The sequence below is a fragment of the Argentina silus genome (genome assembly GCF_951799395.1).
Source record: "Argentina silus genome assembly, chromosome: Y".
Lineage (NCBI taxonomy): Eukaryota > Metazoa > Chordata > Actinopteri > Argentiniformes > Argentinidae > Argentina > Argentina silus.
The window spans coordinates 27,844,522-27,988,700 of record NC_139654.1 but is presented as its reverse complement, the minus strand read 5'-3'; the positions used below and the strand labels follow the sequence as shown (position 1 = coordinate 27,988,700).

Here is a 144,179-nt window from a genome sequence, read left to right as displayed (position 1 = left end):
TTTTTTTGAGATACATTATACAACTTTTGCATGAATCCTGATTCGTCCACTTGCATAGCTGCTCTCTGTTTTCCCACTATGATGTGTTGTGATATTATTGGGACAACCAGATTTTTTGTTTGCTCTTGCCAAATTTGCTGCTCTTGCCTCTAATACATTTGGGATTGAGTGAGTGGTGAAGCCTGTTCTCCAGTCTGAGGAAGATAGCTGAATCTTGTTCGAGTCAAAGTGCTGTTGAGTTGTTTGTTTTGTTGTGGCTATCCTGCCTTAAGCTCTGATAAGTAGTTTCTATTGAAAGCCATCTGTTTGAAGTCAACAGCTGTGAAGTGCTGTCAATCTCCAGTGGGAGGGCCTAAACACTATCCTGCCAGGTATTTGACTCCTGCTCATGCTGGACCAGGACTAATACATTTGGGATTGAGTGAGTAGTGAAACCTTTCTGGTCGTTAACTGATCGTCAGACGGGAGGGGTTGCAGAGCGACAGTCTCTGCGTCAGCCTCCTGACACGAAGACGAAAGAGTCTATCTGTGGAGTCCATCGAGGAAGGCCTGAGAGGAAGGCCATACTACGAAGTAGTTTTATTCTATTTTGATAATTTCTTCATTACCCTTAATGTATGGAGCCTACCTATATCCTACATTTCCCACTAACCCTCTCCTTCTATAACGGCAAAAAATCACAATGTGCTTTCTCCCCATTCCTGTTATTTCATCCATCAGGAGGACACATCGACGCTACACCTCCACCCACAACCCTTCCAATCTAATCTACCCACCATGCTCAACTGACCACAACCTCACTGTCACGGGAGGACTTTGGAACTGCCAGTCAGCGGTCCGGAAAGCAGAGGCTATCTCAGCCTATGCCTGCTTCATGTCTCTCCACTTCCTTGCCCTACCATCTGTTGAATCCTTCTCTCTTCTTTCCACTGATGCAGCTTCCTCCACCCTCCTGTCCTCTCCTTCCTCATCCTTTGACTCTCTCTGTCCACAGATCTCAAGGCCGGCACCATCCACTCCATGCGCTCCCTGGCTGTCTGAAACCCTGCAAGCTTGTAGAATAGGGCTCCGGTCAGCTGAGAGGAAATGGAGAAAATCTGGCCTTCCCGATGATCTAGACTCTTATCTCTCTCTCCTCCTCAACATCTGCATCAGCTGCTAAAGCCTTATACTACCATTCCAAAATTCAATCCTCTGTCTCTAACCCAAGTAAACTGTTCTCCACATTTTCCTCACTCCTCAACCCTCCTCCCTCCTCTCTGCCTGCCGATGACTTTGTCACCTACTTTGAAAAGAAAGTTGATGACATCAGATCCTTCCCTCTACCTCTCACCAACAATGCTCCCTTTCCTTCCAAACCCACTATGCAACACCCAGTCTCTGGTTTATCAGATTTCTCAAACTGGTCACATCCACATTCAGTTCTAAAACTGGTCACATCCAAGCGGGCAACCACCTGCCCCCTCGATCCTATCCCCTCCCCTCTTCTCCAATCCATCTCCAAAGACCTCCTTCCGTTCCATACCACCTTAATCAATTCCTCTCTATCCACAGTATCTGTCCCAGCTGCCTTCAAGACAGCCAGAGTCAAGCCTCTTCTCAAGAAACCAACTCTTGACCCGTCTGCTGTCCACAACTACAGACCGGTATCCCTTCTCTCCTTCTTATCTAAAACCCTTGAACGTGCTTTCTCTAACCAACTGTCTAACTACCTCCTTCAGAACAACTTCCTTGACCCCCACCAATCCGGCTTCAAAGCTGGGCACTCCACTCCGCTCGAGCTTCCTCCCTCTCCTCTGTTCTCATTCTTCAGGACCTGTCTGCTGCATTCGAAACAGTAAACCACCCGATCCTTCTCTCCACCCTCTCAGAATTGGGCATCTCTGGCTCTGCACTCTCCTGGTTTGCATCCTACCTGGCCGGTCGCTCCTACCAGGTGACGTGGAGAGGATAGCTGTCCTCTCCACGAGCCCTCACTACTGGGGTCCCCCAGGGCTCTGTCCTTGGGCCTTTACTGTTTTCTCTCTATACCAAATCTCTCGGCTCTGTAATTTCTTCACATAGTTTCTCCTACCACACTTACGCAGATGACAGTCAATTTTTCTCTCTTTCCCCCCTTCTGACTCACAGGTGGCAACACGTGTCTCTGCGTGTCTTGCAGACATTTCTGCTTGGATGTCAGCCCACCACCTCAAGCTCAACCTTGACAAGACTGAGATGCTCTTCCTCCCAGGGAAAGCCTGCCCTTTCCAAGACTTCTCAATCACAGTAGAGAACTCTACTGTGACCTTCACCCATACAGCCAAGAACCTTGGGGTGATCCTTGACAACCACTTATCCTGTGTGGCGAACATCACAGCAACAGCACGCTCCTGTAGATTCTTCCTCTACAACATCAGAAGGATACGTCCATTCCTCACCAGAGAAGCAGCACAACTATTGGTCCAAACACTTGTGATCTCTCGCCTTGACTACTGCAACGCACTCTTGGCCGGACTCCCCGCCTCCACCATCAGGCCTCTGCAGCTCATCCAGAACGCTGCCGCTCGTCTGGTGTTCAATCTCCCCAAATTCTCCCATGTCACGCCCCTCCTCCGCACCTTCCACTGGCTCGCATCAGATTCAAGACCCTGGTGCTCGCCTACCGGGCGGCAAAGGGAACAGCCCCTCCCTACTTGCAAGCAATGGTTAGCCCCCACACCCCTGCACGATCACTCCGCTCTTCCACCTCGACTGCCCGCCTGGCATCGCCGCCTCTACCTGGATGCGCACCACTCGGTCACGGCTTTTCACTGTCCTGGCGCCCCGCTGGTGGAATGAGCTTCCCACCACTGTCAGGACTGCAGAGTCACTACCGATCTTCCGCCGTAGATTGAAAACCCATCTCTTCAGGCTACATCTTAACAGTACTTCCTAAAGACCTCTTCACCCCCACTACCCCCCCTGTACTAACCCTAACCCCAACCCTTGAGACCTCTTCACCCTCACATCCCCCCTGTACAAGTTCTCTCCTGTTAATAAAATAAAATAGGCTTCTGGCATTACGACTGCCAATGGCCCCTGGTTCTGGAGAACACCAGGATGTTGTCCAAGTATACCACCACAAAGATGTTCAACATATCACGCAGCACGTCATTCACTAAAGCCTGGAAGACGGCCGAGGCATTAGTGAGCCCGAGGGGCATCACCATGTACACCATGCCCCAGGTGGGTGTTAAAGGCCGTCTTCCATTCTTCCCCCTCCTTTATGCGCACGAGATGGTACGCACTCCGGAGGTCCAGCTGGGTGAAGACGGCTGCGTGATGGAGGGGCTCGAAGGTCAAGCTAATGAGGGGTAGCGGATTCTTATTCTTAATGGTGATGTCATTGAGACACCGGTAGTCAATACAGGGCCGGAGGTCTCCTCCCTTCTCCTTCACGAAGAAGAACCCCGCTGCCACCGGGGAGGAGGAGGGCCGGATGATGCCCAAGGCCAGGGACTCTGAGATGCACTCCCGCATGGACTGCTTCTCCGGGAGTGAGAGGTTGTACAGTCGGCCGGACGGGAGGGCGGCACCAGGGACGAGGTCAATTGAGCAGTCATAGGGGCGGTGAGGAGGAAGGGATAGGGCACGCTCCTTACAGAAGACCTCGGCTAGGTGGTGGTAGATGGGAGGCATGCCGGATAGGTCTGGGGATGGGGCGGAGAGGAGGCAGTTAGCATGACACCCCACGCTCCATCCCAGGATCCTCCCAGAGGTCCAGCAGACGTGGGGGTTGTGCCTCTCAAGCTAAGGTCTACCTAACACCAGGGGAGCCTTGGACGCGGGGATGACAAGGAGCTGGAGAGTCTCGCGGTGGTTCCCCGACAGGGTGAGGGTGAGAGACACGGTGCTGTGGGTTATGGTACCCAGGGGTCGGCCGTCCAGAGCCTGAGCGTGAATCGGGGTATCCAGAGGGAGCAGGGGAATCCCAGCCTCCTTAGCCAGTGTGGCGTCAATGAGGCTGTCGTCGGCCCAGGAATTCAGGAGGGTGCCCAGGCTATAGGACTTCTGGTTCCAGGTGAGAGTGGTGGGGATGAGCCAAGTTTGAGGGGTGCCACGGTGGGCGACCGTAGTGTGGCTTACCAGGACCCCTCTCTCTGGTAAGCCATGTTTTTTGCCCCCGGGGGACGAGGACGGGTCGGGCAGGCCCGGATGTAGTGGCCGGTCTGCCCGCAGTATAGGCAATGCTGGTCCCGGAAACGCTGAGGTGGTCGTCAGCCAGGGAAATGGAGTCCTGTTCTGGCTATGTTCGTAGTGTCTCTCACGCAGACAGTCGTCCATCTCCAGGGTGAGGATGACCAGTTCATGGTAAGAAGCGGGGTGATTCTTGAGGAGCCAGTCCTTTATGTCATCATGGAGTCCCTGCTTGTATGTGCTGTGGAGCGCCTTATCCCCCCAGCCACTCTCTGCAGCGAGGGTGCGGAACTCCACGGTGTAATCCGCCACCGACCGGGTCCCCTGGTGGATGACATGGAGGTGGGCAGCTGCGTCGGAGCCCTCCTGGGGATGATCGAAAACAAAACGAAACTCTGCCTTGAAGCCCTTGTAGTCGGACGCCAAGGTGGAGTTACTGCCCAGGGCAGCGACGACCCACTTCAGCATGCGACCGGTCAGCAGGGAGACGATGGAGGCCACCTTGTCCCCCCCGGATCGGAATCTGCTGGGCTGGTAACGCAAAGCAAGCTCGCATTGGGCCAGGAAGCCACGGCAGAGGTCGAACTCACCACCGAAGGGGAGAGGCGGTGCGCGATGGGACTTTAGAAATCCATGCGGGGCACTGATTCCGGGGACTAGTCTTGCATCAGGAGGCGGCGGCGCAGGCGCTGAGGGTTGGCGTTGGCTCAAGGAGTTGAGCTCGAGTTGGGAGAGGCGCTCGTGCATGAGCCGGAAGGCGCTGTCGAGCTGGTCTGTGACCTGGTTCAGGAGGGCACCGTGTTGTTGGACGATGGCGAGCAGGGGATGGTCGGTGACACTGGCCCCTGCCTCCCTCCGGCCCGGGTCCCTAAAGCCGCCTGGTTCCGACATTTGGCCAGATCGTTCTGTTACGTAGGAACGTCTGAAGAACCAAATGATGGCACACAGAGAGGGTAGAGGTGTATAGCCCGAAGGCGTATTTAATCATAAGAAAATAGGGGAAGGGGTAGGAGAGAGAAGGATAATCCAAGGGGGGTCGTCGGGGTCCGGTCCAGGGGTCGTTAGCGGGAGTTCCAGTAGTTGAGAGGGGTTGAGGGTCGAGGTACGGGTAGGCGCTAGGTCCGTGGAATGGATAGACGAGGAGGGTTCCGAGGGAGACGAGGGTTCTGGAGGGGCACAGGAGAACGAGGTGAGTCACAAGGGGAAGGCAAGACACAAGGAATAGCAAGGATACTTAGGAGGGCTGAAGCATCTGCGGTTCCCGTGGAAAGTTACCATGAGTCACAGTACGATCTGGCATTGGAGTAAAGACCGGGTTCTTATAGGTAGGTGATTGGCGATGGGTTGCAGGTGCGGTGATTGGTGATAGGGAACAGGTGCGCTGCTGACTGGGAGCTGGACGCTCCAGCGATGATCGCCGGGGCTTCAAGGTGGTGCCAGACAGTCGGTTAGGAGGAGGGACCGTAACAAATATGAATTGAAGTAAAGATAAAGGAAATTGAGAGTGAGTTGGAGACAGCGGAAGGATATCCACAGCCGTCTTCCCCATGTGTATGTCCCTCACTTTAATACAAAACCACGGCCCAAATTAACAATAGTTGTCACAAGCAAAGGGATAAAAAGAAGAAAAGCACTGTCAACACCTTGCCCTATCATAGTGGTAACCACAAACATTCAGAGGTGGGTTAGGTAAAAGTTCCAAGAACAGGAACTAATAGAGTAAAAACTGTGGGGAATAACAAGGTGGATAAACCTAGCTGAAAAACAAGAAAGGTTCCCAGAAATACCCTGGATAAGAATACTTAAAGCGGTGTGGAAAGTGAAACAATAAATTATATCATATAATAAAAACCAAAGAGGGTCATACAGAGGTAGAAAGATTCGAGATTGATTGGGGAGGAAGAAAATACAAAGCAACGACCACAGTGGGAAAATGGAGAAAGGGACTACCATGACAACTCCAGTAGACATACTGGCGAGCAAGAACCCCCTTTTGAATAAAGACATAAAAAAGATGTCAGAAAAATGGGAAAAACTAACTAGGAAACTAGGAAACTAAATGGCCTAAGGAAGGAACATTTGACATTGCACTGTGTAAGGAAATGGGGACGCTGATAAAAAACCACAAACCGAAGTAACTCAAAGTAATTAAAAAAAGAGACAGGAGAAAAGGAAGAGAGAAACAGACATGTTGAAATTGTTCAAGACAGAAGGGGAAGCAATGTTAAAAGATGCTAAGGAAATAAGAAGGTTGAAAAAGGATACAGAGGGAAGTGAAAAGGAGAAAAAGATAAGGCCTCCACCCTACAGTCATGGTGAATTTCCTGTAATAACAGGAACGATCCACCTGGATGGAGAAGTGGAGGTAGGACCAGAAAATAAGGAAGAAAAGAAACGTGAGGCAAAAAGTGAAGCAGGGAAATCCATAGAACTTGATTGCTCTGCAGGGATTAAAGAAGCCCTAAAACAGGTAGAGAAAGGCATATGGGAGCCAGAGTCAGAACAAAGAAAGGAAAACAGACAGGAAGCAATGGACAAGGAGGTAGAACGAATGGAGAAACAAAGAGAACCCAGAAAAGGGAAACAGCCACACAGCACATCCAGATATGAGGAGGCGATCGCCTGGTCATCCATCTGTTCAAACGACTACTCAGAGTTTGATGAAGGGGAACAGTGGGGGCAGGAGATGTGGATGACCCAGAGGGAGAGAGAAACAGAAGAATTGAGGGAGAGGATACAAACATGAATTATATGGGAGATAAACCGAACCAGAAGCGAACAGGGTAATAAGCGTAGTGGCCAGGGTAGTGGAGAGACAGGTTATGAGGAAGGAGAAAGACTAACAACATGAGGGTTAAGAGATAGGGAAACGTTACGTCAACCAGACAGATTCCAGTGCCCCATCCTGGTAAAAGGAACACAAGGACACTATGTGCCCTGGGGAACGCAAGACATGCAGGGGATAATCAGCAGATTACCTGACATACATGAGGGAGCAGGAAAATGGATTAGAATCTTTGAGGAAGAGACAATGGTGAAGCTGCTGGCGGTAGGAGACCTCAAGGCCCTGCTGGCCCAGGTGCTGGGAGTGACAAAGATGGAATACATCCTCCTGGCCTGTGGACTGGGATCGGCAACGGACGATGCCACACACGATGGGATTTGATCGACACCGACCCTTGATGTGGGCAACTCTGAGAGGAGAATATCCACAAAAGCTGGATCCTAAGACCCTGAAGGGAGACCCACTGGGAGAAACCGAGAACCCTGCTACATACCTGCACAATCAACTGAAGAAGTGAAAACAAGAAACTGAAGCAGACCCAGAGGGAGACCCACTGATGACAACTCTGTTCAGAACCGCAGTGGTGGAAGCCATGTCCCCTCAGGTGAGAAGCTGGTTAGAGGATGTGGTGGGACTCATGTCAAAAACACACAAAGAGTTCTGTGATTATGTAGTCCATGCGGTGGAAAAATACTGAAAAGATAAATTGAGGCAAAAGGAACAAGAAAAGGAGATCCAGAGAAAACAAACACAGCTCCAGCTGGGGGAACTCACAGAACGAAGCAAAAAGAAAGGGTAACATCCTCAGAAACCGGGAAACCAGTTCCACACATGGCCACACCAGAACCACCTCCAGTGCTGAGGCCTCAAGGACAAGAGCAATCCTCCGTACCTATCATCAATGTGTATACCCAACAGCCCCAGCAGTCTCAGCCATGGAGAGGCAGACAAAAACCCCAAGGAAGGTTCCAAAAGAAAGACCCACCAGGCATGTGCTGGGGATGTCTACAAGCAGGACACACCCGAAGGCACTGTACAACTAATCCATGGCAGCTGAGGGAGGATAGACAGGGTTATGACCAGCCAATCCCTATAGGGGACCAAATTACAGTTACTAGGGGTGCCCAGAGAATCCTAAAGGGGAGGGTCAGTTTCCAGTGTTAACCACAGAAGCTGATCAAGAACCAATGCTGCAGGTTCAAATAAAAAATAGAGACATACCCATGATGATAGACACTGGAGCTACCTACACTTGTGTAGGTCCAAAATATGCCTCTCACCTCCCCCTGTCAGGGAAATTCGTTAAAACAGTAGGATTCTCGGGACAAGTGCAGCTAATCCCAATGACAACTCCAGTATGTCTGAAAATAGGAGACAGAGCCAAGCCCTGCCCATACTGATCTCTGACAAAACACCGGTGAATCTCTGGGGGAGGGATGCATTATGCATACTGGGGATAAAAATATGGTGCTCCCCAGAAGGTGTATATGTAGAAAACACAGCAATCAGGACACAAATGTCACTGACGAATGGGAGTGCAAACGTTTATTGGTTGGGGAAAATAAACAGTGAGGTAGAGCAAACTTGGTTAAAATGGGGAAAGTGTATTGAAGCCCAATTGCCTGATGTACAAAAACCACGTTTTGACTATCACTGCACCATGCAGTTTGATCCAAACTGTGACTCCCACCGGAAACATTTACATTTACATTTATGGCATTTAGAAGACGCCAAAGCGACTTACAACAAATACATTTGTTTAAGTAAGTTAATCATCTATCCAACAATCATCATAAGACAAAGTAATCAATGCTCATACCAGGGGCCATTGGCAGTCGTAATGTTAGAAGCCTATTTTTTTTTAATTAACAGAAGAGAACTTGTACAGGGGGGAAGTGGGGGTGAAGATGTCTCAAGGGTTGGGGTTAGGGTTAGTACAGGGGGGGTAGTGGGGATGAAGAGGTCTTTAGGAGGGACTGTTAAGATGTAGCCTGAAGAGATGGGTTTTCAATCGACGGCGGAAGATCGGTAGTGACAGTGCAGTCCTGACAGTGGTGGGAAGCTCATTCCACCAGCGGGGCGCCAGGACAGTGAAAAGCCGTGACCGAGCGGCGCGGCCGCTGCATCCACGTAGAGGCGGCGGTGCCAGGCGGGCAGCCAAGGTGGAAGAGCAGAGTGATCGTGCGGGGGTTTGGGGGCTAACCATTGCTTGCAAGTAGGGAGGGGCTGTTCCCTTTGCCGCCCGGTAGGCGAGCACCAGGGTTTTGAATTTGATGCGAGCTGCTACCGGGAGCCAGTGGAGGGTGCAGAGGAGGGGCGTGACATGGGAGAATTTGGGGAGATTGAACACCAGACGAGCGGCAGTGTTCTGGATGAGCTGCAGAGGCCTGATGGAGGAGGCGGGGAGTATATAGATTTGGTATAGAGAGAGAACAGTAAAGGCCCAAGGACAGAGCCCTGGGGGACACCAGTGGTGAGGGGTCGTCACCTGGTAGGAGCGACCGGCCAGGTAGAATGCAAACCAGGAGAGTGCAGAGCCAGAGATGCCCAATTCTGAGAGGGTGGAGAGAAGGATTGGGTGGTTTACTGTGTCAAATGCAGCAGACAGGTCCAGAAGAATGAGAACAGAGGAGAGGGAGGAAGCTTGAGCAGAGTGGAGAGCCTCCGTGTCAGCAAGGAGAGCAGTTTCAGTAGAGTGCCTTAAAGGCGGATTGGTGAGGGTCAAGGAAGTTGTTTTGAAGGAGGTAGTTAGACAGTTGGTTAGAGACAGCACGTTCAAGGGTTTTAGATAAGAAGGAGAGAAGGGATACCGGTCTGTAGTTATGGACAGCAGACGGGTCAAGAGTTGGTTTCTTGAGAAGAGGCTTGACTCTGGCTATCTTAAAGGCAGCTTGGACAGATCCTGTGGATAGAGAGGAATTGATTAAGGTGGTAAGGAACGGAAGGAGGTCTTTGGAGATGGATTGGAGAAAGGGGGAGGGGATATGATCGAGGGGGCAGGTGGTTGCCAGCTTGGATGTGACCAGCTTTAGAACATCCTCAGGGGAGAGGGGGGAGAAATCTGATAAACCAGAGACTGGGTGTTGCACAGTGGGTTTGGGAGGAGAGGTAGCATTGTTGGTGAGAGGTGTTACGGTTCCCCCTCCCAACCAACCCTCTGGCACCACCTCGAGGCCGCGGCGGTCATCACTGGAGCGTCTTCGACAGCGCACCTGGACCCGATCCTCAATCAGCACACCTGCGACCCATCCCCAATCATCAACCTATTTAAACCCTGCCTGATCTTCTCTCCAGTGCCAGATCGTACTGCGTCCCACGATACCCCGTCCTCCCTGGTGTTTCCCCTTGTCGACCCTTCCACGGACCTAGCCCCCTCCCCGACTACTGGACCTCCCGGCTTCCCGACCATCTGCTCGTCTGACTACCCGCCTGCCTGCCGAACCCCCCCTGCTCGTCCGACTACCCGCCTGCCTGCCGAACCCTGGACCGACCCACGACTACTCTTTTGGATTATCCTTCTCTCCCCTACCCCTTTTCCCCCTCTATTATTAAATACGTCTTCAGGCTAAACCCCCCCACCATCTCTGAGCACCGTCATTTGGTTCCGCTGACGTTCTAGTGTAACAAGAGGGAAGGAGCTGCTAATGTCATCCTCGTTGGACTCCACAGATAGACTCCTTTGTCTTCGTGTCAGGAGGTTGTCGCTCTGCGATCATCACAATATAAATGCAGATTCTGTGATTGCTGATACTAGCAGGGTAGCAACCCCTCCCACCTGACGATCAGTTTCACCAGACAGGTTTCACCACTCACTCAATCCCAAATGTATTAGTCCTGGTCCAGGGTGAGCAGGAGTTAAATACCTGGCAGGATAGTGTTTAGGCCCTCCCACTGGAGATTGACAGCACTTCACAGCTATTGTCTTCAAACAGATGGCTTTCAATAGAAACTACTTATCAGAGCTTAAGGCAGGATAGCCACAACAAAACAAACAACTCAACAGCACTTTGACTAGAACAAGATTAAACTTACTCAGACTGGAGAACAGGCTTCACCACTCAATCCCAACGGTCACCTACGGGTGGACGAGAGGAAGATCCAGGCAGTGGTGGAGTGGCCCCAACCCTTAAACCGCCAACAGCTGAGACGTTTTCTGGGCTTCGCGGGGTTCTACAGGCGGTTCATCCGGGGGTTCAGCCAGATGGCCGCCCCACTAACCGCCCTCACCTCCACGCTCCGCTCCTAGACCTCGGAGGCGGGGGCCCGCTTTCTCGACCCTGAAGAGTCTGTTCACGGCGGGCCCGGTGCTCATCCACCCCTATCCATCCCGTCAATTCTTTGTGGAGGTGGATGCATCCGACACGGGTTTCGGGGCTGTCCTCTCCCAGATGTCCGCGGAGGACCAGAGGATCCACCCCTGTGTGTACTTCTCCCAATGGCTGACACCAGCAGAGAGAAAGTACGACGTGGGCAACAGGGAGTTGCTGGCAGTGTACGCGGCCTTGGTGGAGTGGAGACACTGGCTCGAGGGGGCCCAGCAGCCGTTTGTGGTTTGGTCCGACCACAAGAATCTGACATACATCCGGTCGACCAAGAGACTCAACTCCTGCCAGGCGCGCTGGGCCTTCTTCTTCACCCGGTTCGAGTTCACCTACAAACCAGGCTCCAGCAACACCAAGACCGACGTGCTCTCCCGCCTGGCCCCGGAGGAGGTGGCTCCGTCAACCCCCGGCACCATCCTTTCCCCCTCCCGAGTGGTTGGCGTCGTCACCTGGGCCATCGACTCCGTCGTCAGAGCTGCCCAACACACTCACCCCAGCCCAGGAGGCCGACCCCCCGGACTTGTCTTCGTTCCCCCGTCAGCCCGTATGGCGCCGCGTGCATCATCTGCGCCCGGAGCAAGGCGTCCCATCAACCCCCGGCCGGACTACTACAACCCCTGTCTATCCCCTGCCGCCCTTGGTCCCACACAGCCATGGACTTTGTGACCGGTCTCCCCACCTCACAGGGTAACACCGTGGTACTTACCATCGTCGACCGGTTTTCGAGGTCCGTCCACTTCATCGCCCTCCACAAACTCCCCTCCTCTGCCGAGACCGCCGACCTCCTAGTGATCCACGTGGTGCGACTCCATGGGATTCCCCTGGACATCGTGTCTGACCGTGGTCCCCAGTTTACTTCCCGGGTGTGGCAGGCCTTTTGTAAGGGCATTGGGGCCACGGTCAGCCTCACTTCTGGGTACCACCCCCAATCTAACGGCCAGGCTGAACGGGCCAACCAGTGCCTTGAGGCTGCTCTCCGCTGCGTCTCTTCCACCCATCCTTCCTCCTTGAGCCGACACCTGCCTTGGATCGAGTACGCACACAATTCCATGGCCAGCAATGCCACAGGTATGTCCCCGTTCAAGTGCCTTTTTTTCCTCAAAATCTATTTCCCACGTACTCTCTTGTAACTAGTTCATTATTTGATCTAAAAAATGTAGGGAGTGTACTTCTCTCAGGTGTGTTGCTTTGCGTACCTTTTTAAAATATTCTGCGGGGAGCGGTAATACTACTTGCCGTCTTATCCCCTTCTCATATTCTTTAAATATCCTTCCCTTTATTTTGCTTTCTTGCCAAATTAACTCTTGCCCCAACCTTATCTCTACCCAGTGAGTGAATCTCACTTCGTCTGTTAGTCGGGTATTTCTGGAGCTCTTATTTATTGATATTGTACACTGTCCTCTTGCAGTAATTGTTTTTTGGGTGATCGTAAAATTTCCTATTTTCCACTCTTTTCTGCGTTTTGCTTCTATCAGATCAGCTAAGAACAACATAGCCTTCCTTTTTTTTTTTTATGGAATATGATTTTTTACGTGAGAGCAATATTGTATTATTGTTTGTCTGGGATATTACTGTAAGACTGAACAAGTATGTTCGGAAGCAGCTTTGGAAACAGCTAGAGCTATCCTGTTCACATTTGTTGTATAACACCCTGGGAGGTAATAATGGGTAAGACTAACAACTGTGTGTGTGTGTGTGTGTGTGTGTGTGTGTATGAGAGTGGCATGAGAGTGTATTAGTGTGTGAGTGTATGTATGGTACCTTAGAATGTGAAATAAATCAATCTGAGCTTAGACATGGGATTCTACAAGTCAAAAAGTTACTTTCACACAGCATATACTACACAATAAAAATGTCAAAGAAATTGTTTACGGTCATTGCATGGACATATAGTTTTCCACGTAAAACTAACTGGTGCAGAAACAGCTCAGCACACTGGGTATTGTATAGTTCTCTTTGAACTGTTTGAACTTGAACTGTTTTTTTTTTTGTTACCTATCATCCTTTGAGGTTGAGGCTGTCACACTTGAGTGACGGCATATAATCTGCAAAGGTACCCCCCCCATCCGCCATTCCCGACCCCACCTGCCCCACCTCAGAGAGTGGAGCGGGAACAGGAAGGTCAGGGAGGTCCTCCAGAGAGACACCAACATCACCAACCTCCTCCTTAATCCCATCCTGAATCGTCCCCTTTGCCAAGCTCTCAGCTTCCCCAGACGCTTCCAGGCTGAGGACACTAGATAGAGCCAGCCCCCCACGCCAGGGCGCCCTACCAGGAATCCCCCGGTACCCACGTGACACCGCCATCCCTGCTCGTCCATACGGGCTCCATGATTTAAGTGCAGAATCCCCCCTCTGGAGTTCTGAGCGGCCTGCTCAGGTGGAGATACAGGTCGGGGGAGTGCCAGACTTTTGACAGGTCTTGGCTGATTTCTTTTGATTTTCCCATGATGTCAAGCAAAGAGGCACTGAGTTTGAAGGTTGGCCTTAAAATACATCCACAGGTACACCTCCAATTGACTCAACCCTAACCCTAACCCTAACCCTAACCCTTCAGAAGCTTCTAAAGCCATTACATAATTTTCTGGAATTTTCCAAGCTGTTTAAAGGCACAGTCAACTTAGTGTATGTAAACTTCTGACCCACTGTAATTGTGATAATAAATTATAAGTGAAATAATCTGTCTGTAAACAATTGTTGGAAAAATTACTTGTGTCATGCACAAAGTAGATGTTCTAACTGACTTGCCAAAACTATAGTTTGTTTACATGAAATCGGTGGAGTGGTTAAAAATGAGTTTTAATGACTTCAACCTAAGTGTATGTAAACTTCCGACTTCAACTGTATATAGAGGGGTAGCCATATGTATTCTGTCTCTGATAGTTTTAAAGTTGAATGGGAGGGATGTGCTCTATCTGAGGTCGACTAGTTCTGTGTAAATTTAGCAACTGTGTTATGTTTATTATCTTCAATGAGTTTGGAAAGATAATCTGGTTGATATAAATGCACGCTTGCATTCTTCTATGCTATCTTTCCAGGCAAGGTGGAACACTTCCAACTTTGTTTTGTTCCATTTGCGTTCCAGTTTTCTGGAGTACCACAGGGCCAGTTTTTTTTCTGCAGGCACGCCTTTTCTTTAAAGGGTGTGGGGGGACACGCAGCGTTCGGCCTGTAGAGGGAGCTACAGGATCGTGGCCAGGGTGACGTCAGCGAGGCTCCGTTGCACACCTGTTGCAAATGAAGCCTCGTTGACTAGATGGTTTAAGATGTGTGTGCCTCGGCGTTCGAGAGGAAGGACGGCGACTGAAAAGTTGCCGAGGTTTTGGAGGGCTGAAAAGCCAAGTGATTACTGACTTTATGAATAAACGGGACCTTTCCCTCACTACACCACTGCGTCTGCCTCTGTGTACAATGGACATCGTTACAGTGGCGCCCAACGTGAGGCACAGAGGAATGGAGGCGTTAAGCGCGGCCATCGGAGGGATGGCCCTCATACTGGAGCGGCAGGCTCAACTCCAGCACGAGCAGCAATCCGCAATGGGAGAGATGGCGAGGGCTGAGGACCGTGCCCTCCTCCGGGAGCTCGTCGGGGCCATGAAAGCGGTACTGGCGCCCGGGTCGCCACAAGGTCCCCCCAAGGTACACCTCCAGAAGATGGGGGACCTGGACGACCCGGAGGCGTTCCTGGCGGTGTTCGAGGGGACGGCGAGGATCTCGGGGTGGCCGGAAGGCGAGTGGGCGTACCATCTGCTGCCCGATTCGGGACCGCCTGGGCCTCACCCCGGAGGAACACCGTCGCCGGTTGCGGGCCCTGACGATGGAGGAGGGGAGCCGGCCTACGCCCAGCGGCTGCGGGACAGCGCGCGGCGGTGGCTGGACCCAGGGAAAAGCTCGGCGGAGGAGGTCGGGGACAGGGTGGTGTTGGAGCAATTCCTCACGGGGCTCCCGGCCCGGACCGCCGTCTGGGTCCAGTACCACCGGCCGCAGGAGCCCCGGCGACCAACCCCGGCCCGGTGCCCGGAAGGTGCCGTGCTGCCGGAGGAGGAGAGGCCGGCGCCCGCCACGAGGACGAGATGGCAGGGGCAGGCATGTCGAGAACCAGCCCTGGCCCCACAGGAAGCACCCCGAGCGACAGGGGGGGTGTGTTGGCGATGCGGACGGCCGAGCCATGTACGGGCGGAGTGCCCAGTGAGGGAGGTGGGGCAGGTCGTCCATATCGGCGACATACCGGGCCCTCCCCCCGGACCAGGAGCGGCGTATCGTGTTCTGGTAAGGATACAACATGATACGCACCAGGCGTTCTTGGATTCGGGCTGCATGCAGTCCATGATCCAGGAGCGCCTGGTTCGACCGGGGGCATTCTTAAAAGCATCGAGGGTGTTGGTGAAGTGTGTGCATGGGGACATTCACGAATATCCTGTGGTCGCGATCGAAATTCATTTTGAAGGGAAAAAGCCTAGTGTACAGGCGGCGGTTAGCCCGCGCCTCACGCATCCCCTTATTCTGGGTGTAGATTGGGAGGGGTTTCCTCAAGCGGTAAAGCGGGCTACCGGGGTGCGTGCATGACAGAGAGGGAGGTATGAGGCTTGTAATGTGCTCTGTGCTGAGGCGGTGCCTCGCGACAATGGAGGAGCCGGAGCCGGCTGGGGGGGGTCTCAACCCGAGATTTCCCCGCCGAACTGTCCGCTGCTAGGTGACTTCCCCCTCGAGCAGTGTCGTGACAAGACCCTACGATCGGCCTATGACCAAGTGATAGCTATTGATGGTACTTTGGTACGGTCAGACAAAGTACGCGCCCACCCCTATTTCGCGATTATCAGCGACAGGTTGTACCGAGTAAGTCGTGACTCACATAGCCAGGAGGAAGTAACCCAGTTGTTGGTTCCCCGTAGTGGTTCCTCATTTCAACCCCATGGCGGGCCATTTAGGGTATGATAAGACACTAAACCGTATAATGGCTCGATTTTATTGGCCGGGAATTCGGGCAGAGGTGCGTAGGTGGTGCGCTTCTTGTCGCGAATGTCAGTTGGTAAATCCCCCAGCCATTCCACGGGCCCCCTTGCGGCCCCTACCATTGGTCGAGAACCCATTCGACCGCATAGCCATGGATATTATCGGGCCATTTGATCGGTGTACACAGGGATATCGATTTGTGTTGGTCTTGATAGATTACGCAACCCGATACCCCGAGGCAATACCGCTGCGCAATATCTCTGCCAGGAGTGTAGCGCAGGCATTGTTTCAAGTAATCTCCCGCGTGGGAATCCCGAAAGAGATTCTCACCGATCAGGGCACTAATTTTATGTCACGCACCCTCAAAGAACTGTATGGCTTGTTGAACATCAAGGCGGTTCGAACCAGTATATACCACCCGGCCACTGATGGCCTTTGTGAGAGGTTCAGTCAGACCTTGAAGTCAATGATCCGGAAGTTTGTACACGAGGATAGTCGGAATTGGCATAAATGGCTAGATCCCCTGCTGTTTGCGGTACGGGAAGTCCCCCAAGCTTCCACCGGGTTTTCCCCGTTTGAATTACTCTACGGGCGTGAGCCCCGGGGTGTCCTAGACCTTAAAGAAAATTGGGAGGAAGGGTCTAGCGACAGTAAAAGTGACATTCAATACGTCCTGGACTTGCGCACAAAGCTCCACGCCCTAGGGGTTATCTTACACGAGCATTTGCTGTAAGCCCAGGAGCGTCAAAAGCGACTGTACGACAGGGGAACTAACCCGCGAGAATTTACACCGGGAGATAAGGTGCTCGTACTGTTACCCACGAAATTACTCACGAAGTGGCAAGGGCCGTTTGTGGTCACACGTCGCATGGGGGACGTGGATTATGAGGTAGTCCACTCGGACTGGGGGGATAGCTTGCAGGTGTATCACGTAAATCTCTTTAAAAAATGGAATGACGTGGTCACTGTTGCTCTGGCTACAATAATTCCAGAGAGAGATGAGTTCGGACCGGAAGTCCCAAAATCAAAAATTAGCACTCCGGTCGGTATTGATAACCACCTCTCTGCTAGCCAGGCCACGGACGTTGCAGATTTGCAAGATAGGTTCGCTGACGTGTTCTCTCCCCTGCCCGGTCGGACTACGCTTATCGACCACCATATAGAAACGCAGCCGGGATTAACGGTGTGCACGCGTCCCTATAGGCTGCCGGTACACAAACGAGACATTGTGTGCAAGGAATTGGAAGCCATGCTGGAGCTGGGTGTGGTCGAGGAGTCCCGCAGTGACTGGTGTAGCCCATTTGTGCTTGTCAACAAGCCGGATGGGTCTATACGGTTCTGTGTGGATTATAGAAGGGTTAATGCGGTCTCCAAATTCGATGCCTACCCGATGCCCCGGGTTGACGAGCTCTTGGACCGGCTTGGCACGGCCAGGTTCTTTACGACATTGGATTGCACGAAGGGATACTGGCAGATTCCCCTCTCGCCGGTATCCCGGGAGAAGACTGCATTCTCCACTCCGCTCGGGTTGTATCAGTTCACGGTGCTCCCTTTCGGGTTGTTCGGGGCCCCAGCCACTTTCCAGCGCCTCATGGACCGCATTCTGCGGCCGCACTCTGCCTATGCTGCGGCCTATCTGGATGACATTGTCATTCACAGTGACACCTGGGCGCAGCATGTGCAGAGTGTGGCAGCTGTTCTGCGGTCCCTGAGGCAGGCGGGGCTGACGGCCAACCCGAAAAAAGTGCGTGATCGGGCGGAGGGAGATTCGGTATCTGGGGTACCACTTGGGTCGAGGGGAGTTGCGGCCGCAGGTTGAAAAGACTGCGGCCATCTCCGCCTCTCCGCGGCCCAAGACTAAGAAGGAGGTGAGGGCGTTCCTGGGGCTAGCTGGCTATTACCGGGGTTCTCCGAGCTGGCCAGTCCCTTGACGGACCTCACCCGGAAGGGTGCCTCGGATCCCGTCCAATGGTCGGGCCAGTGCCAGGGGTCGTTCGAGGCCCTTAAGGGCGCTCTTTGTGGAGAAACGGTCCTGTATGCGCCTGATTTTAACCTCCCTTTCTCCCTACAGACGGACGCGTCGGATAGAGGCCTGGGAGCAGTGCTGACCCAGCGGGTGGAGGGGGCTGACCGGCCGGTGCTGTACCTGAGCCGCAAGCTGTCGGAGAGGGAGGGCCGGTACAGCACGGTGGAGAAGGAGTGCCTCGCCATCAAGTGGGCGGTCGGCGCCCTCCGCTACTACCTGCTGGGTCGCGCTTTTACCCTCTATTCCAACCATGCTCCCCTCCAGCGGCTCCACCGCATGAAGGATGTGAACGCGAGGATCACCCGGTGGTATCTCGCGTTGCAGCCCTTCAACTTTTCGGTCGTGCACAGACCGGGGGCGCAGATGGTCGTGGCAGACTTCCTCTCCCGTGCAGGGGGGGGGGGAGTAGGCTGTCGACCGTCGTGTCCCCGGTCTGTGTCGGGCGGTGGGGGGACATGCAGCATTCGGCCTGTAGAGGGAGCTACAGGACCGTGGCCAGGGTGCGAAAGCGAGGCTTTTTGCGCACCTGTTGCAAATGAAGCCTCGTTAACTAAATGGTTTAAGATGTGTGTGCCTCTGCTTTCGGGGGGGGGTTGGAAAGCTGGGACTGGAAAGTCGAACAGGGATTGATGAGTACGAATGTTAACGAGTAACAGTGTGAATAAACAAGGTTTCCCTCATCGCAACTACTGAGTCCCCCTCTGTGTCCATGACCTCATTACAGTGACTTACAACAAATACATTTGTTTAAGTAAGTGAACCATCTATCCAACAGTCATCATAAGACAAAGTAATCAATTCTCACACCAGGGGCCATTGGCAGTCGTAATGCCAGAAGCCTTTTTTTTTAATTATTATTATTAACAGGAGAGAACTTGTACAGGGGGGAAGTGGGGGTGAAGAGGTCTCAAGGGTTGGGGTTAGGGTTAGTCCAGGGGGGGTAGTGGGGGTGAAGAGGTCTTTAGGAGGGACTGTTAAGATGTAGCCTGAAGAGATGGGTTTTCAATCTACGGCGGAAGATCGGTAGTGACTCTGCAGTCCTGACAGTGGTGGGAAGCTCATTCCACCAGCGGGGCGCCAGGACAGTGAAAAGCCGTGACAAAGTGGCGCGGCCGCTGCATCCAAGATTCAAGATTCAAGATTCTTTATTTGTCACGTGCATACAAGCATACAGTGAAATGCAAAAGTGACAGTGCCAGAGTAGTGCAACAATAAGTTTAAAATAAATAAATATAAACAGCAGTATAAACAGCAGTGTAAGCAATGTACACAATGGAATGGCTATATACAATGGCAATGACAGGTTGACAGTACAGTTAATCAGTTAATTACAATGAAAGATGAGTCTGCAATGGGTAATTATGTGTGTGCGTATGTGTTATGATGTCAGTGAGTGTGTGAGTGACTTGAGGGGGGCACTGGTGGGGTCGTCATTGATGATCCTGATGGCATGGGGGAAGAAACTCAGTCTAAGCCTCTCTGTTCTTGCTGCATGACAGTGAAGGCGTTTGCCTGACCGCAGCAGCTGGAACAGTCCGTTTTTCGGGTGGTGAGGGTCCTTCATTATCCTGCAGGCTCTGGACCTACACCTCCTGGTGTACAGGACATGGAGGGGGGGGGGGGGGGGGGGGGTTGGAGCCTCCATGGTCCTTTCTGCAAGGCGTACCAGCCTTTGCAGAGCTCGCCTGTCCTGGGCCGTGCTGTTACCGTACCAGACGGTGATGTTACCAGCCAGGATGCTCTCCACAGCTCCAGAGTAGAAGGACTGAAGGATCCTCCGGGAGACTTTTCATTTTATCAGCTGCCAGAGATGGAACAGGCGTTGCCTTGCCTTTCCCACCAGTGTGCTGATGTGGGTAGTCCAGGTCAGGTCTTCTGTGATGTGGACTCCCAGGTATTTAAAACTGCTCACCCTGTCCACAGCAGTCCCATCGATGTTTAGCGGCGTGTAGGTCCTTAGTTGTTGTGCTCTTCTGAAGTCCACAATCAGCTCTTTTGTCTTGGAGACATTCAGGATGAGGCTATTCTCCTGACGTGACAGGTCCGCCACCTCGTCCAGGTAGGCTTTCTCATTGTTGTCTGAGATCAGCCCCACCATGACTGTGTCGTCCGCAAACTAAATGATGGAGTTGTCGTTGGACTTACAGGGAGTAGAGGAGGGGACTAAGGATGCAGCCCTGGGGGACCCTGTGCTCAGGATGAGTGAGCTGGAGGTGTGTCTACCCACCCTGACCACCTGTGGCCTGGCCGTCAGGAAGTCCAGGATCCAGGCACACAGGGGAGTGTTCAGTCCTAATCCAATCATCTTTTCGGCCAGTCTGGTGGGGACTATAGTATTGAACGTTGAGCTGTAAGATATAAACAGCATTCTCACATAGCCCCCCTTCTGACTGTCAAGGTGAGAGAGAGTGGTGTGGAGGACCTGGGAGACTGCATCATCCGTGGATCTATTTGGTCTATATGCAAACTGCAGCGGGTCGGAGGGAGGGAGGAGCAGATGTAGTCCTTAATCAGCCTCTCAAAGCACTTCATGACCACTGAGGTTAGAGCCACGGGTCTATAGTCATTCAAGCAGGCTGGGGAGGTGATCTTGGGCACAGGGACGATGGAGGATCTTTTGAAACAGGTGGGTACTACAGAATTAGCCAGTGAGAGGTTGAATATAGTAGTGAACACAGGAGCTAGCTGGTTAGCACAGGTCTTCAGTACTCGCCCAGGTATGCCATCCGGGCCAGCAGCTTTCCTTATATTCACCCTCAGCAGAGCCCTCCTCACGTCGTGTTCCGTCACAGAGAGTGCTTGCTCTGCCCCAGCGTATGAACTCCCATCAGCCGCGCTAGCCAGCACTCTGACGTTGTTGTTGTTGTTGTTAGCCGGCGCGGTAGCAGTGGTGTTGCCAGCCTCAAACCGTGCATAAAAAGAGTTCAGGTCTTCGGCTAGGGAGGCATCTGCACTTCCGGTTGAGGGGGGTGTGTTCCGGTAGTCCGTAACAGACCTGAAGTCCTCGCCATAGGCTCCTGGTGTCGTTGTTCTCCATCTGCGCCTGCATCCTGTCTGCATACCTTCTCTTGGCGTCTTTCACCGCCCTCTGCAGTTTGTAGGACTCCGCTTTATACTCCTCCATGCTGCCGGATGCCAGGCCGGAGTTGTAAGCAGCGGTGCGGGCTTTCAGAGCGGCGCGGATGGAACTGTCGACCCAGGGTTTTTGGTTGGGGTAGATCTTGACCGTTCTCGTTGATACAATGCTGTCGGCTAATCTTGAAATGAAGTCCAACTTGAACTTGATTGGAACATATCCCAGTCGACGTCACTTAGCGCGTCTTGTAACGCGGCCTCTGATTGGTCGGACCACCACTTTCCCTCCCTCTTCACGACCGCTTCCTGTAAGATCCTCTGTTTGTAAACAGGCATCAACAAAATGGCGGAGTGGTCTGATTTCCCAAAGGGAGGGCATGAAACAGCTTTGTACCCATTCTTAAACTGAGTATAACAGTGGTCCAAAGTTCTATCTCCCCTGGTGACACATGTGATGTGTTGGCGGAAGTTAGGCATAACTTTTTTAAGGTTAGCCCTATTGAAATCACCTGTTACTACCATCGCCGCATCAGGGTGGTTGCTCTGATGCCGGCACAACGTATCATGTAGGGTCGATAGCGCTGCCTCGGTGTTCGCCTGTGGTGGAACGTAGACGGCTGTGATGATAACTGAGCTGAACTCCCAGGGAAGGTAGAATGGGCGGCATGAGATGGTCAGATGCTCCAGGTCCGCCGAGCAGGACCGAAAAAGCGTCGTTACGTTGTTAGGATTACACCAGTTGTTGTTGGCCATGAAACAAACTCCACCACCCATGGATTTGCCGGACTCCTCCGTTCTATTCGCCCGGAAAACAGAGAAGGACTCAGAAGGGCAGATGACTCGGTCCGGTACCAACGAGGTACGCCATGTCTCCGTTACGTTTTACGTCTCGCTGGAAAGTAATCCACGTAGAGCCAGGCGGGCGGTCGAGATGGAAGAGCGGAGTGATCGTGCAGAGGTTTGGGGGCTAACCATTGCTTGCAAGTAGGGAGGGGCTGTTCCCTTTGCCGTCCGGTAGGCGAGTACCAGGGTCTTGAATCTGATGCGAGCCGCTACCGGGAGCCAATGAAGGGTGCGGAGGAGGGGCGTGACATGGGAGAATTTGGGGAGATTAAACACCAGACGAGCGGCAGCGTTCTGGATGAGCTGCAGAGGCCTGATGGCGGAGGCGGGGAGTCCGGCCAAGAGTGCGTTGCAGTAGTCAAGGCGAGAGATTAGTGTTTGTACCAAAAGTTGTGCTGCTTCTCTGGTGAGGAATGGACGTATCCTTCTGATGTTGTAGAGGAAGAATCTAGCGTGCTGTCACTGTGATGTTCGCCACACAGGATATGTGGTTGTCAAGGATCACCCCAAGGTTCTTGGCTGTATGGGAGGAGGTCACAGTAGAGTTCTCTACTGTGATGGAGAAGTCTTGGAGAGGGCAGGCTTTCCCTGGGAGGAAGAGCAGCTCAGTCTTGTCAAGGTTGAGCTTGAGGTGGTGGGCTGACATCCAAGCAGAAATGTCTGCAAGACATGCCGAGACACGTGTTGCCACCTGTGAGTCAGAAGGGGGGAAAGAGAGAAAAAGTTGAGTGTCATCTGCGTAGGTGTGGTAGGAGAAACCATGTGAAAGAAAGAAATTACAGAGCCGAGAGATTTTGTATAGAGAGAGAACAGTAAAGGCCCAAGGACAGAGCCCTGGGGGACCCCAGTGGTGAGACCTGGTAGGAGCGACCGGCCAGGTAGGATGCAAACCAGGAGAGTGCAGAGCCAGAGATGCCCAATTCTGAGAAGGTGGAGAGAAGGATCGGGTGGTTTACTGTGTCGAATGCAGCGGACAGGTCCAGAAGAATGAGAACAGAGGAGAGGGAGGAAGCTTGAGCGGAGTGGAGGGCCTCCGTGACAGCGAGGAGAGCAGTTTCAGTAGAGTGCCCAGCTTTAAAGCCGGATTGGTGGGGGTCAAGGAAGTTGTTCTGAAGGAGGTAGTTAGACAGTTGGTTAGAGACAGCACGTTCAAGGATTTTAGATAAGAAGGAGAGAAGGGATACCGGTCTGTAGTTATGGACAGCAGACGGGTCAAAAGTTGGTTTCTTGAGAAGAGACTTGACTCTGGCTGTCTTGAAGGCAGCTGGGACAGATCCTGTGGATAGAGAGGAATTGATTAAGGTGGTAAGGAACGGAAGGAGGTCTTTGGAGATGGATTGGAGAAGGGGGGAGGGGATAGGATCAAGGGGGCACGTGGTTGCCCGCTTGGATGTGACCAGTTTTAGAACATCATCAGGGGAGAGGGGGGAGAAATCTGATAAACCAGAGATTGAGTGTTGCACAGTGGGTTTGGGAGGAAAGGTAGCATTGTTGGTGAGAGTTAGAGGGAAGGAGCTGCTAATGTCATCAACCTTCTTTTCAAAGTAGGTGACAAAGTCATCGGCAGACAGAGAGGAGGGAGGAGGGGGAGGAGGAGGGTTGAGGAGTGAGGAGAATGTGGAGAACAGTTTCCTTGGGTTAGAGACACAGGATTGAATTTTGGAATGGTAGTATAAAGCTTTAGCAGCTGATGCAGATGAGGTGTAGTTGAGGAGGAGAGAGAGATAAGAGTCTCGATCATCTGGAAGGCCAGATTTTCTCAATTTCCTCTCAGCTGACCGGAGCCCTATTCTACAAGCTTGCAGGGTTTCAGACATGGAGTGGATGGTGGAGTGGATGGTGCCGGCCTTTAGATCTGTGGACAGAGAGAGTCGAAGGATGAGGAAAGAGAGGACAGGAGGGTGGAGGAAGTATCAGTGGAAAGAAGAGAGAAGGATTCAACAGATGGTAGGGCGGATAAGACAGAGGAAGAGAGAGCGGTGAGTGAGAGGGTGCGCAGGTTACGACGAGAGGATACAGTGTGGGTAGAGACTGACTGGGAGGGTGAAGGATACGAGAGGGAGGGAGAAGGATACGAAATGATGATCAGAAACCGGAAGAGGGGTAACAGTGAGAATTGAGGTATGGGAGGATCTTGTGAAGACAAGGTTGAGCTGATTGCCCGCCTTATGAGTGGGAGGAGAGTGGGACAGGATAAGGCTGAAGGAGGGGAGAAGGTCAAATGCTCCAGACTAGTGAAGCTTCTCCGACTGGATGTTGAAGTCACCCAGTATTGTGAGCGGTGTGCCGTCCTCAGGGAAGAAGCTGAGAAGGATATCCATCTCATCTAAGAAGTGGCCAAGCTGACCTGGTGGACGATAGATAACAACAATGTGAAGTTTGACAGGGGAGGTGATAGAAACAGCATGGAATTCAAAGGTGGAAATGGACAGGTGTGACAGGGGAAGGACATTATGTGACCACTTAGGCGAGATGAGGAGTCCTGTTCCTCCTTCTCGACCAGAGGGGAATGAGTAAAGGAGTAGGCATCAGAGAGGGCTGCCGAAGTAGCTGTGTTATCCGGTGTAATCCATGTCTCAGTGAGAGCAAGGAAGTGGAGAGACATGAAGCAGGCATAGGCTGAGATAGCCTCTGCTTTCCGGACCGCTGACTGGCAGTTCCAACATGCTAGACATTTCCCCCTGTTTCTCTGCGCTGTGAGAGTGTGATCTGCAATTCATGAGCTGCTATAATAACTAGAAAATAGATAAATAGATACTTGATTTTTCATTTGATTTCAACATTCAACTCTGGCACCACTCTGAATTCACATGATATATTTCACGTAATATATTTATGTCCATGTAGCTGAAATGCACGAAATCAAGTGAGAAACATTATATCCAATGAGTTAATTAACATGCAATTTCCTGTTTTCTTTTGTCAATAGTGTAAATAGTATTGCGTCTTTTCTTTAACTTTTAACTTTTTGTTGTAAAGTGTGTTGTGAAATGTATGCAGATGCACATAACAACTTGTATTTCAACTAGCAGATTACTGGTTTGAATAGCATTATGGACAACGCTATTTGCTAATTATTGTTGCTAATGCTAATGTTTGCTAATGCCTTCCCCTGACAACTTACCCTAACCTTAACCACTCGTAGTTAATGTCTAATACTGCCTAACCGCCACACAATTCAAAGTAAATAAAGATAAGATAAGTCACACAAATTCACTTATCCTCACGTAGCGGATCTTAAGTTGTTCTTTTATACAGTGCCCTGCATTAGTAGTGGGACAGTGAAGCATTTTTTCTTCTTTTGGCTCTACACTCGAAAAGTTTGGATTTTAAATCAAACAGCTTTCATTTGATGGTGTTTGTGTACATACTGGTTTCACCATTCAGAAACTACAACACTTTTTATGCATAACCCAAAAGTTTTTTGTTTTTTTTAGGGTACCCAAAAGTGATGGAACAATCGGTCAGGTGTGTTCTGTCACATAATTTGTGTAGTCACAAGAGAGCTCTCAATGCCTCGTATTGATTCTAGGCTTTTTGTTTGCCTTTGAAGTCTGCTATTGGTGTCTGTCATCATGAGGACCAAAGAGACATCAATGAAAGTCAGGGAAGCCATTAAGAGGTTGAAATATCAGAAACCCCCCCAAAAAACTTAAACCTATCAACATTTTGGAACATCATTAAAAGAAAAGAAAGCACTGGTAAGCTCAGAAATCGCAAATGGCTTGGTAGGCCAAGGAAGACTTCTACAGTCGCTGACCGAAGAATGCTCACCATGATTAAGAAAACCCCCAAAACAACTGTCACACAGATCAGGTGTCACGCCCTCCACTTCCACCAAGTTGGTGTCAATCTCTCTCCCTCTTCCCAGTCCGGGTGTATTGTGTGGCCGTGGCTCCAGGCTCCTGCCGATCATTCACGTCACCATCTCCATCTACCATCTACACACCTGCGGCTCGTCTCCACATCACCCTTCTGTGTTTTATACCCTGGTTTTCCATCTACTCCCTGCCAGTTTGTTATCGTGCTTCATTCCTATACGTCCCAGCAATATCTTGCCTGTTGTTTCCTGGTTTTTGACTGTGTCTTTGCCTAACCCCTATCGGATTATCTGCTTTACCAAGGACTGCCCTCTCGTGTATCGACCTCTGCCTGTACTATCCGCCTGCCTACCCTGCCTGCCCTGCCTACCTGCCCTGTCTGCTCTGTCCACCTGTGTGCCCAGTTTCCCCCGTTTCCCATTCCCTGCTTGTCCCTTATTAAATACTCTATTATTTCTATACCTGTGTGCTGCACTTGGGTTCACTAGTTCTGATACTTGACATCAGGAACACTCTCCAGGAGGTATGTGTCAAGAGATTACCATCTGCAGAAGACTTCACCAGCAAAACTACAGAGGCTACATTGCAAGGTGCAAACCACTAGTTAGCCACAAAAACAGGATTGCCAGGTTACGAAAAAAGGTCTTGTGAACAGATGAGAAGATTAACATGTACGTACCAGAGTGATGGCAAGAGTAAAGTGTGGGGGAAAAAAGGAGCTGCCCAATATCCACAGCATATCACCTCGTCTGTGAAATATGGTAGAGAGGGTGTTATGGCTTGGGCATGTATGGCATCCAGTTCCACTGGAACTGTCTTCATTGATGATGTAATAGCTGACGGCAGCAGCAGAATGAATTCTGTAGTGTACAGAAACATCTTGTCAGCCCAAGTAAAAGCAAATGCCTCCAATCTCATTGGACGGCGCTTCATCATACAGCAGGACAATGACCCAAAACATACAGTGCATTCGGAAAGTATTCAGACACCTTCACTTTTCCCACATTTTATTATGTTACAGCCTTATTCTAAAATTATTTTTTCCCCTCATCAATCTACACACAATACCCCATAATGACAAAGCCAAAACAGGTTTTTAGAAATCCCTAACCCTAACCCATCTGACTCTGTGTTATTAATTCATCAGGCTTAACCATGCAGCACTTTATGACTCTGGCCAACGAGCAATCACACACCTCTTTCCCCTTACACTCGATCTCTATTTTGTACCTTTCTGTCTCCACTTCCATCTGTATCAGACTCTCTCATTCAATCTACCATTACCACTCTGTATCAATCTTCCATTCTCTATCTTCTCTCTCCCTCTCTTACTCCCTGCTATTCTCAGTCTCTCGTTCTCATTCTATGTATGCATTGCTCTCTCTCTCTCTAACTCAAAACGTTTCTCTATGTTGCCATTATTTCCTCCCTGGCCACTATTTTAAAGATGATGTGGAAGTGATTTCAATAGTAGTTATGCCAAAACACTTGCAACACTGACAAACATGAACTCTTGAGTATCAAGTAAATTGTGGTTACTCTGTTACTCTGTAATAGTAACTGGTTATAAGTCGGATAAATGTGGTGGTGATTTAGTTGTCTAATAGTGTTTGATTCATTATCATAAGTTATGTTGCCTTGGAAATACATTTCATAGCAGCTTCCAAAATTGATTAGTCTTAATTGCCACATCTAAATCTATTTTAATCTAAGGGTATGAAAAAATAAAAACAGGAGATTCAAAATAGTGTATCTTATAATAGAATGACACAATTTATGAATAGCTCTTGAAGGATATCAAACTGCATGAAACTCTCACTCGTGACACTAAAAACAACAGCAGTACAACTCCAGGAGAGACGGAATATACAGATAATGTAGAACCACTTTGGAAATATGTTTTTTCAGTAATCTTTTCATGTGCTATCCTCTAAGATCAGATACATCTTTGATGTATGTTTATTTGATTTTGGTAAATTTAAAGACAATATAAGGGTTTGTAATCCCACACCTGGGGAAGAGGTCACAAGAAAACAGATGGTCGTAGAACATTTGGAGAATGCAGTCAAGAGGGGTGAGGTCAGATTGAGGGGTTTGCTATAGGTGAAGAGAACAAAGGATCAAAGCTGGAGAAACCAGGATAGAGTAATTAAAAGATAGGGTAATTAAGCAATAAACAAAGTCATAAACAGCCCGAACAAAAGGCTTTTGAAAACAGCCTGGGCGTCAGCAAGGCCTGACCAGACTAACTGGCGCCAGCCCGGTGGGCTGCGCACACCTTGATGACGAAATGTAGATCTTGAATGTTATTGGTGCATGTAGACAGGAAACAGAAATACGTTGAATAGAAGGCGTTAACCTGTGCGAAGTCTATAAAGGCAGGTGACTGAAGAGATAATGGGGGTCAGCTTTGCAAACCTGAACGGCTACATATTCTGCGTGAATAAAGTCTTTGAATGAATCAACAGCTCTGGTTAACAGTATTTTATTTCAAAGTATTATAACTTAAATTCTACGACACCCTCTAATTGTTGGCTTGGGGTAAGGTTAAGGTTAGATGATTCTAGATCTGTGTTATCAAGCCTTCCAACCCAGGTGGAAGGCAGTGTTCCAGGGGACTTCCTCTGAGGTTTGATGGAGCTACTGTTGGTTCCACCTGCTCATTGCTGAGGCTAGACTGCCCTCCAGTGGTCAGAGGAAGAATGGAAAATAACATGGGAAATAATTTATCCTGGTCTGGTCATGTGGTTTGGGAAAACTCTGCTGAACTGGTGTACATCAGTGAGACGAGTGAGTGCCCCTACACATAACAGAATGACACATGGTCACTGAAGCTTTCAGGAAGGAAAGGGGGACAAAAAAGACAACCTTAGAACAACAATTGTATGGGAGTATTCAGCATCACTCATATTTTACACACACACACACACACCATACCAACCTCCTGATGTTTGTCTGTCCGTCCGTCTATCTGTCTGTCTTTTTGTGACACAGAAAGATGTAAGATACGACTCACGACTGCCTAAAGGACCTCTCTTTCTCCTCTGGCCGAACCCGGCTAAATTCCACTCTCTGACTTAACCAAAGCTGTTAGGGTGGGTGGCAGTGTGGTGGACCCAAGTGCGGAGAGATACTCAGACAACAGTGTAAAGTTCTTAAGGCGGGGGTTTTAATATCAAAGGTAGGGAGTCGGGAACAAACAAACACGGGGACCAAACGGTAAAACAAAGGTGGAGATAACAAGCTCCGTAAATAAGGTACTCACTAACAAGTGGAATAGTAAAAAGAACGGGAATCACAGGGACTGGCGATACAGGCAGACAGACAGGGTACTCACAAACGACGGGGATAATCTCAGACAAAGACATGGGGAACACACAGGCTATTTATACAAACAGGGGACAGAACACACAGGTGGTATGATTTAAGGTAGATTGGGAGGCACTGACCCGTATAGCCAGATGGGGGCGCCAGAGTCACCAGAAAGCAACCTCAGGCGTGACACAAAGCCAACTGCAAGCCACATTCCACTCTCCCTTGGGAGCAGGTAAAACTCATCAAGGTGTCTTCAAAACACAGAGGTGAAGGATGCCTTCATACAGAGACATACTTGTAGATAAAAACAGACACAAAGTCAATATTTCGATGTATACTGAAAAAATTACTCAGGGGCTTAGTAAAGATAACGCCCATGATTTTGACAAAGAACATTTCTAACATCATATTCAGAAATAAACATTCAACGTAGCCAGCAGCATAACCTCAACATTATTTCTTTGAGTACATGCATCTACTAATAAATATTATGTTACATTTACGTAACTGCAATTGTCATGACGAGTTCTGTCATATCCAAAAAATACCACCCCAAACAAAACACATGAACATGAGTGCAGATGTAATACAGTTAGAATCAAATAAGAAGCAACATCACAGGTACATTGGTTATTGAGATAATGTACCACAAAGAACAGAAATTCACAGTTACGCAAAATTCCCTAGCAAATATGCAAATGTGATTCCTTCTGTTGCAGAGGCATTGTGGGTAATTGTGAATTTCTGTTCTTTCTGTTGCATTATCTCACTAACTAATGTACCTGTGATGTTGGTTCTTGTTTGATTCTAACTGTATTACATCTGAGCTTACTGTATGTTCATGCAAGTGTTTTGTTAGTGTGGTTGGACTGGCACCCATTGGCAAGAAGTGTGTGCAAATCTATAGGTCTGTCCCTACATCAATCTGCTAGTTAAGGTTCTTCACCTTTGAGGAATTTTGTTATACACTCTCAGAAGAAATTGTGTTTTTTTTTTTTTCCCTGAGGGGCACCCTTTGAAGAACCCTTTTAGTAGTGATGGGCAAATGAAGCTTTTGTGAAGCACTGAACCACTTGTGCCAATTGTTTCGAAAATGGGTTCATTACTCGAAGCTTCAGTTACAGTGACCTCTCCTGGCGAAGTGCAAGGCTGCAGTCAAATTAGGCAGGCTAGTTGGTGGACAGGAGGCTTTTAATTACACGCACGCACGCACGCACGAACACACACACCTCAATGAGCAGTGTTGGAGAAACTACTTTACTTTTGTAGAAAAGATCTTTTGTTCTGAAGCATCTTTGCTTTGATCAACCTTGGATTTAAAGTATTGTAACGACCCTGTGAAAGGCCCGTTAGCAATTCCGCCAAGGGAGTTACCGCTCTTGGTGTTGTGGCTAGCGCGGCCGGTTTGTAAGCGAAAGATTGCGAGTTCGATACCCGCTTAAGGCAAGCTGCTCTACCACGCCGTTCGCTACAGCATCTTTGCTTTGATGAAATTCTTTGATGCACACACACACTAAGACTGAATATCATGTTCTATTTACAAATAAAGATTGATGAATGTGTGTATTGTGTTATTGAGGAGAGAGTGCTGGGGAAAATATGGCATAGGTTGGGTGTGTTTGTGTAACTATGGCAGGGGGTGATTATGTGGGATGGGGAACACTCAAAGATTACAAGAAGAACACTCAGAGAATACAAACGCAATACCAACAACTCAACAGCAACAACGCACCTACTACGACAATCCACAAATTGTGCATTGTTTAGAGCGGTTATAAAGTGTTGAGGCACTCAAATTCAAAACTGTCGCAACCTTTCACCTGTCAGAATCGAGACGAGGCAGTGCCAGTGAATCACCTGATTGGACCGCGAACCAGTCAGGTGATTCATTCAGGCAACGAAGCAGTTGCTGCTTCGGACGTCATATGTCACGTGATTTTTTTCGCACCAAAGCAAGCTTCGAAGCAGTGCTTCGATAAAATTGTTGGTCAGTGTTTGAAGCACGTATCGAAGCTTCAGTGTCAAACTGCCATCACTACCTTTTAGGCTCTATGTTGAATCCTGTGATAGAGTAACAGAGTCATATTTTTTTAAAGAAAATGGAGGAAACTATTTGCATTAGCTTTTTGAGTAGGATATGGCGGCGCGCATGCATCGCGACGCTCAGTGTCTCTCCAGAGTTTGCGAACTAGTAGTTATTTGCTTGTTTATCTTAAGTATTCTCGCTAAAAACAGTTTAGCGTACATATCGTACAGCCAACAAGAACTTCTGGACATCGGTTCCGGCACTCCAGTCATCTTTATCGACGATATACCCGAGATTAGCAAAACAGCGGGTCCAGCTAACTCCGCTACACCGACCGGAAGAGGCCCCAGACCGGCTCGGAAACGAAAACACAGGCGAGGGAGCCGAGGTGGGCTGAGAGCTAGGCTAAAGCTAACTCCACACCGACTCTCACTACCTAGCCTTTTCCTTGCAAATGTTCGTTCCCTGGCAAACAAGATGGATGAACTGCGGCTGCGGATCACCACCCACAAATGGATTATGGACTGTAACATCATGGTTTTCACTGAAACCTGGCTCAACAGCGAGGTTCCCGACAACGCTATCGAGCTAGCAGGGCGCTGCGTTCTCCGAGCAGACAGAACAGCAGGCGACTCCGGTAAGACCAGAGGTGGAGGTTTGTGCATTTATGTTAACAAGACGTGGTGCACGGACACTACCATCACCGAGAGTCACTGCTCAGCTAACCTGGAGTTTCTCATGGTTAAGTGTAGACCTTTCTATCTGCCCAGAGAGTTCACGTCTACTGTTATCACGGCAGCCTATATCCCCCCGGATGCTAATGCTAAGATTGCTATGAAAGAACTGTATGCTGCCATTAGCAAACAACAGACTCTGCATCCCGAGGCAGCCTTCATTGTCGCGGGTGACTTCAATCACTCCAACTTAAAGACTGTACTGCCCAAATTCCACCGAAATGTCTCTTGCCCCACCAGAGGAGACAGGACATTGGACCAAGTATACACCAGCATGGCTGATGCGTACAAAGCCGTTCCCCTCCCCCACCTAGGTCAATCAGACCACCTCTCATTGTTCCTACTGCCCAAGTACTCAGCACTCATCAAACGAGTGAAACCTACAGTGAGGACAGTCAAGGTCTGGCCAGAGGGAGCTGACTCAGCGCTCCAGCAGCGTTTTGGAAACACTGACTGGGGTGTGTTTGCCACTCAGGCCACCCATGACTCCCACACGGACATTAATTCATATGCCTGTTTTATCTGTTTTGGACTACATCAATTCCAACATCAGCAGTGTCACCACACTCAAGCGGATCACCACTTTCCCTAATCAGAAGCCATGGATGAACAGTGAGGTCCGACTCCTGCTGAAGGCACGCGACACTGCCTTCAGATCAGGGGATGCTCGGGCCTATAGCTCATCCAGGGCTAATCTGCAGAGGGGCATCAAAAAGGCCAAGCACAACCACAAGCTGAGGATAGAGGATCACTTCAGAAACAACTCTGACCCCCGACGCATGTGGCAGGGCATCCAGGCCATCACTGACTACAAACCATCTAACACCTCACCCCTCTCCGTTGACGCCTCCCTCCCTGATGAGCTGAACCACTTCTACGGCCGCTTTGACAGGGACAACAAGGAGGTGGCCATCAAGGCTGTGCTCCCTGCGGATCACCAGCCCCTCACTCTATCCCCCACCGACGTGTGTGCGGCACTGAGCAGGACTAACGCACGCAAGGCTGCTGGTCCTGATGGGATCCCCGGACGCGTCCTCAGGGCCTGCGCTGTGCAGCTGACTAAGGTTTGGACTGACATATTCAACCTGTCCCTAGCCCAAGCAGCTGTCCCTGCGTGCTTCAAAACCACCTCCATCGTGCCGGTGCCAAAACACTCCACTGCAACGAGCTTAAATGACTTCCGACCAGTGGCACTCACGCCCATCATCATGAAGTGCTTCGAGAGGCTGGTCTTAGCTCAACTCAAGACCTGCCTACCACCCACACTGGACCCCTTTCAATTCGCCTACCGGCAGAACAGGAGTACAGAGGATGCCATTTCAACGGCACTCCACTCCGCCCTGTCCCACCTCGACAAGACTAACTCTTATGTGAGAATGCTGTTTATTGACTTCAGCTCAGCATTCAACACCATCATCCCCTCCAAACTGATCTCCAAACTCAGGCAACTGGGCATCAACCCCTCCCTCTGCAACTGGATTCTAGACTTCCTGACCAACAGGCCGCAGTCTGTTAGGCTTCACAACCACACCTCCTCAACCCTCACCCTGAACACCGGCGTCCCACAAGGCTGTGTGCTGAGCCCCCTCCTTTACTCCCTCTTCACCTACGACTGCACACCTGTACATGGCTCAAACACCATTGTTAAGTTTGCAGACGACACAACGGTGATCGGTCTCATCAGCAACAACGATGAGTCGGCCTACAGGGAGGAGGTCCAGCACCTAACAGTGTGGTGCAACGACAATAACCTGGCTCTCAACACCAAGAAGACCAAATAACTCATTGTGGACTTCAGGAAGTCTAAAGCTGGCGCACACACCCCCATCCTCATCAACGGGACTGAGGTGGAGCGAGTCACCAGCTTCAACCAACACCTTAGACCCTCTACAGTTTGCGTACCGTCAGAACCGGTCCACCGACGATGCAGTCAACGCCGTCATCCACACCACCCTCACACACTTAGAGGGAAAGGACACATATGTAAGACTACTCTTTATTGACTACAGTTCAGCATTTAACACGGTTATCCCACACAAACTCTGTGCAAAACTCCTCACTCTTGGACTGACACCTGCTCTCTGTAACTGGGTGCTGGACTTCCTATCAGACAGACCCCAGTCAGTCAGAGTAGGCAACCGCACATCAGGCACAAGAACCACAAGCACAGGGACCCCCCAGGGCTGCGTGCTGAGCCCCCTGCTGTACACCCTCTTCACATATGACTGCGTGGCCTCCCAGGATAACACCAGCATCATCAAGTTTGCGGATGATACGACAGTCATTGGACTGATCACCGGGGGGGCTGAGGCGGCATACAGAAGAGAGGTGGCGGATCTGGTGGCCTGGTGTCAGGACAATAATCTCTCCCTGAACGCAGACAAGACCAAGGAGATGATTATTGATCCACGAAAGAAGAGTGTGCAGCACACACCACTGCATATAGATGAGACAGAGGTGGATAGGGTGAAAACCTTCAAATTCCTCGGAACCTACATCAGCGAGGATCTTACCTGGTCTCACAATGCACAACAGAACATTAAGAAATCCCAGCAGCGACTGTACTTCTTAAGAAGGCTGAAGAAATTTGGCATGCCATCCAAAGTTCTCAGCAACTTCTATAGATGTACAGTTGAGAGCACCCTTACCAGTTCCATCACAGTCTGGTATGGAAACTGTACAGCCCAGGACAGGAAGGCACTCCAGCGTGTGATAAAAACTGCACAGTATATCTCAGGAGCAGCCTTCCCCTCACTTCAGGACATTTACAACACCAGGGTCACCAGGAGAACACACAACATCATCAGGGACTGCACACACCCCCAGCACAGACTCTTCACTCTCCTACCATCAGGCAGGCGCTACAGGAGTCTGAAATCTAGGACCACCAGACTGACAAACAATTTCTATCCACAGGCCATCAGGCTTGTGAACAAGCTACCTCACAAAGCCCTCCCCCTTCCACCCCCCCACATCACTTGCATTACTTGACTTGACTGATCAACTGTGAACTCGACAGACATTCTGACTGCTGCTGTGACTTCACTACTGTTTGCACTACTACTGTTTGCACTAAATACCTCATGCAATTTGCAACAATGCATAAGCGCACTTTATAACTTTATAACTGTGATCCACCAGGTGCAATATAGAATTTGTATATGTATATATGGAACTAGTTTTTTTTTCTTTAGTTTAGTCTGTTGTGTTAGGGGGGACTAGCAAAGTAAGATTTTCATTGTGTGGTGTAACTGTCTGTTTACTGTGCATATGACTAATAAATATCTTGAATCTTGAATCTTGAATCTTGAATCTTGAATCTTCAAGTTTCTGGGTGTCCACATCTCTGAGGACCTCTCCTGGACCCTCAACACCTCCACCCTGATAAAGAAGGCTCACCAGCGTCTCTTCTTCCTGAGGAGACTAAAGAAGGTCCATCTATCTCCTCAGATCCTGGTGAACTTCTACCGCTGCACCATCGAGAGTATCCTTACCAACTGTGTCACAGTATGGTATGGCAACTGCTCGGCATCGGACCGGAAAGCACTGCAGAGGGTGGTGAAAACTGCCCAACGCATCACCGGTTCCTCACTCCCCTCCATCGAGGCTGTCCAGGGCAAACGATGCTTGCGTAAGGCACGCAGCATCGTCAAGGACATCTCTCACCCCAACCATAGACTTTTCACCCCACTCCCCTCCGGGAGGCGCTACAGGTCTCTCCGCACCCGAACCAGTAGGTTCAGAGGCAGCTTCTTCCCTGCGGCTGTCACCCTGCTGAACACGAACACTACACCTACCTGACAACCTACTACCCCCGCAACCCCCACCCCCCCCCCCCCCCCCCACCCGGACAATTGCACTATTGCACTATTACTCCCCTCCCCTGCTCTTACTCAATACCACTGCTCTTCTGTACATACCTGTTCATACTGTTCATACTGTTCATAATGCACATAATGCACATATCCTATATTTTCTTTAATACTACTGCACATACTGTACATACTTGTTTATACGGCATTCCATATTTATATTTATTCTGCATCTACCTCATGTTACTGTTAATACATATATACTGCTAGACTGCATTACCCATACAGCTCATATGCTGCTACACTGCTCATACTGTAACTATTTATTCTGCTATAATGCTACTGCTACTCACATACTGCTATACTGCACTGCTATATTATACTGCTTATATTATACTATATTATACTGCACTACTACTGATCATATATTGCACTACCTGTAAATACTGTTCATTGCACTTTCTGCTATTTTGCACTTCTGGTTAGACGCTAACTGCATTTCGTTGTCTCTGTACTTGTACTCTGCACAATGACAATAAAGTTGAATCTAATCTAATCTAATCTAAAAAATTAAAATTAAAAAAAACATTAGGAACTTAAATAAAATATGTTTTCTGAATCTGTTTACGATAAGTAACTAATCAGAAAAAATAAGTAAATAAAATTTACAATAATGACTCTGGAACTGGGTTTGATGCAATGGATTGGGTCAGGGACTAATTCTCTGGGGGTTAGGGAGAGAAAACTCGCCTCGGGAAAGTTGATTTTCCAACAGGCGAGATGACAGGGAATGGAAATGGGGCCCTCGGTCGGGAGTTGGGAAGCGTAAAAGGATTCAGCGAGAAATCTGAACACATCTATAATGGAGGAACACATGAACCGTCCATAACATTCCCAGTTTCAGAGAAGATTGAGAGTGACATCTCCATATACAGTGCCTTCAGTAAGTATTCACCCCCCTGTACGGAATCCATATGAGGAAGTCGTCAGTTCTCACACAAAACGGCATCAGTCTCACACAAGACTGCCTCACTTCTCATCCCAAACATGTGGCTCTGCACTCTCCTGGTTTGCATCCTACCTCGCTGATCGCTCTCAACAGGTGACATGGAGAGAGCCCTCACCACTGGGGTCCCCCAGGGCTCCGTCCTATGGCCCTTACTGTTCTCTCTTTATACCAAATCTCTTGGCTCTGTCATTTCCTCCTACCACTGCAGTTTGCATCAGATTCAAGACCCTGGTGCTCGCCTACCGGGCGGTAAAGGGAACAGCCCCTCGTTACTTGCAAGCAATGGTCAGCCCCCAAACCCCTGGCCGATCACTCCGTTCTTCCACCTCGGCTGGCCGCCTGGCACCGTCGCCTCTATGAGAATGCAGCGGTAGCGCTGTTCAGTCACAGCTTTTCACTGTCTTGGCGCCCCGGTGGTGGAATGTCAGGACTGCAGAGTCACTACCTATCTTACACCATAGACTGAAGACCCATCTCTTCAGGCTACATCTTGACTGTCCCTCCTAAAGACCTCTTCACCCCCCACTACCCCTCTGTACAGTTCCTCTACTGTTAATAATAAAAAAATGAAAATGAAAATGAAAAATTAATTAAAAAGAAGTAATCCTTCCTTTTTCTAGCATTGTGACTGCCAATGGCACCTGGTCCTAGCATAGATTGTTGCTTATTATGACTGATGTATAGATGATTCACTTACTTTTGACAAATGTTCTGGAAGCGCTTTGGAAAAATTTCCAAAATTAAATGTCATTCCTTAACCTCCTGAGACCCCGCCCATTGACTTGTGTCCTCTGTACTGGACCCTTCGTTCACATGCATCTCCTTTTACTCTTTTGAGCAACTCTATCAATTCCTGCTGTATTGTAAAGAGGACATCCTGGGCTTTCCAGTGATATGTCATGTGATAGGCTGGGATTCTGGGAACCGCCTTTTCCTTTTCCTCCAAAATGCCCGGCATACCAGCAAGCACATTTTATGGAAAGAGGAGAGGTAAATCAAATATTGTTTATCTGTAGTTTGTTTTGCTATGATAATCATATATGTTCTTGTTTATTAACATGTCAGGAATTATATATTTAGTTCTGATAGCAGTTAAATTATTTGTGTTTTGAAATAATAGCCCTATTATGAATGTCAATTATAGTGGACATCAAGACCATCTTAATGTACTTAATGAGTCAACATTGTTGGAGGAGACAAAACTGAAGCAGAGAGGATTCTTTACCAGATAGTTGAGGGAGATTCAGAATTGGAGCTGTCAGATGATGAGAGAGATGAGGATGAGTTTGAACATGGGATAGAAGAAGATGGTGAACAAGAAGAGGAAGACTTCTTTGATGTTGCCATCACAAACTCCTGGATCCAATACAAGTCTGACAGCAAAGGGCTTAACCGACCACCCAACAGTACCTGGACTTCAAATTGCACCTGGCTGAAGAGCTGTTGGATAGGCCAGAACTTGACGACAGCAGTGAAGACAGTGAAGAAGAGTATGAGCCACCAACCAAAATGAGGATCACACAACCAGAGCCATCTGTGCGCAGACTAGGAGCCACACACATGCCAGAGATGGTGGATATCAAGCATGCAGAAAGATGCAGAAATAAGGGCTGCAAAAGCAAGACGTACTCCATGAGGTGTACCAAATGCAAGATGTTTCTCTGCATTATCAAAAAGAGAAAATGCTTCCAGGATTATCACCACTAAAAATGAAACATGCAAAAGAAGAATTGAATAGCAATGAAGAAGAAAAACTAGATGATTGACAAATAACTAAATCACAATAAAAATAAATATATCTGTTTACTTTAGTTCTACAGTTCACTGTTCAAATAAACACACTTCGAGGTACGGACACACACCACAGACACAGACACACACACACACACACACACACACACACAAACACACACACAACGACAATGCGTTCAGTTTTAATAGAAGATATACTACCGCCCTTGCAACCAAAAAGCAAGTGAAACAATCCAGAATGATAAATCATTTTGTTTTTTAATCAATTTGAATGTATTCTTGGTTTAATATCACTCTACAGCCATAATCAGTTAAATGTTTTATCTCCTAAGTTTGGCTGTCTTTTCACACTTAAATGGTCCTGTGGTCCACTACAGTAGACATTATGTAAAAAAAAAAAAAAAAAGACTTTTTGAAAAAGTCTAAATTGTAAGATGTTTTTTTAACCCTAAATAAATAGGAAATCACACAAAAAAAGAAATTGGAAGACACTTTTTTTCCTTGCTTCCCAGGAGGTTAAGGCATCAAACCTTAAGGCGTTCCAGAACCCTGTCAGCAGTAACATCATCAATTAAAACAAGTTAGCAAGTTGTGGCAGCTATACATGGCTAAACCATAGCACCTAGCATGTTTCACAGATGAGGTGGTATGCTGTACATCTTGTGCAGATCCTTTTTTCTCCCAACTTTCCTCTTGCAAACACTCTGGTACATGATAATATTCGTCTTATCTGTTCACAAGACCATTTTCCAGACCACTGAAGGCTTTTTAGGTTGTTTTTTTTAAGCAAACTGTAACCTGACCATCCTTTTTGAGGATAACTCGTGGTTTGCACCTTGCAGTGAAGCCTCTGTAGTTCAGCTGGTGATGTATTCTATGGATGGTAGTCTCTGACACATTCACGCCTCCCTCCTGTGTTCCTGAACAGTTGTTTTGGGTTTTTTCTTAATTACGATGAGCATTCTTCGGTCATCCACTGTAGAAGTCTTCCTTGGCCTACCCATTTGTGATTGCTGAGCTCACCAGTGCTTTCTTTCTTTTTTAATGATGTTACAAACTGTTGATTTTTTTTTTGGCTATGTTTCTGATTGATTTCTACGATTTTTCAGCCTCATCATGGCTTCCTTGACTTTCATAGACGTCTCTTTGGTCCTCATGTTAACAGACACCAATAACAGACTCCAAAGGCAAATGCAAAGCCTAGAATCAATACTAGACATTGACAGCTCTCTTATGCCTGTACAAATGATGTGACGGAACACACCTGACTAACCAGAAACACTTGTCAAGCCAATTTTCCAATATCTGAAATAGGGGGACTAAAAAAGGATTTTAATTTCTAAATGGTGAAACCAATTTGAAAAAAGAAAACATTGAATTAAATCTGATAATCTCTATCTCCTCATAGTAATTTGATTTAAAATCCAAACTGTTGGGGTATACAGCTAAAAGAAGACAAAATGCTTAGACATGTACATACAAAGCGTCTGGGTTAGTGTAAAGCGTCCACCTATTTTCTCCAGATGTAGTGGAAAAGTCAACACCCAAAGGTCAAATAAAGGTAAAGAGAAAACAGACACACAAACTCCTTCCCTCCCTCCCAATCTGTGGCCTGACTGGGGGGTCTAACTGTGGGGCCACCCCTGGAGCCCCAGGCCAAGAGGCTAGAAACGCCCCTGGGCATATACACCACTTGGAGGATGGGAAAGAGCTTGGAAAGCCAGATAGTTAAGTTGAACCTTGAGCCAGGCATGAGTGGCGTAGGTCCATAAATAGACCTACATTTAACAGAATTAAAGTAGTAGTTAATCTAAAGTAGTGGGTTATTTGACTAAATGCAACACAATTAAAAGAAATGCTTTCAATGAGTGTTGACTAATTGTATCAAACTCAAAAGAAAGAAAGAGTGTATGGAACAATCAAAGGATGATGAGAAACTGTTCCTGTGATCTTGTTGATCAATCACACTCAATTACTTTATGGCATTTTATTTATTGTGGTTCATGGGTGTTCATTTTGGTGGAAGAGAAAGGCTCCAAATAGCTGCTGTATAAGATCCAGTATTCACAATCACACAATCATGTAAAGACAAATGTGCCACCTAGCATTTTCCTCCTGTTGTTGGACAGTTGAATAGTCGTTGTCTCCCTCCATTGGCTAAAAACTGCATTGAAAAAATAAGCCATGGGAATATTTTCCTTGTGCCACTGTTACAGTATTTCATCCACTTCAGATTTTTTATGTTTTGATGACATTACATTATCAAAATTCTAAAGTGAATTATAGCACAAAGTGGCTTTTCACAAATCTAAAGGAGACCTACATACTAGTGATAGGTGTTGGATTGGCATGTTTGTAAAGGTGTGACATGTTTAGACATGTTTCCAGAATGAATGGGGCTTAATATGGTTATCAAATATCTCAGTAAGGATATCCAAAAACCGTATTGGTGAACCGACGTGGGAAATCAAGTTACGTAGGAAATCATCTTAACATTATTATTGGCTCTATCATAATTAATCAGGGAGACAATAGAATAGATTAACTGTTTAGCTACTACCCAGCAACTATAGTCACTGGGTTACATTGAGCAACAACCTACAATAAGATTAAACTGAAAGGGGGCACGTCTTTTCAGAGGGGGCCTCATTTCAGTTTGAATGGGTTTGATGCATCTGCCCTCTAAGACAACAAGCCAAGGAGAAGAGCACACTGAGTGGATCATGCACTGTCCTGGCACCCCGTTTTCACTGTCCGGGCGCCCCACTGGTGGAACAAGCTTCCCACTGCTGTCAGGACTGCAGAGTCACTACCTATCTTCCGCCGTAGCTTGAAGACCCATCTCTTCAGGCTACATCTTAACTGTCCCTCCTAAAGACCTCTTCATCCCCACTACCCCTCTGTACAGTTTCTCTACTGTAAATAAATTAATTTAAAAAAAGAAGTAATTCTTCTGTGGGGGGACATGCAGCGTTCGGCCTGTAGAGGGTGCTACAGGACCGTGGCCAGGGTCACGGGGGACGAGGCTTCGTTGCGCAGCTGGTGCGAATGAAGCCTCGTTTAACGAAATGGTTAAGATGTGTGTGCTTCTGCTTTTTCAGTAGGTCGGCTGGGAACAGCGGAAAAGGAGCGAGAGGAGATACGACGGCTGAAAAGTCATGAATCTACTACTAGGAGCTGAAAAGCCACAGACTGTGTCATAATAAACGGGACTAAAAATCCCTCACTAAAGATACTGCGTCTGCCTCTGTGTACAACGGACTTTGCTACATCTTCCTTCTTCTAGCATTGTGACTGCCAATGGCCCCTGGTCCTAGCATAGATTACTTTTTCTTATGATGACTGATGGATAGATGATTCACTTATTTAGACAAACTTATTTGTTGTAAGTCGCTTTGGATAAAGGCGTCTGCTAAATGCCATAAATGTAAATGTAATGTCATGCAGCAAGAGAAGTCTGTAGAGCTATCATCATTCTCAATGCCATCAAAGTTCTCTTTGTTGTTTTATCAGTGAAACAATGAGAACCTTTTCCTAATGCATGGGTCCGCTAGTATGTGAATCATAGTGGGCTACCTCACTGTGTACTTGTATGGCATGACCAAAGGTACAGTTAGGTCCGGAAATATTTGGACAGTGACACAATTTTCATAATTTTGGCTCTGTACGCCACCACAATGGATTTGAAATCACACAATCGAGATGCAATTGAAGTGCAGACTTTCAGCTTTAATTCAAGGGGTTGAACAAAAATATTGTATGAAACGTTTAGGAATTGCAAACATTTTTATACACAGTCCCCTATTTTTAGGGGCTCAAATGTAATTTGACAAATTAACATAATCATGAATAAAATGTTCATTTTTAATATTTTGTTGAGAACCCTTTGCAGGCAATGACGGCCTGAAGTCTGGAACCCATGGACATCACCAAATGCTGGGTTTCCTCCTTTGTGATGCTTTGCCAGGCCTTTACTGCAGCTGTCTTCAGTTGTTTGTTCGTGGGTCCTTCTGCCTTTAGTTGTGTCTTCAGCAAGTGAAATGCATGCTCGATCGGGTTGAGATCAGGTGATTGACTCAGCCATTGCAGAATATTCCACTTCTTTGCCTTAAAAAACTCCTGGGTTGCTTTCGCAGTATGTTTTGGGTCATTGTCCATCTGTACCGTGAAGCGCCGTCCAATCAGTTTTGCTGAATTTGGCTGAATCTGAGCAGACAGTATTTCCCTAAACACTTCAGAATTCATCCGGCTGCTTCTGTCTTCTGTCACATCATCAATAAACACTAGTGACCCAGTGCCATTGGAAGCCATGCATGCCCACGCCATCACACTGCCTCCACCGTGTTTTACAGATGATGTGGTATGCTTCGGATCATGAGCCGTTCCAAGCCTTCTCCATACTTTTTTCTTCCCATCATTCTGGCACAGGTTGATCTTAGTTTCATCTGTCCAAAGAATGCTGTTCCAGAACTGGGCTGGCTTTTTTAGATGTTTTTTGGTCTAATTTGGCCTTTCTATTCTTGAGGCTGATGAATGGTTTGCACCTTGTGGTGAACCCAGCAGAGAATATAGTATACACATTGTGTCAAAAAGTGATGACGTCACATAAATTTAATCATCGAAAATAATACTTGAAAATTATAAGTCCCGCCCCCTTTGGGGGCGGATGTGGTGTGCTGTTGATGCTGGTCCAATGAGACGTGGGGGGAGAGGCTAAAGGTGTTCTGGTGTTTGTCGGAACTTGACATTTTTATGAGGCTGTGGTCACCCCCATAGGATGTAGATCCGTGAGAATGGGATGTATGGGTTAGGGGGGAGGGGAGGGGATGGGGAGGGTAGGGGAGGGGAGGGGGCCCTGAACTGTCTGAAGAACCATCGGGGGTTCAGCTAAAGTTTGTCACTGATAAGGGGTGTTGGGGGGGGGGGGTGGTGATGACTTTATGTGGCATACAGGCATCTATGTCAAAATTGCATATGAGGCTTAAAATAAAACTTCAATACAGGGGGTTAAAATGGGCAATTAAAAAATGGTTAGGCTGCTACTCTAGTGCTAGTATTGTGTTCAATAATGAAGGGTTAGGGTTAATAAAAGGGGGTTTAAAAAAAAAAGGTTCATTTTTAAAAAAATGTTTAGTTTCAAACGAGGGGTCTGCCACAGTGGCACGGACGTGACGTTGATAAGATCATGTGTTTCCAGGGTAAAAGGTGTATATATATATATATATATATATATATATATATATATATATGATCCTGTGTGAGAGCTGTAGTAGTGGTTGTGGCTGTATGACTGTGTCTAAAATGGCTTCTACAAGGAGGATGGGGGAAATGGAAGGGTGTTTAATGATCCATGAGACATGGGTGTGAGGCTAAGGTGTTCTGTTGTTTGTAAAATTAGTTGTAGCATCTTGACATTTTTATGAGGCTGTGGTCACCCCCGTAGGATGTAGAACCGTGAGAATGGATTGGTTGGATTAGGGGGGAATCACTGGGCCCTGAACTGTCTGAAGACCGACCGACCGAGGTCCTGCTAAAGTTTGCCTCTGATAAGAGCATGTGTTTCCCTGACAAAAAAAGATGTATATATATGTGACCCTGAGAGCTGGTCACAAAGGCCCAAAGACTTGTGACAGCGGCATCTGATCAATCTCTCTCCACCATGGAGGTGCAATTGTGTGGAAATGGCTGTGTGTTCTACCTCTTGTTACCTGTTCAAGTGTTAGGGTAACATCACACTGCTGGTCATTTCCTCATAATTACACGTGATATATCTATCTGATAGGCATCGCTTGAGTCTTGTATTGAGGTTCAACGTTTTTCAACGTTTGCCATGTGGGACAGTGAACCGGCATTCTGTAATCCTAGTTTTTGTAAGCTATCCTGAAGCATGTTCTAAATGTTTTTTCAAGAAAAAAGTGGCTTGAAAGTCTTGGGATCTTTAGCATTGAGCTGTAAGACCCAAATTGTTAGGAAAGTATTTGTTGGTCGTACAAAGCTTTTGGCTTTTTCCTTTTTTTCTACATGCCAATGGAACAGCATTTTTAGCACCTTTTTTTTTTATTTGAGATGGATATGGGAAGTTTAGAAACCAATGATGGATAACAATACAATCTGACTTAAAGAAGCGTATTGCATATCTTTGAATATAGACATGTTGCATATGTAGGTATGTTCGCAAGTAACATGTCAGTAAAGAAAAGGGTAATGAAAGTCATAGCAGCTCACCACCAAAAATCTGAATTTGACTATGGGTATTGTCTCTTATTTTAACCCTTGGCTTGACATTTTAAATGTACAACATGTACCGCTATATTCCCATAGACCCATATAGAGTTCATGAAAAGTATCACTAATTTGGTTCGTTATCTCACAATTTGTTATTTAGGTCGATTTTTAGGATAGAACTTGAGTTGCTGGTATTATTGTGGGAACTCAAATCAGTCACTCAGCTTTTTCTATAGGCTACCCTCATCAATGCAGAATATGTGCTTGTCCAATGAAATGTGAATGTTCTCGTTTCAGTACGCTGAACGCTTCATCTTTCACTCCACCGTTTCCTAAATCATTTTACCTCATATCCTTTGTTCATCCTAAATTTGTTTCTAATACTGCTTATTCATGTTTTAAGTTACCTATTTATGCCAGCACCTTAGATTACCAGACCTGTACAACATTTGATAACAATGTTATTTTTGCACTAAAATAAAATGACTTTTGGAGCTATTGCTTGAGTTGAGTCTAGTGTGTTTCAGATGGTTGGACGTTCAGATTGTTCTGTTTTAGAGAGGAGAGGTGATGAGGGCAGGTGGATGTTCATCATGAAGCTTACTTTGTTTAATACCAGGCTAGTTTGTCTGGTGAGACCACACCAACTCATTGCATAGCTTGTTAACCAACTGGTCCCGGATACACGTAATGTACGTGCACTACTAATTCAGAAATTCATTTTTACACCCAATGGTCGAGAGGGATACTAACTAGCCAAATAGCATGCAGTGGGTGATATTACAGAGAATAATGCCTTTAATGTTTTATTACAGAAATAACTGCCAATAGGTTGTCATTGAATCTCCCCCCATAAAATGTTGCTGTTCATTAGTTATGATCTCAGTTTTGAGCTATGGTGAAGCGTAACAGTGCATATGCAAATCATTGTGAAACTGACATTTATTTTGACTTTTGTTGGACATTCAATATGTAGGCTAGGCTATATCTTACTGGTTGTTTGTAGTCTGTCTGTCTATCTCTAGTGTGTGGAAAGTATCCAGCAAATTGGTTCTTCGATGAATATGTGTAGGCCTAGTACTTGTTTCTGTGGTCACCGAAACTACAGCATTTATAGAGAAGTCAAGCTGCAAAAATGCATCATGGAATGTTGCCACTGGCCATGCAGATAGAACTAGTTACATATCAGGATGTAGTTGAATTATCTGTCAACCTGTACATTTTTCATCGTTGGGGGACACAGTTTATCTGAAGCTAATCTATTTCCAGTGAATGGATATGTTCATGGGTGTGTGTGTTGTCATTCCAATGAGGGATAAGTGTTTAATTTGAGAGTGACCTGAACAATAGCAAGCCCAGGATGTAAATAATGAAATCACATTTAAATCATACATGCACCATTTCTAGTCTAGTACTTGCATAAAAACTAGGCTTAAGGGTGCCCTCTGATCAGATCTTGACAGTTTTTAGGGAAAAGGCACATTTAATTGCGAAAGAGTATGGTTATGAGGGGTCTGTTTTGTTTAACTAAATGGCATATCATCATGGATATCATAGACCAATTCAGCTCACCAGTAGGCACATTTCACGTGCCTCTGTTGCTTGAATGCAACAATTGAATTGGATTCAATTGGATTGTCTGTTGATCTTTTTTCATCATGCTTAATCGAGTTGTTGGGAGTGTTTTAGAGATTGTTTAACGTCGTCATTGCTCGGCTTTACCCTTTGTTGGTTTGTATGACTTCTTCAACTGGTCCCTACATGGATGTCTCAGTTCAGTTGTCAATCTCCATTCAAAATGGGCTAAGAATAGTATAGATGGATGCCTTTTCCATATGACCCATATTTCTCTGTGTTGCAGAAGGACATTCAAGCAAACAATGTTAATAACAAAATGAAACGTGAATCTGGGTTTGCACTATTGTAGGCCTATAGCCTACTGCTGACCATCTAAACATCTCCTAAAAGTATAATGTCAGATATATAGGCACAGTAATGCCTCTCTTTGCCTTTCTCCTATCTTCCCCTGAAGAGCTAACCTCCCCATATAGTAGAGTATAACTTATTTTCTTAATTCAAAGGTAACAATAGGTAACACTGAATGTACTGAAAGCCAGAGTGTTGATATACTTTAAGAAATGACTATCCACCTGTAAAATGCGTATTATGCATGTTCATTAACTTGAACTTATTGACCCCTCAAATTGGGATAGTAAGAAGTCGAAGTTGTCTTTGTTTTCTGATGTCTGTTCTCTGGCAAAAATTGACCCTAAGAATGAGACTGATGGAACATTAGTCATGTTAGTCGTTGAATTGGCATCTACTAGAAAGATTGAATTTGAGCTGGTGCGAAGATTGGTCCTACTTTGTATTGCCTGTTGAGGTGCTGTAATAGAGGAGCTGTTACCATAGTTGCGGTGTCGTGTGATCTTATTGTATGTTTAATTTTGGCTTCAGCTTTTACTATTCATATTCCCATCAGACGACAGTTTTCCTCAAGTAACCAACAGAAACAATTAATGTTTGTCACCTTTTGCGGAATGCCTGAAAATGTTATGGTTATCGTTAAACCCCCCCTACAACCTTTAATACGCGTAATGGCACCATAACAATGATGCTTCTCGTACCGTTGTCCGTTATGGTTTATGAGTTGACTTCTCTTGTATTTTTGTTTGTTTAGCTTATGTCTAGATGTTGCTCTTTTATTCCCCAAAAATATGTATGATGGCTTCTGCAGGCCCTGCTACAGTATGATGATCTCATATCTCACTCTGTTTTGAGTAGTCAACATTTTAGTTTATTTTATCGGGTCTTTTTTGGTTGCGTTCATTTGGAGAACTATGATCGTCGTCACGCAGAGCTTGGCTCCATCCATCCATCGACTCGCAGCGACTCTATCCTGAGAAAGTACGGTTGCAAAAGAAATCGGAGAACTTTCGTAGAGCTTCCCCAAACCGAACCAATGCCATATAGCTGAATTACATGCAACATGCAAGACATCATAACTAATAATGCAAGGTATTTTGTATCTTTCTGAAAGCATTGAGGGCTTCAGAGCAACTTGGCTTTTTATATACCAACTTGGAAAACTACCTCAGAACGGTCTCGGGTGCTAGGGTTGTATATCCCTAATTTATAATGACAAAGATCAATTTTAGTGACCAAATGACACAAGCCAATACTGTGTACAAACTTTATCATTTTACTTCCTTTAACCTTTAGTTAAGCAAAATTTGTAATTATGGATGAACTTTGAACGTTTTAGTATGTACATTAAAGTTCATGGGACCCAAATTTTGTAATTGGGAGTTCAAGTCTCAATGTTATGTACGCATGCAAATCCTCCCTTTTTAAAATGTAGTAATACTGTAACTAAAACAACCAATGAACGCTCAGCAGACACTGAGTTGGGACTCATTTGTGTGGCAATGTAAGCTGTAGTCATGACTGGATGATATATCGATGTACCAATGAAATGGATATTTAGATTTGCAATGAATCACTATCAATATTCCTGCAATATGTTTTGGTAGTATAAATAGTGGGCTGCGGATTGAAAGAAAGAGGCATGTTGATGGGATGTTGTAGGCAGGGCAATAATGACTAAAGTCTGAGTTGGAGTTATGATTTGCTGAGCAGTGTAGATGGGCCAACGTTAGGTAAGATGCATGGCAGGTATCACTCTGAGCTGTACCCTGGACTGGGGTCTCCAGCACGTCTTGTGGCAACTTTCATTTAACATTTAAGCATTGGTAGGAGGTCATCTAATTAATTGAATATAGGTTACCTGTAACTTTGCAAACCTATAAGTAGTGTTTTTAGTGGTTCGTAGTTGGCTTATAGACGTCACTGAGTGATCATCAAGGATCTAACATCTGCATCTTGAAGGGATGTTATCCAGTGCCGCAATAAAACCAGCGAGGCTTTTCTTGCCCTTTGCCATTTAAAGCTGTTTGTTGCAACCAGAAAACGACAAGAACAGTAGCACGCTATTCATTATCCAAATTTGATACAGTTTTTGATATGACGATAGATGTATTTTTGCATGCTACATTTTACAAAGGGAATACACATTTGAAATTACTTTTCTCAATGTATTTGTGACATGATATACTGATGTAGTGGCATATATCGGTCATTCAAGAGATCAATCGATTGAAAGGCACTGTACAGAGAAGGTTGTATGGAAATTAAATTAAAGTTCTTATGTCATTCTTGTTGTCTGAGCTGAAAACATCCCGCATGTTATTGTTTTATGTGTGCCTTTTCAGAGATTTCCTTTCCACCTCCCATATACTGGGGTTGCCAGCCCTATTTCATTTACAGCGCCACATGAAATAATTTCTACATTAATTATCATGCAACCTTAAAAGTGAAGACGCTGCATAGAACGATCAGTATTTGTGTTTTGCACTTTCAAAGCAGTTTCAAAATTGCCCCACTTAAGGTTGGGCAAACTGACAAAAAAACAACAATAAAAGACGAGGTATTTTAAGCTATCGATAGGAATTATAAGGAATAATATGACTTTGAAGAGCTTTTCTAAAAAGTTAAAAGATATATCTATATATCTATCTATATAGATAGATATTCATATATATTCATGAAGTACCTCATAAGCCTGATATATGCTGCATTGACTTTTCTCATTTCTTTTTTTCTTTTGTGTGCTTCATATTATCCAATAAAAAATTGTATTTCCCCTTTTTTGAGAGGTTTGATCATCACCTAAGGCTGTGCACTGGCCATGCAAAAGCTATTTTCTGATTAAGGAGGTCTTGAACAACATGTAGTGCTACATGTTCACTGTCAGATGGAATGAAAGGGTATGTATGAATCTGAAGCGGAATGGTTCCGTAGGATTATGTGTAATTTATGCAATTGTTAACATTACATTTGATCAAAGGAATATTTCTAAATTGTAGCGACGGTACTTTCCATGTTTTGCTTTGTAAGGATGCTGTATGTGTCCATATAGCCTAAAACACTGGGTTAAATCAATGAGGACTTAATGTCCACCAACACAACTATCGGGTACCTGGCGACTCCATGCTGTTCAATGTGACTGGTGATTCAGGTATTGCCGTGAAAGGGCTGTATCTGCTACTGTGTCCATCCCTGTCCTATTCCCCCGCACCTTTGTCTTAAGATAGCCTTAGAACTACACATGGAGTACATTCTTCTCGTACATTACGCCTTAAAAGTACAAAATTATGCACAAGAAATCCACAACTTGCAAGAGAGCTTGATGCCCATAGACACTTCAGAAACCATGTCATGCGTCATTGCCATATATCTACCTCCTATGAATGTAGGAGTGTCCTGGAAATTGGGTTTACTATGAAAAAAAGTTGAGACATGGGAACATGTTGGCCTTTTTAATCATATTTTTCTTTAAAAAGGCCAACATGTTCCCATGTCTCAACTTTTTTTCATAGTAAACCCAATTTCCAGGACACTCCTACATTCATAGGAGGTAGATATATGGCAATGACGCATGACATGGTTTCTGAAGTGTCTATGGGCATCAAGCTCTCTTGCAAGTTGTGGATTTCTTGTGCATAATTTTGTACTTTTAAGGCGTAATGTACGAGAAGAATGTACTCCATGTGTAGTTCTAAGGCTATCTTAAGACAAAGGTGCGGGGGAATAGGACAGGGATGGACACAGTAGCAGATACAGCCCTTTCACGGCAATACCTGAATCACCAGTCACATTGAACAGCATGGAGTCGCCAGGTACCCGATAGTTGTGTTGGTGGACATTAAGTCCTCATTGATTTAACCCAGTGTTTTAGGCTATATGGACACATACAGCATCCTTACAAAGCAAAACATGGAAAGTACCGTCGCTACAATTTAGAAATATTCCTTTGATCAAATGTAATGTTAACAATTGCATAAATTACACATAATCCTACGGAACCATTCCGCTTCAGATTCATACATACCCTTTCATTCCATCTGACAGTGAACATGTAGCACTACATGTTGTTCAAGACCTCCTTAATCAGAAAATAGCTTTTGCATGGCCAGTGCACAGCCTTAGGTGATGATCAAACCTCTCAAAAAAGGGGAAATACAATTTTTTATTGGATAATATGAAGCACACAAAAGAAAAAAAGAAATGAGAAAAGTCAATGCAGCATATATCAGGCTTATGAGGTACTTCATGAATATATATGAATATCTATCTATATAGATAGATATATAGATATATCTTTTAACTTTTTAGAAAAGCTCTTCAAAGTCATATTATTCCTTATAATTCCTATCGATAGCTTAAAATACCTCGTCTTTTATTGTTGTTTTTTTGTCAGTTTGCCCAACCTTAAGTGGGGCAATTTTGAAACTGCTTTGAAAGTGCAAAACACAAATACTGATCGTTCTATGCAGCGTCTTCACTTTTAAGGTTGCATGATAATTAATGTAGAAATTATTTCATGTGGCGCTGTAAATGAAATAGGGCTGGCAACCCCAGTATATGGGAGGTGGAAAGGAAATCTCTGAAAAGGCACACATAAAACAATAACATGCGGGATGTTTTCAGCTCAGACAACAAGAATGACATAAGAACTTTAATTTAATTTCCATACAACCTTCTCTGTACAGTGCCTTTCAATCGATTGATCTCTTGAATGACCGATATATGCCACTACATCAGTATATCATGTCACAAATACATTGAGAAAAGTAATTTCAAATGTGTATTCCCTTTGTAAAATGTAGCATGCAAAAATACATCTATCGTCATATCAAAAACTGTATCAAATTTGGATAATGAATAGCGTGCTACTGTTCTTGTCGTTTTCTGGTTGCAACAAACAGCTTTAAATGGCAAAGGGCAAGAAAAGCCTCGCTGGTTTTATTGCGGCACTGGATAACATCCCTTCAAGATGCAGATGTTAGATCCTTGATGATCACTCAGTGACGTCTATAAGCCAACTACGAACCACTAAAAACACTACTTATAGGTTTGCAAAGTTACAGGTAACCTATATTCAATTAATTAGATGACCTCCTACCAATGCTTAAATGTTAAATGAAAGTTGCCACAAGACGTGCTGGAGACCCCAGTCCAGGGTACAGCTCAGAGTGATACCTGCCATGCATCTTACCTAACGTTGGCCCATCTACACTGCTCAGCAAATCATAACTCCAACTCAGACTTTAGTCATTATTGCCCTGCCTACAACATCCCATCAACATGCCTCTTTCTTTCAATCCGCAGCCCACTATTTATACTACCAAAACATATTGCAGGAATATTGATAGTGATTCATTGCAAATCTAAATATCCATTTCATTGGTACATCGATATATCATCCAGTCATGACTACAGCTTACATTGCCACACAAATGAGTCCCAACTCAGTGTCTGCTGAGCGTTCATTGGTTGTTTTAGTTACAGTATTACTACATTTTAAAAAGGGAGGATTTGCATGCGTACATAACATTGAGACTTGAACTCCCAATTACAAAATTTGGGTCCCATGAACTTTAATGTACATACTAAAACGTTCAAAGTTCATCCATAATTACAAATTTTGCTTAACTAAAGGTTAAAGGAAGTAAAATGATAAAGTTTGTACACAGTATTGGCTTGTGTCATTTGGTCACTAAAATTGATCTTTGTCATTATAAATTAGGGATATACAACCCTAGCACCCGAGACCGTTCTGAGGTAGTTTTCCAAGTTGGTATATAAAAAGCCAAGTTGCTCTGAAGCCCTCAATGCTTTCAGAAAGATACAAAATACCTTGCATTATTAGTTATGATGTCTTGCATGTTGCATGTAATTCAGCTATATGGCATTGGTTCGGTTTGGGGAAGCTCTACGAAAGTTCTCCGATTTCTTTTGCAACCGTACTTTCTCAGGATAGAGTCGCTGCGAGTCGATGGATGGATGGAGCCAAGCTCTGCGTGACGACGATCATAGTTCTCCAAATGAACGCAACCAAAAAAGACCCGATAAAATAAACTAAAATGTTGACTACTCAAAACAGAGTGAGATATGAGATCATCATACTGTAGCAGGGCCTGCAGAAGCCATCATACATATTTTTGGGGAATAAAAGAGCAACATCTAGACATAAGCTAAACAAACAAAAATACAAGAGAAGTCAACTCATAAACCATAACGGACAACGGTACGAGAAGCATCATTGTTATGGTGCCATTACGCGTATTAAAGGTTGTAGGGGGGGTTTAACGATAACCATAACATTTTCAGGCATTCCGCAAAAGGTGACAAACATTAATTGTTTCTGTTGGTTACTTGAGGAAAAAACTGTCGTCTGATGGGAATATGAATAGTAAAAGCTGAAGCCAAAATTAAACATACAATAAGATCACACGACACCGCAACTATGGTAACAGCTCCTCTATTACAGCACCTCAACAGGCAATACAAAGTAGGACCAATCTTCGCACCAGCTCAAATTCAATCTTTCTAGTAGATGCCAATTCAACGACTAACATGACTAATGTTCCATCAGTCTCATTCTTAGGGTCAATTTTTGCCAGAGAACAGACATCAGAAAACAAAGACAACTTCGACTTCTTACTATCCCAATTTGAGGGGTCAATAAGTTCAAGTTAATGAACATGCATAATACGCATTTTACAGGTGGATAGTCATTTCTTAAAGTATATCAACACTCTGGCTTTCAGTACATTCAGTGTTACCTATTGTTACCTTTGAATTAAGAAAATAAGTTATACTCTACTATATGGGGAGGTTAGCTCTTCAGGGGAAGATAGGAGAAAGGCAAAGAGAGGCATTACTGTGCCTATATATCTGACATTATACTTTTAGGAGATGTTTAGATGGTCAGCAGTAGGCTATAGGCCTACAATAGTGCAAACCCAGATTCACGTTTCATTTTGTTATTAACATTGTTTGCTTGAATGTCCTTCTGCAACACAGAGAAATATGGGTCATATGGAAAAGGCATCCATCTATACTATTCTTAGCCCATTTTGAATGGAGATTGACAACTGAACTGAGACATCCATGTAGGGACCAGTTGAAGAAGTCATACAAACCAACAAAGGGTAAAGCCGAGCAATGACGACGTTAAACAATCTCTAAAACACTCCCAACAACTCGATTAAGCATGATGAAAAAAGATCAACAGACAATCCAATTGAATCCAATTCAATTGTTGCATTCAAGCAACAGAGGCACGTGAAATGTGCCTACTGGTGAGCTGAATTGGTCTATGATATCCATGATGATATGCCATTTAGTTAAACAAAACAGACCCCTCATAACCATACTCTTTCGCAATTAAATGTGCCTTTTCCCTAAAAACTGTCAAGATCTGATCAGAGGGCACCCTTAAGCCTAGTTTTTATGCAAGTACTAGACTAGAAATGGTGCATGTATGATTTAAATGTGATTTCATTATTTACATCCTGGGCTTGCTATTGTTCAGGTCACTCTCAAATTAAACACTTATCCCTCATTGGAATGACAACACACACACCCATGAACATATCCATTCACTGGAAATAGATTAGCTTCAGATAAACTGTGTCCCCCAACGATGAAAAATGTACAGGTTGACAGATAATTCAACTACATCCTGATATGTAACTAGTTCTATCTGCATGGCCAGTGGCAACATTCCATGATGCATTTTTGCAGCTTGACTTCTCTATAAATGCTGTAGTTTCGGTGACCACAGAAACAAGTACTAGGCCTACACATATTCATCGAAGAACCAATTTGCTGGATACTTTCCACACACTAGAGATAGACAGACAGACTACAAACAACCAGTAAGATATAGCCTAGCCTACATATTGAATGTCCAACAAAAGTCAAAATAAATGTCAGTTTCACAATGATTTGCATATGCACTGTTACGCTTCACCATAGCTCAAAACTGAGATCATAACTAATGAACAGCAACATTTTATGGGGGGAGATTCAATGACAACCTATTGGCAGTTATTTCTGTAATAAAACATTAAAGGCATTATTCTCTGTAATATCACCCACTGCATGCTATTTGGCTAGTTAGTATCCCTCTCGACCATTGGGTGTAAAAATGAATTTCTGAATTAGTAGTGCACGTACATTACGTGTATCCGGGACCAGTTGGTTAACAAGCTATGCAATGAGTTGGTGTGGTCTCACCAGACAAACTAGCCTGGTATTAAACAAAGTAAGCTTCATGATGAACATCCACCTGCCCTCATCACCTCTCCTCTCTAAAACAGAACAATCTGAACGTCCAACCATCTGAAACACACTAGACTCAACTCAAGCAATAGCTCCAAAAGTCATTTTATTTTAGTGCAAAAATAACATTGTTATCAAATGTTGTACAGGTCTGGTAATCTAAGGTGCTGGCATAAATAGGTAACTTAAAACATGAATAAGCAGTATTAGAAACAAATTTAGGATGAACAAAGGATATGAGGTAAAATGATTTAGGAAACGGTGGAGTGAAAGATGAAGCGTTCAGCGTACTGAAACGAGAACATTCACATTTCATTGGACAAGCACATATTCTGCATTGATGAGGGTAGCCTATAGAAAAAGCTGAGTGACTGATTTGAGTTCCCACAATAATACCAGCAACTCAAGTTCTATCCTAAAAATCGACCTAAATAACAAATTGTGAGATAACGAACCAAATTAGTGATACTTTTCATGAACTCTATATGGGTCTATGGGAATATAGCGGTACATGTTGTACATTTAAAATGTCAAGCCAAGGGTTAAAATAAGAGACAATACCCATAGTCAAATTCAGATTTTTGGTGGTGAGCTGCTATGACTTTCATTACCCTTTTCTTTACTGACATGTTACTTGCGAACATACCTACATATGCAACATGTCTATATTCAAAGATATGCAATACGCTTCTTTAAGTCAGATTGTATTGTTATCCATCATTGGTTTCTAAACTTCCCATATCCATCTCAAATAAAAAAAAAAGGTGCTAAAAATGCTGTTCCATTGGCATGTAGAAAAAAAGGAAAAAGCCAAAAGCTTTGTACGACCAACAAATACTTTCCTAACAATTTGGGTCTTACAGCTCAATGCTAAAGATCCCAAGACTTTCAAGCCACTTTTTTCTTGAAAAAACATTTAGAACATGCTTCAGGATAGCTTACAAAAACTAGGATTACAGAATGCCGGTTCACTGTCCCACATGGCAAACGTTGAAAAACGTTGAACCTCAATACAAGACTCAAGCGATGCCTATCAGATAGATATATCACGTGTAATTATGAGGAAATGACCAGCAGTGTGATGTTACCCTAACACTTGAACAGGTAACAAGAGGTAGAACACACAGCCATTTCCACACAATTGCACCTCCATGGTGGAGAGAGATTGATCAGATGCCGCTGTCACAAGTCTTTGGGCCTTTGTGACCAGCTCTCAGGGTCACATATATATACATCTTTTTTTGTCAGGGAAACACATGCTCTTATCAGAGGCAAACTTTAGCAGGACCTCGGTCGGTCGGTCTTCAGACAGTTCAGGGCCCAGTGATTCCCCCCTAATCCAACCAATCCATTCTCACGGTTCTACATCCTACGGGGGTGACCACAGCCTCATAAAAATGTCAAGATGCTACAACTAATTTTACAAACAACAGAACACCTTAGCCTCACACCCATGTCTCATGGATCATTAAACACCCTTCCATTTCCCCCATCCTCCTTGTAGAAGCCATTTTAGACACAGTCATACAGCCACAACCACTACTACAGCTCTCACACAGGATCATATATATATATATATATATATATATATATATATATATACACCTTTTACCCTGGAAACACATGATCTTATCAACGTCACGTCCGTGCCACTGTGGCAGACCCCTCGTTTGAAACTAAACATTTTTTTAAAAATGAACCTTTTTTTTTTAAACCCCCTTTTATTAACCCTAACCCTTCATTATTGAACACAATACTAGCACTAGAGTAGCAGCCTAACCATTTTTTAATTGCCCATTTTAACCCCCTGTATTGAAGTTTTATTTTAAGCCTCATATGCAATTTTGACATAGATGCCTGTATGCCACATAAAGTCATCACCACCCCCCCCCCCCAACACCCCTTATCAGTGACAAACTTTAGCTGAACCCCCGATGGTTCTTCAGACAGTTCAGGGCCCCCTCCCCTCCCCTACCCTCCCCATCCCCTCCCCTCCCCCCTAACCCATACATCCCATTCTCACGGATCTACATCCTATGGGGGTGACCACAGCCTCATAAAAATGTCAAGTTCCGACAAACACCAGAACACCTTTAGCCTCTCCCCCCACGTCTCATTGGACCAGCATCAACAGCACACCACATCCGCCCCCAAAGGGGGCGGGACTTATAATTTTCAAGTATTATTTTCGATGATTAAATTTATGTGACGTCATCACTTTTTGACACAATGTGTATACTATATTCTCTCCCAGCTTTTGAGTCAATTGGCCAATTACTTTTGGTCCCTTGAAAAAGAGGGGGCTACATATAAGAGCTGTAATTCCTAAACCCTTCCTCCAATTTGGATGTGAATACCCTCAAATTAAAGCTGAGCGTCTGCACTTTAAGCCCATATTCATATATAACTGTAACTTGAATATGTTTTGGTAAACAGCTAAAATAACAAAAATTGTGTCAGAGTCCAAATATATATGGACCTAACTGTTTTCTGGTAAATTCAATAAGGTTAAAGAATCCAGTCACAATTTCCCCTTTCCCTCCCTCGTTCTTTTTTTGATCAGGTCTGAAACAATAATATAATAATCTATATTTTATAAACAAGATATCTTACAAACAAGATATTACAAACAGGGTAAACAGGCAGCTAGAGGTAGGCCAAATAAAACAAGACAAACACAACAATCGATCAGACTGACATGACAAAATTATAGTTTTGCTTTTATCTATAAAACCCGAGATGAATACACATCTCTTTCAGAGAGCAGAAATTATCTGTTGTTGACCAAAGTGTGACAATCGGCATACATGAAAAACTATCCCTTTTAAGTGATTCATAATTAATGGCATAGCTTTCTATCTGTTTACCCACAAAAACAAAAGTCAATAAGTCGAGAGGGTAGTTTTGCTCATCAGCAGGAACGGATGTATTCAATCATCAAATGTGACATGTCCGGACATTGGTTTATGGAATCCAGGGCCACTTTATTGTCCATTCGGCCTGTATCCGGACTCAACCAAAATGTGTTATGAAGCTGACGTCATCGCTTCCGCCCTGCTCACTTTCCCTCCCCCGGTGTCGGTGGTGGCGTTGGGCTGCCTGTCTACATGCACAATCCAACATGGAGTAGCGAGAGATGGGGCTCTGGTGGGGCCACCCCTCGGTAACACTAACGGGCCGTCGAAAATTTACACTGCGGGACTGAAGAGCGGAATATTAACTTGACGCTATTCATCGGACGATTATTAAACTTTGGGAGGGTCTACATTACCCCAAGCAACTGGTTGGCTCGACAAGCAAAGGAGAGAAGGGGCATTTAGTCGAAGACCGAGAGCAACAATCACACAAAGGCAAGGGAAGGATTGTAGCGGAATAGGAAAAACATGTTGTGGTGAAAAAATGACATGGGGTGGGGGGGGAGTATGCACCCGCAGTGGGATATTATTTTAGGTGAAGCGAGAAAATGATACAAGAAACACACCCAAACGAGTAAGTTGACTCCTCGTAAGATATTTATTTTTCTTTATTAAAAGGCAGGCCTGGTTAACAATAATTAGTTGTTGAAACAATGTAGCCTCAAAGCTAGTAAATTTCTGCACTGTTTTCGGAGTTCAGACTGATTTGCAAGGGGCTTATGCATTAGGCTACGGAGAGGAAAAGGGGTTTAGGGCCCCCGCCTTATTCTACGGATTCTGTATTGAGTATGGAGAGGAGGGGGAACGGGACATGAGCGTGGGTGGATCGGAAACATTTTGTAAATGGATTTGCAGCGAGTAAGGGCTTTTTACAATTGATCGAAGTTTGGAACAAATGCGCTAAGAATGTTATCATTGTATCGACGTAATATCCTCGATATAATCTCTAAAGGTTATTGTCGGTTATTCAACACCTTATCATCCGAATGCGTTTGCCTCAAACTGTAAGAGGGAAGTCGTCCATCTCTTTTGAATCGCTCTCATTTGCATACCGCGCTTCATTCATAAAAAACACCAATCGAGGACGACTGCTTGTCGTGCAAAGGTGACCTGACACTGGATCAACCTCAACCCGTTTGCTTATATGCCCACATGACAATGGTAGCCAAAAGACTAACTCATAGTACTTGCCTTGTTAAAATCGAAAGCTGTTGTTACGCAATTTCATGTCTAGCCTGTTTGAATGATAACCTCCGATGTTGTTTCTAAAGCTGTGTTTGTTTGCTTTGCCAATGTCGAGTTTGTTGGCTGCCTTTTAAAAGCCTCGTATTAGGCTAATCCAGTAGACTAGTCAAATAATGTGTGTGTGTGTGTGTGTATATACACTCACTTAACACTTTATTAGGAACACTATACTAATACTGGGGTGGGCCTCCCTTTGCTTTCAAAACAGCCTCAATTCTTCGTGGCATTGATCCCACAAGATGTTGGAATCATCCCTTTGAGATTCTGGTCCATGATGACATGATTGCATCACACAATTCCTGCAGATTTTTCAGGTGCACTTTCAAGCTGTGAATCTCCCGTTCAACCACATCCCAAAGGTGTTCTATTGGATTCAGATCCGGTGACTGGGAAGGCCACTGAAGAACACTGAACTCATTGTCATGTTTATGAAACCAGTTTGAGACCACTTATGCTTTGTGACATGGTGCATTATCATGCTGGAAGTAGCCACTAGAAGATGGGTAAATTGTGGCCATGAAGGGATGCACATGGTCAGCAACAATACTCAAATAGGCTGTGGCATTCAAGCGATGATTGATTGGTATTAACGGGCCCAAAGTGTGCCAAGAAAACATTCCCCACACCATTACACCACCTCCACCATGAGAAGGTGTACAGGTGTTCCTAATAAAGTGTTAAGTGTGTGTGTGTGTGTATATATATATACAGTGGGGGAAATAATTATTTGATCCCCTGCTGATTTTGTTAGTTTGCCCGATTACAAAGAAATGAGCGGTCTATAATTGTTATGGTACTTTTATTTTAACAAATAGACACAGAATATCAACAAAAAAGTCCAGAAAAACGGAAACGGAAAATGAAGTTATAAATTAATTTGCATTTCATAGAACGAAATAAGTATTTGATCCCCAAGCAAAACATGACTTAGTACTTGGTGGAGAAACCCTTTTTTGCAAGCACAGAAGTCAGACGTTTCTTGTAGTTGGTCACCAGGTTTGCACACATCTCAGGAGGGATTTTGGTCCACTCCTCTTTACAGATCCTCTCCAAATCCTGAAGGTTTCAAGGCTTTTGCTTGGCAACTCGAAGCTTCAGCTCCCTCCACAAATCTTCTATAGGATTAAGGTCTGGAGACTAGCTAGGCCACTCCATGACCTTAGTGTGCTTCTTCTTGAGCCACTCCTTTGTTGCCATGGCTGTATGTTTTGGGTCATTGTCATGCTGGAAGACCCATCCACGACCCATCCTCAGTGCTCTGGCTGAGGGAAGGAGGTTCTCGTCCAAGATCTTACGGTACATGGCCCGTCCATTGGCCCCTCAATGCAGTGAAGTCGTCCTGTACCCTTAGCAGAGAAACAACCCCAAAGCATAATGTTTCCACCTCCGTGTTTGACGGTGGGGATGGTGTTCTTGGGATTGTAGCATTCAGCATTTCTCTCCCTCCAAACACGACGAGTCGAATTTATGCCGAAGAGTTTAATTTTGGTCTCATCTGACCACATCACCTTCTCCCAAGCCTTCTCTAAATCATTTAGGTGTTCATTGGCAAACTTCAGATGGGCCTGTGCATGTGCCTTCTTGAGCAGGGGGACCTTGCGGGCACTGCAGGATTTCAATCCGTTACGTTGTAGTGTGTTACCAATGGTTTTCTTGGTGACTGTGGTCCCAGCTGCCTTGAGATCATTACCAAGCTCCTCCCGTGTAGTTCTGGGCTGATCCCTCACCCTTCTCATGATCATCCTTACCCCACGAGGCGAGATCTTGCATGGAGCTCCAGGCCGAGGGCGATTGATGGTTATTTTGTATTTCTTCCATTTTCTAATAATTGCACCAACAGTTGTCTCCTTCTCACCAAGCTTCTTGCTGATGGTCTTGTCGCCCATTCCAGCCTTGTGCAGGTCTACAACTCTTACCCTGATGTCCTTTGAATGTTCTTTGGTCTTGGTGGAGAGGTTGGAGTGGAAGAGATTGATTCTATTGACGGGTGTCTTTTATACCCATAACAAGCAGAGATTAGGAGTACTTTCTTAAAGTGACAGGACTAATCTGTGTGCCTCATGGGCATATAACCGGTCTGTATGAGCCAGAATTCTTGCTGGTTTGTAGGGGATCAAATACTTATTTCCTTCGATCAAATGCAAATGAATTTATAACTTTATATAATGTGTTTTTTCTGGACTTCTTTGTTGATATTCTGTCTCTATTTGTTAAAATAAAAGTACCATAAATATTATAGACCGCTCATTTCTTTGTAATCGGGCAAACTAACAAAATCAGCAGGCGATCAAATAATTATTTCCCCCACTGTATATACACTCACAGGCCACTTTATTAGGTACACCTGTTCAACTGCTCGGTAACGCAAATATCTAATCAGCCAATCACATGGCAGCAACTCAATGCATTTAGGCATGTAGACATGGTCAAGACGACCTGCTGAAGTTCAAACCGAGCATCAGAATGGGGAAGAAAGGTGATTTAAGTGGCTTATGAAATACTCAGACCAGACGGGCTGGTCTGAGTATTTCAGAAACTGCTGATCTACTGGGATTTTCATGCACAACCATCTCTAGGGTTTACAGAGAATGGTCAGAAAAAGAAAAAATATCCAGTGGGCGGCAGTTGTCTGGGCGAAAATGCCTTGTTGATGCCAGAGGTCAGAGGAGAATGGCCAGACTGGTTCGAGATGATAGAAAGGCAACAGTAACTCAAATAACCACTCGTTACAACCAAGGTATGCAGAAAACCATCTCTGAACGCACTACACGTCAAGCCTTGAAGCAGATGGGCTATAAAAGGGGGTCCCAACCCAGTACTAGCAAGGTGTACCTAATAAAGTGGCCGGTGAGTGCATATACAGTACCAGTCAAAAGTTTGGACACACCTTCTCATTCAATGATTTTTCTTCATTTTTATTATTTGCTACATTATAGATTAATATTGAAGACATCAAAACTATGAAGGAACACATGGAATTATGTAGTAAACAAAAAAGTGTTAAACAAACCAGAATATGTTTTATATTTTAGATTCTTCAAAGTAGCCACCTTTTGCTTTGATGACAGCTTTGCACACTCTTGGCATTCTCTCAATCAGCTTCATGAGGTAGTCACCTGGAATGGTTTTCCAACAGTCTTGAAGGAGTTCCCAGAGGTGCTGAGCACTTGTTGGTTGCTTCGCCTTCACTCTGCGGTCCAACTCATCCCAAACCGTCTCAATTGGGTTTAGGTCGGGTGATTTTGGAGGCCAGGTCATCTGACGCATCACTCTCCTTCTTGGTCAAATAGCCCTTACATAGCCTGGAGGTGTGTTAGGGGTCATTGTCCTGTTGAAAAACAAATGATGGTCCCACTAAGCGCAAACCAGATGGGATGGCATGTCGCTGCAGAATGCTGTGGTAGCCATGCTGGTTAACCCATTTGTGCCGGATGCTGCGCTACGCAGCATTGCATCTACCGCCGGTTGCTGCGTTACGCACATTTGAATTTGCCGCCAGTTGCAGCGCACCAATGACAGTGCATTATATGCTGCACTCATGAAAATTACGACAAATCAAAAATGGCGGTAAATTCAAATGTGCGCAACGCAGCAACCGGCGTTAGATGTCGCGCGGCAGTCGGCACAAATGGGTTAACCCATTTACTCCTAAAACGCCTGCTAAAAACGGCTCTCAAAACCTATGGTATTCTCCTGAGGGTTTTCCGAAAAAATACTAAGAATTGTCAACGTCTACCAAAACCTTAATATCTAAGCCTCTGTAGCACATAGAAACATGAAATAAATTACATTTTAAAAGGTAAGAATCACAGGTTGTATTAAAACATGCTCCCTCAAAATCAGGGGAAGAAAAAAAATATTTTATTTGATTTATTTATATAACAAATAACATTTTAAACATGCCAACACACAGACCAAGGCACCTTGGTATGAGAGAGAGGTGGGAAAGGAGTGGGGAGGGGTGGGGAAGGAGTGGGGAAAGTCCTGAGGTGGAACTGGGAACAGTCTCAGTTTCACTATATCCTGAATCGAAGGACGTGGTGCATGAAGCACTCGCGGTGCAGAGGAACGTCACACTGCCTGCACCCCATCAGAGTTGACCCAGGACGCACGTTGGTGCCGTGGTGCTTCAGAGAACACTCCCTACAGGTCTTCCTCTTATTGTTGATCTGGACCAGGTCATGCTCAGCAGAAGCTCCAGCTGGGGTGGTGGGGAGCACCTGGGGAGCACTTCTTGCAGTGACGGGGACGATCAGCTCCATGGTCAGATCCTCCAGCCAGTCCTTGTAGCCGCCCCTCCTATACTTCCACTCGGCTCCTCCTGCAGACCTGGCAGCCACAAAGGCATTGTAGCACGCCACCGTCATGAAGTAAAAGAACAGCCTCCTCCACCACTTTGTCGACCGATGTTGGATCTGGTAGTAGCCCACCATCTGGTCCAGAAGGTCTACCCCCTTCATATGTTGCTGATAGTCAGCAAGGCATGCTGGCACCCGAACCTCCATCTGGCGTTGACCATTGGCCTTCCTCCTCACTGACCCATAAGCTGTCGGGTCATGGTAGTTGGAGAGGACCATCACTGCCTTGGTGTCCTGCCAGATGCAGAAGGTCAAGTCATCCCGCTGCGCCACCTTGAACTCATGCCTGTTCAAGCCAGCCTGCTTTGTGAGGTCCTTGTCCTTGGGGAGGTCCTTCCTGTTGGCACGCACCGTTCCACAAGCTTGCACCCCCCTGGTCTTGAGGTCCACCATCAACTTCACACCAGTGTAAAAGTTGTCCATGTATACGGACAGGTTGGACCCGAAATAAGGTGTAGCCAGGTCTTTCTCCGTCTTACCCTGAATGGCCCCCGTGTACACCTGAAAATTGGTGACAGCCTGTATTGCTCTCCGCCATGACCCACACCTTTATTCCCCACTTCACCGGCTTCATGGGGAGGTACTGCCGGAAGCCCAGGCGTCCCTTGAACTTTACCATGGACTCATCCACGGTCACGAAGCCATTGACCTCATAAAGTGCCTGGAATCTAACCAGGAGGAGGTCCATGAACCCCCGGAGCTTCCAGAGCTTGTCCGATTTGTCCACGGCAGGGTCCATGTTATCTTGGAGATGGAGATATCTGAAAATGCATGTGATAAGATTAATGAGTTTAAGCCTAACATGTATTGCCATCATTGTATTTATTTATATGTATTAAGTATGAGAACGGAACTCGGAAGAGAGCGCAAGAAAACAAAACACAAATCATTACCTCCAGATCATGTCAAAGTGGTCCCTTGCCATGGCCTTGGGGACGTGGGTCTGTTACAACCATTTGGTCTGCCTCCAGTAATCCCTGCGTGCTGGCAGTTTCAAAATGCCGAAGGTGAAACACAGCCCGACAAATATCTTCATCTCCGTTTTGGAGACAGGGTTCCACTTGGAGTTGGTGGGGGTCTGACCGCGCGTCTCTTCAGCATACCGATTCGTTTTCGTCACCAACATGTCCCAAAGCTCATCGGTAAAAATTCCTGCGCTCTATCCAAAGGATCATCAGGTAGATAACCATCCTCTACCTCCTCCTCCCTCTCAAACTCCTCAATCTCTCCCAACTCTGTCACTGCCCTCGCTGTCAAAATTTTCCTCTGCCGTAGCCATTTCGCCGCTCTCGAAATAAAATCTACAATAAACGCACGTGTATGTCTGATTGATTGACGTGATTTTCGGCGAACCACACGACATTTGGGTGGTCACGTATTTTAAAAAAATCAACAAGACCCACCTCGTGTATTTGAACCAATGACAGTGCATTATATGCTGCACGCCTCATGAAAAATACGACGAATAAAAAATGCTGCGCCGCGCAGCATCCGGCAGGAGAGGCAATGTTGCGCTACGCAGCATCCGGCACAAATGGGTTAAGTGTGCCTTGAATTTTGAATAAATCACCAACAGTGTCACCAGCAAAGCACCATCACACCTCCTCCTCCATGCTTCACGGTGGGAACCACACATGTAGAAACCATCCGCTCACCTTTTCTGCATCTCACAAAGACACAGTGGGTGGAACCAAAAATCTCAAATTTGGACTCATCAGACAAAGTACAGATTTCCACTGGTCTAATGTCCATTCCTTGTGTTTCTTGGACCAAGCAATTCTCTTCTTGTTGTTCTTCCTCGGTCGTGGCTTCTTTGCAGCAATTCGACCATGAAGGCCTGATTCACGCAGTCTCCTCTGAACAGTTGATGTTGAGATGTGTCTGCTACTTGAACTCTGTGAAGCATTTATGTGGGCTCTAATCTGAGGTGCTGTTAATTTGCGGTTTCTGAGGCTGGTAACTCTAATGAACTTATCCTCTGCAGCAGAGGTAACTCTTGGTCTTCCTTTCCTGGGGCGGTCCTCATGAGAGCCAGTTTCATCATAGCGTTTGATGGTCTTCGCGACTGCACTTGAGGATACATTCAAAGTTCTTGAAATTTTCCGGATTGACTGACCTTCATGTCTTAAAGTAATGAGGGACTGTCGTTTCTCTTTACTTAGTTGAGTGGTTCCTGCCATAATATGGATTAGAACAGTAGTCGAATAGGGCTATTCACTGTATAGAACTGTGTACCAACTCTACCTCTGCACAACACAACTGATGGTCTCAAACACATTAAGAAGTCACAAATTAACTCTTGACAAGGCACACCTGTTAATTGAAAACCATTCCAGGTGACTACCTCATGAATCTGATTGAGAGAATGCCAGAAGTGTGCAAAGCTGTCATCAAAACAATAGGTGGCTACTTTGAAGAATCTAAAATATAAAACACATTCTGGTTTGTTTAACACTTTTTTGTTTACTACATAATTCCATATGTGTTCTTTCATAGTTTTGATGTCTTCAGTATTAATCTACAATGTAGAAAATAATAAAAATAAAGAAAAACCATTGAATGAGAAGGTGTGTCCAAACGTTTGACTGGTACTGTATATACAGCTCTGGAAAAAATTAAGAGACCACTGCAAAATTATCAGTTTCTCTGGTTTTCCTATTTATAGATATGTGTTTGAGTAAAATGAACATTTTTGTTTTATGCTATAAACTACTGACAACATTTCTCCCAAATTCCAAATAAAAATATTTTCATTTAGAGCATTTATTTGCAGAAAATGACAACTGGTCAAAATAACAAAAGAAAATGCAGTTTTTTCAGATCGAATAATGCAAAGAAAACAAGTTCATATTCATTTTTAAACAACACAATACTAATGTTTTAACTGAGGAACAGTTCAGAAATCAATATTTGGTGGAACAACCCTGATATACAATCACAGCTTTCATGCGTCTTGGCATGCTCTCCACCAGTCTTTCACATTGCTGTTGGGTGACTTTATGGCACTCCTGGCGCAAAAATTCAAGCAGCTCGACTTTGTTTGATGGCTTGTGACCATCCATCTTCCTCTTGATCACATTCCAGAGGTTTTCAATGGGGTTCAGGTCTGGAGATTGGGCTGGCCATGACAGGGTCTTGATCTGGTGGTCCTCCATCCACACCTTGATTGACCTGGCTGTGTGGCATGGAGCATTGTCCTGCTGGAAAAATCAATCCTCAGAGTTGGGGAACATTGTCAGAGCAGAAGGAAGCAAGTTTTCTTCCAGGACAACTTTGGACGTGGCTTGATTCATGCGTCCTTCACAAAGACAAATCTGCCCGATTCCAGCCTTGCTGAAGCACCCCCAAATCATCACCGATCCTCCACCAAATTTCACAGTAGGTGCGAGACACTGTGGCTTGTAGGCCTCTCCAGGTCTCCGTCTAACCATTAGACGACCAGGTGTTGGGCAAAGCTGAAAATTGGACTCATCAGAGAAGATGACCTTACTCCAGTCCTCTACGGTCTAATCCTTATCGTCTTTTGCAAACCTCAGCCTGGCTCTTCTTTGCTTCTTGTTGATGTAGGGCTTTTTTCTAGCTTTGCACGACTTCAGCCCTGCCCCTAGGAGGCTGTTTTGAACCGTCCTCGCCGTACACTTCACCCCAGCTGCCGTTTGCCATTCTTTTTCTAGGTCACTTGATGTCATCCTACGGTTGTTGAGTGACATTCGAATGAGTTGGCGGTCATCTCGGTGAGTGGAGAGTCATTTTTCGCCCACTGTCGGTCTGTAGCTGTGTTGTCCCTAATGTCTGCTGCTTGACCTTGTTCTTATGAACCGCTGTCTTTGAAATTTTAAAGATGGAAGCAACCTGATGCTCACTGTATCCCTCTGCCAGTAAAGCCAGAATTGAACCCTTCTTTTCCTCACTCAAAACTTTTCTTTTCAACTCTTGGCATGGTCAATAGTTATTTTTTGGTGGTGGTGGTATAATGGTGTGGGGGATAATTTCTTGGCACACTTTGGGCCCCTTAGTACCAATTGAGCATTGTTTAAACGCCACAGCCTACCTGAGTATTGTTGCTGACCATGTCCATCCCTTTATAACCACAGTGTACCCATCTTCTGATGGCTACTTCCAGCAGGATAACGCGCCATGTCACAAAGTTCACATCAACTCAAACTGGTTTCTTGAACATGACAATGAGTTCACTGTACTCCAATGGCCTCCACAGTCACCAGATCTCAATCCAATAGAGTACCTTTGGGATATGGTGGAACGGGAGATTTGCATCATGGATGTGCAGCCGACAAATCTGCAGCAACTGTGTGATGCTATCATGTCAATATGGACCAAAATCTCTGAGGAATGTTTCCAGGACCTTGTTGAATCTATGCCACAAAGAATTAAGGCAGTTCTGAAGGCAAAAGGGGATCCAACCCGGTACGAGCAAGGTGTACCTAATAAAGTGGCAATGTTTACATAGTGGCACAACCAAGTTCACAGCGTGGTGCAGCGCCACTCGTACATTCTTTGGGGAGAACCCTGCATTCCCTGATCACTGATTAAACGTAGTCAACGTAAGTCATTTAGAACCATTAGAAAACTTGAATGTTACTTAAACACGCCATATTAGAATTATTACACTGAATTAAAGTTCTGGCATATCATTAGCACTTCATGGTGTACCAATAGGCTCAGATCTGGGGTCACGTTTCCCTCCCGCACTCTAAACTGACAACAACAGGGGATGACTGATTCTAAAGGCTGATGTTGTAAGCCAGTTGAAATGCATACAGGGTTCTCCCCAACGAATGTAAGAGTGGCGCTGCGCCACAATGTGAACTTGGCGGCAACACGATGTAAACATTTCAAGGCAAATTAAAGTATATATTTAGTAATGATAGAGTAACTAACTTTGACCGCCAACGACATCGTTGTTAAAAACTAAAGCAAAAGTGAAAGCGTTATGATGTTCCTAAGTGAATTCAGCGTTTTAGCTGATTTTTTTTACGTGGGTTTTGATAACGCAATCCAGTGCCACGCTGTTCAAAAATCTTGGGGAGAACCCTGGAATGAGATCCTTAAAATAAATATTTAATTTACCAACGCTGTTTTCGCCCTGAAAAGCGCTTTCTAAAATGGAGTGTTGGGTGCTCTGTTTGTTTACAGTCGGCCAGGGGTGTTCGAGGAGAGTGGACTCACCGTTTTTTTTGTCTGTCTCCGCTGGTTGCCTTTTCAAATCATGCGTATATGTAGAAACACAACAGCTAATGTCCGACACCGCAAGTCCATTTCGGGGGTTATATTATTATTGGGCATGATGTTGTTTAAAACTTAAAACAGAATCTTCGCCTCTGTGGCCAGAGGTGGCAGATTTCCAACGGACCTTTAACAGGAACACAGATTATAAGCCTGTCTGCTGTGTTTTACCAAATTATCATGAGACAAACCAAACGGAACAACCTTTAATCTTAGATAGTGTAATTCACTCTTGTTCATGAACAACACTATTCATTACTCATGCCTTTGGCTTTTTGAAAATAACAGAATTTGAGGAGTTACTTTCTTGAAAGGAGTTAATTTTTGGAGATCACTGGCCAGGTTTATGGCGTGTTTAGCTGCTCACAGGCTGAAAGTGTGTGTGGGTGCATGTGTGTACGGAAGCTGTTCCATATTGGGATCGTATTTAAGGACAAGAATAGCAATGTATTCTTTGAGTTTTTCGGGTGAGGCCTTTGTGAACCGGTCTCCTGTATTGTCCTTGACACACACAGCATCAGACTTATGGTTAAACTTCCATTCGTTTACAGTTGGTTTATTTTATATTTGTCTTTGAAACGATTAAATTGGTTAATTTGTTGATACTCTATTCTCATTCTTCCTATGTGGATTAATGTGATGATGTCGTGCTGTTTTAACAGAACCCTCATCTAGCGCACATCAGTGTGACTAGGTTATCACAGAGTTCACCATTAATGTCTAATGTTCACATAGTTAACAACACGTAGACTTGAGTCATCGACTTCAGGTATTGGACCAAGCGTAAACACCTCACAATTCATTGTAACTTAAAGCGTGGTTATAGCATTTTGGGTATTCTTAATGGACTCTGGGATCCCATATGATCGAGTGTCTGTCACACAGGGATGAGCAAATCATTATTAATCAAAAATATTTTTTGAGTCAGATATAACGTGATGTTAACTTGTGTTAGTTGGTCATGTGACGACTAGTGTGTAAAGTCCGCTTTATCATGTCCATAACCGTGTGAAGTTTACTGGGGAAGAGTGGGGGGACATGCAGCGTTCGGCCTGTAGAGGGAGCTACAGGACCGTGGCCAGGGTTACGGAAGCGAGGCTTCGTTGCGCACCTGTTGCGAATGAAGCCTCGTTAACGGAAAGGTTTAAGATGTGTGTTCCTCTGCTTTCGGGAGGGAAGGCTGGAAAGCCAGGACTGGAAAGTCAACATAAGAACTACAATTATTATCTTAAATAAATGGGACCATTCCCTCACCACCACACTGCGTCCGCCTCTCTGTACAAGGGACTCGTTACAGTGGCACCCAACGTGGGGCAGAGGCATGGAGACGCTAACTACGACCATCGCGAGGATGACGATGATCCTGGAGCAGCAGGCCCTCCTGCAGTAGAACCAGCACGCCGCAGTGGGGGAGATGACGACGGCGAGGGCTGAGGACCGTGCCCTCCTCTGGGATCTCGTCGGGGGCATCAAGGCGGGGCCGGCGCCCGGGTCGGCACAAGGTCCCCCCAAGGTCCACCTCCAGAAAATGGGGGACCTGGACGACCCGGAGGCGTTCCTGGCGGTGTTTGAGGGGACGGCGAGGATCTCGGGGTGGCCGGACGGCGAGTGGGCATACCATCTGCTGCCCCTCCTGTCAGGTGAGGCGCAGCTCGCTGCCCACAGCCTACCAGCGGCCGCCCAACGGGACTATCCCTCCCTGGCCCGGGCAATTCGAGACCGCCTGGGCCTCACACCGGAGGAACACCTTCGTTCCGGGCCCTGACAATGGAGGAGGGGAGGCGGCCTTTTGCCTACGCCCAGCGCGTGGCTGGACCCGAGGAACAGCTCGGCGGAGGAGGTCGGGGACCGGGTAGTGTTGGAACAGTTCCTCACGGGGCTCCCGGCCCGAACCGCCGCCTGGGTCCAGTACCACCGGCCCCAGGATCTCGCGGCCGCCGTGGGCTTTGGCGGAGGACCATCTCTCCCTCCCACCGCGGGAGCCACGACGACCAACCCCGCGCCAGGGGGTGGGGGGCCGGCGCCCGGGAGGAGCCGAGGGACCGGAAGGAGAGAGGCCGGCACCCGCTCCGAGGACGAGATGGCAGGGGCGCGCATATCGTGAGCCAGCCCTGGCCCCGCAGGAAGCACCCCGAGCGACAGGGGGTGTGTGTTGGCGATGCGGACGGCCGGGCCATGTTCAGGCCGAGTGCCCAGTGATGGAGGTGGGACAGGTCGTCCGCATCGGCGACATACCGGGCCCTCCCCCCGGACCAGGAGCGGCGTATTATGTTCCGGTAAGGATACAGCATGATACGCACCAGGCGTTCTTGGATTCGGGCTGCATGCAGTCCATGATCCAGGAGCGCCTGGTTCGACCGGGGGCATTGTTAAAGGCATCGAGGGTGTTGGTGAAGTGTGTGCATGGGGACATCCACGAATACCTTGTGGTCGCTATCGAAATTCATTATGAGGGAAAAAAACATAGTGTACAGGCGGCGGTTAGCCCGTGCCTCACGCATCCCCTGATTCTGGGTGTAGATTGGGAGGGGTTTCCTCAAGCGGTAAAGCGGGCTACCGGGGTGCGTGCACGACAGAGAGGGAGGTGTGAGGCGTGTAATGTGCTCTGCGCTGAGGCGGCGCCTCGCGACACTGCCGAGGAGCCGGAGGGGTCTCAACCCGAGATTTCCCCGCCGAACTATCTGCTGCTAGGTGACTTCCCCCTCGAGCAGTCTCGTGACGAGACCCTACGATCGGCCTATGACCAAGTGATGGCAATTGATGGTACTTTGGTACGGCCAGACACAGTGCGCGCCCACCCCTATTTTGCGATTATCAGCGACAGGTTATACAGAGTAAGTCGTGACTCAAATAGTCAGGAGGAAGTAACCCAGTTGTTGGTTCCCCGTAGCCGCCGGGAAATGGTCTTCCAGGCGGCTCATTTCAACCCCATGGCGGGCCATTTAGGTTATTTCACGCGAGCATTTGCAGCAAGCCCAGGAGCGGCAAAAGCGCCAATACGACAGGGGAACTAACCTGCGAGAATTTACACCGGGAGACAAGGTGCTCGTACTGTTACCCACTACTCGCGAAGTGGCAAGGGCCGTTTGTGGTCACACGTCGCATGGGGGACGTGCATTATGAGGTAGTACACTCGGACCGGGGGGATAGCTTGCAGGTGTATCACGTAAATCTCCTAAAAAAATGGAACGACGTGGTCACTGTTGCTCTGGCTACAATAATTCCAGAGAGAGATGAGTTCGGACCGGAAGTCCCAAAATCAAAATTTAGCACTCCGGTCGGTATTGATAACCATCTCTCTGCTAGCCAGGCCATGGACGTTGCAGATTTGCAAGCTAAGTTCGCCGACGTGTTCTCTCCCCTGCCCGGTCGGACTACGCTTATCGACCACCATATAGAAACGCAGCCGGGTTTAACAGTGCGCACGCGTCCCTATAGGTTACCGGTACACAAACGAGACATTGTGTGCAGGGAATTGGAAGCCATGCTGGAGCTGGGTGTGGTCGAGGAGTCCCGCAGTAACTGGTGTAGCCCCATCGTGCTTGTCAACAAGCCGGATGGGGCTATACGGTTCTGTGTTGATTATAGAAGGGTTAATGCGGTCTCCAAATTCGATGCCTACCCGATGCCCCGGGTTGACGAGCTTTTGGACCGGCTTGGCATGGCCAAATATTTCACGACATTGGATTGTACGAAGGGGTACTGGCAGATTCCACTCTGACTGCATTCTCCACTCCGCTCGGGCTATACCAGTTCACGGTGCTCCCTTTCGGGTTGTTCGGAGCCCCAGCCACTTTTCAGCGCCTCATGGACCGCATTCTGCGGCCACACTCTGCCTATGCTGCTGCCTACCTGGATGACATTGTCATTCACAGTGACACCTGGGCGCAGCATGTGCAGAGTGTGGCTGCTGTTCTGCGGTCCCTGAGGCAGGCGGGGCTGACGGCCAACCCGAAGAAGTGCGTGATCGGGCGGAGGGAGATCCGGTATCTGGGGTACCACTTGGGTCGCGGGGAGGTGCGGCCGCAGATTGAAAAGACTGCGGCCATCGCCGCTTCTCTGCGGCCCGAGATGAAGAAGGAGGTGAGGGCCTTCCTGTGGCTGGCTGGCTATTACCGGCAGTTCGTGCCGAGATTTTCAGAGCTGGCCAGTACCTTGACGGACCTCACCCGGAAGGGTGCCCCGGATCCGGTCCAATGGTCGGGCCAGTGCCAGGGGTCGTTCGAGGCCCTTAAGGGTGCTCTTTGTGGAGAAACGGTCCTGTATGCGCCTGATTTTAACCTCCCTTTCTCCCTACAGACGGACGCGTCGGATAGAGGCCTGGGAGCAGTGCTGACCCAGCAGGTGGAGGGGGCTGACCGGCCGGTGCTGTACCTGAGCCGCAAACTGTCGGAGAGGGAGGGCCGGTACAGCACGGTGGAGAAGGAGTGCCTGGCCATCAAGTGGGCGGTCGGCGCCCTCCGCTACTACCTGCTGGGTCGCGCTTTCACCCTCTACTCCGACCATGCTCCCCTCCAGTGGCTCCACCGCATGAAGGATGTGAACGCGAGGATGACCCGGTGGTATCTCGCGTTGCAGCCCTTCAACTTTTCGGTCGTGCACAGACCGGGGGCGCAGATGGTCGTGGCAGACTTCCTCTCCCGTGCAGGGGGGGGGGGGGGGAGTAAGTTGTCGGCCGTCGTGTCCCCGGCCTGGGTCAGGCGGTGGGGGTATGTGGGGGGACATGCAGCGTTCGGCCTGTCGAGGGAGCTACAGGACCGTGGCCAGGGTTACGGAAGCGAGGCTTTGTTGCGCACCTGTTGCGAATGAAGCCTCGTTAACGGAAAGGTTTAAGATGTGTGTGCCTCTGCTTTCGGGAGGGAAGGCTGGAAAGCCAGGACTGGAAAGTCAACATAAGAATTACAATTATTATCTTAAATAAACGGGACCATTCCCTCACCACCACACTGCGTCCGCCTCTCTGTAAAAGGGACTCATTACAGGAATAAATGTACAATGCATTCTGAAAGAATTCAGACCCCTTCACTTTTTCCGCATTATGTTATGTTACAGCCTTATTCTAAAATGGGTTAAATTCATTTTTTCCCTCATCAATCTACACACAATACCCAATAATGACAAAGCGAAAACAGGTTTTTAGAAATTGTTGCTAATTTATTAAAAATAAAAATAAAAAAATATCACATTTACATAAGTATTCAGACCCTTTACTCAGTACTTTGTTGAAGCACCTTTGGCAACAATTACAGCCTCAAGTCTTCTTGGGTATGACGCTACAAGCTTGGCACACCTGTATTTGGGGAGTTTCTCCCATTCTTCTTCGCAGATCCTCTCAAGCTCTGTCAGGCTGGATGGGGAGCGTCGGTGCACAGCTATTTTCAGGTCTCTCCAGAGATGTTCCATTGGGTTCAAGTCCGGGCTCTTGCTGGGCCATTCAAGGACATTCAGAGACTTGTCCCGAAGCCACTCCTGCGTTGTCTTGGCTGTGTGCTTAGGGTCGTTGTCCAGTTGGAAGGTGAACCTTCACCCCAGCCTGAGAACCTGCTCCAGAGCGCTCAGGACTTCATCAAGGATCTCTCTGTACTTTGCTCCATTCATCTTTCCCTCGATCCTGACTAGTCTCCCAGTCCCTGCCGCTGAAAAACATCCCCACAGCATGATGCTGCCACCACCATGCTTCACCGTAGGGATGGTATTGGCCAGGTGATGAGCGGTGCCTGGTTTCCTCCAGACGTGACGCTTGGCATTCAGGCCAAAGAGTTCAATCTTGGTTTCATCAGACCAGAGACTCTTGTTTCTCATGGTCTGAGAGTCCTTTAGGTGCCTTTTGGCAAACTCCAAGCGGGCTGTCGTGCTTTTTTATAGAGGAGTGGCTTCTGTCTGGCCACTCTACTCTGGCCACTCTACCATAAATTCTGTACACCCACGACTGTGTGGCTAAGTCCAGCGACAACTCCATCATCAAGTTTGCGGACGACACAGTTGTGGTGGGGCTGATCTCAGAAAACAATGAGGAAGCCTATCTGGACGAGGTGGTGGATCTGTCACTCTGGTGTCAGGAGAATAGCCTCATCCTGAATGTCTCCAAGACAAAGGAGCTGATTGTGGACTTCAGGATAGCACATCATCCAAGGACTTACACGCCGCTGGACATCGGTGGGACTGCTGTGGACAGGGTGAGCAGTTTTAAATACCTGGGAGTCCACATCACAGAAGACCTGACCTGGACTACCCACATCAGTACACTGGTGGGAAAGGCAAGGCAACGCCTGTTCCATCTCAGGCAGCTGAGGAAATTCAAAGTTTCCCAGAGGATTCTTCAGTCCTTCTACTCTGGAGCTGTGGAGAGCATCCTGGCTGGCAACATCACCGTCTGGTATGGTAACAGGACAGGCGAGCTCTGCAAAGGGTGGTACGCCTGGCAGAAAAGACCATGAGAGCTCCAACCCCCCCCTCTCCATGTCCTGTACACCAGGAGGTGTAGGACCAGAGCCTACAGGATAATGAAGGACCCTCACCACCCGAAAAACGGACTGTTCCAGCTGCTGCGGTCAGGCAAACGCCTTCGCTGTCATGCAGCAAGAACGGAGAGACTAAGACTGAGTTTCTTCCCCCATGCCATCAGGATCATCAACGATGACCCCACCAGTGCCCCCCTCAAGTCACTCACACACTCATTGACATCATAACACATATGCACACACATAATCATCCATTGCAGACTCATCCTCCACTGTAATTATCTGTACTGTTAACCTGTCATTGCCACTGTATATTGCCATTCCATTGCGTACATTGCTTCACCGCTGTTTATACTGCTGTGGGGGGACATGCAGCGTTCGGCCTGTAGAGGGAGCTACAGGACCGTGGCCGGGGTTGTGTCGGCGAGACTTTTGTTGCACACCTGCTGCGAATTAAGTCTCGCCGGCGAATGTTTAAGATGGGTGTGCTTCTGCCATTTCAGTAAGGGAGCTAAGCTGGAGAAGCAGGCGGGAGAGCAGAGGAGAGCCGAGCCGAGCCGAGCACAGGACCGAAGGGAAAAAGGAAAGACTTTGAACGAGGCTGGAAAGCCGAGCCGTGCCAGCGGACCCCTTGTAAAAATAAACGGGAGAAAATCCCTTACCGCTATACTGCGTCTGCCTCTGTGTACAACCGGACATTGTTACAACTGCTTATATTGTTTATACTGATGATATTTTTTTGTACTTCTATTTTTTAATTCTATTTTAAAACTTATTGTTGCACTACTCTGTGGCACTGTCACTTTTGCATTTCACTGTATACTTTTATGCACGTGACAAATAAAGAATCTTGAATCTTGAAAGGCCTGATTGGTGAAGTGCTGCAGAGATGGTTGTCCTTCTGGAAGGTTGTCCCATCTCCACAGAGAAACTCTGGAGTTCTTTCAGAGTGACCATTGGGTTCTTGGTCACCTCCCTGATGATGGCCCTTCTCCCCCTTATTGCTCAGTTTGGCTGGGCGGCCAGCTCTAGGAAGAGTGTTGATGGTTCTTCCATTTAAGAATGATGGAGGCTACTGTGTTCTTGGCGACCTTCAATACTGCAGACATTTTGTACCCTTCCCCGGATCTGTGCCTTGACACAATCCTGTCTTGGAAGTCTATGGACAATTCCTTCGACCTCATGGCCTGGTTTTTGCTCTGACATGCACTGTCAACTGTGGGACCTTATATAGACAGGTGTGTGCCATTCCAAATCATGTCCAATCAATTGAATTTACCACAGGTGGACTCCAATCAAGCCATAGAAACATCTCCCAGATGATCAATGGAAACAGGATGCACCTGAACTCAATTTCGAGTGTCATAGCAAAGGGTCTGAACACTTATGTGAAGGTGAAATTGTTGCTAATTTATTAAAAATAAAAAACTGAAATAAGTTTTTTATTTTTAATAAATTAGCAACAATTTCTAAACCAGTTTTTGCTTTGTCATTAATGGGGTATTGTGTGTAGATTGATGAGGAAAAAAATAAATTGAATCCATTTTAGAATAAGGCTGGAACATAACAAAATGTGGAAAACGTGAAGGGGTCTGAATACTTTCCGAATGCACTGTATGTTCTTTATTCTAATCTCGTCCAGTCCTTCTCTCTCTCTTCAATTATTCTCAGTTTTTTACCACTTCTTCAAAGGGTAAAGAGAGAGTGACCACTAAGGGTCAAGATGGGTACCCCTAGGAGGTAAGCCTAGTTGGTATGTGTGTGTTTTTTGAGTTTTGCGATTACATACAATGAAACAGACTGCATCCTGTTATTGTCAGAGCCCATTCATGGTTTATACCCTGAAGTCTTTCTGCCACAGAGAGAGGGTGGTGGCTCTTATGCTTGAGAATGCTGTTAACAGTCTACTTCCCACAGTTTCCCCTGCTTCAGCTTAATGTTATGCTCTGAAAGTGACCTACAAATCAGAGCATAGCATATGAAAGCCCCAATGGTTAACGACGACTCTATTCTTATATGAGTGGCAGTTGGTGTGGTTGCAGGAATTTAATTTATCGATGAGGACAATTCATCCAAAGGGGATATTTTAATACAGGGGCTAGAATAACCATTCAGATCCTTTGGTGTAATATGCACAGTGTAATCTATCTTTTTATGTTTAGCAAGGAGAGTAACACAACTTAGGTGACTATTTCAATTCTGTCTAAACTTCTAACAAGAACTAAAATACTTATTTTTGCAGATTTGTACTTTATTTAAGCTTTAAGCGTTACAGCATGGTAATGCAATCTAGCAATAAAGTAATTTAAGAAATAAAAGAAATTAAAAGGAATAAAAGAAATGAAATCTTACCCTATCTGTCCCTACTCTATCTAAGTATAAATTTAGAGAGGCTCCATCCAGCATCGGCATTTGCGCAACCACCGAATACTCTCGGTGCCTCTATCAGCCCTGCTGATTTCTCCGGAGTAGCACCGTGCCCTCAGCCGAGGGGCTTCGACGACTCATGCTTCCCAGTACAAGTGAAGTGGTCACTCAACCTCCAGCAAGCTTTTTAACCGACTCCCAACCACAGACACTTATGGACAATGCCAACTACTGAGAGGGCGAGGGCTAAGTCTCCAGGCAGCTAAGAGGAAGCCTACTCCGATACTAACAACCATCCAGGCTGGGGGCTTCCAAGTCTGAACTCTTCCCAGAGAGGACTTTGGTCGTGGATACCCCGATTGAGCTAGACCTCCTGGTCTCTTAGGGATCCGTCCTCCGTGGAGTCATATGGAAATGCCCCTTGAGATGCTCTCATCCCATTTTATACCTATTCTCCGGACCTGGACTCCTCCTAGTAGGTGGAACACTTTTCTCCTATCAGACTTCTTTCTCCTTCCCCACACCATACTTGGGCATACCTTCCCCTGTTCTGGAAAGTATCTTAGGTGGATGTTACACCATATTTGGGCACATCTTCCCCTGTTTGTACAGTGCCCTCCAGATAAGGCCCACGTCCCAAGGTCATTCACCTCTCTCTCCCTACCAAACTTGAATACAGATCAACACTTTAATCATAAAACAAACTTCAACATCAACCCCTAAACATGTTAAACACATTTCAATCGAACAACAGTTTGCAGCCAACGTCTCCTCGTCAGTCTGGAAAGGCCTTCGAGTGATCACAGACTGCAAAACCAAATCCCCCCACTCTATGGATGACCTCAGATTTGCAAATGACCTGAATGACTTCTACTCTAGATTCGACAGACAATGGAGCAGCCCTGACTCTGACCCACAAAACCAACCCTCCCCCACAGCTATCACACCTCTTCTTCCCAGCCTGGACAGAGACACTAACCTCTACAGCCCCCTCCCCCCCGTCGCACCTCTCTCCATCCAGGAGAGAGACGTCAACAAACTGTTAAAGAAACAGAACCTCCTCAAGGCAGCTGGGCCAGATGCTGTCTCCCTCTGCACACTGAAGCACTGTGCAGACCAGCTGTCTCCAGTGTTTACAGACATCTTTAAGACTTCACTGGTTGAATGCATGGTACCTGCCTGCTTCAAAACATCCACCATCATCCCAGTTCCCAAAAAGAGGATCACAGGCCTTAATGACTACAGACCAGTCGCCCTGACCTCTGTGTTAATGAAGACCTTGCTCACCCACCTCAAGGCCATCACCAATCCCCTCCTTGACCCACTGCAGTTTGCCTATAGAGCCAACAGGTCTGTAGACGACGCTGTCAACATGGGACTTCACTTCATCCTCCAGCACCTAGACTCCCCCGGCACCTACGCCAGGATCCTGTTTGTGGACTTCAGCTCTGCATTTAACACTATCGCCCCAGCTCTCCTCCAGGACAAGCTATCCCAGCTGAGCGTGCGTGAGCCCACCTGCAGGTGGATCACTGACTTCCTGACAGACAGGAAGCAGCAGGTACGGCTGGGCAAGCTTGTCTCGGAGCCCCGGACCATCAGCACCGGAGCCCCACAAGGCTGTGTGCTCTCTACTCTACTCTTCTCCCTCTACACCAACAGCTGCACCTCTAGCCACCCTTCTGTCAAACTCCTGAAGTTCGCGGATGACACAACCCTCATTGATCTCCAATGGTGATGAGGCCTACAGAGAGGAAGTTGACAGCCTGGCTTCCTGGTGCAGCCAGAACTACTTGAAGCTGAACGCCCTAAAAACTGTAGAGATGGTAGTAGACTTCAGGAGAAGCCCAGCCCCAACCGCCCCCCTCATCATGTGTGACTCCCCAGTTAACATGGTGGAGTCATTCAGATTTCTGGGGACAATAATTTCAAAGGACCCCAGGTGGGCGGAGAACATCACCTCCACCATCAAGAAGGCCCAGTAGAGGATGTTCTTCCTGCGGCAGCTGAAGAAATTCAACATGCCGCAGGAAGTGATGGTCGAGTTCTACACGGCCATCATTGAATCCATCCTCAGCTCATCAATCACCGTCTGGTTCGCTGCCTCCACTGCCAAGGACAACGGCAGACTGCAGCGGATCATTCGGTCAGCTGAGAAGGTCATCGGCTGCAACCTGCCATCTCTCCTGGACCTGTTCCACTCCAGGACCAGTAAGAGAGCAGGAAAGATCATCGCGGATCCTTCCCATCCTGGTCACAACCTCTTCCAGAGACTTCCATCCGGCAAAAGGTTCCGGTCAATCAAGACTAAAACCTCGCGCCACCTGAACAGTTTCTTCCCCATGGCAGTGGGGCTCACAACCAAGCCCCCTGCCTCTCACTGACTCTGGGACTTTCCACCCTGTCACACAAACAATGCACTGACAGTGTAATTTATAATTATTTAAAATCATTCTAATTTATAGTGTACATGCCCCACAACCATTTTACAGCCTCTAGCCTCATTGCCATTTAGTCTCACACAGCCTACAAGATGTATTGTTCTGCTGCTCTTTTTTGTAAATTTGTTTTTGCTATTTTGTTAATACTTTGCTATTTTGTAAATTTCTTGTCAATATTTGCTATTTATGTCCATGCACCAACCTCATCAAGTCAATTTCCTGTATGTGCAAATATACTTAGCCAAATAAAATAATTCTGATTCTGATCATTAGTCAATCTTGAATCGCTCTGTTAGGTACTCAACTTCAAACATTAAACATGTTAAACACATTTCCACATTAATCATTCTGTTAGGTACATTTGCAACATTAAATGTATTAAACCATGTACTATTGGTTATATTTGAATGGTTACATTTGCTGTTACTTTATTAGCTACATTGGAATATTTATTTTTTGATGTCATATCATTAGTTGTTTAGTATATCCTATTGATAACACTTAATTTTACTTCAGAACATTATTACTCCACACAGGCCTGTCTAGAACCAGACGTTGCAGGTCGAGGGAAGTCCATATCTTTCGAAACACTGTGCCATTGCTTACGCAGGGCACTGTATCTGTTCATTTCCCTTTGTTAATCTATAGACTGAATCTGATCCACTGAGTCCAGTCTATTCTCTAGCACCCTGACACAGCACGTAGGCTCCAATAAATATCAGGCCCACTCTCTGTGTGTGTAAGAGTGTAAGTGTGAGAGAGAGCCAGCCAGCCAGCCCCAGCCTTCACTGGTGCATATTCCATAGTCCAGTGGTTTTCTCTCTGACTGCTTCATCACATAAACTTGCTTTGCAGACCTGAGACGACTGGGTATGAAATGCAACAGCTTCAGTTTACTACTTTCACCCATTCAGTCCTATCAGATATGAAGTAGGAAGTGAGGAGAGGGAGCAAATTCCTGGAGTGGAATGTGGCTTCTGTTTGCTCTTGTGCTTTACTGTGCTTGCTTCTGGGGAGTGGCCATCACCATCACATTTGATCTTATTAAAGGGACAGTGTGAGGGTCAAATGTTCTGTGCTAACAATGGTAGTTCCCTGGCCAGTACTCCTGTGCCACCTAACCAAGCCAATGACAACCCATAATTTCCTCTCCTCATCTCTTTGTCTTTGTCCCTTTCATTCATCCTCTCTTCTTTTTTCTTCTCCTCTCCAGTGTAGGCCAAGTTATTAAACAGAAGTTATGGTTGCCATATATGGCTGGGCCCTGGGTTAATCCAAATGTCATCTACGTCACTAGAATGCAGACAACGAGCACATCAGTCACTTTCGTCTCATGACGCCGCACACCCAGCTGGTCGCAAGGAATGATCCTTGCGACTAGCTGGGTGTGCGGCGTCACGAGACAAACGTGACGTATGTGCTTGTTGGCTGCATTCGAGTGCTGTGTATGATGTTGTGCATTCTAGGCTGATACTTTACAGGCTGAAATTTAAGACAAAAAACCATGCCCCTCCGGTTGCATTGTATTAGTAGCTAAGAGAAAATGTGTGGAAAGGAGGACATATCTGATATACACTCCCCGGCCACTTTATTAGGTACACCTTGCTAGTACTGGGTTGGACCCCCTTTTGCCTTCAGAACTGCCTTAATTCTTTGTGGTATAGATTCAACAAGGTGCTGGAAACATTCCTCAGAGATTCTGGTCCATATTGACATGATAGCATCACGCAGTTGCTGCAGATTTGTCGGCTGCACATCCATGATGCGAATCTCCCGTTCCACCACATCCCAAAGGTGCTCTATTGGATTGAAATCTGGTGACTGTGGAGGCCATTGGAGTACAGTGAACTCATTGTCATGTTCAAGAAACCAGTTTGAGATGATGTGAGCTTTGTGACATGGCGCGTTATCCTGCTGGAAGTAGCCATCAGAAGATGGGTACATTGTGGTCATAAAGGAATGGCAACAATACTCAGGTAGGCTGTGGCGTTTAAACGATGCTCAATTGGTACTAAGGGGCCCAAAGTGTGCCAAGAAAATATCCCCCACACCATTACACCACCACCACCAGCCTGAACCGTTGATACGAGGCAGGATGGATCCATGCTTTCATGTTGTTTACACCAAATTCTGACCCTACCATCTGAATGTCGCAGCAGAAATTGAGACTCATCAGACCAGGCAACGTTTTTCTTCTATTGTCCAATTTTGGTGAGCCTGTGCGAATTGTAGCCTCAGTTTCCTGTTCTTAGCTGACAGGAGTGGCACCCGGTGTGGTCTTCTGCTGCTGTAGCCCATCTGCTTCAAGGTTCGACGTGTTGTGCGTTCAGAGATGGTCTTCTGCAAACCTTGGTTGTAACGAATGGTTATTTGAGTTACTGTTGCCTTTCTATCATCTCGAACCAGTCTGGCCATTCTCCTCTGACATCTGGCATCAACAAGGCATTTTCGCCCAGAGAACTGCCGCTCACTGGATATTTTCTCTTTTTTGGACCATTCTCTGTAAACCCTAGAGATGGTTGTGCGTGAAAATCCCAATAGATCAGCAGTTTCTGAAATACTCAGACCAGCCCGTCTGGCACCAACAACCATGCCACATTCAAAGTCACTTAAATCACCTTTCTTCCCCATTCTGATGCTCGGTTTGAACTTCAGCAGGTCGTCTTGACCATGTCTACATGCCTAAATGCATTGAATTGCTGCCATGTGATTGGCTGATTAGATATTTGCGTTAAAGAAGCAGTTGAACAGGTGTACCTAATAAAGTGGCCGGTGAGTGTATGTATCTGCCCAGAATGTTCACATCCTACAAGGAAACAATACTGTCAATGTCTCTCTCTCTCTCTGCAGTGACAGCTACATTGTGCGCGTGAAAGCGGTGGTGATGACACGGGACGACTCCAGTGGAGGCTGGCTGGCCCAGGATGGGGGGGCTCTTAGCAGGGTGGGGGTCTGCAGGGTCCTGCCCCCGGAGCTCACCCTCACTGGCCGCAGTAACTTCCTCATCCATGGAGAACGACTATGGGACAAACAGGTAGACCACCTCAATAGCTCCAAACAATAGAAACCAGAGCCAAATGTTCTTCAGCCAAGCTTGAACAAAAGCGAAGGGAGAAAGGTGTTTTGGGTGGTATGGTATCAAAAAGGCGTTTTACTCCAAACCGTAGCCTTATAAAGCTCACCTAAGAGGAAATGCACAGCCACAACTTGCTTCAAAACAACAAAATGAAGTCGATTTTAGTTCCATGTGGTGGCCCTCTGTCAGGGACTGGGATCCAGCTAATGCAATATTCCTGGAGAAAGTACAGTGCCCTGCGTAAGTAATGGGACAGTGAAGCATTTTTCTTCTTTTGGCTCTACACTCTAAATGTTTGGATTTTAAATCAAACACTTACAATTCGGTTAAAGTAGAGATTCTCAGCTTTTGTTTGATGGAATTTGTGTACATATTGGTTTCACCATTCAGAAATAACAACACTTTTTATGCATCATCCCCCTATTTTAGGGTACCCGAAAGTAATGGGACAATTGGCTTGACAGGTATTTCTGGTAAGTCAGGTGTGTTCCGTCACATCATTTGTGCAGGCATAAAGAGAGCTGTCAATATCTAGTATTGATTCTAGGCTTTGCATTTGCCTTTGGAGTTTGCCATTGGTGTCTGTCAACATGAGGACCAAAGTGGTGTCAATGAAAGTCAAGGAAGCCATTATTAGGCTGAACAAATCAGAAACATAGCCAAAACCTTAGTCTTGCCAAAATCAACAGTTTGGAAGAAAAGAAAAAAACACTGGTGAGCTCAGTAATCGCAAACGGGCTGGTAGGCCAAGGAAGACTTCCACAGTGGATGACTGAAGAATGCTCACCATAATTAAGAAAAAAATCAAAACAACTGTCCCACAGATCAGGAACACTCTCCAGGAGGTAGGCGTGAATGTGTCAGAGACTACCATCCACAGAATACGTCACCAGCCAAACTACAGACGCTTCACTGCAAGGTGCAAACCACTGGTTATCCTCAAAAAGGATGGTCAGGTTACAGTTTGCTAAAAACTACATAAAAAGCCTGCAGAGGTCTGGAAAAAGGTATTGTGGGCAGATAAGATGAATATTAATAGTATCATGGACCAGAGTGATTGCAAGAGGAAAGTTTGGAGAAAAGCCCAAGATTTACAGCATACCACCTCATCTGTGAAACATAGTGCAAGGGGGTGTTCGGTTTGGGCATGTATAGCTAGCACTAGAATTTGCTAACTTGTTTTAATTGATGATTGTAACTGCTGACGGTTAAGGGGGAAATATCATTTTGCCCCCCTTCCTTGAGATCCCTTCCCCCGATGGGCCAAATGACTTATCTCTCTGTGATGTTTACAATGTGTTGATGCTGAGGTGTCATATGACTAGGATGGAGCAGATCAGATTATTTCTCTTTGTCTTGGTGTGTGGTCTCAGCTGAACCTGTGAGTACTGTAAAAGTGAGCATGTGGTCATCTCTCTCTCTAACTATCTGTAACAAGTTCCGTGACACAGAGGCGGAGTCGAGGTTCTGTGGTCTGGGAAATCCCGTTTATTTTATAAAATGTTCGTAATACTTTTGTATTCATCAAGTTCGTAAAACCACAACACTCGGCGACTTTCCAGTCGCCCTCCTTCTTCCTCGAACGCAGAGGCACACACATCTTAAACCATCTAGTCAACGAGGCTTCATTTGCAACAGGTGTGCAACGGAGCCTCGCTGACGTCACCCTGGCCACGGTCCTGTAGCTCCCTCTACAGGCCGAACGCTGCATGTCCCCCCACACTATCATTTACATGAGGGTAGAATTTGTCTATGGTGTATTGAATTGTATAAGTTTACAGTATTATTAAAGCCTCATTTGATTCATTTTAACGTGACCGTTCTTGCACTAATCAGCGCAAACTCAACAATTCTTTGCACATAGTGTTAATTAAATTACTTGGAGTCAGATTATTCATATTAAGTTATGCTTTGCTATTAACAATACATAGGCAGATTTCCTTGCCAAACCTCCGTTTGCAAGCGTCTCCAGTGCAAGCAAATCCCTCCAAATTCATTGGATGGCAGTTCATCATACAGTAAGACAATGACCCAAAACATACTGCCATAGCAACTAGGGAGTTTTTCAGGGCCAAAAAGTGGAAAGGTCTTGGCTGGCCAAGTCAATCTTCAGATTGAAATCCAATTGAACATGCATTGAATTTCCTGATGGAAAGATTTTAGGCAAAAAGACCTCAAAACAAACAACTGAAGATGGCTGCAGTACAGGCCTGGCAGAACATCACCAGAGAAGGTGCCCAGTGTCTGTCAATGGGTCGCAGACTTCAGGCAGTTATTGCATGCTAAGGATTGTCGACCAAATACTAAACATGAGTGCTTAATTTGGACATTTGATAAGTCTGTCCCATTACGTTTGGGTACCATAAAATAGGGGGACGATGCATAAAGTGTTGTAATTTCTGAATGGTGAAACCAATATGTACACAAATACCATCAAATAAAAGCTGAGGGGGCTCTACTTTAACCTCATAGTAATTGTTTGAAATCCAAACTCTTGGAGTGTAGAGACAAAAAAAAAAAAATGCTTCACTGTCCCATTCCTTACGCAGGGTACTGTATACCTGGTTAAAACATATTTTTGTCCCCTTCTAACCCATGTAGCACAAACTCTACAACCCTAAACTCTAACGTCATCAGTTTTGATTGCCTCCCCCCCTGCTTGTGATTGACAGGTGATCCTGGAGTGTCACCTGAGGAAGGACCTGGTCTACACCAAGCCCACGCCCACCTTTCACCACTGGAGGGTGGAGGACAGGAAGTTTGGCCTGACTTTCCAGAGTCCTGTCGACGCCCGCGCCTTTGACAGGGCTGTACGGAAAGCAATTGAGGACATGACAGAAGGTGAATTGAATTGAATTAAATATGGTTTATGGGTATGGAAAGTGCTTTAGTTGCAGCCCAATTACTGTGTTTGTAGTTCCCAGTCCTAATACCAGGTATTCTCTTGGTATGTATTGTAGAGCCTAACAGGTTCGCAGTTACAATATGAAGGGTTGGCAAGGAAATGTGGCTATGTATTGTTAATAACAAAAGCATATCTTAATATTAATAATTGTAATTTAATTAACACTGTGCAAATAATCGTTGAGTTTTGGTTGATTAGAGCAAGAATGGTCACGTGACAATAAATCAAATGAGGCTTTAATAACACTGTAAACATATACAGTTGTGGTCAGAAGTTTACATACACTTGTAAAGAACATGTCATGGCAGGCTTGAGTTTCCAATAATTTCGACAACTCTTATTTTTCTGTGATGGATTGATTGGAGCACATACTTCTTGGTTTGGTTCTTTTATGAATTTATTATGGGTCTTCTGAAAATGTGACAAAATCTGCTGGGTCAAAAATATACATACAGCACCTTGAATTATCAATTTTGGTGATGTAGAAAGTTGTGTCAATCAAATTTGCTTTGTGGCATGGCCTCTTAACTTCTTATGAGTGATTATGATTGACTACAGCTGGTGACTTATTTCAGCCCATTTAAATAGGGCTCGTTTGATACACTCATTACACACCAAAAACACTACAATGGGAAAGTCTAAGGAGCTCAGCACGGATCTGAAAAAGCGCATCATTGACTTGAACAAGTCAGGAAAGTCACTTGGAGCCATTTCAAAGCAGCTACAGGTCCCAAGATCAACTGTGCAATGTTATGGAAATCTTTCAGTGAACAACAATAAACGATGTTTGGTCTCAGTTGAGAGTTTTAATGCATATAGAAAGTATTATACAACGTTGGTCAGCTGGATCAGCATTCCTTCACCAACAGTGTGGATTCAGATACTGATGCTGTGAATGAGGAGAAGACCATCCTTAACTCCAATGCTCATACGTCATAGGTCTAGGGGTAAACATATCTTGCACCTGTTTGCTGATCAAGAAGCTGGGAAAGAAGCGTAGGCGTTGTGAGCCACTATCTCAAACCTCAGCCTGCAGTGAGGAGTGTTCCAAGGTCACATAACATCTTTGATACAAGAGAAGGAGCAGTCACAGAAAGGTCAATACATTTCATATAAAACTAAAACTAAATAGTACAAATATATTTTTTGCCATTACAGCAAACAATTGTTTCTAAGTATAAAATGCATGGCACAGTTGTGTCACTGCCACGATCATGAAGAAAACACAAGCTTATCACCTGCTGCTGAGAGAAAATTGGTCAGGATGGTCAAGAGTCAACCAAGAACCACCAAAAAGCAGGTCTGCCATGAATTAGAAGCTGCTGGAACACAGGTGTCAGTGTCCACAGTCAAGCGTGTTTTACATCGCCATGGGCTGAGAGGCTGCCGTGCAAGAAGGAAGCCGTTGCTCCAGAAGCGGCACCTTAAGGCTCGACTGAAGTTTGCTGCTGATCACATGGACAAAGAAAAGGCCTTCTGGAGGAAAGTTCTGTGGTCAGATGAAACAAAAATTGAGCTATTTGGCCACAATAACCAGAAATATGTTTGGAGGACAGAAGGTGAGGCCTTACACCCCAAGAACACCATACCTACCGTCAAGCATGGTGGTGGTAGTATTATGCTCTGGGCCTGTTTTGCTGCCAGTGGAACTGGTGCTTTACAGAAAGTAAATGGAATAACGAAGAAGGAGGATTACCTCCAAATTCTTCAGGAAAACCTAAAATTATCAGCCAGAAGGTTGGGTCTTGGACATAGTTGGGTGTTCTAACAGGACAATGACCCCAAACACACATCAAACGTGGTAAAGGAATGGCTAAATCAGGCTAGAATTAAGGTCTTAGAATGGCCTTCACAAAGTCCTGACTTAAACCCCATCGAGAACATGTGGAGTGTGCTGAAGAAACAAGTCCGTGTCAGAAAGCCAACGAATTTAGTTGAACTGCACCGATTCTGTCAAGAGGAGTGGTCAAAGATTCAACCAGAAGCTTGTGGATGGCTACCAAAAGCGTCTAATTGAGGTGAAAATGGCCACGGGACATTTAACCAAATATTAGCATTGCTGTATGTATATTTTTGACCCAGCAGATTTTGTCACATTTTCAGAAGATCCATAATAAATTGATAAAAGAACCAAACTTCATGAATGTTTTTTGTGACAAAGAAGTATATGCTCCAATCAATCCATCACAGAAAAATAAGAGTTGTAGAAATGATTGGAAACTCAAGACTGCCATGACATACATGTTTACAAGTGTATGTAAACTTCTGACCACAACTGTACAACTATTACAAGGCAAATACATCATAGAGAAATGTTAAATTCTACCCTCATGGTAAATGGACATAACAAAGACCTGTTTACTGTACTCACAGACAACAGGATATGTTCACCATTCTGTTTTATACAGTCTTCCAACCATAGTATTCAAATTAAGAGCTGTTAATCAGACGTCATGTTATCAGTATCAGCACTGTCTTTGACATGCAAATGTCCCTTGGAAAACAACTTTCTGCAAACAAGCTACACGTCACAGGCAAAACACACACACACCGACACACATAATCCTTACAACTCATGGAAAAATATGAATACTATCAAGTCATCAGGACAGATATAAAGGGTAAGCAGAGGAAACAGATGTCTAAAAAACATATAAAATGCAGAATCAGATTACATTTTAATAATAGCAGATTTAACTTTCCCATAGGAAAAAATAAACATGTTAAAATTAGCTACCCCCTTCTTGAGAGAAAGAGATCACCTTGCAAACAAAAATAAAGTTTAATAAGAGTTTGGACAGCTAATCTGCTGTTGTAATAAGATACCAAATCAGCCATACGTGACTGCAACCATTTAAATGTTTTATCATCAGTAATGATTTGCGGTGGGAAATGTACGAATTAAAACAATGCTGAATGAACAATGTTGTCGACTATTTTCCAGGTTGTTGGACTAGCAGCACACAAACCAACACAGTACATACCTTCCCTTCCCTATGTTCAAACGAATGGTTTGATGGAGAAGTAAGGTTAAAAGGTTTGATGGTAAACAGTCAACACTTTTACACCCTGAAAAACTCCCTAGTTGCAATGGCAGTATGTTTTGGGTCATTGTTTTATGTAGCGCCATCCAATGAATTTGGAGGCATTTGCTTGTACTCGAGCAGACAAGATGTTTCTGTACACTTCAGAATGCATTCTGCTGCTGCTGTCAGCAGTTACAATCATCAATTAAGACAAGTTAGCAAGTTCTAGTGGCAGCTATACATGCCCAAACCTAACACCCCCTGCACCATGTTTCACAGATGATGTGGTATGCTGTAAATCTTGGGCTTTTCTCCAAATTTTCCTCTTGCAATCACTCTGGTCCATGATACTATTAATGATATCTGTCCACAATCCCTTTTTCCAGACCTCTGCAGGCTTTTTAGCAAACTGTAACCTGACCATCCTTTTTGAGGATAACTAGTGGTTTGCACCTTGCAGTGAAGCATCTGTAGTTTGGCAGGTGACGTATTCTGCAGATGGTAGTCTCTGACACATTCACACCTACCTCCTGGATAGTGTTCCTGATCTGTGGGACAGTTGTTTTGGGGGTTTTCCTTAATTATGGTGAGCATTCTTCGGTCATCCACTGTGGAAGTCTTCCTTGGCCTACCAGCCCGTTTGCGATTACTGCTTTTTTTTCTTTTTAATGATGATCCAAACTTGATTATATGGAACACACAGGACTTACCAGAAACACCTGTCAAGCCAATTGTCCTATTACTTTTGGGAACTCTAAAATAGGGGGACTATGTATAAACAGTGTTGCAATTTCCGAATGGTGAAACCAATATGTACACAAATACCCTCAAGTAAAAGCTGAGAATCTCTCCTTTTACCTCATAGTAATTGTTTCATTTCATATCTAAACATTTGGAGTGGAGAGCTAAAAAAAGAAAAAATGCTTCACTGTCCCATTACTTATGCAGGGCGCTGTACTTCCTCTAGGAATATTGCTTTATCTGGATCCCTGTCCCTGACAGAGGGCCACCACATGGAACTGGAGGCTTGGCGTCGTAACCTTCAAAGTACCAAAAGAAGATTATACATGAAAAGTGCAAAAATGTAGTTCTGTACATATGTAGAGAAGGTTTGAGATAAACAACATGGATATGTCCTGTGAATAGTACAATTAAGACTTTAGCTGAAATCAGCATTCAAAAAGCTGCATTCGAAACTGAGTTGTTTGTTGTTTAGTTACATACATATACACTCACTGAACACTTTATTAGGAACACTATACTAATACTGGGTAGGGCCTCCCTTTGCTCTCAAAACAGCCTCAATTCTCCGTGGCATTGATTCCACAAGATGTTGGAAACATTCCTTTGAAATTCTGGTCCATGATGACATGATTGCATCACGCAATTCTTGCAGATTTTTCAGGTGTACTTTCAAGCTGTGAATCTCCCGTTCTACCACATCCAAAGGTGTTCTATTGGATTCAGATCCCGTGACTGGGAAAGCCACTGAAGAACACTGAACTCATTGTCATGTTCATGAAACCAGTTTGAGACAACTTTTGCTTTGTGACATGGTGCATTATCATGCTGGAAGTAGCCATTAGAAGATGGATAGATTGTGGCCATGAAGGGATGCACATAGTCAGCAACAATACTCAAATTGGCTGTGGATTTCAAGCGATGATTGATTGGTATTAACAGGCCTAAAGTGTGCCAAGAAAACATTCCCCACACCATTACACCACCTTCGAGAAGGTGTACAGGTCTTCCTAATAAAGTGTTCGGTGAGTGAATGTTTGCTAAATGGATTTGCCATGCTCATTGCAAACAGGGTCAGTTGTACTACAAATTTTATTGCAGAAATGTCGTCCTGGCTTCAACCCAGGCAGGCCATGCAAATGCTGTGTGAGGTTTAACATTAGGCCCATAACCCTGTTCACAAACCTCTGCATTTGTGGAACATCGTCAAATATAGCTGCAGTGGCACAGGGTCACCACTGGTCTGTCTCAAGCTGCAACAGAATTTAATGTCTGTGCAGGCTAGGGTTGGGCGGTATAAATGTTTTCATACCTTTTTTGTACCGTCCTCAAATTTTCCGGTATTACCGCAAACGGAAAAAAAAGAACGTCGCAGGGGGCTGGCGGGAGCCGTCTTTGCTCCATATATTTAATCTACATTGAAAAACTTAATTATTTATGTGGTGACTGCTATACCGTAAGGCATTTAGCCTAAACAATCAACTTGACATCCCGATCACAGCTTGACAAACTAAACAGCTAGCATAATATGATAGCGTAATAAGAAGCATCACGCGCTGCATTCGTAATAATATAATGTGTCTCATGTCCTATAGCCTATAGGTTGTCATTTGTCTATAAAATATTGATTTAGTTACCATTATGAGACTATGCTCTGCGAGGCCTAATTCCACTTGCTTCTTTTTGAGCTCTCTCTTTCGGGGCCAACTGTGAGAGAAGACGACGGTAATGGCACGGCAGACTCCGCTTGAGGTTGTGGCCAAAACAATTGCGCCATGGCCAATGTTCGCAGCATTGTCAGTCCTTATGGCTGAGGGTTTATTCGCATCCAAGTGCCATGTGCATCAACAATGTTGTCCGCCATGTGTTTTTCTGGGGAAAAAAGCTAGTCTGTAGGCATTTTGATAATGTAGTTTTCAGTCTGGTGTGACAAAGTGGACGGTTAACGACATGTAAGGCGTCATGTTAACTGACGACCACATATCCGTTGTCAGCGAATAGCTGAACCCAACAGCAGCACTTGATACAGACATATATCCCATCCGTGCAGCTGTTAATAGATATCGTAGTGTAGATGAGTTCCCATTCATGTTCCAGTTTCTGACCGTCATCTTTTTCATGCAAATCTTGCAAATAACCTCGTCCAAATCTGCAGGCTCTCTTTTATTTTTTTTTATTGAAATACTGCCATATAGCAACAGTGGCATTTTTTCTCCTTCTCTAACCTTAGGTGGAAGAGGTCACGTCCAACACCCTAAAAGTTACACTTGTTATTCTTTCTCCGACCACACTGGCAGTGGCGCTGTTACACATTGTGAATTGACAAACAGCGCTTAATTTGGCAGTTTGATAGATAATGGAGCAGAACTGGTACAACTGTATTTAAAAAAACGAACAAAAAAACTTGAGCATTTTCAAATCCCACAAGATACTGTATTACGGTTATACCGCCCAACCCTAGTGCAGGCATATACAAAACTCAAGGATGAGTGGACTTGATGAAAACGAAAGATCGCATAATAGATCACCTTTTAACAGGTGTCTAAAAATTTAAAATCTGTAATATGCCTCACAATATAACAAACAGGAAACAGAATATGCCCCATGTGCGGTCGAATGCCACTTCATGAAATACTCAGGGAGACCATGAAAAATATGATATATGACAGTGTCAATACACCTACACCTATAGATAAACAACTTGAATTACATTACATTTACATTTATGGCATTTAGCAGACGCCTTTATCCAAAGCGACTTACAACAAATACATTTGTTTAAGTAAGTGAATCATCTGTCCATCAGTCATCATAAGATAAAGTAATCAATGCTCAGACCTGGGGCCATAAGCAGTCACAATGCTAGAAGATTATTATTTTTTTTATTTTTTTATTAACAGGAGAGAAACTTGTACGGGGGGTAATGGGGGTGAAGAGGTCTTTAGGAGGGACTTACCAAATGCATTATGCATATTTAATAGACTGACAGTAATTGCTCTTCTGTGTTACATCAGAGGCATTGGTCTGGCTTTGAGTAACATCATCTGGAGAGCAGCAGACTGAAACGTATGGCATCCACAAATGGGTTTTAAATATTACCTGTAAATATTACCTGTTGTCTGTTAGCTTGTCAAACAGTCATCTATGTAAGTGATTGACTGGGAATATCCCACAATTCAGGGGACACAACGTTGTAGGTTTTGTGTATTCATGGATTAATCAGGGAATCCAGGATCATCAGTCTAATCTAAGTTATATCTGATTCCAATTAATACCATATGATAGATTGGCTTCCTACTTGCGTAACTAGACGAATATAATGAACCTGAGGTTTTTAATTTGGATTACTCTTACACATTATGGCCATTTACGAGAGAACCTACTCTAGAGTCTTTGAATATCTATTTAGTCGGGAATCACTATGCAAACAACTACTTTAAGTAAGGGACGTTTCCTGTCGTGCAATATGTACAGTGCATTCGTAAAGTATTCAGACCCCTTCACTTTTTCCACATTTTGTTATGTTACAGCCCTATTCTAAAATGGATTAAATTAATTTTTTCCCTCATCAATCTACACACAATACCCCATAATGACAAAGCCAAAACAGGTTTTTAGAAATGTTTGCTAATTCATTAAAAATAAAAAACTGATATCACATTTACATAAGTATTCAGACCCTTTGCTCTGACACTCGAAATTGAGCTCAGGTGCAGCTCAGCTGTTTCCATTGATCATCCTTGAGATGTTTCTACGACTTCATTGGAGTCCACCTGTGGTAAATTCAATTGAATGGACATGATTTGGAATGGCACACACAGGATTAAATTAAGAATACTATTGTCCTTGGCTGACAATATGTGCATGCCAACATTAAACATTTAACCCTGAACATATCAGACTTGAGAGTAGGGATAGAGGAAATGCCTTGTCGATGACTTACATATCGTAACATTACTCATTTCCCTTGAGCTGGTCTGAAAGGTAGGCTACTTACTGTATACAAAATTACAACATTATAAAACACAATCAAGAAAAACAAACACATTTTTCAACAAAGAGGTCCTCAAACTACCCAAGTGGCACCAGCGCAACCAACTGAAATGTTCTTTGCAGATTGTTCCAGCAATGAGGTGCACCACAACTAAAAGCGGATTCACCCAATTCGGTGGAGACCCGAGGAACCTCAAGAGTTAACCAACTCTTAGAACAAGTTAGGTAATTAATGTCCTTGAATTTCAATAATGAGGTTAGGTAAGCCGGGAGTTTATGCAGTAGGGCTTTATACACAAAAAGGGAGTAATGAAGAGATCTATGGGACAGCCAACCTTTTGATAAAGTACCTAAAGGTTTAAGAGTAGTAGCTACTGCATTTCGGTAGATGACATCACCATAATCAAGCACTGGCTTGAAGGTTGATTGCACAATCCGCTTTCTGCTGTTCAGGGAAAGGCAAGATCTATTCCTATAAAAGAAGTCCACCATTAATCTTAGCTTTTTAACAAGCTCCTCCGTACGTTTTCTGAACGTCTTTGTCAAACCAAATGCCCAGGTGTTTATAAGTGGGGACACGCTCAATTGGGGCACCACCCAAAGTACATATGCATTAAAAAAAATTAAAAAATCCATGATTTGGTAAATAACATTATATTTAGTTTTTCCAGCACCAACCTCAGCCCAACAAATGTTCTCTGTAGGACAGCGAATGCAGACTGTAGCTCAGAAAGAGCCTGGTCAATCGTGGGGGCAATCCAGGGCTGGCCCTTGCCTTTTTGGAGCCCTAGGTGAGCTGCAGCTGTACACGCTGTATACCAGAGGCCCCTCTGCACGCACGCGCCACAACATTCCTTATGTGTGCATGCCACCCTCTCATGCACACTGCATACGTCACCACCCAAACTCCTCCAACCTGCCCTCCAACGTTGCCACCTCACTATCTCATCAACCCCCCACCCCCTTCCCTCCCACACACACAAACATACAGTAATCCATTCTAATAAAAAAATTATAACAAAAACAGAAACCACACTTGCTTTAGAACAATCATTTTCTTTTATTACTTATATTACATTTCCAGCCAGCTTTTCTTAATTATTTTTTTTCCCAATTTTTCCTGTAGAAGTTGTGGTGGTGGCAACTTCTTCCGTCCTCTCTTTTCGGAAAAGTAAATTCCGATTTTATTTGATAGGGTCCTCTGCTTACAAACTCTGTTCTCACCTTATCAGACAGGGCTGGCCAATCAGCAGGATCGATAGGTGCTGCTTTAGTGGACATACTTTCTACTTTCTTCGGTTGGAGGTAGTGTTGTACGTAAACATGTGGCTGTTATGATTGGTGTCCTTTCACAAAGTCAAACATAGATGCATATAGTTATATATCCATTGTGTATGTTGCTTAGACATGTAACTTATATATTGGTAATAAAAGTGCTACTGCATTGTACAATTGACTGGACTCGGTGCAGGCTGTGATGCAGATTGGAGGGTCTGTACCTTGACTCCAATCCCCAGTAGCAGGGTCCCCGGGTTGTGCATTGGTGGGCTGTCCCAGTTATTTCGGAAGTCCACCTGGACAGTTATGTAACAGATACAAGCATACATGCATATATACACTCACCGGCCACTTTATTAGGTACACCTTGCTAGTACCGGGTTTACTTGCAGTTTATTTGCTAGTAAAACCCTTTTGCCTTCAGAACTGCCTTAATTCTTTGTGACATAGATTCAACAAGGTGCTGGAAACATTCCTCAGAGATTTTGGTCCATATTGACATGATAGCATCACGCAGTTGCTGCAGATTTGTCGGTTGCACATCCATGATGCGAATCTCCCGTTCCACCACATCCCAAAGGTGCTCTATTGGATTGAGATCTGGTGACTGTGGAGGCCATTGGAGTACAGTGAGCTCATTGTCATGTTCAAGAAACCAGTTTGAGATGATGTGAGCTTTGTGACATGGCGCGTTATCCTGCTGGAAGTAGCCATCAGAAGATGGGTACACTGTGGTCATAAAGGAATGGCAACAATACTCAGGTAGGCTGTGGCGTTTAAACGATGCTCAATTGGTACTAAGGGGCCCAAAGTGTGCCAAGAAAATATCCCCCACACCATTAGATATTTGCGTTAATGAGCAGTTGAACAGGTGTACCTAATAAAGTGGCTGGTGAGTGTATATGCAGTAGATTTATGTTGGTCCCAATCTGCAATAATACTGAGCAGCCTGACTAGTCATTATGATGAAAGCAGCTGCAAAGCACCCCCCAACCTTTATTTTTCTTAAAACATAAAAATTCTAATCTGGGGGCACCCAACAAAAAATACAAAATCCTCTTCTTGGCTTGGCACCTCCTGTAGATGATGGTGCCTTAGGCAACTGGCGATACGGCCTATGCAGCCTATGCTTCGGGCCAGCCCTGGGGCAATCACATATACAACAGTGTCATCGGCATATAGATGCAGATTACAATTATTTACAGATAATCCAATATTGTTGATGTAAAAAGAACCAGACCAAGAATCGATTCTTGTGGAACACCCTTTGTTATGTCTGGAAAAACTGATTTAACACCATCAGTTACGACATACTGCGTTCTGTCCGTTAAATAGAGAGAGGGGGGGTCGAGCAGGGGGGCCATGAGGGGGTAGCTGTTGTCTAGGGGAGGGTTGGCAGGAAGAGAGGTCCTGGCTAGACTGGTGTGGCATTAGACTCCTGGGAGGCTTGGTGGCAACGGTAGGAGTTTGGGATGCTGCTGGGGCCAGGACCGCTGTTGTCCGGGTGGGAGAGGAATCCAAAAACATTGTGTTGCTACTACTAAAGTTATACGGTTTTTTGTGAGTGGTTCCCTAGAAATCCAAATTGTCCAAATGCTTTTACAACCATAGAAATGTGCAAAGAACATTATAAAATCAATAAAACCTATCAATCCACCCAACTGTAGAAAATGTTGGTAATTAAAAAAAATCTAATAGAAAAAAAATATATACAAGAAAGCACACTAATATGAACAATGATAATAATACAAAATATAACTATTTACAAAGTCTGTGCAAAAAATGATAAAATCCTCTATTCCTCTGAATCCTCTTCATTGCCCTTCAGTGTTGGTTTTTGTCCTCTATTCAAATCAACCATTCAGCCTGTGCCAGTCTCTGTAGCAGTTCCTCTCTGGTGTTAAACACAATGCCACTTGACTGTCTCGCACATGACCGCTGTCTTCACCATCTTCTTGTCAGGCTCAGGCAACTTACAATACACACATTTGCGCCTGCCTTTCATCCCCTTCTGACCACTTGGGAGATTCATGCCTGCCATTATATAAATGGTTGTGTGGGCAGCAGTGGGCATAGGTGTAGGATATCCAGGGGTGGAAGAGCCAGGAGTGGAGTGCCCAGAGGTGGGGGACACGGGTGGTGGGCCGAGGGGTGGAGGATCCAGGAGCGGAGGGCCGAGAGGTGGGCTGAGGGGTGGAGGGTCCCTCTGCTCCCCTGTCTGCCAGTTCCTCAATTCTCTCTCGCAGAAGGCCAACTGTGTCAGAGGTACCTGTCCCCTGGCTTTGGCCAATTGCTGTTGCAGAATGAAGGCATTCACAACAGCAATATCCACAAAGTGATTAAAAAAAAAAAAGTCTTGTACAGTAAAAATAAACAACCACTTTTTGTGGAGGATGTTGTAATACCCTATAAGGGCGGACACGTCAACACCCCCCCATGTTGCGGTTGTAGTCTTTTACAGCTGCAGGAATGGGGATGTTTTTCCAACTCCAAACCTTGAGCATCTTTCACCCTCCTGCTGACATGATCTCCACTGTAAGCTTGGTGGATAGATGTGCACATCACCACTTCCCTTGTGTCCATCCACTTCACAAACAGGAGCTCTCCGTCCCTGTACCAGCGCATGGTCTCCCTTTCCGCCCTCTTTGGAATGTCATTATGTTTAGTCTTTGGAAATCCCACTCTGTTGATACGAATTGTCCAAACCTTCTTCATCTGCAGATCCCTAAAAAGGGTGGGGCTGGTGTAGAAATTGTCCACAAACAGTTTGTAACCAGACCCGAGTAGGGAACAGTCCAGCAGATCAATCACAGAGTCATAGCTTAGACCCTTCCCTGTGTGTGCAGCAGCTTTCCCCTCATACACAAAGAAGTTGTAGGTATTGGCAGAAGCTGAGTCAGTCAAGACAAAAAGCTTGTAACCCCATTTGGTAGGCTTGGCCCGCATGTACTGCTTCAAGCCAATCCTTGCCTTTGAGGCTACCATGCGTTCGTCTATAGAGAGGTTTTGTGAGTGGTGAAAGTAGGTCTTACAGGCTAGCACAATGTACAGGGGCTTGATGCGGAAAAGACGGTCATAGCCTGCAGTCCCTTTCTTTCTGTCGTTCTCCACACCCTCCTCGGGATCACTCAGGTGAATGCACCAAGAAATGTGCTGGGAACGATAGCCTGCCATGATAGAGGCAGGGAATTGTAAGTTGTACAGCCTCCGATTGGTCCAATAATCCGGGATTGTCTTCAGCTTTACTATCCCCATGTACAGGACCATAGCCAGAAACGAATACAAGCTGCTTGTTGTAATGGGTTTCCACTTGTGCTTTTTCCCCAGGCGCTGCCTCTTGTCCGCATTCTTATTGGTGTTAGTGACAATTGTGTCAAACACAGAGGTAGTGAAAAACAACTGGAAAAGCTCAAGGGGGGTGTAGCTCTGGGTCGAGTCTAGCTGTGGTCCTGGTTCCTGCTTGGGTTTGAACCTGGGCTGGGTGGGAAGGGCATCTTGCTCCAAAACCCCCTGCCACTTCTCCTCTGGCTCCTCAGTGGTGGTGGATGCTGCTGTTGCACTAGCCCGCCTCTTCTTTTGAGCTGGTTTGCGCTTTGCTGTAGACGGCCCAGCAGAGGGGGGTGCCGGGAACATGGCTCCCAAACTTCATCATCTGTGTCCTCACTGTAGGGAATAAATGAAGAAAACAATGAGGGACATGCTAGTGTACATAACAAAACATTACAGTAAAAATAAAAAAAAGTAAAGCAAACAAACAAATGCAAAAAGTGGATCAAACTTTACCTCTCCTCGGGCTCATCTTCCTCCGAGGAGGGTAAGGCTGGCAAACTAGCCCGCCTCTTCAGAAGTGGCTTTCTTGTCTTTGTTTTCCCAGCTGCTCACAGGGGGAGGGGGAGTGGGACTTGGCTCACTGTGGGGACAAAGAGAACAATGAGAAACATGCTACCTGGCCTACAAGGTAAAACAGTTTGGTACCATGTAAACATTTCAGAGACTAATGTCGACACACAAAGACACCCAGATTGTAACGGGAATCGTGAAAAGTGTGCGCACACAACATGGAACGAAGTGTGTTGCTAAACAAAGGCGCAAGGGTTATACATGACTCAGACACCCAGATTCCCACAGGGTTGTGTGAATAGTATAGTGAAAAATACAGTATGTTGCAGAAAACCAACACATGCCCAATTGCGCATCTAAACAGATTTGCGCATGGCTATAATAAATAAATACAAAATAACATTATAAATACTAGTATTTTTACTTACTGATCCAAAACGAAATCAAGGTCTTGCTCTCAGAGTCGGCATAAAATTCTGTCTCTGTCTCCCTCCCAATTTCATCCAATACCTCCTGTTCAGTAAGATATTTGGTCTTGGACTTTCTCTTTCCACCTTCTGATGCCATTGCGATTGTAAAAAATGAAATAAAAGCTGCACAGTACTGTAAACATTCTTTACGCGTGAGAGGTGTAAACGCTGTTATCGCAAGACTACAGACCCAGCGCATTAATTGCAATCTCCGGGGATTTTAACCATGTCACCCTGACAAAAACACTGGCAACAGTTTGTGAAGTGCCCCACTAGGGAGAACAAAACACTGGACCTGTTATACAGTTAGATCTGGAAGTATTTGGACAGTGACACAATTTTCATAATTTTGGCTCTGTGCGCCACCACAATGGATTTGAAATGAAACAATCGAGATGCAATTGAAGGGCAGACTTTCAGCTTTAATTCAAGGGGTTGAACAAAAATATCGTATGAAACATTTAGGAATTGCAACCATTTTTATACACAGACCCCCATTTTCAGGGGCTCAAATGTAATTGGACAAATTAACATAATCATAATTTATAATCATATAATCATAAATAATTCATTTTTAATACTTTGTCAAGAATCTTTTGCAGGCAATGACTGCCTGAAGTCTGGAACCCATGGACATCACCAAATGCTGGATTTCCTCCTTTGTGATGCTTTGCCAGGCCTTTACTGCAGCTGTCTTCAGTTGTTGTTTGTTTGTGGGTCTTTCTGCCTTTAGTTTTGTCTTCAGCAAGTGAAATGCGTGCTCGATCGGGTTCAGAATTCATCCAGCTGCTTCTGTCTTCTGTCACATCATCAATAAACACTAGTGACCCAGTGCCATTGGAAGCCATGCATGCCTATACCATCACACTGCCTCCACCATGTTTTATAGATGATGTGGTATGCTTCGGACCATGAGCCGTTCCAAGCCTTCTCCATACTTTTTTCTTCCCTTCATTCTGGTACAGGTTGATCTTAGTTTCATCTGTCCAAAGAATGCTGTTCCAGAACAGGGCTGGCTTTTTTGGATGTTTTTTGGCAAAGTGTAATCTGGCCTTTCTATTCTTTCTATATCTAAATACTCTGTATTTGCTCTTTATGGTAGACTTGGATAATGATATGCCTACCCCCTGGAGAGTGTTCTTCACTTGGCTGGATGTTATGAAGGGGTTTTTCTTTACCATGTGAAGGATCCTGCGATCATCCACCACTGTTGTCTTCCGTGGACGTCCAGGCCTTTTTGTGTTGCCGAGCTCACCAGTGTGTTTATTTTTCTCAGAATGTACCAAACTGTTGATTTGGCCACTCCATGTTGTCGCTATGGCTCTGATGGATTTTTTAGTTTTTGCAGCCTAAGGATGGCCTGTTTCACTTGCATTGAGAGCTCCTTTGACCGCATGTTTTGCGTTCACAGCAACAGCTTCCAAATGCAAATGCCACATGTGGGGGGACATGCAGCGTTCGGCCTGTAGAGGGAGCTACAGGACCGTGGCCAGGGTTGTGTCGGCGAGGCTTCGTTGCACACCTGTTGCAAATGAAGCCTCGTTGGCTAGTGCTTAAGATGTGTGTGCCTTTGTCATTTCAGTAGGTGGGCTGGGAACGTCAGGAGTGGCTTCCGAGAGAGACGACTGAAAAGTCGCAAGAACTTTGAGACAGGCTGAAAAGCCGATAAAGTGAATGGTTGTGATAATAAACGGGACAAAATCCCTCACTACGATACTGCGTCTGCCTCTGTGTACAACAGACTTTGTTACATTGGCGCCCAACATGGGGCACAGTAATGGAGACGCTGACTACGGTGATATCGAGGATATCCCTTATACTGGAGCAGCAGGCCATCCTGCAGCAGAGCCAGCAGGCCGCGGTGGGAGAGATGACAGCGGCGAGGGCTGAGGACCGTGCCCTCCTCCAGGAACTCGCCAGGGCCATCAAGCCGGCGCCGGAGACCGGGTCGGCACAAGGTCCCCCCAAGATCCATCTACAGAAAATGGGGGACCTGGACGACCCGGAGGCGTTCCTCGCGGTGTTTGAGGGGACGGCGAGGATCTCAGGGTGGCCGGACGGAGAGTGGGCCTACCATCTGCTGCCCCTCCTGTCAGGGGAGGCGCAGCTCGCGGCCCACAGCCTACCAGCGGCCGCCAAACGGGACTACCCGTCCCTGGCCCGGGCAATTCGGGACCGCCTGGGCCTCACACCGGAGGAGCACCGTCGCCGGTTCCGGGCCCTGACTATGGAGGAGGGGAGCCGGCCCTTCGCCTACGCCCAGCGGCTGCGGGACAGCGCGTGGCGGTGGCTGGACCCGAGGAACAGCTCGGCGGAGGAGGTCGGGGACCGGGTAGTTCTGGAACAATTCCTCACGGGGCTCCCGGCCCGAACCGCCGCCTGGGTCCAGTACCACCGCCCCCAGGATCTTGAGGCCGCCGTGGGACTAGCTGAGGACCATCTCTCCCTCCCACCGCGGGAGCTGCGACGACCAACCCCGGCCCCGCGCCAGGGGGCCGGCGCCCAGGAGGAGCCGAGGAACCGGAAGGGGAAAGGCCGGCGCCCGCCCCGAGGACGAGATGGCAGGGGCGCACCCATCCGGAGCCAGCCCTGGCCCCACAGGTAGCACCCCGAGCGACAGGGGGGGTGTGTTGGTGATGCGGACGGCCGGGCCATGTGCAGGCCGAGTGCCCGGTGATGGAGGTGGGCCAGGTCGTCCGCATCGGCGACATACCAGGCCCTCCCCCCAGACCAGGAGCGGCGTATCGTGTTCCGGTAAGGATACAGCATGATACGCACCAGGCGTTCCTGGATTCGGGCTGCATGCAGTCCATGATCCAGGAGCGCCTGGTTCGACCGGGGGCATTGTTGAAGGCGTCGAGGGTGTTGGTGAAGTGTGTGCATGGGGACGTTCACGAATATCCTGTGGTCGCTATCGAAATTTATTATGAGGGAAAAAAACATAGTGTACAGGCGGCGGTTAGCCCACGCCTCACGCATCCCCTGATTCTAGGTGTAGATTGGGAGGGGTTTCCTCAAGTGGTAAAGAGGGCTACCGGGGTGCGTGCACGACAGCGAGGGAGGCGTGTAATGTGCTCTGTGCTGAGGCGGCGCTTCGCGACACTGCCGGGGAGCCGGAGCCGGCGGGGGGGTCTCACCCCGAGATTTCCCCGCCGAACTATCCGCTGCTAGGCGACTTCCCCCTCGAGCAGTCTCGTGACGAGACCCTAAGATCGGCCTATGACCAAGTGATAGCAATTGATGGTACTTTGGTACGGCCAGACACAGTGCGCGCCCACCCCTATTTTTCCCCCTTGCGGCCCTTACCATTGGTCGAGAACCCATTCGACCGCATTGCGATGGATATTATCGGGCCATTTGATCGGTGTACACAGGGATATCGATTTGTGTTGGTCTTGATAGATTACGCAACCCGATACCCCGAGGCAATACCGCTGCGCAATATCTCTGCCAGGAGTGTAGCGCAGGCATTGTTTCAAGTAATCTCCCGCGTGGGAATCCCGAAAGAGATTCTCACCGATCAGGGCACTAATTTTACGTCACGCACCCTCAAAGAACTGTATGGCTTGTTGAACATCAAGGCGGTTCGAACCAGTGTCTACCACCCGGCCACTGATGGCCTTTGTGAGAGGTTCAATCGGACCTTGAAGTCAATGATCCGGAAGTTTGTGCACGAGGATAGTCGGAATTGGCATAAATGGCTAGATCCCCTCTTGTTTGCGGTACGGGAAGTCCCCCAAGCTTCCACCGGGTTTTCCCCGTTTGAATTACTCTACGGGCGTAAGCCCCGGGGTGTCCTAGACCTTCTTAAAGAAAATTGAGATTCAATACGTCCTGGACTTGCGCACAAAGCTCCACGCCCTAGGGGTTATCTCACGCGAGCATTTGCTGCAAGCCCAGGAGCGTCAAAACAGGGGAAATAACCTGCGAGAATTTACACCTGGAGATAAGGTGCTCGTACTGTTACCCACCTCCAGCACGAAATTACTAGCGAAGTGGCAAGGGCCGTATGTGGTCACACGTCGCATGGGGGACGTGGATTATGAGGTAGTACGCTCGGACCGGGGGGATAGCTTGCAGGTGTATCACGTCAATCTCCTAAAAAAATGGAACAACGTGGTCACTGTTGCTCTGGTTACAATAATTCCAGAGAGAGAGGAGTTCAGTCCGGAAGTCCCAAAATCGAAAGTTAGCACTCCGGTCGGTATTGATAACCATCTCTCTGCTAGCCAGGCCACGGACGTTGCAGATTTGCAAGCCAAGTTCGCCGACGTGTTCTCTCCCCTGCCCGGTCGGACTACGCTCATCGACCACCATATAGAAACACAGCCGGGTTTAACGGTGCGCACGCGTCCCTATAGGTTGCCGGTACACAAACGAGACATTGTGTACAGGGAATTGGAAGCCATGCTGGAGCTGGGTGTGGTCGAGGAGTCCCGCAGTGACTGGTGTAGCCCCATCGTGCTTGTCAACAAGCCGGATGGGGCTATACGGTTCTGTGTGGATTATAGACGGGTTAATGCGGTCTCCAAGTTCGATGCTTATCCTATGCCCCGGGTTGACGAGCTCTTGGACCGGCTTGGTACGGCCAAGTATTTCACGACATTGGATTGCACGAAGGGATACTGGCAGATTCCACTCTCGCCGGTATCCCGGGAGAAAACTGCATTCTCCACTCCGCTCGGGCTATTCCAGTTCACAGCGCTCCCTTTCGGGTTGTTCGGAGCCCCAGCCACTTTTCAGCGCCTCATGGACCGTATTCTGCGGCCTACCTGGATGACATTGTCATTCACAGTGACACCTGGGCGCAGCATGTGCAGAGTGTGGCTGCTGTTCTGCGGTCTCTGAGGCAGGCGGGGCTGACGGCCAACCCGAAAAAGTGCGTGATCGGGCGGAGGGAGATCCAGTATCTGGGGTACCACTTGGGTCGGGGGGAGGTGCGGCCGCAGATTGAAAAGACTGCGGCCATCGCCGCCTCTCCTCGGCCCAAGACGAAGAAGAAGGTGAGGGCCTTCCTGGGGCTGGCTGGCTATTACCGGCAGTTCGTGCCAGGGTTTTCAGAGCTGGCCAGTCCCTTGACGGACCTCACCCGGAAGGGTGCCCCGGATCCGGTCCAATGGTCGGGCCAGTGCCAGGGGTCGTTCGAGGCCCTTAAGGGAGCTGTTTGTGGAGAAACGGTCCTGTATGCGGCTGATTTTAACCTCCCTTTCTCCCTACAGACGGACGCGTCGGATAGAGGGCTGGGAGCAGGGCTGGGAGCAGTGCTGACCCAGCGCGTGGAGGGGGCTGACCGGCCGGTGCTGTACCTGAGCCGCAAGCTTTCGGAGAGGGAGGGCCGGTACAGCACGGTGGAGAAGGAGTGCCTGGCCATCAAGTGGGCGGTCGGCGCCCTCCGCTACTACCTGCTGGGTCGCGCTTTCACCCTCTACTCCGACCATGCTCCCCTCCAGTGGCTCCACCGCATGAAGGATGTGAACGCGAGGATCACCCGGTGGTATCTCGCGTTGCAGCCCTTCAACTTTTCGGTCGTGCACAGACCGGGGGCGCAGATGGTCGTGGCAGACTTCCTCTCCCGTGCGGGGGGGGGGAGTAGGTTGTCAGCCGTCGTGTCCCCGACCTGTGTCAGGCGGTGGGGGTATGTGGGGGGACATGCAGCGTTCGGCCTGTAGAGGGAGCTACAGGACCGTGGCCAGGGTTGTGTCGGCGAGGCTTCGTTGCACACCTGTTGCAAATGAAGCCTCGTTGGCTAGTGCTTAAGATGTGTGTGCCTTTCTCATTTCAGTAGGTGGGCTGGGAACGTCAGGAGTGGCTTCCGAGAGAGACGACTGAAAAGTCGCAAGAACTTTGAGACAGGCTGAAAAGCCGATAAAGTGAATGGTTGTGATAATAAACGGGACAAAATCCCTCACTACGATACTGCGTCTACCTCTGTGTACAACGGACTTTGTTACACCACACTTGGAATCAATTCAGACCTTTTACCTGCTTAATTGATAAAGAAATAACAAAGGAATAGCCAACACCTGTCCATGAAACAGCTATTGAGTCAATTGTCCAATTACTTTTGGTCCCTTGAAAAAGAGGGGGCTACATACAGTGGGGGATATAATTATTTGATCCCCTGCTGATTTTGTTAGTTTGCCCGATTACAAAGAAATGAGCGGTCTATCATTTTTATGGTACTTTTATTTTAACAAATAGAGACAGAATATCAACAAAGAAGTCCAGAAAAAACACATTATATAAAGTTATAAATTCATTTGCATTTGATCGAAGGAAATAAGTATTTGATCCCCAAGCAAAACATGACTTAGTACTTGGTGGAGAAACCCTTGCTGGCAAGCACAGAAGTCAGACGTTTCTTATAGTTGGTCACCAGGTTTGCACACATCTCAGGAGGGATTTTGGTCCACTCCTCTTTACAGATCCTCTCCAAATCCTGAAGGTTTCAAGGCTTTTGCTTGGCAACTCGAAGCTTCAGCTCCCTCCACACATTTTCTATAGCATTAAGGTCTGGAGACTAGCTAGGCCACTCCATGACCTTAGTGTGCTTCTTCTTGAGCCACTCCTTTGTTGCCTTAGCTGTATGTTTTGGGTCATTGTCATGCTGGAAGACCCATCCACGACCCATCCTCAGTGCTCTGGCTGAGGGAAGGAGGTTCTCGTCCAAGATCTTATGGTACATGGCCCCGTCCATTGGCCCCTCAATGCAGTGAAGTCGTCCTGTACCCTTAGCAGAGAAACAATCCCAAAGCATAATGTTTCCACCTCAGTGTTTGACGGTGGGGATGGTGTTCTTGGGATTGTAGCATTCAGCATTTCTCTCCCTCCAAACACGAAGAGTTGAATTTATGCCAAAGAGTTTAATTTTGGTCTCATCTGACCACATCACCTTCTCCCAAGCCTTCTCTGAATCATTTAGGTGTTCATTGGCAAACTTCAGATCGGCCTGTACATGTGCCTTCTTGAGCAGGGGGACCTTGCGGGCACTGCAGGATTTCAATCCGTTACGGTGTAGTGTGTTACCAATGGTTTTCTTGGTGACTGTGGTCCCAGCTGCCTTGAGATCATTACCAAGCTCCTCCCGTGTAGTTCTGGGCTGATCCCTCACCCTTCTCATGATCATCCTTACCCCACGAGGCAAGATCTTGCATGGAGCTCCAGGCCGAGGGCGATTGATGGTTATTTTGTATTTCTTCCATTTTCTAATAATTGCACCAACAGTTGTCTCCTTCTCACCAAGCTTCTTGCTGATGGTCTTGTAGCCCATTCTAGCCTTGGTCTACAACTCTTATCCTGATGTCCTTTGAATGTTCTTTGGTCTTGCCCATGGTGGTGGAGAGGTTGGAATGGAAGAGATTGATTCTATTGACAGGTGTCTTTTATACCCATAACAAGCAAAGATTAGGAGTACTTTTCCTAAAGTGACAGGACTAATCTGTGTGCCTCATGGGCATATAACCGGTCTGTATGAGCCAGAATTCTTGCTGGTTTGTAGGGGATCAAATACTTATTTCCTTCGATCAAATGCAAATGAATTTATAACTTTATATAATGTGTTTTTTCTGGACTTCTTTGTTGATATTCTGTCTCTATTTGTTAAAATAAAAGTACCATAAAAATTATAGACCGCTCATTTCTTTGTAATCGGGCAAACTAACAAAATCATCAGGGGATCAAATAATTATTTCCCCCACTGTATAAAAGAGCTGTAATTCCTAAACCCTTCCTCCAATTTGGATGAGTTAAAATGAATTAAAGCTGAGAGTCTGCACTTTAAGGCCATATTGATTATATAACTGTAACTTGAATATGTTTTGGTAAACAGCTAAAATAACAAAAATTGTGTCAGAGTCCAAATATATATGAACCTAACTGTATACTAATGTGAAGGACGCCTACATCTCTACAGCACCACCCCCCTGGCAAGTCGGACCACAACCTAGTCCACCTCAAGCCCATGTATGAGCTTCTAGTCCAGCAGCACTCGGACACTAGGACTGTGAAGAAATGGACACAGGAGGCTGATGAGGCTCTGCAGGACTGTTTTGAGACATGGACTGGGAAGTTCTCTGTGAGTCACATGGGGAGGACATTGATGATGATTTCACATTGCATCTCGGACGACATTAACTTCTGTGTGGAGAACACCGTACCTACTAGGAGGGTGCAGTGTTTTCCCAACAACAAGCCTTGGATTGCAAGTGATCTAAAGGCCCTCCTCAACGACAAGAAGAGAGCCTTCAGGTCTGGTGACAAGGAAGAACTCTAGCGGGTGCAGAGGAACCTCAAGGAGAAGCTGAAGTAGAGCAGGGACACCGACAGGAAGAGGAAGATCACCGGCTACAAGCAGGCTAACAACCCGCAAGTGGCTGGAGATCTGGACTGGACCAACGAGTTGAACCAGTTCTTCAACAGGTTTGACTCGGGGGCTCATTGTCTCCCTCTCCCCAGCTCCTCCGGCCCTGCTTAGCTACCGGACCAGCCCCCCTCCCCTCCCATCCCCCTGCCTTGTCTGGACCCATTCACACCTCTCACCTACCCCTTTGTCCCATCCAGTACCCTCTCCCTTCCCTCTCCCTCTCCCGCCCCACCATTTCCTCACTTCACAATTCTTCAGCGTACTCCATCATTCTGCCCCCAGACACCACTGGCACAGCCAACGACCCCCCCACCATTCCCCGCTCCAGTGTCTTCATCAGTACGGCTCAGGTGAAGAGAGAGCTGGGGAAACTCCGCACCAGGAAGGCTGCGGGCCCTGACGGTGTGAGCCCGAGGGTGCTCAAAGTCTGCGCGGACCAGCTGTGTTGAGTACTCCAGTACCTCTTTAACCTGAGCCTCAGTCTGGAAGAGGTCACATCAATGTGGAAAACATCTTGCTTGGTACCAGTACCAAAGAAAAGGAACCCCAGTGTTCTGAATGACTATAGACCGGTAGCCTTGACATCCCACATCATGAAGACCATGGAAAGACTGGTGGTAGCACACGATACCAGGCAGATATTGGTGTGGATGATGCCATCATCTACCTGCTACACAGAGCTCACTCCCATTTAGGCTGGCAACACTGTGAGGGTCATGTTCTTTGACTTCTCCAGTGCATTTAACACCATACAGCCCTTATTACTTGCGGATAAACTGAGGATGCAGGTGGACTCCCCCATTGTTTCCTGGATTACAAACTACCTGACCAACAGGCCACAGTTTGTACAGCTGCATGGATGTGTGTCGGACTGGGTGGTGAGCAGCACTGGCACCCCCCAGGGGACAGTTCTGGCTCCCTTCCTCTTCATCCTCTATACCTCGCACTTCAGGCATAACACAGATACTTGCCATCTGCAGAAGTTCTCGGACGATTCTGCTATTGTGGGATGTATCAGTGGAGGCCAGGAGACTGAATACAGAGGACTGGTGGACAGTTTTGTTGAGTGGTGTGAGCAGAACCACCTGCTACTCAACATCAGCAAGACAAAGGAGATGGTGGTGGACTTTAGGCGGACTAGGGTCCCCCTGTCTCCCGTTTCCATCCAGGGAGAGGGCGTGGAGGTGGGGGTGCACCTGAACAATAAACTGGACTGGAGGCCAGGTGGAAGAGCGGCGTGATCGGGCAGGGGTTTGGGGGCTGACCATTGCTTGCATTCCTCAATTAGAATTGCCGACCTATAAACAGAAGCTGAAACAAATGTCACCAGTGACGCGACTCATTCAACGCTGGAGCAACCAATCAGATTCTATGCTCCAGGGGTGTTTCTGGACAGACTGGACAGATTGGGACATGTTCCGGGTCGCCACTGACAATAACATAGATGAATACACCGATTCTGTCACTATCCCCACTATCACTTGTTCGGTCATTCCTCAACCAAAAGCCTTGGATTAACGGCGACATCTGTGCAGATACGACCTACGAAAGGCTATCAGCAACGCTAACAGGAAATACAGGGACAAGATTGAATCACAATACGAATACAATACAGGGGGAATACAATACATGCATGCCCCCATCGACATCGGTGGGACTGCAGTGGAGAGAGTCAGCAGCTTCAAGTTCCTCGGTGTCCACATCACATCACCCATACAGTGATCAAGACGGTGCATCAGTGCCTGTTTTTCCTCAGACGGCATGGCCCCCCCAGATCCTCACAAACTTCTTCAGGTGCACCATTGAGAGTATCCTATCTGGTTGTATAACTGCCTGGTACGGCAGCTCTACCACCCTCGAAAAGTGGTCCAGTTCATCATGGCTGTTCAGGACATCTTCTCCGGGAGGTGCGAGAGGAAGGCCGGGAAGACCATCAAGGACCGCAGTCACCCCAGCCACGCCATCTGGCAAACAGTACCAGAGTATCCACACCCGGACCAACAGGTTCCAGAACAGCTTCTACTCGCAGGCCGTAAGACTGGTGCTCATTATTATATTGTACTGCATTGTTGAGGAGTTGTTATGCCCTAAGCATTTCATTGCATCGTCTACAGCTGTATTCTATGTATATGATAAATAAACTTTGATTTGATTTGAAATGACACTCCAGTGTTCAGACATTCCAAGGGCCATCAAAGTGAGAAAATACACTGCTCAAAAAAATTAAGGGAACACTTAAGGGTAACTTCCAGTTATAAGATCTTGATGAACGAATTATTCAAGTTGAAAATCTTTACTGATCTTTTCTGTACATTGTATAATTTGTTGAGAACAAAATGATGTAACAACGGTCAATAGAAACCAAAATCATCAAACCATTGAGGGCTGGATTCAAAATCACACCGAATTCACACCGACAGGCTGATCCAACTTGTGTGAATTTTATCACGGCAACTCGTGATGTGATTCAGTAGTGTGTATGGCCCCCGCGTGCCTGTACGCACTCCCGACAACGTCTGGGCATGCTCCTGATGAGTTGGCGGATGGTGTCCTGGGGGATCTCCTCCCAAACCTGGATCAGGGCATCAGTGAGCTCCTGGACAGTCTGTGGCGGTACTTGGTGGTGTCGGATGCACCGATACATAACATCCCATAGGTGCTCATTTGGATTTAGGTCAGGGGAACGAGAGGGCCATTCAATGGTATCAATGCCTTCTTCATCCAGGAACTGCCTACACACTCTGGCCACACGAGGCCGGGCATTGTCCTGCACTAGGAGGAACCTAGGGCCCACTGCACCAGTGTAAGGTCTGACAATGGTCTGAGGCTCTCATCCCGGTACCTAACAGCAGTCAGGGTACCGTTGGCTATGACATGGAGGTCTGTGCGACCCTCCAAGGATATGCCTCCCCAGACCATCACTGACCCACCGCCAAACCGGTCATGCTGGATGATGTTACAAGCAGCATTACGTTCACCACGGCGTCTCCAGACTCTTTCACGCCTGTCACATGTGCTCAGTGTGAACCTGCTCTCATCTGTGAAGAGAACAGGACGCCAATGGCGGACCTGCCAATTCTGGTGTTCTCTCGCGAATGCCAATCGAGCTGCACGGTGCTGGGCAGTGAGCACAGGTCCCACTAGAGGACGTCGGGCCCTCATGCCACCCTCATGGAGTCTGTTTCTGACAGTTTGGTCAGACACATGCACACCAGTAGCTTGCTGGAGGTCATTTTGTAGGGCTCTGGCAGTGCTCCTCCTGTTCCTTCTTGCACAAAGGAGCAGATACCGGTCCTGCTGTTGTGATGATGCCCTTCTACGACCCTGTCCAGCTCTCCTCGTGTAACGGCTGGTCTCCTGGTATCATCCATGCTCTTGAGACTGTGGTGGGAGACACAGCAAACCTTCTTGCGACCGCACGTATGGATGTGCCTGCCTGGAGGAGCTGGACTACCTGTGCAACCTGAGTGGACTGCAGGTACCGCCTCATGCTACCAGTAGTGACAAGGACACTAGCAGAACACAAAACTAGAGAAGAATCAGTCAGGAAGGATAAGGAGAGAGCAATTGTCTGTGGCCACCACATGCAAAACCATTACCTTTTTGGGGGTTGTCTTGCTTTTGCCTCTCCAGTACACCTGTTGTCACTTTCATTTGCACCAAAGCAGGTGAAATTGATTCACAATCACTTGTGCTTCCTAAATGGGCAGATTGATATCCCTGAAGTTTAACTGACTTGGTGTTACACTGTGACGATTAAGTGTTCCCTTAATTTTTTTGAGCAGTGTACAATAGTCATGTGGCCCATCAGGGGAAAGGAACTCAACAAGGGGGGGCAGAATTAATTTCTCCTCCTTCATGTATTTTCAAGTAGATACTGTGACATGGGTGTAAACCTGTTTTGTTTATTCGTTCCCCTTTGCACTTTCTAGGCTCCACCACCTCCTCTTCGACACTCCAAAACGAGGCTGAACTGGGCGACGATGACGTGTTCACAGTAAGTACACGTCTCCTGTCTCCATTTTCACACATCTCAGTCTGCAATATTTTCAGAAACACACCTCGTTCACATCTCTATTCTATAGTACAGAAATAATCAGATACTTACTTAAAAGTTACATAGGAAAGTGGTCATTGATTTGCATAGGAATCAATTACACACTGTGTGGATTAGGATGTCTCTACCAACTCAGCAAATTTCAAAATTTTCTCTTGATCCTGACAAACTCCCCAGTCCCTGCCGGTGACAAACATACCCATAACTTGATGCAGCTACCACTATTCTTCACACGAGAGATGGTGCAGAAACTGCATTGCATGTGCTGGATTTGCACCAAAATAAACACATTTCCAGCCACCTTCTTTGTTGTGTATCACTTGAATTCATTGTTGCAAATACAATTATGGATATATGAGAGATTATTTTTCCATTAAGGGATTATTTTTGGGCATAAGACCTAATCCACACAGTGTGTAATTGATTCCTATGCAAATCAGAGACCCTATAAAAACAAAGATATTAATTCCAAAATTACATGAACTATTATCCTTGCATTAACATGGACTCAATTCAACTTATTGAGTGATTTGTTGATGACATTTTTGCATTTTAGCTCATTTTAAGAGTGTCATAGCAAAGGGTCTGAATACTTACACTCACTCGACACTTTATTAGGAACACCATACTAATACTGGGTATGGCCTCCCTTTGCTCTCAAAACAGCTTCATTTCTTCATGGCATTGATTCCACAAGATGTTGGAAACATTCCATTGATTCCTTTGTGTACTTTCAAGCTGTGAATCTCCCGTTCTACCACATCCCAAAGGTGTTCTATTGGATTCAGATCCGGTGACTGGGAAGGTCACTGAAGAACACTGAACTCATTGTCATGTTCATGAAACCAGTTTGAGACGACTTTTGCTTTGTGACATGGTGCATTATCATGCTGGAAGTAGCCATTAGAAGATGGGTAAATTATGGCCATGAAGGGATGCACATGGTCAGCAACAATACTCAAATTGGCTGTGGCATTCAAGCGATGATTGATTGATTGGTATTAATGGGCCCAAAGTGTGCCAAGAAAACATTCCCCACACCACCTCCACCATGAGAAGGTGTACAGGTGTTCCTCATAAAGTGCTCGGTGAGTGTATTTAATAACTGTGATGTTCTGGAATAAAGTGCTGCCATTCACAATCACCCGCCAGACTGGCAGGTGATCACTGCGAGATTTACCCGCCACAAGGAAAATGTAGGCCTACCCACATTTAGTACATGGCAGGTTTTATTTTCGGACAATGCAAGTTGAGTGGCAATACAAGGATATTGTATCTCGGATGCACATGAATACAGAGAGGAGGCTTTCACCAAAGCACCACAAAATGTCCAGGAAGAAAATATATTTCGCTTTTCTCTCATGAGATCTCATGATCTACGGTGCCATATCATTTGTATACACACTCCTTAACTCTGTGTGAGGATGTGTAATGATGATGTTTCTGATATTGAAGAATAATATCCTATGATGCGTGGAAGAAGGTGGATACTCAAATTGAAAGTTAAATAAAGACAATTTATTCGTCAGATCGATCTGGGACACCACACAACTGTCCAAGAGAAGGGGCAGCAGGGCAGTGACAACCACAAAGAGCTTGCAGTCAATTCTATAGTAGGTAATAAACAGGAAACCAGGACATAAGGCTTATCTCAGTTAGGCTCGGCACCAGTGAGTCTGACATGTTATCAACAGAGATCTTGGGGTCTGGTACCTCTTGTGGTAAACTAACATTCCAAGGGTCACTCAAGAAAATACATTCTAACAGGATAGTTGATATCCGTATGACTTGTCTTTGCCTATTAGATTAGATTAGATTAGATTCAACTTTATTGTCATTGTGCAGAGTACAAGTACAGAGACAACGAAATGCAGTTAGCGTCTAACCAGAAGTGCAAAATAGCAGAAAGTGCAATGAACAGTATTTACAGGTAGTGCAATATATGATCAGTAGTAGTGCAGTATAATATAGTATAGTATAAGCAGTATATATAGCAGTGCAGTATAGCAGTATGTGAGTAGCAGTAGCATTATAGCAGAATAAATAGTTACAGTATGAGCAGTGTCGCAGCATATGAGCTGTATAGGTAATGCAGTCTAGCAGTATATATGTATTAACAGTAACATGAGGTAGATGCAGAATAAATATAAATATGGAATGCCGTATAAACAGTATAAACAAGTATCTACAGTATGTGCAGTAGTATTAAAGAAAATATAGGATATGTGCATTATGTGCATTATGAACAGTATGGACAGGTATGTACAGAAGAGCAGTGGTATTGAGTAAGAGTAAGAGCAGGGGAGGGGAGTAATAGTGCAATAGTGCAATTGTCCGGGTGGGGGGGGGGGGGGGTTTGCGGGGGTAGTAGGTTGTCAGGTAGGTGTAGTGTTCGTGTTCAGCAGGGTGACAGCCGCAGGGAAGAAGCTGCCTCTGAACCTACTGGTTCGGGTGCGGAGAGACCTGTAGCGCCTCCCGGAGGGGAGTGGGGTGAAAAGTCTATGGTTGGGGTGAGAGATGTCCTTGACGATGCTGCGTGCCTTACGCAAGCATCGTTTGCCCTGGACAGCCTCGATGGAGGGGAGTGAGGAACCGGTGATGCGTTGGGCAGTTTTCACCACCCTCTGCAGTGCTTTCCGGTCCGATGCCGAGCAGTTGCCATACCATACTGTGACACAGTTGGTAAGGATACTCTCGATGGTGCAGCGGTAGAAGTTCACCAGGATCTGAGGAGACAGATGGACCTTCTTTAGTCTCCTCAGGAAGAAGAGACGCTGGTGAGCCTTCTTTATCAGGGTGGAGGTGTTGAGGGTCCAGGAGAGGTCCTCAGAGATGTGGACACCCAGAAACTTGAAGCTGGTGACTCGCTCCACCTCAGTCCCGTTGATGAGGATGGGGGTGTGTGCGCCAGCTTTAGACTTCCTGAAGTCCACAATGAGTTCTTTGGTCTTCTTGGTGTTGAGAGCCAGGTTATTGTCGTTGCACCACACTGTTAGGTGCTGGACCTCCTCCCTGTAGGCCGACTCATCGTTGTTGCTGATGAGACCGATCACCGTTGTGTCGTCTGCAAACTTAACAATGGTGTTTGAGCCATGTACAGGTGTGCAGTCGTAGGTGAAGAGGGAGTAAAGGAGGGGGCTCAGCACACAGCCTTGTGGAACGCCGGTGTTCAGGGTGAGGGTTGAGGAGGTGTGGTTGTGAAGCCTAACAGACTGCGGCCTGTTGGTCAGGAAGTCTAGAATCCAGTTGCAGAGGGAGGGGTTGATGCCCAGTTGCCTGAGTTTGGAGATCAGTTTGGAGGGGATGATGGTGTTGAATGCTGAGCTGAAGTCAATAAACAGCATTCTCACATAAGAGTTAGTCTTGTCGAGGTGGGACAGGGCGGAGTGAAGTGCCGTTGAAATGGCATCCTCTGTACTCCTGTTCTGCCGGTAGGCGAATTGAAAGGGGTCCAGTGTGGGTGGTAGGCAGGTCTTGAGTTGAGCTAAGACCAGCCTCTCGAAGCACTTCATGATGATGGGCGTGAGTGCCACTGGTCGGAAGTCATTTAAGCTCGTTGCAGTGGAGTGTTTTGGCACCGGCACGATGGTGGTGGTTTTGAAGCACGCGGGGACAGCTGCTTGGGCTAGGGACAGGTTGAATATGTCAGTCCAAACCTTAGTCAGCTGCACAGCGCAGGCCCTGAGGACACGTCCGGGGATCCCATCAGGACCAGCAGCCTTGCGTGCGTTAGTCCTGCTCAGTGCCGCACACACGTCGGTGGGGGATAGAGTGAGGGGCTGGTGATCCGCAGGGAGCACAGCCTTGATGGCCACCTCCTTGTTGTCCCTGTCAAAGCGGCCGTAGAAGTGGTTCAGCTCATCAGGGAGGGAGGCGTCAACGGAGAGGGGTGAGGTGTTAGATGGTTTGTAGTCAGTGATGGCCTGGATGCCCTGCCACATGCGTCGGGGGTCAGAGTTGTTTCTGAAGTGATCCTCTATCCTCAGCTTGTGGTTGTGCTTGGCCTTTTTGATGCCCCTCTGCAGATTAGCCCTGGATGAGCTATAGGCCCGAGCATCCCCTGATCTGAAGGCAGTGTCACGTGCCTTCAGCAGGAGTCGGACCTCACTGTTCATCCATGGCTTCTATACTCTCAGTGTTATGCATGCTGCCTGGTGCCTTCTCCCACATGCAATTGCGATGTCATGATCAAACAATGTTTTTTGTTTGTTTTGTTTTAACAAAGAATAGGCTATGTGTTTCTGTGTGTGTTTGAAAATAGTAAAACCATTGTAATTAAAAGAGGATTTTTTTCACACACACAGTACAAGTTGTCTCTGAATGCAATGGCAAGTTAATTTCTAAGATGATAGCCTACTCACTTTTTTTATTGCATGACAACATTTTGGTGCGACCAAATCATGTGCTTGTGCCATCAAGTGAAAAAGTTGGTGGCACCAGTCTTAGGTTTGTCTGGAGCCCTGTATTCTCTGGTGATGCTCTGCCAGGCCTGTACTGCAGCCATCTTCAGTTGTTGTTTGTTTTGAGGTCTTTTTGCCTAAAATCCTCTCATAAGGAAATTAAATGCATGTTCAATTGGATTTAGATCTGAAGATTGACTTGGCTAGTCAAAAACCTTCCCCTTCTTGGCCCTGAAAAACTCCCTAGTTGCTATGGCAGTTTTCCAATTGCAATTGCAATCACTCTGATACATGATAATATTCATCTTATCTGTCCACGAGACCATTTTCCAGACCTCTGCAGGGTTTTTAAGTACTTTTTAGCAAACTGTAACCTGACCATCCTTTTTGAGGATAACTAGTGCACCTTGAACCTTGCAGTGAAGCCTCTGTAGTTCACCTGGTGACGTATTCTGTGGAAGGTAGTCTCTGACACATTCACGTCTACCTCCTGGAGAGTGTTCCTGATCTGTGGGAAAGTTGTTTTGGGGGTTTTCTTAATTATGGTGAGCAATTCTTCAGTCGTCCACTGTGGAACTCTGCCTTGGCCTACCAGCCCATTTGTGATTGCTGAGCTCACCAGTGCTATCTTTCTTTTTTAATGATGTTACAAACTGTTGATTTGGTAGGTTTAAGGTTTTGGCTATATTTCTGATTCTATTTTTCTGATATTTTAGCCTCATAATGTCTTTGACTTTCATTGACGTCTCTTTGGTCCTCGTGTTGACAGACACCAACAGCAGACTCCAAAGGCAAATGCAAAGCCTAGAATCAATACTAGACATTGACAGCTCTCTTATGCCTGCACAAATGATGTGACGGAATACACCAGAAACACCTGTCAAGCCAATTTTCCAATACTTTTGGTGCCCTGAAATAGGGGGACTATGTATAAAAAGGGTTGTAATTTCTAAATGGTGAAACCAATCTAAAATATTTAAAGCTGATAATCTACTTTACCATAGTAATTGTTTGATATCAAATCCAAACTGTTGTAGTATAGAGCTAAAACAAGACATATGGAGGGCACTGTACAGGTATTGAAGCCTGAACCCTTGAACTAATGCATGGGTGCACAAAACCAGTCCCATAGTACTGTAGTCAGTCTTTCTCGTTGTCTGTCTTGACTTCCTCCATGTACCAAGGACCCTTGATTCTGACCCTCATCCTCTCCCTCCTCTCTGTAGTTGCTGCCCCGGCTCCCTCGCCACGTCACCTTCCAAGAGGAGGAGGAGATCGTCCGCATCAACCCCTGTGAGAGCATCTGGAAACACGCCCCGGAGCCCCACCCAGGACGCCAATTGGAGCGCTCCTGGCTTACCGGCTATGAGGACTACCGCCATCCCACCATTCGCGACAAGTTCATCCAGCCAGACGACTCCGAGTCCTATGTCCACTTCGCCAAGAGCGAGCCCCACAAACATGACTACACCTACCCCCTTGCCCCCGCCGAGCCTCTAGACGCTGACTCCGACTCCTCCCTCAGACCCTTCGCCAACAAGGACCATGGCTCACACCACCATGATTTTTCTGTGGTCTCCTCACAGCCGCGATCCCTCCTCCCGGGATCCTCCAATGGGGACAAGGGGCGGAAGGCGGAGGGGGACAGGGAACGTTTGCAGTGCCAATACTGCGGTGATGTGTTCTACCGCGTCGACAACTGGCGAGGACAGTGCCAGGATGCACCAGACCCGGTACAGGCATGTGTCCGTCGGGCCAGCTGCATGTGGCTGGTCGATACCATGCTCTACCACTGCATGTCAGATCCTGAGGGCGACTACTCAGACCCCTGCTCCTGCGAGGGGCGGCTGGGCTCACGCTGGGCAGCCCTGTTTGGGTTGTCTCTAGTGGCTCCATGCCTGTGCCTTTACCCGCCCCTACATGCGTGCCACTGGGTAGGTGTGGCATGCGGATACTGCGGGGGAAGGCATAAGGCCACAGGGTGACAGACTGGACATGAAGGAGGGGGGGAGGGGTGGCGGGCGGGTGGCTGTTTTGCGTTTGGTTTGGTTGTTTGTTCAATCTACAAATTCCAGACGGACATGAGGGAAAAGAAGCCAACCATTCTGCCCATTTCTGAAACACCTTAAAGATAAGATCCTCCTTACTGTTCTCTCTCTTGCATAGCTGTCTCTCTTTCAGCTCCTAAGGAGGGACTGCACTGTTTTTTGGGGGGCTCTTTTTTATAGCTGACTTGTATGTCATGTATTATATATGCAGGTACTTTGTACGTTTCACACTGACTTGAACTTGAAGAACTTCAATTATTTGTTTTCGGTATGTTGTGTGTTTGGTAGGAGCTCCTATTCTTTTCTCCTGTTTTTATGTTGGCATGCCACAGCCAGCTCAGTCCAGCTCACCCCTCTAAGCAGATGGCTGATTGATAAACTAGCATTCTGTTCCCAAGTCCTTAAACTGAACAATCCTTACGAGAGGCCTGATACACTGTGTGCGCGCGCATGCTGTCTGTTATGCTACATTAACAAAAGCTGCAGTATCAGCATAGATAAGGTGAAAGTGAAACTCTCCAATCAAACCAAACATTTGCACATACATCCTACACTTTGGTTCGTCATCAGGCTTAAACAGGGACTTGGGAGTCATCTAGTTTTGATGCCTTGATATCCAAAGGTTATTTTATTTTCTCACTGAATTGAAACACCAGCCAAAGGACCATGCAACCCTACGTGGCTAGGGCCCTGCTCCAATACTTAATATATGGATGCTTCCTTCCTTTCTTGAGATAATCACTAATGTAACACAGTTGGCTAGGATAAAGCAAAGGTTTCACATGGCTTTCACCAATCCTGTCACATCAGATGCATTTTCAATGGTATTCAAATTGTGCCAAGTTCTTCACTAAAGCCAGGAGCATGTTCTTTCCTTCTGTTTTAGTAGATACAATACATATATAATAATGAAGTTGTAAGATGTAAGGCATTCCTATTTAAATGTTTTTGGTAAGTGTCAACCTATTGAACCATCCCTTTAAAACAGAGATAGGGGTTGTAACCGTTTATTATCTGGTACTTACTGAGAAACTAAATGGTAAAGGAGTGATTACATAATGTACTTTGAGGTTAACTAACAAATACCAGAAAGTGCCAATTTTGTTGAATAATTTCAACTAATTACCAGGAGGTACCCATTGTAAGATAGCAATGGTAAAATCCAGGAGTGTAAAGTGTAAACTTACCATACTGTCTTATTGAACACTTTATGCTATGAAATTCTTCCCTGTGGCAGTTTCCAGAGACAGAAGGTACATGTTAAGGTTCTGAGGCATTGTGTTAATGTTTAGATTTAAAGATTTAATTACGCTGCAGGAAATAAATAAAGTATTTTTCTAATATATGATAAATTAAAATATAGATTTCTGCCTATCTACCAGCACTGTACAACAGTTTTGTTTATAGACCTGCTTACTCCTCTTATCTATTCTACTCCACACGCCCCTGTCCTGTGATGAACACTGTATCTATCCATTCCCATCTCTCCATACTGTTTAAAAGCACAACACTTACAAGAATGCAGACTTAAGTGCACAAAGGGATATTTCACCCAAATTATAAAATTGTCTGTTTGTTTCCTTACCCTGGTAGCAGTCTATATACAAGGACAAAGTGCAATCTGCCCTTTTGATATGTTTACCTTGCCATTTTCATCAACGTCTAACCTAAAACCAAAAGTAAATTTGCCTGATATTGGCATGTTTTAAATGCCAAATTCCTAATTTAAAGTTTAAATTACTTAAAGACGATTTGGTCATGACATTTCAAATATGCAATTTGAATTTGGGTACAGTACATTAACTTCCATTGAGTTTTGGTTAGAAAATCTTAATATTAGTGGATGGTGGCAGTGGCTACATAAACAAACCCCAAGTGTAAATTGCACTCTGTCCTTGTCCATACAACAAATGTTTTTTGGGAGGGTGAACTATCCCTTGATTTATTTCAAATGTCTATTACATGTCATAACTATGCATTTTACAGACCCCGTCACCTTCCTGTGTATTCCATACAAATATGGTGTCTACAATCACAAATGGTGCATTGTTGCTTTATGCAGTGTACATGGCCATTCCAACACATCTGCATTGTTAAACAAGTATGTTGATTGTTACGTACCAAACGCAGCATACAGAGTACTCAATCAGCAAAAGTGCTTGAGAATGTAATTTTGTACACTTGTTGTTGGTTGTTCGGAAATATTTGTTCTGTGTCTGTCATTCAGTCCCACTTTGTGTCACTCTCCCTTTTCCACTCTTCAGTCATGGGTTAAGTGCTGCTGTGTGTATGCCTCGAATCAAAAAGCGTTCCTCTGTCTGATGCAAAAGTGTCAAAACCGTTTTAAAAGTGCCTGAAAACATAGTGTTCCTCTTTCTCCTTATGTATTAAAAAATAAATTGCAATTAGATAAGCCTCCCTGCTATGGTCACATACATTTGTTATGATCCATATTTTTAACCTCTGTAAAAAAAAAAAAAAAAAAAAAAAAAATATATATATATATATACACAATAAAATACATGGCTTTTTTTTTTTTTTTTTTTTTTTTTTTTTTACTGTTTCTAATATGTACAATGGATGTGACTTGTTTTGAAACAGAAAGTTCTTTGTATATACCGATGTACAGATGGGTGGCCTGTCCTGTGAGGAATCAAGTCGTGTCTTGCCTCCAATAAAATGAGAGAAAGGCCTAGAGGTGTGTATGATGAGTCTAAAAAGAAAGAGAGCCGCATACTCTTGCTCCGATGCTATTTATTTATTTAAACTGCCTTTTTCACTCTCCATGGGCTCATCTCTATATTCTTAATTGGCTTCCTTGTTTCCTTTCCTTAATCTCCTCTGATGTGAAAAAAATAATAAAATCCTGGTAAATCCACTGGTAAAAGGTTTGCAAATGTGACTGTAACAAGGTTCTAATACACAGAGGCGGACTCGATATTTCTGGTGAGGGAAACCCAGTTTATTTTATGTTTGTCTGTCAGGACCTGGGTGACTTTTCAGTCCCTGCTTTCCAGCCGTCCTGCTGAAAGCAGAGGCACACACATCTTAAACCATTTGGTTAACGAGGCTTCATTCGCAACAGGTGTGCGACAAAGCCTCGCTTCCGCACCTTGGCCACGGTCCTGTAGCACCCTCTACAGGCCGAACGCTGCATGTCCCCCCACAGTGACATTTATTAAATATCATAATAAAGAGATTATATATGAAAAATCCAGTTAACAACTACGCTTGGCACTGGATAGACGTTTATGGGAGAGAAAAGAAAATATACTGAAAAAAAGAAGTGTGAATATACACTCACCGGCCACTTTATTAGGTACACCTGTTCAACTTCACGTTAATGCAAATATCTAATCAGCCAATCACATGGCAGCAAGTCAATGCATTTAGGCATGGTCAAGACGACCTGTTGAAGTCCAAACCGAGCATCAGAATGGGGAAGAAAGGTGATTTAAGTGACTTTGAACATGGCATGGTTGTTGGTGCCAGACGGGCTGGTCTGAGTATTTCAGAAACTGCTGATCGACTGGGATTTTCACGCACAACCATCTCTAGGGTTTACAGAGAATGGTCAGAAAAAGAGAAAATATCCAGTGAGCGGCAGTTCTCTGGGCGAAAATGCCTTGTTGATGCCAGAGGTCAGAGGAGAATGGCCAGACTGGTTCGAGATGATAGAAAGGCAACAGTAACTCAAATAACCACTCGTTACAACCAAGGTATGCAGAAGACCATCTCTGAACACACAACACGTCGAACCTTGAAGCAGATGGGCTACAACAGCAGAAGACCACACCGGGTGCCACTTCTGTCATCTAAGAACAGGAAACTGAGGCTACAATTCGCACGGGCTCACCAAAATTGGACAATAGAAGATTGGAAAAACGTTGCCTGGTCTGATGAGTCTCGATTTCTGCTGCGACATTCAGATGGTAGGGTCAGAATTTGGCGTCAACAACATGAAAGCATGGATCCATCCTGCCTTGTATTATCGGTTCAGGCTGGTGGTGTAATGGTGTGGGGGATATTTTCTTGGCACACTTTGGGCCCCTTAGTACCAAACGCCACAGCCTACCTGAGTATTGTTGCTGACCATGTCCATCCCTTTACGACCGCAGTGTACCCATCTTCTGATGGCTACTTCCAGCAGGATAACGTGCCATGTCACAAAGCATCATCTCAAACTGGTTTCTTGAACATGACAATGAGTTCACTGTACTCCAATGGCCTCCACAGTCACCAGATCTCAATCCAATAGAGCACCTTTGGGATGTGGTGGAACGGGAGATTCGCATCATGGATGTGCAGCCGACAAATCTGCAGCAACTGCGTGATGCTATCATGTCAATATGGACCAAAATCTCTGAGGAATGTTTCCAGCACCTTGGTGAATCTATGCCACAAAGAATTAAGGCAGTTCTGAAGGCAAAAGGGGGTCCAACCCGGTACTAGTAAGGTGTACCTAATAAAGTGGCCGGTGAGTGTATTTCATATAGACTGTGGGAGCAAAAACTTAAATACCAGTCTTTACAATGTCAATTGTACAGACTCTTGATTTACCCATGTAGCCTTAATATTGTATAAGACCCTGACCTTTGAAGCTAATGTACCATCACTCATGTAAAGGTCAGGGGCTGTGTCCCTTATCAATCACCATAATCATAAGATGAAATTCCATTATTCCATACGTACTCCATTTAAAATGGTAGTAGTGAACCGCAAAAAAAATAACAATGTAAAAAACAAAAGGTACAAACCGAACTCTTAACAGTGGGGGAAAAAGCAAAAATCCCTCTTCCAAAAAGAGAAAAAAATAATCATGGTATACAAAAAATGAAGGGCCTGTTCAGGAGGTTGTAACCTTACAGCTCATTCAGATAGGCCTACCTGTTCTACACAGAACATTTCTATGAGTGTCTCATGTGGATGAGAGAGTCCGCTATGTTTCACTTCACTTCAAAAAAAGAGTGTGTGTGTATTTCTGACTTTTTTTCAATAACACAGACGCCCTTCTCATACACCTCTCTGGTGATCCATCAGTGAGTGTGTATAAATGTACTACAAGTGTGTGTGTTTATCTGACTGTGGGGGGACATGCAGCGTTCGGCCTGTAGAGGGAGCTACAGGACCGTGGCCAGGGTGCGGAAGCGAGGCTTTGTTGTGCACCTGTTGCGAATGAAGCCTCGTTAACAAAATGGTTTAAGATGTGTGTGCCTCTACTTTCGGGAGGGAGCTGGAAAGCTGAGACTGAAAAGTCGACCAGGACCTGACATGTACGAATGTTAAAGTGTAAACCGAGTGAATAAACAGGGTTTCCCTTATCCTACCTTCTGAGTCCGCCTCTGTGTCAAAGGACCTTGCTACACTGACGGTCACTCCTAATTTCTCTAGCACGTGGACGCCCTTCTCCTGGTACTCCTCCCTGGTCAGCCAGAAGTTGTCCTTGTCCTTTATGATGTCAGCCAGCACGGCTCCCCCCAGGAACACCATGTGCTTACGGCGTGGAGGATCCTCGATACGGATCTTAAATTTCTGAGAGAGGAAAAGAAACCCGGGAGTGAAGATCTCTTCTTTCATAATGTATAGACCAGGAGTGAATATCACAGTACTGCTGTCAGTGTGATCACAGCTTTGCCTGTCTCCACCTAGTCTCCTAGTGGTTATCACACCACATTGCACCACTTTTATGCTAGGCGTGAAGAGTAGCGTGCTGGCACAAGTGAGGTTTGGTGTTGATGTTGACATACGTTATTCTGGCTACATTATACCCTAACATAATGCGCTGGGAGAGGGTGTGTGTGTCTTTCTCACCAAGAGTTTGTCCATGTCTCCTTTGAGCACGCGCTCCAGGTAAAGCTGCTTGAGCTCCCTCTCTAGTTGAGAAGGTAGGCCAGTGTACATGGTGGAGCCCCCTGATAACACTATGTGTTTGTAGAACTCAGACCTGAGAGGGTGAGAGGTTGTAGGAGGAGGGAGAATGAGAAGACATTCAAATCCACTTATATGGTAATATCTGGTAAGTATGAGGGACTAATCTTTCATTGTGATAAATTTGCAATTTGGTCTCAAAGTCTGTTGGGATTTTGGGAGTTATGAGTGTGGACTGACAAAAGAAAGTATGGTGTTACTTGGTGGGATGTGTGTCTCTGTGGGTTCTTACCTGGCAGCGTGTTTATGTGAGCACAGTGGTGGGTGTGTATGTGCAGTGTGAGTGCGCATGTACAGTGCATTCGGAAAGTATTGAGACCCCTTCACTTTTTTCACATTTTGTTATGTTACAGCCTTATTCTAAAATGGATTGAATTAAAAAAATGTTTATCTTCCTAGAGCTGGCCGCCCGGCCAAACTGAGCAATGGGGGTAGAAGGGCCATCGTCAGGAAGGTGACCAAGAACCCAATGGTCATTCTGACAGGGCTCCAGAGTTCCTCTGTGGAGATGGGAGAACCTTCCAGAAGGACAACCATCTCTGCAGCACTCCACCAATCAGGCCTTTAAGGTAGAGTGGCCAGACAGAGGGGCCACTCCTCAGTAAAAAGCACATGACAGCCTGCTTGGAGTTTGCCAAAAGGCACCTAAAGGACTCTCAGACCATGAGAAACAAGATTCTTTGGTCTAATGAAACCAAGATTGAACTCTTTGGCCTGAATGCCAAGCATCACGTCTGGAGGAAACCAGGCACCGCTCATCACCTGGCCAATACCATCCCTACGGTGAAGCATGGTGGTGGCAGCATCATGCTGTGGGGATGTTTTTCAGTGGCAGGGACTGGGAGACTAGTCAGGATTGAGGGAAAGATGAACGGAGCAAAGTACAGAGAGATCCTTGATGAGGTCCTGAGCGCTCTGGAGCACGTTCTCTGACTGGGGCAAAGGTTCACCTTCCAACAGGACAATGACCCTAAGCACACAGCCAAGACAACGCAGGAGTGGCTTCGGAACAAGTCTCTGAATGTCCTTGAGTGGCCCAGCCAGAGCCCGGACTTCAACCCGATCGAACATCTCTGGAGAGACCTGAAAATAGCTGTGCACCGACGCTCCCCATCCAAGCTGACAGAGCTTGAGAGGATCTGCAGAGAAGAATGGGAGAAACTCCCCAAATACAGGTGTGCCAAGCTTGTAGCGTCATACCCAAGAAGACTTGAGGCTGTAATCGCTGCCAAAGTTGCTTCAACAAAGTACTGAGTAAAGGGTCTGAATACTTATGGAAATGTGAGTTTTTTATTTTTAATAAATTACCAAACATTTCTAAAAACCTGTTTTGGCTTTGTCATTTGGTATTGTGTGTAGATTGAAAATCCATTTTAGAATAAGGTTGTAACATAACAAAATTTGTAAAAAGTGGAGGGGTCTGAATACTTTCCGAATGCACTGTATGTAAGATGTGTGCGTGTCTGAGTGTGTGTGTACAGCAAGGTCTTGCCTGGTGTCGATGTCAGCTGCCTGGATGGTGTTGAAGAGTAGCTCAGCCACCCCTACTCCCTCCACGTTAATGAGGTGGGGCTGGAACAGAGCCTCAGGGGCCTCAAACTTCTCCCCTCCCACCTTTATCAGCCTGCCATCAGGCAGCTAAACAGACAGAGAGAGAGAGAGAGAGAGAAATGCCCTTCATTATAGAGAGAAATAGAAAGTCAGAGGGGTGTGAGTGTTACCGTACTTGGTGTGCGAGATATTCGGGTTGTGTGCAACTACAAGAGTGGTGAATGCAAAAGCAGTATGGGGTGGGTGTGTGTGCGTAGGATGTGTGTTGTTGTGATTAGCGGAACACTGCCCAAACACTGCCACGTTGTGGCCACACAGGAAATTATGCCACACAACGCCCAGGGCCCCTCAGCCACCCCCATGGCCACACTGCATTGCTTGTTTCTACACGCACACTTTTTAAGGTGAAGCTCTTTTCTTTTTTTACCAGACAATGCTTGGCAGCAAGTTTGAACAAGCCAATTTCTCTCTGCCTACTGTCATTTATTTGTCATTTTGTTGACTCCAAAGGAAAACGTAAAGGCTAGAGTCAATACTAGACATCGACAGCTCTCTTATGCCTGCACAAATTATGTCACGGAACACACTGACTAACCAGAAACACCTGTCAAGGCAATTTTCCAATACTACTGGTTCCCTGAAATAGGGGGACTATGTATAAAAGGGGTTGTATTTTTTTCAATGGTGAAAACAATCTGAAAAAAGTAAAAATGTGAATTAAAGCTGAGAATCTCTACTTTAACCTCATAGTAATTGTTGCAAATCAAAACTGTTGGAATATGGAGCTGAAACAAGACAAAACGCTCTTTCCAATACTTATGGAGGACACCCATGTTACGATTCTAGGCTCAAATTTTCAACCCAAAAACAGCTGCCAAACACATCATGTTTGTTAACTGCATCATAATGACTATGGGATGAAAGAGTATCATAATGTTTATGGGTTGAAAGATGTCATCTGTCCAATCATAATGAAGATTGACATTACATCTGTAGTTGCATATGTCTGCTAAACAATACTGGAATAAGCTAAAAAGAGTTGTATTCATTCAATTCACAATATTTGCAGCGGTAGAGATCCAGTATACACTCACTGGCCACTTTATTAGGTACACCTTGCTAGTACCGGGTTGGACCCCCTTTTGCCTTCAGAACTGCCTCAATTCTTTGTGGCACAGATTCAACAAGGTGCTGGAAACATTCCTCAGAGATTTTGGTCCATATTGACATGATAGCATCACGCAGCTGCTGCAGATTTGTTGGCTGCACATCCATGATCCGAATCTCCCGTTCCACCACATCCCAAAGGTGCTCTATTGGATTGAGATCTGGTGGCTGTGGAGGCCATTGATTAGATTACATTCAATTAGATTAGATTAGATTCAACTTTATTGTCATTGTGCAGAGTACAAGTACAGAGACAACGAAACATTGAAGTACAGTGAACTCATTGTCATGTTCAAGAAACCAGTTTGAGATGATTTGAGCTTTGTGACGTGGCCCGTTATCCTGCTGGAAGTAGCCATCAGAAGATGGATACACTGTGGTCATAGAGGGATGGACATGGTCAGCAACATGGTCAGGTAGGCTGTGGCGTTTAAACGATGCTCAATTGGTACTAAGGGGCCCAAAGTGTGCCAAGAAAATATACCCCACACCATTACACCACCACCACCAGCCTGAACTGTTGATACAAGGCAGGATGGATCCATGCTTTCATGTTGTTTACGCCAAATTCTGACCCTACCATCTGAATGTCGCAGCAGAAATCGAGACTCATCAGACCAGGCAACGTTTTTCCAATCTTCTATTGTCCAATTTTGGTGAGCCTGTGCGGATTGTTTTTTTTTTTATTTTAGATTAGATTCAACTTTATTGTCATTGTGCAGAGTACAAGTACAGAGACAACGAAATGCAGTTAGCGTCTAACCAGAAGTGCAAAATAGCAGAAAGTGCAATGAACAGTATTTACAGGTAGTGCAATATATGATCAGTAGGAGTGCAGTATGATATAGTATAATATAAGCAGTATAATATAGCAGTGCAGTATAGCAGTATGTGAGTAGAAGTTTCCTGTTCTTAGCTGACAGGAGTGGCACCCGGTGTGGTCTTCTGCTGCTGTCGCCCATCTGCTTCAAGGTTCGACATGTTGTGCGTTCAGAGATGGTCTTCTGCATACCTTGGTTGTAACGAGTGGTTATTTGAGTTACTGTTGCCTTTCTATCATCTCGAACCGGTCTGGCCATTCTCCTCTGACCTCTGGCATCAACAAGGCATTTTCGCCCAGAGAACTGCCGCTCACTGGATATTTTCTCTTTTTCGGACCATTCTCTGTAAACCCTAGAGATGGTTGTGCGTGAAAATCCCAGTAGATCAGAAGTTTCTGAAATACTCAGACCAGCCCGTCTAGCACCAACAACCATGCAACGTTCAAAGTCACTTAAATCACCTTTCTTCCCCATTCTGATGCTTGTTTTGAACTTCAGCAAGTTGTCTTGACCATGTCTACATGCCGAAATGCATTGAGTTGCTGCCATGTGATTGGCTGATTAGACATTTGCAATAACAAGCAGTTGAACAGGTGTACCTAATAAAGTGGCCGGTGAGTGTATCTCTCACAATCTGTCTTATTGTATGTCGACGCCGATACTTGCACACCACTATACAGGTGCCCTGCCCTCACCCGCATTTGAAATGCTACGATTCTCCACTCTGAGGGTTGACTAATGAGCAAAGGATGTGACCGTATGGGACTTGACCAGTGTTTAAGCCGAGGCTGTGACCCAACCAGTGTTCCAGGCATATAGACTGACCATGTAGGACTCCACCAGAACGGTAATCTCCAGGGCCAGCTTCTGTTCCTGCTCAATGTTGTAGCCCACGTAGCATAGCTTCTCCTTCATCATCCTCACTGTCTCAAAGTCTGCAGAGTGGTTGAAGGCATAGCCTCTCAGCAACAGAAGCTGAACCAGAGAGTGAGGGAGAGAGAGAAATGGATGGATGGCTGCTGTCAGTATCAACCATCAAAGGGTAAAGAACATTTAATTGAGAGTTCAGGAGTGAAGTATCTTGCGGAGGGAGCAGAGATGGCAAGCGATCACACAGACACACCTTGATGCGGTAGCGAGTGATGTCTCTCCCGGCAATATCCAGGCGTCGGGTCAGGTGGGGCAGACTGAAGCCCTCATACACAGGGCAGATGTGTGTGACGCCATCGCCTGAGTCCACTACCACACCAGTCAGTAGGCCTGAGAAACACACAATAAAAAAAATCAACAGTTGTGACTGCATACGGGTTGAGCTGGGGCTTAAAGTGATAAATGAGGACTGAGGGGGTTGTGTGTCTTCCTTACATTGAGCATACAGCGTCAGCACAGCCTGGATAGCAATATAGATGCCTGAGAACTGTCTCAAACATCACCTAGGAGAGAGAGTGGGAGGAAGATGAGAAGGAGGGTGGGGGGAGAGAAAGTGAGGGAGGGAGTGTGAAGAGAGTGTGAAGCTGTGTACATGCAGTGTTGAAAAATAACCAGATTATTCTGAAGCGTTTGTGGCATGATCAGATGGCTACCATGTGATGGGTCATCTTACACACACACACACACATTGGTTGTTTACAAGGATAAGCACATATTTGCTGCAACAATTGAAGAATATTTTTCCAATATTCATTTGTTTCCGGGTCAGCATAAGGGAGACAATGTAGCATATACAGACCCACACAAAGACTTATGACTTGGACCAAGAGCTTTTCCTGACCACATAACCTGAGCTGAGAAAGCACTGGGCCGTGGTCATAGCTAGGGCCTGGAGTCTTTCCTGCTCAGGCTTTAGGCTGAAACTCCTGGGGCCAGTTTCACAGACACGGCTTAAGCCTAGTCCTGGACTAATTCACACTTTCAATGGCAAATAGCCACTGAGGATGCTTTTTAGTCCAGGACTAGAATTAAGCCTTGTCTGTGAAACCGGCCCCTGGTCTCCTTACTCATAACGCTCACAAAAACACACCTCAACCCCCCCCCCCCCACACACACACCTCGATGATCTTCTCACGGTTCTTGGTGGGGTTCATGGGTGGCTCTGTAAGCAGGATTTAGCAGTTTCGTGACTCGACATTGAGCTTCTCAGAGCCAAAGGTGTAGTCCCACAGGTGCTTCATGTCGTCCCAGTTCCTCACGATGCCATTCTCCATGGGGTAGTTTACCTCCAGCATGGAGCGCAGCTCGCTGGCCTCGTCCCCCACCATCAGGTCCTGGAGGGGTCAGAGGTGAAAGGTCAGAAAAACTGGATGGGTGAAAGCAGTATGGTAGTTGACCATTGTGAGTTTCACTTGTGCAGGTGAAGGGGAGGAGAAGTGGAGAGGGGGAGCAGTTTTACACTACTGGTAGCTCAATCAGTTGTAGAGCTTCCCTGAAACATTCTGCTCTTCACAATTAGTCCGAGTGAGACACTACATTTAGTCTGAGTATTGCATTACACAGCAACTAAATCAGAAAGGGAGCTTAAATCAAAATCAAGTACACTCATTGGGCAAAGAATCCACTATGATTTCAGTTCCCCATGCCCACATCCAGAGGTAGGCCAAATGGAGGGACATGCTAACACAGCAACCTTGAGATGAGCGGATACCTGTACATAGGCCCTGTTCTAACACTTCCTTCCTTCCCTTAAGAGTAATCGCTGATCTAGCATGAATGGAGTAAGTAATGAAAGGTATGTACATTTATTATTAATTTATTTATTATAAAACACTTGCTTTGATCCATTCCATTATGTTAGATCAATGATTAGTTTAAGGAACAGAGATGGAAGTATGGAAGCAAGTGTTGGAACAGGACCACAGTGGCCAAACAAAGCCAGAAATGATCACTGTATTTGACCCAGCATGCACAAGACAGGAAATCAATCACCATGCATTCACTCTCCAGAACCACTCCTATTCTTCTCTGTGTAGTCGTTTGTCATATTATGTGTTACTGTCCTGACGCCTGCATTCAGCTGTCTAACACAATGTCTGTAAATAGGATGGACATGAAGTCTGACATCACCCAATTGATTTCAATAGCAGTAGCTTGTGTCACTAATCCGCCAATGAAATGGGTACTTCCTTGTCACCATTTTGGTCTGTCCACCCACAGAACGTGCTCAGTATTCGCTTGTCTAGAACAATGCAAGAAGAACGAGTGAACCAAAGGCAGCCCCGTGCAGGCCTCTGCCGATCGAGCATGCACACTGGGTTACCAATACAAGAAGCACACAGGAACTCAGCCATCAAACAATGCTGGCAACAGGGCTGTACAGACACAGCACATCATTCAGCTGATAAAATTAGGATCATCATTAGGATCAATGACTGCAAAAGAAGGATACCCGTAGTATAATTTATTGAAATTATGTCCAAATCCTTTTTTTGTATTATTAATGAGAAGATATATAAAGATATAAAAATATACCAAGCGATTAGTTTCAATATGGCCACGATTTTTCATGTTATTTCATCATCAACCAATTTATTGTCCGTCAATCCCATCTAGCCAACTAAATCTCATTTTACTCTCGACATTGCCTAACTCCTATACTTTTCTGATTAGGCTATGTAAGAAACTCGAGTACTGCATTCGAAGTTGACTCAAATGGTAATGATTTGATAAATTAATTAACCGTTTGATCCAAAGCATATAGATCACAAGAGGACGTTTAACGTTGCAGTATACTTATAGAAAGCCTTAATATCACCAAGTGAAAATTAAGTAAATTACCATCTCATAGAAAACCAGGATTTTTCCTGAATAATCAATCTTTGGACGGCCAGCCTTAACGTTTTTTTTTTTACTCCCTCAAAGACGCATTTTCATGCAATGCGGTTATACAACCAGCAGCGATTGGCGGTGGAGTGCATCTGCAGCTTAGTATTAGAAAGAACAGAAGAAGAAACCTTGACAAACACTCTAGCAAACGGTAAGACACGGTGGTGGGTATTGAGGGCAGGGTTCTCCCCAGGATTTTTGAACAGCGTGGCGCTGGATTGCATTATCAAAACTCGATGCGTGTTTATTCATGTCAAAATGCTCACAAAAATCTGCTAAAATGCTGATGTGGGGGGACATGCAGCGTTCGGCCTGTAGAGGGAGCTACAGGACCGTGGCCAGGGAATGAAGCCTCGCTAACGAAAGGTTTTAAGATGTGTGTGCCTCTGCGATCGGGAGAAAGGAAGGAGGGCGACTGGAAAGTCGCCGAGGGTTTTTGAAAGACTGGAAAGTCAAATCCCAATAACGATTGTTTTAATAAACGGGACATTCCCTCACCAACACGCTGCGTCTGCCTCTGTGTGTCACGGACATTGTTACAGCTGAATTCACTGCATACGCTTTAGACGATGTCGTTGGAGATCAAAGTTATTTACTCTATCATTACTAAATATATAGTTTAATTTGAAATGTTTACATAGTGGCGCCGCCAAGTTCACAGCATGGTGCAATGCCACTCTTACATTCTTTAGGGAGAACCCTGGAGGGGATTGCAGTCGATCATTTGAACACTACAAATTGAAAAGTTAGGTTGACACAGTTGGAGGTGTGCGCAGTGCAACATTAGTGTCTATATTTGTTTTTTTAATAGATTGATCATTTAGCAAGAGACAGACTTGATGAAGCAAGGTAAAGAGTAGCCTTCAAAGCACACACAGCCACCAAAATAATAATCATGATTTGTTATGTTATTTACATTTTTGTAAATAACATGTGTTAAATGGAATTAAAGTGATTTTGAATGTGGCACCATTAAATCACTGCAGTTAGCAGCAAGTTAGGGCTAAGCAGCAGGAAAACACACAGGCTGGAGGAAGGACAAATGAGGGACAGGGGTGAGCATGAAGGTTGGAAATGGATGTATTGACATTCTGATTGATCAACATAGATAATAAAATGGAAAATGTTGATTTATTTTTCTTTAAACAACTAGCTGGGACGCATAGGCCAGCCGACTAAGTCTACAAAGACAATGCCAATAATACTAGCACAGCTCATCAACATCAAGGTGAAAAATGACACGCTGAATTACCTGGGCATTATAAGTAGCCAGGCTATAGATCAATAGGCTATGTTGCTTAGTTTGTCTGATAAAAATGCATTCCAATGTCATACTTTCATGAAAAGAAAAACTTTGGGCCGGACAGGGCTTTACCAGTACGATTAACACAATTTTAAGCACAACAAGACAGCATTTTGACAAATAACTGATCATTTCGAACTATTGAAAGAAATTGGCGCACAAATTCTCAAAGCTTTATACACACATTTTTTGGGGGGCGAATCCATGTGGTAGACCAAAGTGTAGCAATTACAGTAAATTAATAATAATTATACAAATTATATGTAGTTATAAATATTCAGACTATTATCTTTGTTGGATACGGTTAATCATTATAACTTTGTGCAGCCATTTATTAATTTGAAATCTTTAGGTTGGCCAAATCATAACAATCATTTTTATTTCATTGTCCTTTAACTTCGCCATCATCTTAGACATCCAAGTAATGGATTGCCATCAAATGATGCCCTTTAACAAATTCAGAATATCATATCTCATAAGTCTCATAATTTTCAACATCAGTGTCTTTGTCACAATTAACTATTTACATGTAGCATCATAGTAATCATTAAAATCAATTAATCATCATTACATTTTTATTTGGCTCCTACATTGTCATCTTGCATTCATGATCTTGCAGTATAGCTACATGTTACAACTATTATTGAGAATATACAAAATAATAATGCCTGTACTGGCCTATACTGCACACAGAATGTGATTTTATGTAACACATGCAGTGTTAGTGTTCAATTGTTGCGGCACTTCTCGATGCAACGTGCCGAAGTCTAGCATGGTTCATGCTAGGTTTCTATGCTCGTTCTCAGTGGCTTGCTCATGCTGATCCCGTGCTTTCCCACCCCTTAGCTAGCTCAGACGCTTCCATATGACGACGGGGCTTTATAGAAGTAAGAGAAATGCTTCTATTGTCCAATTTTTTTTTTTTTAATATATATATATATATATTATTACGATGGCCAAGGGCATGAATTTGTATATTTGAAAGTAATTGTAGATCATGAAAGTCACACTGGAATCAACCTCATTTGGCCAGGAACAATATGACAATATGGCCATTGGAATTACATTGGGAATTGTGTCTCTTTGGGCGAAACTACAAGTGAAAATTACAACAGTGCCACAAGTGTCTAGGTTTTGCTGTGTGCCCGCCAGACGGCCGGTTGATCCTGGTCTAACATCTGGATATGGCACAAGCTTCCTGTTTACACACATCATATCCATTCGCAGTCAGGATCTTTTGAGGACAACAAAACAATGAAAGCTAGAGGGTATGAAGTAGAGAGTCAGACAGGGGAGGGAAGAGAAGTGCATCAACAGAGTGGCTTATTAACCCTTGCCATGTCAAGAAACAGTCCCTAGCTCCTACCCCCTAGGCACTTATTTAGAATCTCTGCTAGCAACGTTCTTTTGAGTATTACAAATCACATGTAATATTACTACTCAAGTGTGCAGTGTTTTTTTAATTGTAGATTTATTTTAGAGTCACACACCTGCCAAGGGGCTAGGAGTTTATTGAGGGTGAGGGTACAGGAGAAGGGTATCACAAAGGGGTTCCTATAATTGGCGCATGGTGTGGCTTTGTTTCCGGTATGGACCGCATATCTGAATATTTTACATGAAGGCCTATGTGTCTTTGAATAGAAGCGACTGCTTTATGACCACATCATTACCAGAAGAACATTACCTTGATCTCGATGTTGCCAACTTTGGCTGTGGAGCGGATGATAGGCCTGCCCACCATTGCAGGGAAGATGTGCTCTGGGAAGTTGGAGCCTGCGTAACAAACTGAGAGAGAGAGCAGTTATGTGTTGTGTTCTATGTTCTTCTGTGTATTGCTTTGACAACACTGAGTTTCTTGAGTAGATGTGACACAGTGGGACACACAAACTGACACTAAACAGTCTCAGCCAGACTAATGGTAGTGGTGCAGAGGAGTGAATTCAATAAGGTGTCAGAAGCACAGAGCAGGTCTGTTCTCAAACAGCACCACATTAATAAAGGTAAATTCAGCTGTGTGACTGTGGGGGGACATGCAGCGTTCGGCCTGTAGAGGGAGCTACAGGACCGTGGCCGGGGTTGTGTCGGCGAGACTTTTGTTGCACACCTGCTGCGAATTAAGTCTCGCCGGCGAATGTTTAAGATGGGTGTGCTTCTGCCATTTCAGAAAGAGAGGGGGGCTGGGAACGACGGAGGTTTCCGACACTGACGGCTGGAAAGTCGATAGAACTTTAAGACGGCCTGAAAAGCTAAACCTGTATATGAGTGTGCAAATAAACGGGACCAAATCCCTCACTAAAATACGGCGTCTGCCTCTGTGTACATCGGACATTGTTACATTGGCGCCCAACCTGGGACACAGAAGAAGGCAAGATGGACGCGCTAACAGCAGCAATATCAAGGATAACGCTCGTCCTTGAGCAACAGACGGCCCTGCAGCAGACCCAGCAGGCGACACTGGAGGAGCTGACGGCGGCGAGGGTCGCGGACAGGGCCCTCCGCCAGGACTTCCCCAGGGCCGGCGGGCCGGCGCCGGGGACCGGAGCGGCACCAGGTCCCCCCAAGGTCCAGCTGCAGAAGATGGGGGACCTGGACGACCCAGAGGCGTTCCTCGCGGTGTTCGAGGGGACGGCGAGGATCTCGGGGTGGCCGGACCGAGAGTGGGCCTACCATCTGCTGCCCCTCCTGTCAGGGGAGGCGCAGCTCGCGGCCCACAGTTTGCCGGCGGCCGCCCAACGGGATTACCAGTCCCTGGCCCGGGCGATTCGGGACCGCCTGGGCCTGACACCGGAGGAACACCGGCGCCGGTTCCGGGCCATGGCTATGGAGGAGGGGTGCCGGCCCTTCGCCTTCGCCCAGCGGCTGGGGGACAGCGCATGGCGGTGGCTGGACCCCGAGAACAACTCGGCGGTGGAGGTCGGGAACCGGGTGGTAATGGAGCAGTTCCTCGCGGGGCTCCCGGCCCGCACCGCCGCCTGGGTCCAGTACCACCGCCCCCAGGACCTAAAGACCGCCGTGGGTCTGGCCGAGGACCATCTCTCCCTCCCACCGCGGGGGCCACAACGACCAACCCCGGCCCCGCGGCAAGGGGGGGGAGGCCAACGCCCAGGAGGAGCCGGGGGAGCAGAAGGAGGGAGGCCGGCGCCCGCCCCGAGAACGAGATGGCAGGAGCGCGCCGATCCGGAACCAACCCCGGCCCCGCAGAGAGCACCTCGAGCGACAGGGGGGGTGTGTTGGCGGTGCGGACGGCCGGGCCACGTGCAGGCCGAGTGTCGGGCGATGGACGTGGGGCAGGTCGTCCGCATCGGCGACACACCGGGCCCTCCCCCCGGACCAGGAGCGGCGTATCGTATTCCGGTAAGGATACAACGTGATACGCACCAGGCGTTCTTGGATTCGGGCTGTATGCAGTCCATGATCCAGGAGCGCCTGGTTCGGCCGGGGGCACTGTTGAAGGCATCGAGGGTGCGGGTGAGGTGTGTGCATGGGGACATTCACGAATATCCGCTGGTCGCTATCGAAATTCATTTTGAGGGGAAAAACCATAGTGTACAGGCGGCGGTTAGCCCACGCCTCACGCATCCCCTGATTCTAGGTGTGGATTGGGAGGGGTTTCCTCAAGCGGTAAAGAGGGCTACCGGGATGCGTGCACGACAGCTAGGGAGGTGTGTGGCGTGTAATGTGCTCTGTGCCGAGGCGGCGCCTCGCGACACTGCCGGCGGGGGCGCCTCACCCCGAGACTTCCTCGCCGAACTATCCGCTGCTAGGCGACTTCCCCCTCGAGCAGTCTCGTGATGAGACCCTCAGATCAGCCTTTGACCAAGTGATGGTACTTTGATACGGCCAGACACAGTGCGCGCCCACCCCTATTTTGCGATTATCAGCGACAGGTTATATCGAGTAAGTCGTGACTCACATAGTCAGGAGGAAGTAACCCAGTTGCTGGTTCCCCGCAGCCGCCGCGAAATGGTCTTCCAGGCGGCTCATTTCAACCCCATGGCGGGCCATCTAGGGTATGACAAAACACTGCACCGTATAATGGCTCGATTTTATTTAGCGTCCTGTCGGGAATGTCAGTTAGTAAATCCCCCGGCCATTCCACGGGCCCCCTTGCAGCCCTTACCATTGGTCGAGAACCCGTTCGACCGCATTGCGATGGATATTATCGGGCCATTTGAGCGGAGCACACAGGGTTATCGATTTGTGTTGGTCTTGATAGATTACGCCACCCGATACCCCGAGGCAATACCTCTGCGCAATATCTCTGCCAGGAGTGTAGCGCAAGCATTGTTTCAAGTCATCTCCCGCGTGGGAATCCCGAAAGAGATTCTCACCGATCAGGGCACTAATTTTATGTCACGCACCCTCAAGGAACTGTATGGCTTGTTGAACATCAAGGCGATTCGAACCAGTGTTTACCACCCGGCCACTGACGGCCTTTGTGAGCGGTTCAATCGGACCTTGAAGTCAATGATCCGGAAGTTTGTCCACGAGGATAGTCGGAATTGGCATAAATGGCTAGATCCCCTGTTGTTTGCGGTGCGGGAAGTTCCCCAAGCTTCCACCGGGTTTTCCCCGTTTGAATTACTCTACGGGCGTAAGCCCCGGGGTGTCCTAGACCTGTTTAAAGAAAATTGGGAGGAAGGGTCTAGCGACAGTAAGAGTGAGATCCAGTACGTCCTCGACTTGCGCACAAAGCTCCACGCCCTAGGGGCTATCTCACGTGAGCATTTGCTGCAAGCCCAGGAGCGTCAGAAACGCCTGTATGACAGGGGGGCTACCCTACGAGAGTTTACACCGGGAGACAAGGTGCTCGTACTGTTACCCACCTCCAGCACGAAATTACTCGCGAAGTGGCAAGGGCCGTTTGTGGTCACACGTCGCATGGGGGACGTGGATTATGAGGTTATACGCTCGGACCGGGGGGATAGCTTGCAGGTGTATCACGTCAATCTCCTAAAAAAATGGAACGACGTGGTCACTGTTGCTCTGGCTACGATAGTTCCAGAGAGAGAGGAGTTCGGTCCGGAAGTCCCAAAATCGAAAAGTAGCACTCCGGTCGATATTGATAACCATCTCTCTGCTAGCCAGGCCGCGGACGTTGCAGATTTGCAGCTTAAGTTCGCCGACGTGTTCTCTCCCCTGCCCGGTCGGACTACGCTCATCGACCACCATATAGAAACGCAGCCGGGTTTAACGGTGCGCACGCGTCCCTATAGGTTGCCGGTGCACAAACGAGACGTTGTGTGCCGGGAGTTGGAAGCCATGCTGGAGCTGGGTGTGGTCGAGGAGTCCCGCAGTGATTGGTGTAGCCCCATCGTGCTTGTCAACAAGCCAGATGGGACTATACGGTTCTGTGTGGATTATAGACGGGTTAATGCGGTCTCCAAGTTCGATGCATATCCGGGTCGACGAGCTCTTGGACCGGCTTGGTACGGCCAGGTACTTCACGACATTGGATTGCACGAAGGGATACTGGCAGATTCCACTCTCGCCGGTGTCCCGGGAGAAAACGGCATTCTCCACTCCGCTCGGGTTATTCCAGTTCACCGTGCTCCCTTTCGGGTTGTTCGGAGCCCCAGCCACTTTTCAGCGCCTCATGGACCGTATTCTGCGGCCGCACGCCGCCTATGCTGCGGCCTACCTAGATGACATTGTCATCCACAGTGACACCTGGCCGCAGCATGTGCGGAGTGTGGCTGCTGTTCTGCGGTCCCTGAGGCAGGCGGGGCTAACGGCCAACCCGAAAAAGTGCGTGATCGGGCGGAGGGAGATCCGGTATCTGGGGTACCACTTGGGACGGGGGGAGGTGCGACCGCAGATTGAAAAGACTGCGGCCATCGCCGCCTCTCCCCGGCCCAAGACAAAGAAGGAGGTGAGGGCCTTCCTGGGGCTGGCGGGATATTACCGCCAGTTCGTACCTGGGTTTTCAGAGCTGGCCAGTCCCTTGACGGACCTCACCCGGAAGGGTGCCCCGGATCCGGTCCAATGGTCGGGCCAGTGCCAGGGGTCGTTCGAGGCCCTTAAGGGGGCTCTTTGTGGAGAAACGGTCCTGTATGCGCCTGATTTTAACCTCCCTTTCTCCCTACAGACGGACGCGTCGGGTAGAGGGCTGGGAGCAGTGCTGACCCAGTGCGTGGAGGGGGCCGACCGGCCGGTGCTGTACCTGAGCCGCAAGCTGTCGGAGAGGGAGGGCCGGTACAGCACCGTGGAGAAGGAGTGCCTGGCCATCAAGTGGGCGGTCGGCACCCTCCGCTACTACTTGCTGGGTCGCGCCTTCACCCTCTACTCCGACCATGCCCCCCTCCAGTGGCTCCACCGCATGAAGGATGTAAACGCGAGGATCACCCGGTGGTACCTCGCGTTGCAGCCCTTCAACTTTTCCGTCGTGCACAGACCGGGGGCGCAGATGGTCGTGGCAGACTTCCTCTCCCGTGCAGGGGGGGGGGAGTAGGTCGTCGGCCGTCGGGTCCCCGGCCTGTGTCGGGCGGTGGGGGTATGTGGGGGGACATGCAGCGTTCGGCCTGTAGAGGGAGCTACAGGACCGTGGCCGGGGTTGTGTCGGCGAGACTTTTGTTGCACACCTGCTGCGAATTAAGTCTCGCCGGCGAATGTTTAAGATGGGTGTGCTTCTGCCATTTCAGAAAGAGAGGGGGGCTGGGAACGACGGAGGTTTCCGACACTGACGGCTGGAAAGTCGATAGAACTTTAAGACGGCCTGAAAAGCTAAACCTGTATATGAGTGTGCAAATAAACGGGACCAAATCCCTCACTAAAATACGGCGTCTGCCTCTGTGTACATCGGACATTGTTACAGTGACATAGCCAGACATAGCCAGCACGAGACGTTTCATTTGCTAGCGTTTTTGGTCACCCAGTTATCAAAAGCATTGTTGTATGGCTCTCCTGTGCACACGAGCAGATGCCAATGGAACTGCTAATGTCTTGCTTTTTTGTATTTGAAGTAATCTCTGCACTACTCGTGGCAACGCCATATCGTTGAGTGTCTGTTAAAGCTCCAAGTTAACAAGAAAACGAAATAATCATGGACATCAGCTCTACTAAATTGGATGATGATCTAATAGTGTGTGTGAGTGAGTGTGTCATCAAAGCTGTGTTTCAGAGGCTGGTCTCACTTCCTCTTGGCTCACTGCTTCAGCCTTGCCAGTGTGCAACTTTTATCTACTCACACCGAACAAACGCTCCTTAAAGCTGCTGAGGGAGTCTGAATAAGAATGAGTTTTTGGATATATGCCCACTCCAAAAGCACCACCTATCCCCTTCCCATTGTACTCCTTTGGTGTCAATGTGACGAACTGTAATGATGTATATGGAGCCATATATTCCTTTCAATCATCAAGACCCTTTGTTGCAACTAGTCTCACCAGGTCAAACTGTTGCTACTCGTCCTAGGCTACTCGCTCAAGGATCCATGATAAGTATTTGTAGTTTGTTTTTAAACAAGATATGAGCAGTATTCTTCCAGTTCTTGCTAGTTTCAATAGACATCGTTAACAAAAAAAAATCTAAGAAAAAGAAAAAAATCGTCCTTTCTCTAGCACTGTGACTGCCGATGGCATTTGTTATTACCGAAGGTTTTACTTACGATGATTGTTGGATAGTTGATTCATGAATGTACTTATTGTAAGTCGCTTTGGATAAAAGCAAAAGTAACTAACTTAGCCTGGCTCTCAGTCTCAACTATAATCTGTTGACTCCCTGGGATGCACACAAGGGCATTCCTGCATAGGGTATGGTTAGGCAAAGCGCCGCTTCAGGTTTCTGAATATAATCTTGACGTGAGAACCTGACTTTGACTATATCTTGACTATGGCAGCGTTTGGCCGAGGCTATAGCCTGAAAATTCGGACTTTACTTTTGCAAGCCTAATCGCTACCTTCTACTTCTAGCCCATGTCACACAGATGTCTGGCGAGACACCCTCGGTAAACAAGACTTAATAATAGACTAGCAGGTTTAATTAATGACATGAGAGTGAGTATAAAACATGGGCTTGCTGGCTGGCCATGGAAAACCTCCTGCCATCCAACTAACCCATTACCTTGCTAGCTATCATTCATTAGCTACTACGAGAGATGATATACACTGCTCAAAAAAATTAAGGCAACACTTAAGGGACACATCACATCTTGATAAACGAATTATTCAAGTTGAAAATCTTTACTGATGTACATTGTATAATTTGTTGAGAACAAAATGACGTCACAACGGTCAATGGAAACCAAAATCATCAAACCATTGAGGGCTGGATTCAAAATCACACCGAAAATCAAAGTAAACAATTCAAATCACAGGCTGATCCAACTTGTGTGAATTTTATCACGGCAACTCATGATGTGATTCAGTAGTGTGTATGGCCCCTGCGTGCCTGTACGCACTCCCGACAACATCTGGGCATGCTCCTGATGAGTCGGCGGACGGTGTCCTGGGGGATCTCCTCCCAGACCTGGATCAGGGCATCAGTGAGCTCCTGGACAGTCGGTGGCGGTACTTGGTGGCGTCGGATGCACCGATACATAACGTCCCATAGGTGCTCAATTGGATTTAGGTCAGGGGAACGAGAGGGCCATTCAATGGTATCAATGCCTTCTTCATCCAGGAACTGCCTACACACTCTGGCCACATGAGGCCTGGCATTGTCCTGCACAAGGAGGAACCCAGGGCCCACTGCACCAGCGTAAGGTCTGACAATGGGTCTGAGGATCTCATCCCGGTACCTAACAGCAGTCAGGGTACCGTTGGCTATGACATGGAGGTCTGTGCGACCCTCCAAGGATATGCCTCCCCAAACCATCTCTGACCCACCGCCAAACCGGTCATGCTGGATGATGTTACAGGCAGCATTACGTTCACCACGGCGTCTCCAGACTCTTTCACGCCTGTCACATGTGCTCAGTGTGAACCTGCTCTCATCTGTGAAGAGAACAGGACGCCAATGGCGGACCTGCCAATTCTGGTGTTCTCTCGCGAATGCCAATCGAGCTGCACGGTGCTGGGCAGTGAGCACAGGTCCCACTAGAGGACGTCGGGCCCTCATGCCACCCTCATGGAGTCTGTTTCTGACAGTTTGGTCAGACACATGCACACCAGTAGCTTGCTGGAGGTCATTTTGTAGGGCTCTGGCAGTGCTCCTCCTGTTCCTTCTTGCAGATACCGGTCCTGCTATTGTGTTGATGCCCTTCTACGACCCTGTCCAGCTCTCCTTGCCGGTCTCCTGGTATCTCCTCCATGCTCTTGAGACTGTGCTGGGAGACACAGCAAACCTTCTTGCGACCGCACGTATGGATGTGCCGTCCTGGAGGAGCTGGACTACCTGTGCAACCTGAGTGGGCTGCAGGTACCGCCTCATGCTACCAGTAGTGAAAAGGACACTAGCAGAACACAAAACTAGAGAAGAATCAGTCAGGAAGGATAAGGAGAGAGCAATTGTCTGTGGCCACCACATGCAAAACCATTACCTTTTTGGGGGTTGTCTTGCTTTTGCCTTTCCAGTGCACCTGTTGTCACTTTCATTTGCACCAAAGCAGGTGCAAATGAAGCACATCACTTGTGCTTCCTAAATGGGCAGATTGATATCCCTGAAGTTTAACTGACTTGGTGTTACACTGTGACGATTAAGTGTTCCCTTAATTTTATTGAGCAGTGTATATATATATATATAGATAGATATATCTCACTGAATTTACAGCTGACAAATTTACCAATTTCATATTCATCGCGTTGAAGCTAGACTGCATAGCTAGAACTGACTTGACGAGAAATTCCACTGCTTACCCACCGAGTTAGCGTGCTAGCAGTGCATCATTAACTTCATGTTTTAGAGAAAGGTTTTCTAGTTGTCATTCTGCTTTGAAAAAACACGAAATTAATCAAAATCAGTAACATACAGCACTCCGCTCTAAAACTTACCCCAGTTCCATTGTCACAAACCACCACTTTCCTTTCTTGGCTGTCCATTTCATAAAACCCAGGAGCCAGCATCTGTGTTCTCTGAGCTCCAAAAGTGGTACTCCGCCCATCTACTTCCGGTCAATGTAAATGTATGTAAATGTGGATTTTACCAGCCCCAGGAAGGCCATCACCTCCTTCTTCGTCTTGGGCCACGGAGAGGCGGCGATGGCCACAGTCTTTTCAATCTGCGGCCGCACCTCCCCCCGACCCAAGTGGTACCCCAGATCTCCCTCCGCCCGATCACGCACTTCTTCGGGTTGGCCGTCAGCCCCGCCTGCCTCAGGGACCGCAGAACAGCCGCCACACTCTGCACATGCTGCGCCCAGGTGTCACTGTGAATGACAATGTCATCCAGGTAGGCCGCAGCATAGGCAGAGTGCGGCCGCAGAATGCGGTCCATGAGGCGCTGAAAAGTGGCTGGGGCTCCGAACAACCCGAAAGGGAGCACCGTGAACTGGAATAGCCCGAGCGGAGTGGAGAATGCAGTTTTCTCCCAGGATACCGGCGAGAGTGGAATCTGCCAGTATCCCTTCGTGCAATCCAACGTCGTGAAATATTTGGCCGTGTCCAGCCGGTCCAAGAGCTCGTCAACCCGGGGCATCGGGTAGGCATCGAACTTGGAGACCGCATTAACCCGTCTATAATCCACACAGAACCGTATAGCCCCATCCGGCTTGTTGACAAGCACGATGGGGCTACACCAGTCACTGCGGGACTCCTCGACCACACCCAGCTCCAGCATGGCTTCCAATTCCCGGCACACAATGTCTCGTTTGTGTACCGGTAACCTATAGGGACGCGTGCGCACCGTTAAACCCGGCTGCGTTTCTATATGGTGGTCGATAAGCGTAGTCCGACCGGGCAGGGGAGAGAACACGTCGGCGAATTTAGCTTGCAAATCTGCAACGTCCGTGGCCTGGCTAGCAGAGAGATGGTTATCAATACCGACCGGAGTGCTAACTTTTGATTTTGGGACTTCCGGTCCGAACTCATCTCTCTCTGGAATTATCGTAGCCAGAGCAACAGTGACCACGTTGTTCCATTTTTTAAGGAGATTTACGTGATACACCTGCAAGCTATCCCCCCGGTCCGAGCGTACTACCTCATAATCCACGTCCCCCATGCGACGTGTGACCACAAACGGCCCTTGCCACTTCGCGAGTAATTTCGTGCTGGAGGTGGGTAACAGTACGAGCACCTTGTCTCCCGGTGTAAATTCTCGCAGGTTAGTTCCCCTGTCGTGTAGGCGCTTTTGACGCTCCTGGGCTTGCTGCAAATGCTCGCGTGAAATAACCCCTAGGGCGTGGAGCTTTGTGCGCAAGTCCAGGACGTATTGGATCTCACTTTT

At 46.5% G+C, this 144,179-nt stretch overlaps 1 protein-coding gene and 1 pseudogene across 2 annotated transcripts; one reads left to right on the top strand and one right to left on the bottom strand.

The window, feature by feature from the left end:
- Positions 1–58,182: 58,182 nt before the first annotated feature.
- On the top strand, positions 58,183–118,211 carry LOC310824055 (sprouty-related, EVH1 domain-containing protein 2-like; the record flags this gene model as incomplete). Its single annotated transcript, XM_083696944.1, has 5 exons — positions 58,183–58,536; positions 82,929–83,112; positions 85,827–85,995; positions 111,702–111,766; positions 117,453–118,211. Exons 1-5 carry the CDS (start codon positions 58,511–58,513, stop codon positions 118,209–118,211), a joined length of 1,203 nt encoding a protein of 400 aa, XP_083553070.1. The 5' UTR covers positions 58,183–58,510.
- A 3,062-nt stretch (positions 118,212–121,273) lies between these two features.
- On the bottom strand, positions 121,274–142,843 carry LOC310824054 (actin-related protein 2-B-like; annotated as a pseudogene). Its single transcript has 10 exons — positions 142,768–142,843; positions 134,548–134,648; positions 129,790–130,005; positions 129,107–129,174; positions 128,865–129,001; positions 128,567–128,716; positions 125,695–125,840; positions 124,086–124,218; positions 123,602–123,806; positions 121,274–121,299 (listed from the first exon to the last, which is right to left on the bottom strand). The product of its transcript is annotated as an actin-related protein 2-B-like (transcript).
- Between the last annotated feature and the right edge of the window lie 1,336 nt (positions 142,844–144,179).